The 105,230-nt window shown below is 33.8% G+C and overlaps 9 protein-coding genes and 1 pseudogene across 16 annotated transcripts; 6 read left to right on the forward strand and 4 right to left on the reverse strand.

Annotated features, from left to right (window-relative positions):
• Positions 1-6,708: 6,708 nt before the first annotated feature.
• On the reverse strand, positions 6,709-7,980 carry LOC132602750 (uncharacterized mitochondrial protein AtMg00810-like). Its single transcript, XM_060315528.1, has one exon. It carries the CDS (start codon positions 7,978-7,980, stop codon positions 6,709-6,711), a length of 1,272 nt encoding a protein of 423 aa, XP_060171511.1.
• Positions 7,981-15,719: 7,739 nt separating this feature from the next.
• On the forward strand, positions 15,720-25,931 carry LOC132602751 (SEC12-like protein 2; annotated as a pseudogene).
• A 2,211-nt stretch (positions 25,932-28,142) lies between these two features.
• LOC132602753 (uncharacterized) lies at positions 28,143-28,616 on the forward strand. Its single transcript, XM_060315529.1, has one exon. The coding sequence runs from the start codon at positions 28,143-28,145 to the stop codon at positions 28,614-28,616; it is 474 nt and encodes a 157-aa protein (XP_060171512.1).
• A 1,297-nt stretch (positions 28,617-29,913) lies between these two features.
• On the forward strand, positions 29,914-37,992 carry LOC132602889 (uncharacterized). The gene is made up of 9 exons (XM_060315684.1): positions 29,914-30,175; positions 32,637-32,761; positions 32,890-32,927; positions 34,723-34,833; positions 34,938-35,017; positions 35,557-35,593; positions 36,388-36,429; positions 37,291-37,430; positions 37,804-37,992. The coding sequence occupies exons 1-8, from the start codon at positions 29,975-29,977 to the stop codon at positions 37,359-37,361; spliced, it is 705 nt and encodes a 234-aa protein (XP_060171667.1). The 5' UTR covers positions 29,914-29,974; the 3' UTR covers positions 37,362-37,430; positions 37,804-37,992.
• A 2,021-nt stretch (positions 37,993-40,013) lies between these two features.
• LOC132602890 (uncharacterized) lies at positions 40,014-51,010 on the forward strand. Its single transcript, XM_060315686.1, has 14 exons — positions 40,014-40,530; positions 41,619-41,652; positions 41,748-41,963; positions 42,319-42,455; positions 42,563-42,712; positions 43,119-43,220; positions 44,926-45,090; positions 45,177-45,287; positions 46,380-46,477; positions 46,773-46,896; positions 47,069-47,158; positions 47,978-48,022; positions 49,213-49,533; positions 50,565-51,010. The coding sequence occupies exons 1-14, from the start codon at positions 40,483-40,485 to the stop codon at positions 50,589-50,591; spliced, it is 1,668 nt and encodes a 555-aa protein (XP_060171669.1). The 5' UTR covers positions 40,014-40,482; the 3' UTR covers positions 50,592-51,010.
• A 687-nt stretch (positions 51,011-51,697) lies between these two features.
• Positions 51,698-52,449, reverse strand: LOC132602754 (uncharacterized). Its single transcript, XM_060315530.1, has one exon. The coding sequence runs from the start codon at positions 52,447-52,449 to the stop codon at positions 51,784-51,786; it is 666 nt and encodes a 221-aa protein (XP_060171513.1). The 3' UTR covers positions 51,698-51,783.
• Positions 52,450-56,315: 3,866 nt separating this feature from the next.
• LOC132602891 (uncharacterized) lies at positions 56,316-62,605 on the forward strand. Its single transcript, XM_060315687.1, has 5 exons — positions 56,316-56,634; positions 59,092-59,271; positions 60,405-60,531; positions 60,890-61,003; positions 62,225-62,605. The coding sequence occupies exons 1-5, from the start codon at positions 56,422-56,424 to the stop codon at positions 62,338-62,340; spliced, it is 750 nt and encodes a 249-aa protein (XP_060171670.1). The 5' UTR covers positions 56,316-56,421; the 3' UTR covers positions 62,341-62,605.
• A 476-nt stretch (positions 62,606-63,081) lies between these two features.
• LOC132602892 (probable glycosyltransferase At5g03795) lies at positions 63,082-67,308 on the reverse strand. Its single transcript, XM_060315688.1, has 2 exons — positions 65,787-67,308; positions 63,082-64,031 (listed from the first exon to the last, which is right to left on the reverse strand). The coding sequence occupies exons 1-2, from the start codon at positions 66,707-66,709 to the stop codon at positions 63,545-63,547; spliced, it is 1,410 nt and encodes a 469-aa protein (XP_060171671.1). The 5' UTR covers positions 66,710-67,308; the 3' UTR covers positions 63,082-63,544.
• A 968-nt stretch (positions 67,309-68,276) lies between these two features.
• On the reverse strand, positions 68,277-91,213 carry LOC132602893 (uncharacterized). Of its 8 annotated transcripts, XM_060315691.1 has the most exons (18): positions 81,282-81,498; positions 81,065-81,099; positions 80,873-80,907; positions 80,724-80,758; positions 79,427-79,748; positions 79,224-79,303; positions 78,418-78,518; positions 78,161-78,283; positions 77,963-78,032; positions 77,368-77,454; positions 77,192-77,257; positions 76,611-76,703; positions 75,830-75,886; positions 75,591-75,719; positions 75,398-75,488; positions 74,975-75,063; positions 74,571-74,764; positions 68,277-68,639 (listed from the first exon to the last, which is right to left on the reverse strand). In XM_060315691.1, the coding sequence occupies exons 5-18, from the start codon at positions 79,650-79,652 to the stop codon at positions 68,531-68,533; spliced, it is 1,515 nt and encodes a 504-aa protein (XP_060171674.1). In that variant the 5' UTR covers positions 79,653-79,748; positions 80,724-80,758; positions 80,873-80,907; positions 81,065-81,099; positions 81,282-81,498; the 3' UTR covers positions 68,277-68,530. The 8 variants fall into 8 exon arrangements, with proteins under 8 accessions (XP_060171674.1, XP_060171675.1, XP_060171673.1 ...); XM_060315692.1 differs by lacking the exons at positions 81,065-81,099; positions 81,282-81,498 and adding an exon at positions 90,957-91,213; XM_060315690.1 differs by lacking the exons at positions 81,065-81,099; positions 81,282-81,498 and adding an exon at positions 81,557-81,671.
• A 6,342-nt stretch (positions 91,214-97,555) lies between these two features.
• Positions 97,556-103,649, forward strand: LOC132602895 (uncharacterized). Its single transcript, XM_060315697.1, has 5 exons — positions 97,556-97,781; positions 98,584-98,777; positions 100,293-100,377; positions 103,092-103,157; positions 103,243-103,649. The coding sequence occupies exons 1-5, from the start codon at positions 97,698-97,700 to the stop codon at positions 103,333-103,335; spliced, it is 522 nt and encodes a 173-aa protein (XP_060171680.1). The 5' UTR covers positions 97,556-97,697; the 3' UTR covers positions 103,336-103,649.
• The last annotated feature ends 1,581 nt before the right edge of the window (positions 103,650-105,230 follow it).

Raw genomic sequence — 105,230 nt, forward strand, 5'->3', positions numbered from 1 at the left:
ATTGAATTGTCCTAGCACGCATAAAGTGGTTGAACTGTATACAAGGTAATCCTTTTCGAAAAAAATCTTTTTTCTCGAACATGGTTAATCAAAAATTATTATGTTGCTATTCTTCATCCACCGATGGATAAAATGCTGCTGTTTTCCATTCTCATGTGAGGCTAGAAAGTGGATTGACAAACATATTTAATGATTTTTTACTGAACTGATATCTTAAAAGCTACCTCTGCTTCAGTAAGTATTGTTTTAGTTTTTTTTTTTTTTTTAATAATAATTCCAAAATCCCAAACATAAATCCAAAAATATCTTTTTAAAACTTCACAGCGTTTCAACTATTTGGCCAAATGTTTTAGTTCTTTTTTTTGTTTTTTTTGGCATGTACTTGGAATTTAGATTGGTGCGTTGGATTTTACCATAGATATTAAGGTTTGTATTTTTATTTTAAGGAAATAGAAAATTTGTATAGGCACATGGAGGGATATTTGTTGACAATTAAATGGTTATGATTTAACTTCCGATATGAAAAAATCCTTGGTAGGAAACGCTACCTTTCGAATGGGGTTCTACGCGTCGCGAATCTAAATATAATCGGGCTTCAAAACGGATATCGGATACCGAGTGTTATGATTTAGTGAGAGAGCCAGCTAAGTTTTGAGCCTTAAAAAGTGGAGATGGAAGTTGGAACAGCTAAGCTTGACTGTGAAGTACGGCTGTGATTGTTTTAATTGGGGACCTACAACATGTGAATGATGTAATTGCTCTTAAAAAAATGTCGGCCATTGGATTTGTGTTAAAAAACATGTGGATGCGATCCAACTGTAAAGATCCTAGTGAAAAGTCATTGTATTCCTATTTCTTGGCTTTTTCCTACCGACACTTTGTAGCTTGATTTCTTTGGGCTTTAGAGTTGGGCTTTGTGGCCAGCCTTAGGCACTCTTTGTTGTCCGTGTAAGGCGGAGGGAATGAAGTGCGGAAAGAATATACTATACACTATAGGAGAGTCAAAGAATAGGCCTGTTGGAAGCCGGATAGCAACGGTCTTCTTCTAGCTCCTCGCGGATTCTCTGTATTCTCTTCTGAACAGCGAATTTTCTCTTTCTATTAAGAAATTCTAAAGAAAAAGTCCCTCGGACGAGGAAAGGAGGGGCTTTTGATCGAGATGGGTAGAAGAAGCACTGCTAAAACTGTGGGAATTAGGAAGAAACTTCGTTCTATTGCCCAGTGTCTGAGCTAACATTAAGGAATAGGCGGGATGCTAAAGAAAAAAAAGAAAGAGTGTTTTCAGGGAGGGCCAGTCAAGTAGTTTTCTTCTCCCATATCTGCCAGTCAAGTTGACTCTGCCCCTCTAGTACCGCTTGCTGCCTCAAGAACAAAGAAGGAAAGAGCATTAAAAAAACAAAGAAACAGATAAGGAACTAATTACTATTTAGGTAGGGACCACCTGCGAAATCAAACGAAACAAAAAAGCTATTTTTACGGGGCAGGGGGTGGGGTTAGAAATTGCAAGATGGACTTTAATTTTTGCCATTAGCAAATTGGTAATGGCAATAGAACTTATGAGTAGGGTATAAAATATTTAAAGGCGCGGGATATAACTTGTAAGATATTATAATGCGAAAATATATAAGCTTATGCCCCGCTGGAAAAGTTGTTTGCCTGGAAAAGCTAAAATAAAAAAATCCATCACAAAATAGCGGCATAAGTGCCAATGATACACTTGTGATGTCCTCTTTAATACAACTAATCAATTCCGGTCATTGACTCCATTCGTTTTAATTATACCATGGTGTTTAATAAGATAAAGAATTTAGAAAAGAAAAAATAAATTAACATCATTCATATCGCCGGTCCAGTTCAAATGAAGAAAAAGAGTTATGGTAGGTTGCAGGCAGCGTAAAATTAGATAATTCATGATGAATATTTGAAATACATTATTGTGAGAGCATTTCATTAGTAGTAAAATAAAAATAAAAGTTAAAATATTTAAATTATTTAAAAAAATTAACATGTAGAATTAAAGAGATATACCACCTTTTTTTTTCTTCTTGTTTCCTCCTTTAATATGCTGATATATTCGTTTCTTTTTTCTATCAAAAAGTGACTCAATATGAGCTAGAAAAGGACTAGGCATCCACCGACAGTTCTGTGGACCCAATTTTTTGATATTTTTTGTGAACTTTTAATGTGGACCATAACAGATTGGCTTGTTTTTGGAATTGGTAGTACTCCAACTATGAAGTTTTGAAAAGTTGAACAAATTATTATTTGGAATGTTGCTAGCTAGCTACTGGAAGGTACGTTCTGTACCTTGATCAAAAGAAAATGAGAATATAAGGGTATTTGAATTGACTTTTCAGAAACGGAAAAGGGCCAAATATATTGCTGTACTATTGGAAAATGATCAAATATACCCTTTATTATACTTTGAGTCCAAATATACCTATGTTATTATATTATTAGTTTAAATATACCCTTTCTTCATTAAAGTTGTTCACTTTGGACATCCTACCCTACATGGCAGTGACATTTGAATGAGGTGAATGTCACGTGGCATTGCCACCTCATCACCCCTAACTCATTTTACTCCTCTCCTTTCACCACTAAAATTTTCACTCCTCCACCAAATTGCCACCATTACCTCCATATACTTACAGCTTTAGAAAATGAATTTTATTTTCTAGAGCTGTAAGTATATCATGACTCTATAATTTTACTTCGCATCAGAATAAAAACAGTGGATCCTTCGCTACGAGAACTCGTTGCTTTTAGCTAAAAAGTCTACCCATAGCTTGTTTAATCTACTGGTTAATCTGTTGTTTTGATTCTGAAGAAGATAACGCAAGGATAGTAGATAAAATTCAACAATTAAACCCCTTTACAGAGTGATTTTTTTTTTTTTTTTTGCCTGAAGTTTCTATCAATGTCAGGTTTTTCTTGCTTCTCAAAAAATTAATTGTGATTTTTCAATTTATTTAATCTTTTATTATTAGACTGTGAAAATTTTAATACTTGAATTATATGGACAAAAATACCAATTAGCAATAGAAGAAACCTTGGTGTGAAGTTAAATCTGGTAGAAAGAATAAAATTAGAACGGAGAGGAAGAAGACAAAGTGAAAGAGAATTGGGTAGCAAACAAAATCCTTTTTTGATTTTCTAGAGCTGTAAGTATATGGTGGCAATGGGGGTGAAGGGTTGTAAATTTTAGTAGCGGAAAAGGGAGGAGTAAAATGGGTTAGGGGTGATGAGTTGGTAATGCCACGTGGCATCCACCTCATCAAATGTCACTGTCACGTAGGAGAGGATGTCCAAGGTGGACAACTTTAACGGAGAAAGGGTATGTTTGAGCCAATAGTATAACTGCGGGGGTATATTTGGACACAAAGTATAACGAATAGTATATTTGGCCATTTTTCAATAGTACAGGGGTATATTTGGCCCTTTTCCATTTCAAAAATAGCTTATAAGCTAAAAGCTAAAAGTCGTTGAGAATAACAACTTTTGGCTATTAATTTATTTTTGTATGTTTTTTTAGCCTGAAAGCAAGACTTAAAAACAATTTTTATCTTTTTCAAATACCACAAAAAATAAAAAAGAGCTTAAAAGCCTATAAACACTTAAAATAAGCCAAAGCTAACACCCTCTATATATAGAGTAGCATTATTCTCCTAGTTTCTCATCCTTTGATTTTTGTTACTGTCTATTGTGTCTTGTGCTTCGGTTCTTGCATTATTTTGCTACTGTTTTTTTTTTTTTAGTGAATGCTATGTTATGCTTTCCCTTTATTTGCTATGTCTTGTTTACTTCTGTATTTTATTTCTCAAACTGCTTTGTTATTCGTTACTTGAGCCGAAGCTCTTTTGGAAACAACCGATCTCTACCTCGACGAGGTAGGGATAAAATCTACATACACTCTCCTCTTTAGATCTCACCTATAGAATTTCACTGGTTATATTGTTGTTGAGAATATATGTAAAGTACTAAGGATCTCAAATTAATGTACGTAAGGGGTAAGCAAAGTATTTGATAAATGTACGAATTATAGTTATGTTTTGTTGGGGAAAAAGAATCGAATTAGTTTTGCCTTGGTCAAGGCCGATTATGATATAAAAATTTAACGGATTCAATATTTAAATTTTTATTGCTAACGCTTTTAAAGAGGAATTCAGGATTTTCGAATATTATGAGTTTGCGTTCAGAATTATACCGCAATTTATTTGATTTTACGAAGTTTGAATCCAAAACTAAGTTCGAATAAATGTATACGTCCTTAAGCATTATATTTTTTAAACCATAGGTAAAAAAAGGAGTTGAAGTAAAAATGAAGGGATTTTGATTAATCCATCCAAATCCAAAAGTTAAAAGGAAAGAAGGAAGCATATAAGTAAACTATTTAATGAACAAATCATCTATTTTTCATTTGATTAACTCGGTTATTTTCTGTACTTTATCCTCCTTCCCTTTTTCTAAACGTAGTGCATATTAACTAATGACAATTGTTGATATGGATTAGTTTATCATGTGTATTAATTATGTCTCAAGAAAATAATGTCATGATTTCGGAATAAAACTCTTGGTTTTTTTGGCTTTAACTAATTTCTCATCTTTCTTTAAATGTCTTAAAGTTTATATTGTACGTTAATATATTTCTCTTTCAAGTAAAATGAGATATTTTGAATGAAAAAGGTATTTGAACTAAACATCAAATCGAATTAATTAAGCCATGTTGGGTTTGTTATTCCCTAATGTATATGGCTATAGTATATACGTTCCTCAGTTGGATTTAATCCACTGTTAAGTCAACTTAAGTAAAGAAAGTAAAAAAAAAAATGCTTAAATTAAATCTCAATCATGTATATAGAACCAATATTTAGGAGAAAAACAACTCCACGTGAATAACTTGTAATTCTTGGAAATTAAAAAAAAATAAAAAATCACACATGGTAGAAGCTAATATACACTTGATCAGATAATTGGATACGCAATAACGCATTCCTATTTATGATTTTTGATAACTTTATCTCAACTCTGCCTCTTTCTCCATCTCTAAGAATTGCCAGCTCAGTGCACGAAGCATCTTAGATGTATGCAACATTCAGGAAGGGTCGTTTCCTGAAGGGATATAATGTAGGGAGTTTATTGTGACATAATAATTGATTTAATTGTTCGAACTCGTGACTTATACACACAAAAACAATGAAAAGAGACACCTAATATTTCGTATTTCTAACGAGATTTGAACCCTTATTTTCAAATGACTAGTAACTAATTGAAGGACATTAATAGCAATGATCTAACGAGTAATGGCTTGATTTCGAGGTAGAGCTACACTTATTCAGTAGAGTTAATTAACACTTTTTGCTGATATATTATATTGTGTAGACATGCTAATATTTTTTTTATACATAATATGTTGAATTCTTCTTGACACTGCGTATATATACTTACTTATATTTTGACCATCCTTAGTGAAATCAGGGCTTCCCCACTGCTTGAGGTGTAGTAAATTACTTTCAGTATAATCATTCAGCATCCGAAATTCACTAATTCGAATTCCTGCCGCTTTTGTATAATTATTCAATATGTGAAATCCAATTTCCCAACTAATCCGAATTCACTCATAAGTTTAGTACTTTAGTCATTGTTATTATTGTTTGGACGGGATTCATGTTGCCAATTGGCAACTTAAGATCTAAGTCATGACTCTTGACTATTGATTAGGTAAAAGCCGAATCATATTAATTGTGTTTTCAATTTTTTTTGTAGTTTCTTTACTAATAAATTATGTACGATTTGAAGAGAAGAACATCTTTGGTGAAGGATTAATATACAAATACAAAAGGAGGAGAACAAATATGTGAGCGATTCTAGTTAATGGAAACTAATTCATCATTTTTTCCTTTGATTTCTCACCCGATACATGTTTTGTGACCCAACTAATTTGGATTCACTTTAAAAAGTCACACTTTGAAGGGTAATGCGCTCTCTAATATTTTTTTCTTAGATTTCTCACCCAGTATCAAATGCGTGCTTTAGGGCTCGACAGATTAGGATTCGCGCTGGAAATCCCACCTTAAGATGAAAAGCGTCCCCTATTAAAGTAACTATATTCGAGAGCTCGAACCAAAAGTTTTGATTAAAAATGAAGAGATGCTTGCCGCAACTTTAGGTGGTCCGGTAATTAATTCAGCATTATTCACTAGCTGTAAATTATACCCTGTCAAAGTCAATGATTTTTTTGTTTCTATTTTTTTCGTTAATTCTCCATTTTGAAAGTAACATATGCAACCAAAATATCTAGAAAGGGGACTGGATTTTCTACCCTTTTTAGTAGTTTTCAAATTAGCAAACAATAAATTTGTTACAACAGTTAGATGATAGATGTGGCAATCAATTAGATCAGGTGTTAGTAAGTCAAACTCAGCTTATTTAAGAACAAAGTGATAAGTGATTAACTCTAATTCAGGAATCTCTTTGAATACAAGTTATAATTAGTGTGTCATTTCTTTCTAAAGAAGTTTAGCAAACTTAGGCTTAGAAAGAAGGCTGAATATTGTATTATTGATCTTGCTTATACACGGCTATTATGGCCTCTTTTATAGACAAGAGAGCTCATACAATGCATAGGACTCCTACCATGCATAAGACTCCTATTCCTATTATGGACTCCTATTCATACAGTGACATCCTTAGAGCATAGGACAATTCCTACTCCTTGTGGAACTCACTTTCATTCCCCCTCAAGCTGGACGTTGGTAGGGAGACAACTCCAAGCTTGCTGCGTAAAAACTGAAATTGCTGCTTCGTCAAGGCCTTCGTGAAAATGTTAGCCACTTGAGTTGCAGATGGAACATATTTAGTGATCATCGCACCAACTGTAACTTTTTCCCTTACAAAATGGTAGTCTAGTTCAACATGCTTTGTGCGAGCATGGAGAATAGGATTACTTGTGAGGTGCAAAGCACTGATATTGTCGGAATAAAGGACCGGAGGAGATGCAAGAGATACGCCAAGGTGTTGCAACAAATGAAGGATCCATGTGATTTCCGCTGCAAGTGAAGCTAGGGCGCGATACTCAGCTTCAGCACTGGATTTTGACATAGTATGTTGTTTCTTAGATGACCAGGAGATGCAATTAGTTCCTAAGAACACACAAAGTCCTGTTGTTGATCGACGAGTGATAGCACAACCTTCCCAATCGGCATCTGAGAAGCCAACAACTTGTAAGGAGGATCGCGAAGTGATGCGAAGGCCAAAGTTTATAGTCCCTGTGAGGTACCGAAGAATACGTTTCACTCCTTGCCAGTGTGTAGTTGTAGGAGCTTGCATAAATTGACACACTTGATTGACAGCATGAGTAAGATCAAGGCGTGTCAGTGTAAGATACTGAAGTCCTCCAACTATACTTCGATAATCAAATGCATCAACAGGGGATCCAGTTGCGACATGAAAATCATTTTTCTGCGACAATGGCGTATGGATTGCTCTAGCACAGTGCATCATGGTCCGTTTGAGAATGTCATTTGCATACTTCACTTGACTAAGATAGATTCCATCTGTATATGGGACAACTTCAATGCCCAAGAAAAAGTGGAGACTGCCTATATCTTTTATAGCGAAGTGAGTACGCAACTGGGAAATGAGGGTGTGCAAAAGCATGAGATTGTTCCCAGTTATAACGATATCATCAACATATAGCAGCAAAATCACAATATCACCTTTATGCCGATGAACAAACAAAGATGAATCGGCATGGCTTCCAAGGAATCCTAAGTGAAGAAGAGCTTCACTAAACCTTTGAAACCATGCCTTTGGTGCTTGCTTTAGCCCGTAGATGGCCTTTTGGAGTAGACAAACATGATTTGGTGCATTAGAGTCTTCAAAACCCGGAGGTTGCTGCATATAGACAGTCTCTTTGAGTCGTCCATGAAGGAAGGCATTTTTCACGTCAAGTTGGCGAAAAGGCCATTTTCGTACCATGGCTATAGTTAAAACTATGCAGATTGTTGTAGCCTTCACCACCGGACTAAACGTGTCTTCAAAATCTAGACCTTCAATTTGATTATATCCCTTCGCTACCAAGCGAGCTTTATACCTCTCGAGCGTCCCATCCGCCTTCAGTTTTGTCTTGAACACCCACCTTTATCCAAGTACATTCATTTGAGGTTCCCGTTGTACAAGTCTCCAGGTGTTATTGTGAAGTAGAGCCTGCATTTCTTCTCTCATAGCTTGCAACCAATGAGGTTGAGATAAAGCTTCCTTTAGATTCTTAGGTTCACTGGCAGGAGAAGAATTATTAGTAGCCAAAAGTGCTAGGAAGTTTGATGGCTGTAACATGGCTTTTGATTTTGTCCTTTTCACCATGTGATGAGTGTTATCCGGAGAGGGTGGTGATGTAGTTGGAGGACACTGGTAGCCAGTGAAATCAACACATAAGTTAATACCTTCGGACTCACCAAGAGACAGACCTGCAGATGATGAGATTTCCGGACTGATTTCTGAAATTGCAGGTGAAGAACTGATTGTTGGAGACTGTTGGGTTTCAATATTTGAGCTCGTTGACAGAGACCTCAGCTGGGCAATGTCAGAAGTGGTGGCATCAAGTTCATCAGACGAGAGAAGCTCCATTATGTTGTTAGAATTCTCATCAACAGTAGCTTCTTCAGTAGAAACAACTTGTATTTTATTTCCATCCTCGTCACCTGGAGCATTCTTTGGTTCAATGAAGTCTTTGTAAGTACACAAAGTGTAATATTTGTTGGCAATATCCTGTGTGGAATTACAAGAAAAGGGTAGACATTGTTCATCAAATATTACATGTCTTGATATATAAACTTTTTTCGTTTGCGGATTATAGCATCTAAAGCCCTTCTGTAAAGAACTATATCCAATAAACACACAGGGAAAAGTTTTTGGTTGAAACTTATTATTGTTGTATCCCTTTAGATATGGAAAACACCTACAACCAAAAATTTTCAAACCAGTATAATCTGGTTTCTTTTTGTATAACTTCTGAATAGGAGATTGCATCTTCAAGACCGGCGTGGGGAGTCTATTTATAAGATATACTCCTGTCATAAATGCTTCAACCCATAAGTGCAAAGGGACATTAGCATTGAACAATAGAGTTAAACCCATCTCAACTAAGTGTCTGTGTTTTCTTTCGGCAACTCTATTTTGCTCGGGTGTGTGTGGACATGATACTTGTCTTTGAATTCCACATTGAGTAAGAAGATCAATAAAATTCTGACTACTAAACTCTCCACCACCATCACTTTGAAATTTTTTAATTTTCCTATCAAATTGATTTTCGACCAATCTCTGGAAGTTAACAAAGGTGGCGAAAAAATCAGACTTTCTTTTCAATGGGTAAAACCAGGTGTATTTCGTATGATCATCCACAAAAATAACGTAATATTTGATACCTTGAGGAGAAGTGACAGGTGAAGGACCCCATAAATCACAATGAATTTTGACCAGAGGTTCAACCTCAACTTTATTTGAATGATCAAAAGGTTGCTTACAACTTTTTCCCATTTGGCACGCAGTGCAAAAAGAAAAGTTTTTATTCCAACTACTAATTCTAACTAATCTATTGGAATGTAAAAACTGCATAGTCCTGAAATTTGGGTGTCCCAATCTTTGGTGCCAGACTTCATCGGATGCTTTATTAGAACGTAGAGCAACTAGGGCCTGATGTACTTCTCCATCTGCATCGTCGGGATCCAAAGCATATAGGTCTCCTTTCCTACTCCCCTTTGCCAGTGTGTTCCTTGTTTTCTTGTCCTTAACAACAAACTCAACGTCAGAAAATTGCAAAACGCATTCATTGTCACTTGCAAGCTTACTTACTGACAATAAATTTTTCTTTAATTTAGGTACGACTAGAACATCCTTCAATCGTAAACATGTACCTATATTCTTATTCCCAACATGAGTAATTTTAATTCGTTTTCCATCACTTACCATAACCGAATCTGTGCCTTTGAATAAAGTAGGATTATGTAAAATACCTTTTGTATGTACCATATGGTGAGTTGCTGCAGAATCCATATAGAGATTGTTGTCGGATGGCTCATTGATAGTCAAGGCCGAAAATCCTTGTGGTGTTTCTTGTTGGGATTGGTAAGAGTAGTCCCACCTATAGAAGCAAGTGACGGCGGTGTGATTGTTTCGTCCACAAATTTGGCATGCATTTGTTTGCGGTGGAGCACTCTTCTGATTATTTGCAGTGAAACCAGATTGCCTCCCAGTTGTGTAATTAGTGGACTTAGGTCCGAACTGACCTCTTCCTCGACCTTGTCCGCGTCCTCTGAATGAGTTTCCTCTGCCTCTACCAAAACTTCCTTGAGTTTTCTGGACTTGAAAAGCCATGGCTTGATCAACATTATCATTTTCACTGTCTTCTTCTCTCATATCGAATCCTCTCAATGCATTAACAAACTGAGTAAAAGTTGGGTATGGAGGCTTACCCAACATGACTGTCCTCAAAGTCCTGTATTTATTTCCAAGACCCTTAGCAAAGTTTATAACTTTGCTATCTTCATCTAAGGGTTTGTGTATGGAAGCGAGGCTATCACAAATTCCCTTGAATTCTTTAACATACTCATCCACAGTTTTTGAGCCCATCTTGATACTCTGAATCTGTTGTTTTAGTTGAAACTCTTTGTCTTTGCTAGCTTGTAGGTAATTGTCCTCAAGACTCTGCCATATTTGTTTGGCCGAAGTGCATCCAATGATAAGGAACATTGACTCCTCAGTCATGGTTCCAGTGAGCCAACTTCGAACCAAGACATCCCTTTCTTCCCATTCAAGGAACTTAGGGTTCGGTACCTCTTCGTCTTTTTCGTTTGCTATAACCGAGGATGGTGGATCCTTTACAATAATCTCGCCAACTTTCAAAGTCTGCATCAATTGTGTAATTTGAGTTTTCCAAACTAGGTAGTTCGAGGGTTTTAATTTTATAGGACATATGGCTATGAGTTGATGTAGAGAGGCGGGTGAGAGAGAGAGGCTGGAGGATGATGAACTTGCCATTGTGCGTGATATAGGGTTCAAGATACAGATTAAATGTGGACTAGTGGACTAAAACCAAAGCGCTGATACCATAAAGAAGTTTAGCAAACTTAGGCTTAGAAAGAAGGCTGAATATTGTATTATTGATCTTGCTTATACACGGCTATCATGGCCTCTTTTATAGACAAGAGAGCTCATACAATGCATAGGACTCCTACAATGCATAAGACTCCTATTCCTATTATGGACTCCTATTCATACAGTGACATCCTTAGAGCATAGGACAATTCCTATTCCTTGTGGAACTCACTTTCACTTTCCCTTAGCTTGTTCTATGTAATTTCAAAAGAATATCATTGTAATAATAATAATTGCACAACCTTAATTTCAACCAAGTTGAAATCGACTTTATAAATTCACATTAGCCATTTCAATTTAAGCTTGGCATATATTGCGACGATTCATTAGAACTTAATTAATTAGTTTTACGTTTGCTGTCAAACTATTCCAACTCTTGTGGAATACCATTAGGTATATTGTTGTTGTTGTCGTCAAACTATTCCAACTTATAACCTCTTTTATCCGGTTCTAGAACCGGTAATGGTCAGCTCACACAATACTTGTGGAGTTTGACGGACTATGGTTGTAATTGTACAATTAGTTATATTTTCTCGTCGGGTCTTCACTATTTCTTGTCAAGTTTAATTTAAGAAGCACGTCCGAAGTTTTAGAGGAAATTCATCGAAAATGTTTATGACAAGCTATTTTCTGACTGATTAAATCTCATCTGAATGTCGTTTGGAATCGTTGATTTTTGGCAGATTAATTCTGAAGGAATGTTCATCGGAAAATAATATATTTCTAGTAATGAATTTTGCGTTACTTGTTAATTTACCGCAATTGACATTCTTTTTTCGGGTCTGAGATCGAAAATGTGTGAACAAGTTCATACAAGTAGAGTTTAAGACTATCGTTGTTGTAATTGTACGATTATCTTTCATGTTCAAATGTTGGTCTTGAATAAATTGAATGAAGTTGGTGAAGATGATTCAAATTTTTCACTAACTCTTTGAATTTGCATGCACGTATCAATTCATTCAAGTAGTATAAATTGGTGGAAATTGTTACACTTATATCCTTAGTCAATATTTCCAGTTCATTTTCAATATATAGAAGTAACAATGACCCTTGATTTTAATTTAAATTTGTTTTTGAAACTATTAAAACTAAGATTTCTTAATTATAAATTAATATTTCATCTAGACTTAAAGAATCGCCACTTCTGTTACGTTAAATTTATTAACCATATATAACAGTTTAATTTGGTTACTTTAGAAAGGAAATTAAGTTTTAATTAGAGTCCTTACAATAATCATTTATTTAGATTATTAAAACACTTTATTATTATGCTGACGAGCAATTGATCACATGCAGGGCAAACTCAGACATTATTTCTGCAGGCTGTTTTTTTTTCTTTTTTCTTTTTTGTTTCTTTCGAGAGTTCTGCAGGCTGCAATTTATAAAATTAGTGATTAATTTAGAAGTTACGAAAATCAAGTAACTTCTAGAAAATATTCCAAGTGTAGAATATTCAAGTTTGAGATTTGATCGATCGTATAAACAATTAAAAATCTTCAACTTGCTTTGCTGTGATAGCATTTGGCCCATGTGAGCGTATTGCGTATTTATGGTATATACGCTTTCAGATATAAAAAAGTTTATATTATAGATATATGTTATAGTAGTAACTAGTAAATTACGTATCTTAATTCCTAAGCTACTTAATTTTCCATTATTGTGTCTTTCATACCGTTTCCGAATTTCCTCAAATTTGTTCATATCAACTTTAATTATTTTATCTTTTACATGAAATTGATATTGACATTTTCTATATACAAAAAAACACATAATATAGAGGCCAATTACTCTATATTAATAGAAACATGCCAACCACTTACATTTTGGTACAATTCTACTATATTTGTTACATTTTCTTTGTTGTTCAAACAAACCAAAATCAGCAGAACATTCTTTCCATTCATAAATAATTCTAACACATTTTTATGTCATTCTTAAATGACGAAAAAAAGAGGAAAGTACAAATAAGGCATATTCATCATGAAGAGGCCTAACAAAAATGACATGCCAGCGACTAATTAGGCATTTTGAAATATTTGTTTTTGTCAATAACAAAATAAATCTACAGACCACTCAATTCTCTATAGCGCCGTGCAAGGCACAACATTTGATGTGGTGACAATTACTACAATCCGTTTGGTCATAAATTTTGAAGTTGAAACTTGAATTTGAAAATTTGAGTTTTTGAAGTTGTGCTTTTGAAACTCATAGTTGTGTTTAGATATACATTGTACTTGGAAAACATTTGGAGTTTTGTCAGCAAAAATCCCAAGAACGCTTGGAACTTGAAAATTTTTTGAAGACTGATTTTACAAAATATGTTCCAAAATCTGTGGCCAAATAGATATTAAAGATAATTTTCAAAACCCGAGCTAAAATCTATGGCCAATGCTAGCTAAAAGTTTCTCAAATTTGGAAATTTTTAGGGGAAAAATAAAAACATGTCATTTACTCTCTCCACAATTTAATTGTCGTTTTAGCTAAAAAATAATTACTCCATCAATTTAAAAAATCAAAACTAAAGCTGGCTATTATTTCCAACTATAGCTTAATATTTAATGAAAAATGCACGAGAAAATAATCTATCTACTTTTATTAAATAATGATAACTTAGTAAACTATAACTTATATTTTTTTAAGTGCGTTAAAAGAGCAAAAGCGACCGTTAATAAGACGAGGGGAATAGTTTCTTTTATTTGATGAAAAAATCACTGTTCTATTGTTTTTGCTTCCTTTTGAAGCATAATGCTGCAAATGCAACTTTATGTAGATGTTTAATTTCTATAGACATTGATGGTTAAATGGTTACAAGGTCCCTCTAATACTAATAGGTCCCTTGATAAACAAAATTAGTATTCTCTCAATCACAATTTATGCATACCATTTACGTAGACTTCCAATTCTGCACTTGTCTCATATAAATAATCCATGTCATGGGGGCATACGAGTGAGCAAGCAAGTGAAACATTAAATTAGCAGAACAAACTTTCTTAAAATGATTGACATCATTCTACTAATACTATTTTCTACCATTTTTTAAACTTTGGAAAATTGAAATCATCTGACAAATCAAATGCAATATTTCTCCATTGAAAGTACTCTAAAATAAAATGTAGGATGGATGGAGTGTACATCTGGGCTCACATTAACCTGAAGGATTGAAAATTTGTCCATAATGTTTGTTGGGTCATAATTGGGCCGGCAATTTGCCAATGGATTTATTTGAACAAAAAACTAGGCCCGTTAACTTGGGCAATTTGCACGATTGTCATTATTCGGAGGTGGTCTTTAATTTTTGTCCCTCTCAAATTGATGATCTTTAATTTTTATCCTTCGCCTAATATCTCGAGGTTTTGAGTTCATACCCCGGCTCAGCTAAATAAATAAAAAATTCGCAAGACAGAGTTTCATAGCAAAATTAGGCTTATTTCGGTAAAAGTTAGGCATTAAGGCTGGCCTAACTTTTGCTCGAATAAGCCTAAATTTGGGCAAAAGCTTGCCTTAAGGCCTAACTTTTGCCCGGATAGGCCTAATTTTGAAAAATTGTTAGGCCTCAAGGCAAAGGTATCGCGAAAACATTGCCTTGGGATTTTTTTTTTTTTGATTGAGTGGGGATTCGAATTCACAACCTCAAAATATTTTCGGTCACTTTTTAAGTGAATGACAAAGAATAAAGACCAGTGCCTTTGAAGGCCAATCCACGCAAAAAAAAAAAAAAAAAAAGCATTAACTTTATAAAACCCAATTAACCAGTTTTTTTTTTTTTTAATTACCACTAAATCTTTAGTGGTTTATTTTTTTTATTAAGAAATAAATAAATATCTGTACAAGCAAAAAAGAGAAAGCTAAGTAAAATTAAAAACTAAGACAAAGAGCCTCTTTCTAAAAGCATGGACCGACATAACCCTAAGGGGCCATTTGGTAGGTAAGCAAAATTATCTCGGGATTATAATCTCGGGACTAATTTATTCCATCTCTTGAGATTATTTTATATCATCTTTTAGATGATATAAAATAATCAAAAAATGATATAAAATAATCCAGGATAAGTGGGAGGGATATCCCATCTTTTAAGTTGAGATGCATTTTATACCTTGTTTGGTACAAGGTAATTTATACCTTCTACCAAATATGGTACAAAAAATTAGTGCTGGGATATTCCAGCTTATACCATGCACCAAACGACCCCTAAAAGCCCATTTGGATTGGCTTATAAGTTGGTCAAATCAATTTATAAGTCATTTTTAACTTACTTGAGAATTTGACAAAAATAAAAAATAACTTAGATTAAATTAAAAAGTACTTAAAATAAGTCAAAATAAAAAAGTTGCTCAATCTCAATTTTTTTAATTTAAGAATCATTTTAATTTGACCAACAACTTTACCCTTTTATCTCATATATTTTCTGTTAATTTCACTATTACCCTTATTTCTAAGAATCCTTGAAACACTTTTATTCAAATATATAACTGCTTATTTATAAAATAATTTTCAGCACCTAAAAAATATTTAAGCGCATACGGTTAAAAGCCACTTTTTTTTCAGCTTTCATATGAATACTGAAAATGACTGATTCAAAAAACCTGCCGAGAAGTTATGTTGTCCTTGCTGGAGGTGGTGGTGAAGGGAATAGCGATATTCCTAACGCTCTCATTGTTGCCAAATTCTATTTTGATACTAATGTCCTCAATGATCAACCTGTAAGTTATAAAAATTCTTTCTATTCATTTCATGTTACACTGGTTATGGAGATAGTTTTGTACTCCCTCCGTCTCATAATAAGTAGGCATTTGGACATGCGGTTTGAAATCATGGTTTTATGAAACCAGCGTTTGGACATGCATTTCATCAAATGGTTTCAAACCATGATTTTAAAAATTTTAAATATAAAACTCGACTCATAAGTTTATATTTTATAAAAAAAAGACCCAAAAAGACCGATAAATTGATAAATATTTTTAATAATTAATCCTACCAACCATTTACCAAGCTCATTAATTTTCACCAAGCTTTATTTATGTCTACCATGTGGGAGAATTATATTAAAGAGTAGTTACATTACTATTCATGTTAAATTTTCGTTTTTATTGAACTAAAGTTTGATCAATTGATGTTGTATTTTTTAGAAAGGTCTTCTAGTAACGTATTAATTTTTGTTATGAACTATAACTTGGTCATTTGGTAAGATTATATAAGAATTGGGAATGTTTTCATAATTTTCACAACTTGTGGGGTTTTTATGTCTATAAGAGAAAATACAACTTAAGATATCCAAATTACATGTCCAAACATGGTTTCAAATCATGGTTTGAAACCATATCCAAACGGCTCCTAAGTGTCGCCTTAGCCAAAAAAAATTTGTCCCATATAAGTGTCACCTTAGGAAATTAAGACAAAAATTGGCTAGTTTTTTTTCAATTCTACCCTCAGACAATAAAGTAACATCTAAATAATTATTAGAAAAGCCATATAGTAACTTGGTATTATTGGATTACCAATGTCAAAAAGCTTACTTTTCGTGCATGCTCTAATCAAAAGGTAAAGTACTCCCTCCGTCCCATAATAAGTGTCACTTTAGCCAAAAAAAATTGTCCCATAATAAGTGTCACTTTAGCCAAACAAATTTGTCCCATAATAAGTGTCACCTTAGGATACCAATGCATATATTGATTAATTTTTTCTATCTCTGCCCTTGGACAAAAAATGACAAGTTTTTTTATTCAAGGCTAAAATTTGGATTCACAATGTCAAATTTTGGGTTTCACGTGAAAATGAAAGTTTTGGCCTATGGAAGATAGGATTAGGAAGATGCAAAAGAAGTAGTAGTACTCTAAATGATGATGGTTGGATTTCCAATATCAAAATATGAATTACTTGTGCATGCTCTAATTATCAAGAGGAAAAAATGATTTTTTTTTACATAAGGGTAATTTGGTAAACTTTACACTTCATCATTGGTTTCTTAATATGCGTGTTTTTGGCTAAGGTGACACTTATTATGGGACGGAGGGTGTAACATCTAAACGATGATTGGAAAAACCACATCGTAACTTGGTATTGTTGGATTCCCAATGTCAAAAGGTTTACTTTTCGTGCATGTTCTAATTAAAAGGTAAAAGTAATTAATTTTTATTATATAGGGATAATTTGGTAAACTTCGCATTGCATTATTGGTTTCTTAATATGCGTGTTTTGGACTAAGGTGACACTTATTATGGGACGGAGAGAGTAACATCTAAATAATAATTGGAAAAGCCACATAGTAATTAACTTGGTACTATTGGGTTCCAAATGTCAAAAGGCTTATTATTCGTGCATATTCTAATCAAAAGGTAAAAATAATTTATTTTTATTATAAAGGGATAATTTGGTAAACTTCATATTGCATTATTGATTTCGTAATATGCGTGTTTTTGGCGAAGATGACACTTATTATGGGACGGAGGGAGTATTAATTTTCAAGAGATGATCAACTGATTGAAACTAACTTAGCAAAGTATTAGTTTTTGTTCATTTCTAGGATCCAATGGGGACTGACGTATAGTTATATTATGGAATCAATATTATGTGTAAAAAATTCATTAAAATTGTAGTAATAAATATAGTAGATATGTTCATAACTTCAAAAATTTGAGCAGGAATACACTGTGTAGCGGCTGCAGGTTCCCTTGTCATAAAAACAATTCTAAAGATCTTAATATCGAACCCATAAAATTTAAATTCTCGATCCGCCTATGATTATAGTCAACTAATTTCTTGAACTTTTGAACATGCATCATTGTTTGGTTTAGTGATTTATATGAATATTGTTTCCATTTTGTTGTCAATACTTCTCTTTCTTCGATATTTTCATCATAGATTTTTACATCTATATTTATCCAACCTGTTTTGAAAAATATTCATCTATCGGGAACAACCTCCCTACCGTGCAAAGGTAGAGGTAAGGTCTGCCTATACCCCCACTTGTTGTATCACACCGTGCGTGTTGTCTTGTTTCCATTTTGAAACTTTCAAATATGTTTGACGCTATTCTATTTCAGTCAAGCTTCCACAAGAATCACAACTTTCGAGAAACCGAATCAATTAAATATTTTGAAATTTATACTTTTGATTTGATGAATTCTTGATCAATCTAATCTTTCGATCATTAATTTACATCTCCTTCAACAACCACTAGTATGTTATGTGAGTCAAAATGAAGATCTTAAACTTTGTCCTGAGTCAAGCACTGCCATTATAAATTGAATTGGTGGGGTACATGATAAAATCACTTTTGGGCATCAAAATATACTTTGTCCCGGGAAAATTTTTGGCGAAGCCTAAATTTTGCTTGCTGAAGGATTAGAGGGCTTGACTACTATCTTTTTTATAAGAGCCTTAACTAATTAAGTATGGGAAGCATCAACATATCAGTGACCTTTTATGATTGGTCAATTAACTTTAATTCCATTGACATGTATGCTCTTCACTTCTGTTTTTCTTGAAACATTATAAAAACATGATACAGTTACCTCAATTTTTTTTTATAAAAACATGATACATTACATCTCCTTGCATCAGTTTGCTAAAAATATGTGCTTTGTTGAAGGTGGCTAGGTTACTCACTGGTAGTGATCTGCCTTATAGGATGGCAATACACCAGGTGGAGAAGGTCTTCTATGTTCATTGCCAAAAAGGTGCAGGTAAAGTTTGTGCAATGGGATTTGCTTTCAAGGCTTAGAGTACTGTTCATTTTGAGTATTCTCTTCTTTCTTTTCACTCCTCACTTTGTGACTTGTGAGTGATGGCATGGGCTGAGGGGAGCGTAACATCACAAAAGCATACAGTTACCAATAGAACATTTAGTGGCCCATATAGTTAAGGCTGAAGTGATATCACTTGGCAGTACATCCAGGTCAAACCATCTACAACTTTTTGAAATTGATCATTTCTATGATTATTCAATCCTCTATATGGCTAGTTGCTTTAGCGAACTTAGTCCACAGACCACCTGCGGTGTTTAAGCTTCGAACTTTTGCCTGTACTTTCAGCGAGTAGCTTGGGTAAGCATCTAATCAATATGCTTCCTGTGTAGATAGTTTGACTGGGATTTTCAGAGAGATGAAAATCGTTCATTGGGTCTGATATCATCTGAGAGAGTACTTGAGCCATTGCAAGATGTTGGACAACAATTAGCGCTGACTTTTAACAATGAAGGTTCTTTACTTGCTGTCGGCGGTGAGGTAGATATCTTTCCTTATAAACTATTTCAGGCTGAAATGAAAGTATGGTTGTTGCTTTCTATTGAAGGAAAACTGTTCAACAAGAAGGCACTACTGTTTTGTTCATTGTGTATATAATGTTTTAGAAGGCCAGTTTTATAAGATTCCGTTCTTGTATGTTTTATAAGATTACTAGGAGCCCCGTAAGTTTATCTTTAAAATCTTTTTTCTTTACTGTCTGTTTTTGGAGGTCGCCAACATACTCTTAATGTTGAGGAATACAACAGTACCAGTTTCTTTAAAAAAAAAAAAAAAGATTCGGTTCTCGAATGCTATGAGTTAGATTGTCTGTAAAGGAAAAGGAGGAGATAATCTGAGTATGAATTATAGCACCACTAGTTTACATCACTAATTACAGAAAAGAAACAATGGTGGCACACATGTTCTCCCTGCATTAAACTGTAAAGGTTGCAGAAAGTGACCTGATTGAAAAAGGTTGCTGAAAGCGCTCTTTAAAGCGGGTTTGTTTTCCTCTCTGACCTTGTTCTGCCCCCAAGTTATAATTATCTGTACAAGAGAAGGGACTAAACTCAGGATTATAGCCCAATTCTTTGGCATCAATCTTTAAGGGATCAAGACTTCTTCGGTCTTAGTAACGAGTATCTAGTGGCAATGTTTTGACTCACATTCTGGATCCCACGTTGGTACCTTACCTTTAGAAGCCATTTAATTCTTTGTTATAAGAAAGATGTCAGAACAGCTTTTCTTTCAGAAATGATGAACTACTGAAGGGAATTAGTACTCCCTCTATCCCAGTGATACTTTTCGTTTTTCGAGAGTTAATTTGACTAAACTTTGAAGTTAAATTGGATTAGCTTAATTCAATATTTAATATTAAAATTTATATATTTTGAAACTACATGAAAAGTACTATAAGTTGCAACCTAAGTTGCTCAAACTCGGGTGCGGGTAATAGACACGGATGCGGATCCAAGAGTCAGATTCGGCAAAATCTAAATTTTATAATCCGGGGGTACCGATCTGGGTATGGATACGGGTGCTGGGATTCTGCTAAAAAATTTAAAATTATAAAACTACATCTATACAAATATTCTAAATTTTGAGAAATATTCTGTGGAGAACTTACATGTATGTTGTAGAATTCAATTTCACTCTCCAAGATAGGCGTTAAAAAACGTAAATTAATTTTCAAAAAACAACATGCTAATAATTAATTTAGAAATTATCCCTATTTCTATAAGAAAGAAAACACTTATAAATAGCAAATACTGACCAAGAGGAAAAGCTAAAAAGGATTGAAGATATGCCATTTCCCATGTCTTAAATCTATTTTATCTCAACCCTCCATCAAAGTATCCGATTCGGATTGACCGAATGCCGCATCCGCACTCGTGACCCGACACGGGTGCGGCAGCAAAACTGAAGAGTCCGCGCAACTTAGGTTGCAACTTTTCTCATATCAATTTGGTTAAAAACAGTGTTATCAAAAGCGCAAAAAAGCTCTAATGTCAGCTAGGGCTTTAAGCGCAAAGCGCAAATAAAGCACAGGCTTTAATGAAAAAAGGTGCAATGATGCAAAAATACAAATATATATATATATATATATATGTCAGTCCAAGACTAATGATAATAAGCATCACTAACAAATATATGGAAAAAGAAATTGTAAAACACTAGGATGAAATGAAATATTAATTATCTAGTGTCACTTCTTCAAGAGAGGCTCATTGGCAAGGAAAGTATGTCTTAAAGAGCCTTGATGATGACACTGAAGCGCACATAAAGCGAGGTGAAGCGCTCAACATGTTTTGAGCCTCGCTTTAGGGCTTAAGCGCGCCTTTGACAACACTGGTTAAAAAGTACATCTTAAAATGTTGGTCATAATTTATGCAGTTTGAATCCCGGTAAGCGAAAAGTATCACATAAATTGGGACAGAGGGAGTAGCAAAGTAAAAGAAAAACTTTAAACTAGTCTTTTTCCATTTTAAGAATTTTCTTAGTATCTCTTCATAGTGCACAGTTTAAGGAGAAGGCCTTAGATGCTAATAGATAACTAAAGAATGGAATATATTTTTATCAGGAAATATGAACTTCCATGCTAGTCTTTTCCCACCACTGTCTCATTCTACGTTTGCTGCTTCTTTTTGACTCTTTGGAGTGAAAAAAAAAGGCTTTTGGAATTAACAGAAGTTATCAGCCTTTTTGTGAGTGTGACGAAGTTTATACATCATCCATCCATGACTATCTAACTGCCACTAATGTGTTTGCTAATGTGTGGATGGACATTTAAGATCAGCTTCTATTTGATGAAGCATTTAAGATCAGTTTCTTCTAGCTGTAATATGAGCCTGCAGAACAATGATGACCATAATACTCGGTGGTTTTGAGCTGTCTATGGTGCCGTACATTAACGGGTAAAGAGTAGGCTAACCAGGAAATGAATCATTCAATCAGTCAACTACGCTGTGACATACCAAATAGTTGGGGAGGATAATGAGTGAAAAAATTCAAAAGTATAACTTACAAAGCAAATATAGGATTTGTTCTGTTGCTCTAATAAAGAGAAAAAAAGAAGAAAAACTGTTCTAATCCTCTATGCTGAACTTTAAAAACTTGGCTTTGATGGTGTACTTTTAGGTAAAACCATCATACTGAAAGGCTATCATTCATCCTTCCTTTATGTTTTGCCAAGTTTGATTTGGAGAGTATTTATTACATCTAGTTTTGGATTGAGGCATGATTGATTTGTTAGATCAAGGAGGCAGCTTCTGCTTCTTTCTTGCTGTCCTTGTATTAAAAAAAATAATCAAAAAAAAAAAAAAAGAAAGAGAGAGTTAAAAATGGGATTACATCACCTTGTTTGTGCAGGTAAATTATAATTATCTTGATTATTGAATTTTGGTGCAGTACAGGATGGCAAGTTGAGGGTTTACAAGTGGCCTAACATGGAAAATATTCTTGATCAGGATAATGCTCATGCTTCTGTGAAGGATCTAGACTTCAGGTTCATAGTATTGCTTAATTTCAATTTAAGCACTAAAGGCAATGCGTTTATGGTAGAGGGATTTCGACTCAAATGTTTTCGGTTATATATGCAGCCCAGACGGAAAATTTCTTGCATCTGTTGGAAGTGGCCCTTGCCGAATTTGGGATGTCTCAAAATCAAAATCTGTAGCTTCTTTGATGAAGGAAAATGTAAGAATATCTTTGAATGTCTTTTAAATGCTGGAAGATGCTCAGTGTGTTGTGTTCCACTTTTTCCCTACCAAAAGAACAGACCAAAGTGATGTCAAATTCTGATTTCATTGACACTAGACATCCCAAAAAGCTCAGTAGTTTCATTTTTAAATGTTTTGTTTCTCCTGTCTATTGGATTTGTATAAACTGGTTCTCTTTTATACGTGGATTCTTACTTTTTAATAAGATAAGAGTAGTTACATGTGGATTCTTATGTACTCCCAATCTGAGGAAGTTGTGTGGGCATATACCCCAATCTCTCTCTTTGTTGCTTTAGTAATCTGACCTGAAGCATCTTCTCTACCAGGATGAGATTTTTGGCTCTTGTAGATTATGAGAATCGGGTTCTAATACATCATCACAATGCGCAGTGGATATGCTATACTGGAAATTTATCTGAATTACCTATTTTTAAATAGTGCTTCACTTCACTTGGCATGTATGAAGAGTTAACCCTGTATTTTTACATTTGCAAAGATCAAGGTGGAAGCATTTCGAAGTGGACTACTACTACGTGGAAGAGGATAAAATCAAAGCGTGTTGTTCGTGATCCTAAAAATTTGCCATATAGTGTATTTTATTATATATAGTTTAATTAGGTGAGTTCACGGTTCGGTGAAAAACAAATCAAACTGATTAATTAAAACAATCGACACTTTTTTGATTTAGTTTGGTTTGATTTTAAATTTTAAAAGGTTGGTACATATTAGGATCGATCTTTCTTTTCGTTGTTGAATCTCTCTTTGATTAATCAATATGTGATATTCTGAATCCTCATTGGTAATTTTCGCCATAATAAATCAAATATTGGCTACTTCATTTTGTCTGTTTCTTTTCAAGAAACGTTAATAGTGTTAGATGCTGCATTTATTGTTGTAATATGAAATTAATGAACTTCGTTTGTAAATAAGGTGTTATTTACTTTAGAACAAGATTAATAAGTTGATACTGCGAGCTAAAATTACAATAAAGAATAACATTTTTTGGTAGATAATAGATTTTATTATCAAATGGATTTATGTACAGATCGAAAAAGAACAGTTGAGAGTTGAACAAACCGCCCATTCACTTTTGCCTAAAAATCCAAGTTATCCACTTCTGCCAAAAAAAGAAAATCCATGTTTGTAGTCTTATAAACATTTACCTAAATCTTAGTCTCAGCCTTATTCGCGAGCAAATAAAAAATAATAAAGCGACTCGTCTTTATCAGATTACTCATAGAGTTAAAAAAAAACAATTGATGTTCTTTGGTCTTGTCATCAAAATCAGATTAGAAAAAGTAATCTAGCAAAGTAGACTTCAACACTGCAGTGTGATTGTATCTTTGGAAAGAGAGATTCTTATGTAGAGGTGGGAGTTGGAGATTGACTCAAAATTTGAGCATTTGGAAAAAAACAGAAAACTTGATTCGATTTATTAAAATGTCTTGAGGTGTGTGTAAACCATGCAGTAAAAGATCAAATCACTGAACAAAAGAAACCTGCAGAAGTTAGCTAACAAAGCTAACCAATAGGGTGAAAGAGAGAAATTACATGGCAGTAAGAAACCCAAGATATTACCACGTGTAAAAGCTGACACACAACTTAAACATGTCATAATTTTAGTATCACGTGTCCTACAAGTATTTTATACTGCATAAGGACAAAATAGTAAAATACATGTAGAACGCTATAGAGCGGCTAGAGTAATCAGTGGCGGAGCCAGAATTTTAAATAAGGGGTTTTAAAAGTATAAAGAAGTAGACAAACGAAGAAGTCAAGGGGTTCAACATCTACTATATATATATAAAAAATAATTTTCACCTTATATATAAAGTGTTATTTTTTGCCGAAGGGGGTTCGGATGAACCTCCTTGGCCCTTACTAGATCCGCCACTGAGTAACACATGTCTGGCAACCAGTGAGAACCAAAAGTGCAGACTAATTTAACCAAAAGCCCTCCTAAGTAGGACGAGCCAAAGTTCCTCTCCTTCCGGCTTCTATATTAGTAGTAATAATAATTAGTGTGGGTCCACCTGGTAACCTTGGCTTGCAGGTTTACTGGACCCCACCTGTGCTTGTGGGTCGTAGGAGACTGCCTGGTGGATTAGTCGACGTGTGCACAAACTAGCCTGGACACCAACATCAGTAAAAAAAAAAAAAAAATAAGTGGCTGGTTGAGTTTTGATGGAACGTATTATGAAGAGGCTTGCTCTTGTATGATTAGGTCTGTATCATTGAAGAAAGCTACCAAATTTCAGAGTAAAATGTCAAATTGTTAGCTTGTTTCTTAAGAGACATCATGAAATTGTTCCGCGAGACTATGGAATCGATTTCAGGTTCTCCAGCTGATATGTTTAAGAACAACTTGCATTTAGGTTGTAAAAATTTCAGTGGATTTTCCATGAGTTCATATCATGCATGATGATCCGCATGAAACTACCATCATCCTGTCGACATCTTTTAATACTGAATAGTTGAAGTAATAACAATGTTGCATAGAATATGTTCTTGGTAACTTAAAAGCTGCCTGTTTCACTTTCTTTTGCAGAGGAACAATTGAGGGAGATGTTCTGATAGTGTCTTCCAACAATTTTCAAGTGCAAAGTGTGGTAAAGAAAGCTCATCTTGGTCTTGTAACAACATTGAAGTTCTCAGAAGATTCGAGGTCCTAAACGCTTTTCATGCTCCTGTTAGTAATTGTAAAAGCCTGCAGGCAACATAAACAATTCTAATTTTTTTTTTCAGGGCTTTGCTTTCTGCCTCCATGGATTCAAGAGTGAGAGTGACAATTATAAAGGACGAAGAAAAGAAAAGTGGAGAGTATTTAATTTGCATATCAATATCAGGAACATGATGATAGAGACTAGCTAGTTTATGTGGGGTGGTTGCTAGAGGTAGCCAGCCGAGTCCCAAAAAAGAGCCTAACATTTGTAGTTTGTAAGCTTCTATTTACCGTCATGTAAGAAAAAAGGTTGATATTGCTGATGACATGAACTAGTAGGAAACAACTGCAAATATATATGTGTGTTAGAAATAGTCTTTGTTAGCATTTCAGTTGATTTAAGTTTGGTCAATTCATTTGTATCTGCACTAATCTGGATACATTTTGTCTATATATATAGGGCGTTAGGTCTCTTTCTAGTCTTGCCATCAAGTGTCATGCTTTGCGCATGCATAATCGACCATTGTTAAGGTTATTATGTCATTAAACATATTGTTTACATTTGCAGGTCTGAGCTTGTGGATCGTTATACTCGTGCTTTTGATTGCAATTGCTGTATATTATGCAGCAAGCAACGGGATTCTTCCATTGGAGCTAAACTCTTTATTAAAATGATGAGCTTTACCCAAAGTAATGTTATAGGTGAAACGATGTCAGTGACATTTTTGAAGGCTGTCTCTAGAACAATGGGCTTAAAGTTAATAGATCTCTGGTGTTTTTAGTGTGCTTGAAGTGTTAGATACAACTTATGTATATTTTTTTACACACAATCTAGAAATTGGTCTCTTGCTATTGAATTCGAAAGTAATCAATCTCCTTGAAAATTAATTATCCTCAATTAATTAACTATCTCTAAAACAAAGAATTAAGTTTGAACATAGTTATACTTTAAATAATGTATCTAAAGAATATTTTCTTCACAAAATTTAGAAATTGGTCTCTTGCTACTGAATAAGAAAGTATTTGATATTCTTGACAATTGATCAACCTCAATTAACTATATCAAGTTAAAAAAAAAAAAAAAAGTTTGAACATAGTCGTACTTAAAAATTGCCAAATTGGTGTTGATGGAAAAATAATTCCTAATAGTGAAGGCCTATATCCCTTTCGTCTTTTCCGAAAGTAGTTTTTCATTTTTTTTTAAAAAGGGATAAAACGTATCCTCAAGTTCAATATAAAGTCAATATAAAACCTAAACGAGAATATATATAGATTACTTTTAAGAATTGTCTGATAGAAAAATATCTGAAAATCGAAAAAGATGTATGAGCCTAATAAAACTTGGCTTACGAAAATGAAGGAACAAAGAGACTGAAGTAATTAAAAATCACTTTGCAAAGAAAAGATAGGGGGAGATGCCGCTATGTAGTTGTAACAAACCAGTTTACAAACACTTCTTCTATTACTTCCAGTAACATAAAGGGAATTACAATTCAATTCAATATACGTAAACTACTATCAATACCAAAAATGGAATGAAAAGATTGAACTGAAATATGAGAGATAGAGAAGAAGGGGAGATGAGAAGCTCAGACTAAGAAATGAGATAGAGAGAAATCAAACACTTTACTCAACAATACGCATAACCCCTTCAATAGGCCAGTGCCCTTTTTAACGTGCTAACTTTGCTTAACTTGCATCCCAAAGGAAATACATTCGTTGGGATGTAACTTCACCTCAAGCCCAAGTTCATCATTGGCTCATAACAGGGTTCATAACAGTAGTTGCCGGTTCATCTAAATTTCGACAAATAAAATAAATATATGTGCAAAAAATAATTAAGATTACAGCAAATAATTCTGAAACTATAATTTTTAAAAGATTAAACCTATAAATGTTAAATCTTGAATCCCCCTCGAAAGAAAGTCAACATACACTAGAATCAATAATATAAATAAACAAAAAATGGATCCTCTATAATGGTCATACTAAATATTATGTTCCAAGAGAGGCTTGCAAACATGTATAGCTTAATTACTAAAAAAGTCTTTAAAATATCTATAAAATAAATATACATGTTGGTTTGGTTCAATTTTCTCATTCAATATCAAAGTTGTTTTAAGTCAGTTTGATTGATTTTCTATTAAACCCCTAATCGCCACACCATGTTCTTTGCCCCTTTCAAGACCCTCCACCATGCTCGACATTTACACAAATAGCTGGTCGAATTTACTGTTTACTTTTCCTAGCTATACATAAATTATACACTTATCATACATAGTTATACACATATTATACATGAATGACACATACATTACACATTCACCAGCCAACAACAACATACCTAGTGTAATTCCACAGGTGGATCTGGAGAGGGTAGAGTGTACGCAGACCTTACTTCTACCTTTATGGGGTGGAGAGGCCGTTTCTGATACACATCCACCAACCACAGATTAAATCATCATAAACATTTAAATAAGTATTTTCTATTTGAATATATTTAGCTTCGAAATAGGATAAGTTAGCTTTATCTTGTTAGTTATTCAAGAGTTGTATCGTACCACATTTTCCACACCTACTAGTGGGAAATTAAAATGAACGTCATAAATACTAATTGATAAATGGTAGAACTTTGAACCAATAACATCTAAATGTTAAACTGAAGAAGAAAAAAACCTAACGCTCTATATTCAATATTGTAGCATTAATATTCTTGCCATTTAATTGTAAGTTAAAGTTCATTCATCAATCACCAAAGGTTAGTCAAAGATACATTGTAACAGAAAAATAAATAAATCTCAATTCACTCTTTATAAATATCAACCTTCTAAGGGGAAAAATATAAACCAATATTGAGCATCAAATCAACAACACAACACACAAAACATGGCAAGTCTCAATATCATCTCTTCAATTATAGCAATCTTGCTAATTTCTAGTGCAATCCCTTCCCTTTGCAAATCCCATCATGACGAAAAACACCCCAATCCAACAAGTCCACCTTCACAAAAAGAATTAGATGCACGTGAAAAATACATAAATAGTTTGCCAAAAGATTTGATTAAATTTGTAGAGAATTGTACAGAGTATTTGCCTATTAAATGTGGTGAAAAAGTTATAAATGCCATACTTGACAAGGGAAATAATGTTGACAAGAAATGTTGTCATGATCTTGTTGGAATGGGATATAAGTGTACCAAGTCTATAATAAAGGTTTATATTGGATTACCTGAGGTTAAGGATAAGATTAATCCCAAGGTTATCAAGTCCAATGCAAAGAAAGTTTTCAAGAAGTGTGTTAACAGTGATAAGAAGAACAAGAATGATCACTCTGCCCATCCACCTCCAATACTACCATGAATTCAGAATAATAAATATGATCTATTTATATCTTCTTCTTTTTTGCAATATTATAAGTTGAGCTTGCTGAACTCGTCCCAAATATGTATGCCTCGAACTTTGGAAATAAGTTTTTGTTGTTTAATGTGTAATAATTTCATAACGAGTCAAAAAAACTTGTAGTGATGCCATTTGCATGGTGTTGAATTACTCATATAGGAGATTATCTGAAACTTTGAGCACTTAAAAGAAGATCGAAGAAGTACTTATATATGTTAATCATCCGGAATTTACTTGAATAATATTTTTCATTTACGACTAGTTACCTATCAAGAAAGTTACGTTACTCAAGATTATCTGAAATTTCGAACATGTAAAAGAGGATTGAAGAAGAATTTTTGTTGATTGTATGAATTTACTTGGATAATGTTCTTCATCTACAACGAGTTGCATATCGAGAGAATTACTCAATTAGGATTGACGGACCTTAAAATCTTGCCACAGTTTGGTAACTCAAAATTAACACGAGCCACATGCGGGAAGACCCACACTTACGTTATTTTTTTTTGGGGGGGGGGGGGGGATCCAGTCGAAAAATCAGCCGACGCCCACCCGACTAAAGAGACTGAGAAATTAATTGAGTACAAAACTTATCGTCAAGCTTTACCTTATTAAAGTATCTTGAAAATAATTTGGAATCACCGCCTAATATTAGTCTATGCGTGCTTGCTAGATCACCAATACAGTCAAACCTCTCTATAACAGCAGTGCTGGGTCCGAAATTTTTCAGCTATTATAGAAAATGACTATTATAGACCTATAACAACATTAATATTTAAATAATATTTCGCTATTATAGGCAAAAAAGATGCACAAAAACTAATTTTCATTTTTAATTGCTAAATTCTAAGCTTAATCACACTTTGTATAACGAAGAAAAATCATTTAATGACGAATATATATATATATATATATATATATATATATATATATATATTCATATAATACTTTTTTGGTGGAATAGTATATTAAATGATCAAATATATGGTCAAAATCTCTACACTTATTATTGGTAATCATAGATATTCTATCTTTATAAAGATGGTTAATTATTATATTATTAAAATAAGAAGATAATTGTTATATGGGGTAATTTTGCAAAGAGCGTACTGTTATAAAGTTGGTTGTTGCTGTTATAGGTGAAATGCTGTCATAGAGAAGTAAAATCTATTATTTTTATTCGTTGAAAATAGTTCATATTGCGATAACAAAAAAAAAAATGCGAGGGACAAATATCACTTTGGCTAATTTTTTTTTTTTTTAATAAAACAGAGAAACGAAAAACCGGAACCAAAAAAAAAAACGGAAAAGAGAGGAAAATGAGCAGAGTAGTTTGTAAATCACTAATTCCTTCATTATTAGTTTCTTCTTCTTCTTGTCTTCAATTCAGATTTAAACAATTTCGTACTTCTTCTTCAGCTAGGGTTTCTCGTATGGCTACTGAAGCTTCATCTTCTTCATCTTCATCTCCTTCTCCTTCGTCTGCTATTGATTTTCTAACTCTTTGTCACCGCCTCAAGGTATTGTACTCTCTGCATTACGGATTGTACTATGCGCTATTTGCATTTGATAGCGATTTTTGTATTTGTAATTGCATTATTTCAGTTAGTTTATTAACGTTAGCAGCAGCTTGTACTCTATGCAACGCTTGTTGTACCACATTTCACCGTCTCCTCCTATTGTCCGCTATTGATTTTCTAACTCTTTGTCACCGCCTCAAGGTATTGTACTCTCTGCATCACCGATTGTACTATGCGCTATTTGCATTTGATAGCGATTTTTGTATTTGTAATTGCATTATTTCAGTTAGTTTATTAACGTTAGCAGCAGCTTGTACTCTATGCAACGCTTGTTGTACCACATTTCACCTTCTCCTATTGTCCGCTATTGATTTTCTAACACTTTGTCACCGCCTCAAGGTACGATGCGCTCTGTTGTACTCTGTGCATCACGGATTGTACTATGCGCTATTTTGCAGTTGATAGCGATTTTGTATTTGCAATTGCATTATTTCAGTTAGTTTATTAACGTTAGCAGCAGCTTGTACTCTATGCAACGCTTGTTGTACCACATTTCATCTTCTCCTCCTCCTCCTATTGTCCGCTATTGATTTTCTAACACTTTGTTACCGCCTCAAGGTACGCTGCCCTCCGTTGTACTTTGTGCATTACGGAATGTACCTTGCATTTGATTTGAATTCGCATTTCAGTTAGTTGAAGAAGCGTTGTACACTATGCAGCGCTTGTTGTACCACGCAATACTCGGTAGATTAGGATTTGATATGTATTGAATTTGCGTTTTTTTTTTTTTTTTAATTTGTTGAATGTGATTGGATGATGATGAATGTTTTTATGTATGAATAATTATATTGTGATATATGAGGATCGTAGAGTGTGTAGTTTTGCAGAGAGTTGTACGCTCTGCATCACGTGTTGTACTACGACTCTACTTGCATTTGCACTATTTTAGTTTTGCCTTTTTATGAATGTGATTGGATGATGATGAATGTTTTGTGTATAAATACTGAAAGGCATAATACATAAACTTGGTCTCAGCTGGCACTTATGCCCTCCAACTTTGGGTGTGCACAAGTAGGCACCTCAACTTGTCTAGAGTTGAACATGTGAACACAAATGCTGACGTGACACATAAATTTTGGAGGGCCACATCATTTTCACGTAAGCATTTGTGTTTATTTGTTCAACTTTATACAAGTTGAGGTGCCTACTTGTGTACACTCAAAATTGGAGGGCATACTTGCCAGCTGAGGCCAAGTTTAAGGGTCTGTTTATGTATTATGCCATACTGAAATTGAGATACATGAGGATTGTACTCCGTGCATGATGGATTGTACTAAGCTTTATTTGCATTTGATTGCGATTTTGTATTTTATTTCAGTTAGCTTATTTATTAATGTAGCAGCTTGTACTCTATGCAACGCTTGTCGTACCACATTTTATACTTCCTAGTTTAAGCTTTTTCTTCTTCATGATATGCTTTTGTGTACGAATAATGTAATTGTGATATTTATATGAGGATAGTAGAGTTTGTTGTACTGTGTGAATCATGGATTGTACTATGCTCTATTTGCATTTGATTTGCGATTTTGTAGTTAAAATTGCGCTATTTCAAATTAGCTTAATATATGTAATGCAGCAGTTTGTACTCTATGGAATGCCTGTTGTACGCCGCACTCTGTTTTGTTTTTGTTTTTCTGAATCTGATTGATCAATGTTTTATTGTATGAATATTGAATAATGAAATTATGATAATACGAGGATCGTATTGTGTGTAGCTTGCATAGAGTTGTACGCTGTGCATCACTTGAGCTTGTACGCTATGCAACACTTGTTGTACCACATTTCATACTTCATAGTTTATGTTTTTTTTTTTTTTCCTTCTTCTTCAAATTACATGAATGTTTTGTGTATGAATAATGAAATTGTGTTATATGAGGATCGTAGAGTGTTTAGCTTGCAGAGAGTTGCACTCTGTGGAGCACTTGTTGTACTACACTCTACTTGAATTGTGGTAGTATATGATTTGAACTCGCATTTGCACTATTTCAGTTAGTTTAGTATGTAATGCAGCAGCGTAGTACTCTATGCCGCGCTTTTTGTACCACACTGAATGTAATTCCTGTGTATTAGGATTTGAATACTGAATACCACTAACCGATGCATTTTATGCTGCCTAGTTTATGTTTTGTTCTTTTACCCAAAAAAAAAAATGGTTTATGTGTAAAGTATGCCTTTGCTTATGTTAAGCCTTTAATTATTGTACGTACTGCTTAGTGACTATCTAGGGTAATGTATATGTATGTCTTCAAATTATGACAACGATGTGCTAATTGCTTATAGCTAATTTTATATGGTCACGACTTCACATATCATTCTTCAGACGCTGTTATTCTTGCCTGTGTGATCTTCTTTTCCTCTGTTAACTCACGTGGAAGCTAAATTTTGTGATTGTCGTGATCAGACGACAAAAAGGGCAGGTTGGGTACGTAGAGGGGTTAATGATCCAGAATCTATAGCTGATCACATGTATCGTATGGGAGTGATGGCTCTTATTGGTGCTGACCTTCCTGGGGTTGATCGTGACAAGTAAGTGGTTTTATTAATTGTTTTTTTAGCTTTTATGGTACTTGTATATTCCTGTACTGTGTCTGTTTGCAGTAAACATGTGGATTTTTATAAAAGATAATGTATGCTTTTTCTTTTTCCAAATTTAGGTGTGTAAAGATGGCAATTGTGCATGACATTGCAGAAGGTGAGTCTGTCATTTATGAAGATTCATTTTCTATTTTATTTGCTTTTATGGCTATGACATGAACTAGGCTGATATCATCTAGTAGCATCATCCTATGAGAATTTCTTTTATCTGTTGGGATTCTTCTCTGCATATTTAATTGTTACGATTCTATGTTATTACGAGCTTTACGGAACAAGATTTAATTTAAGAGTAAAAGGTATGGTAGAAGAAATTGTGGATTACAAATAATCACATAAGTTTGTCACCTTTTATAATCTGGAAGAATATTTTAAGGTTGGCCTTTGGTATTACTTCCTTGGATAATGCAGTGTTATCAAAAGCGAAAAGCGAAAAGCGCAAAAAAAGCTCTAAGGTCAGCTGGGGCTTTAAGCGCGAAGCGCATATAAAGCGTGGGCTTTAATGAAAAAAAGCGCAATGGTGCAAAAATACAAATATATATATGTTTAGTCCAAGATTAATAATAATAAGCATGAATAACAAATATATGGACAAAGAAATTGTAAAAATATTAAGATAAAGTGAAATATCAATCATCTAGTTTCACCTCCTCAAGAGTAGGCTCATTGGCAAGGAAAAGTATGTTTTAGAGCCTTGATGACGACACTGAAGCGCACATAAAGCGAGGCGAAGCGCTCAACATGTTTTGAGCCTCGCTTCAGGGCTTAAGAAGCGCGCCTTTGATAACACTGGGATAATGGCATTGACTATTGATCTGCAAACCTTATTTATACCACATTACATCATTTTCTGTACCTGGAAAAGATGAATTAAAACTTACCTGAAATCATTCGTGCCAGACGGTCCAAAGTAAAATTAGTAAACCATGTTATGGGAAATAGATGGATATATAAAAATTACGTTTGCCGAATTGAGATTTCAATCTCGCAAGGGACTTGGGAATTTGTTTTTATGTTTTATTGAGTCAAATGATGCAACTTTCAAGTGCTTTCACAAGAACTCAAATCTTATTTATGAATAGGTGATGTTCAGGGGAAAAAGAAAATAAAACAGAGAAATAAATCAGTTTTCAGTGCTCATTGTTCTTATCTGCGAATGCATAGATGATAGCAGAACATCAACTGGAAATGGAAGTAACCCGTAAATATTTAATGCCCCACCTGACTCGCAGGAGGCTTGTTTACCTGTCAGAAAAAAATATGATGCTTGTTTGTAGTGATTAAATTGCTAAGAATTATGAACCCACAGGTGTATCTAATTTGGTTTAGGTACTTGTATTCCTTTTCTTTAGCTACTTTTAGTCTATTTGAAGAATTTGCACGAATTAGCCCCTACCTAGTTACGAGTTATGACCATCCTAGACAGTTACATCTATGTAAATGAATGATCGTAATATTGCTTTTAGTTAAATAAATGGAGAAGTTAGTTTTAATTGTTTCAAGAGGACTTGTTGAAAGAATTAGTAGAGGCTGTATGACGTGAACTTCAATGGAAAGAACATAAAGCAGCCATTAGAACATGAACTTCAATTGAAAGAACATAAAGCAGCCATTAGAACATGAACTTGAGATATTCTGTCTATTTGAATCATCAATCATTTTCACTTAAAAATACTTTTCTCGCGTAAAGCTTTGAAAATGAGGTTAATCTTTCACAAGATATAGTTCACTTTCATCAAATGATCATCCTTATAACCAGTGTCTTGGTATAGACTCAGTAGCATAATCATATATGTCTTTGGTCTTCTAATCCTGTGGGCTTTTCACTTGAAAAATTTGGAAGCTTCTTATTTAGTTCTCTTTGTCAAATATTTTCTTGTGTTTCTACTGAACAGCAATTGTTGGAGATATCACTCCTGCTGATGGAATTTCAAAGGATGAAAAGAGTAGACGAGAGCGAGCAGCACTAGAAGACATGTGTAAACTTTTAGGTGGAGGATCCCGAGGTATTGCTTCTCTTCACCATTGAGTTCTTGCCAACTAATGTGTATTACGAAAGATTGAGCTTTCTTCTATTCTCGTGTTGATAATTTATTGTTGGGAATTGCAGCCAAGGAGATCAGTGACTTGTGGATGGAATATGAAGAAAATTCTTCTTTAGAAGCCAAAGTTGTAAAGGACTTTGACAAGGTATTGTTTATGTTACCAAAGTTTGAATATGTCCCATCTATATGGTGTTTATGCGGATATGTTTCAATTTATTTTGCGTAGGGATAAACATATAAGTTTACTCATCATTGTATCTTGTCTTCCTTTTTTAACACCATGTCTGTCACTGCATCTTGTTTGCCAATATGTGCATACAAGATATTCAGGACAAACTCAATTAGCATTCATGCATGGTTGTAATAAGAGTTCTTGCCTCATGATAACGGAATTGCTATCCAAGGCTGACTTTTTATTGTTTAAACACCTAGAACTCTTCACATTTTTCCTTTCCTCAAATAGCACGCTTCTGTTCTATTTAAATCGTTATAGTGCCAGATTTTCCTCTATTATTTCAGCCTTTAAGTAGCTTAAAACTAGTTCTGGGATATCCATTCTGTTACCTCATTAAAAAAAAGGATATCCATTCTGTTGCTGTGCTATAATGCTATCTATGGAGAGTTTTCTCTTTTGTCAGCTTAGTCCGCTGCTCTCCTCTGGACTGATATGTTGTTTTCTGTCAGGTGGAGATGATACTTCAGGCATTGGAATATGAAAATGGTATCTTCCTGTTTCTCTCCTTTCCCCCGGATTTTGGATGTACACGGGATGTATAGTTCTCCCTTTGTTCCATTTTATATAACACTCGTTCTTTTTTAGTTTCTTCCAAAAGAGAATGACAAACCTTCTATACTTTGTAAATATTTAACCTTAAAATTTCCATTTACCCTTAATGACATGCTCTTATAGCCATAAGAATATCATGGCATATTTAAGACCTCAAGTTCTAGTGCACTTTTTGTGTTTGATAACCTTCCAGTGCTCTTTTGGAATGTGCCAGAAGTCTTCCTTTCTTACTTAAACTCTGTGGCCAGTCAAACACCACTATATAAAATCCCACCCTCTCCGCCAAGGTCCCATATTAGGTGTCATACAGGATTAGGGGGCAAAATTGACCAATATTGAGTCACATTTCTCCAAAATTCTCCGAGTTCGTGTCTGCATTTTTCATATTTTCTGAACTTAGTTGTCATTCTGCATACTTCAGCATGAGAAATATACACACCATGGTGATGTCTTTGGCATTTAGTGATTATGCTTTTACGTTGTAGGACCTATCTTGAGAATCCTAGCATTCGAATAATGTCAACTTGTTTTTTTAGCTTATACGTACTTGATGCAATTCATTTAGATATACTTTACTAATCTTTCGAATGCTAAAATTACAAGAATCTCACATTGTAATAAATACTGATGTGTCTCTGTGTAATCTATTTGTCTCTTGATATATGGCCTAGTTCCCTCTGCCATAAGAAGTTGCTTTTAAACTAATGCTGCTTTTCTCTATTATGCAGAACAAGGGAAGGATTTGGAGGAATTTTTCCAGTCAACTGCAGGTGCCATGTTTAACATTTTTGTTATTTAATCACAATTCAATTATGAAAATTTTAAATTCAACTCTTTTTTTTTTTTTTTGCTGCCCTGTGGTTAGGTAACAGCCTTCTAGCCCCATCATAACCTGCTATTGCCTTGCCATTCTGACTTAATCACGCATATTGTCCTTGATTGCCAATTTAGTGGTTAACTATTGGGCTTAAAAGTCAAATACCATTCCATTGTCTGAACTCTGGACATTTACATGTGAATTTGTTGAAATGATTAGTGAATAACATAATATTGCCATTTCATTGGAACCATTAAGTTGTTGGAAGTTGGTATTGAAATTTTGTGGATACTTGACCCCTCCCCCTTCTGAACATGAGAAAATCCTGTAACTTGTTTTGAATATTTTTTTTCTTGGAGAATTTAAGTTTGTAGATTTTGCATATACAGTAGATTTGTCTCCACCAGTGATGGAAAGGATTCTCTGATAACCAAAAGATTGAGTTAGACCTATGTAGCAAAGATTTGGAAATTAGATTTCTCAAAAAGGAGAGAACGTGGAAGATATAACCATTATTCTTGTTTCACTTTTTAGTCAGATTGTGTGTATATATGGTGTGTGTGTTTGTGTACACTTGGTCCCCCTGATGAATACATTCACTTGTGCCATGGTAGAGTTAAATAAGGTGACCTTTTGAATGTAACCACATTTAACTCGAGTATTTACAAGAGAAACTTTAATCAAGAAATTCGTAGTCCAAAGTCATTGTAATGATCATGTTACTATTATATTCTTCTTTTGCATGGATCAATTTTGATAATAACCTGTGCCTTTAGCTGATGTGATCTTTGATAACACATAAAATATCTGCCAGGTAAGTTCCAAACAGAGGTGGGTAAAGCTTGGGCTTCAGAGGTAGCATCAAGAAGAAAGAAATCCAACTGAAATGTTGTGGTAGTCAAACTGGATTACAATTTGCACCAGGTGTATGGATGATGACCCAAATTCTAACAGGTTGGTGAAATGATCAGTGGTTAGTTCTTGTCTTTTCATTTAGGAAAGGGAAAAGGTCTAGATTTACCCCATACTATTCAAAATTGTTCAATCTTGTCCTCCGTTAAACTTTTGGGCCATTCTTACCCTCGCTGTTAATAAATTGTCTTGTATTCGCCCTTGCCATTAGCAAAGCTCCTACACAAAATGGGTAAACTCCAAAATTCTTTGAGGAAAAAGATCCAAATTTACCCTTCCAGCTACGGTGGGGTAATATTATACCTAAAGTCTAACGGAGGACAAAGTTGCTCAATTTCGGATAGTACTCGAGCAAATTGAACCCTTTTTCCTTTTAGAAAATTAAAACAAAGTCTAAACTTTTTTCTTTTTCCAGATTACAGGATCACTTGAAACGGACACTAAAATGGCTCTACAATGTGCAGTAGGAATGCTGAGCCCCATGGATTAGCTAACGCTAAAAGAAACGTTTATTTGTTCTGCTTTTTTGCTTAAAAAAGTTTCTGCAACAGAAAAATGCTAAACTTGGTGATATTTGTTCAATTTCATTATCTTGAATTCCTAATTTCTTTTACCTCTAAAGATGCTAGATGATCAAAATTTAGAGATGATCTGATCGTGGGTTGGCAAGACTTTTGAATAATTTACAATGACTTTAATTTTAGAAATAATATCTTTAACAGGTTATGCAATGAAAATATAATAATGCTAGGAAGGTTTCAAAAAATTCGGCTAATTGCGACAAAAAAAGAAGTAGGTATAATAATAGTATATTGTATTCCAAACGGTTGTGGTGTATGTTTAAAACGTGATGCATTGAATTCGAGCCTCGACATTAAAAAGTGAGTCAAATACTATAAGAATCTATGTCCAATGTCTTGTAATTATTTTGAATTTTATTAACTTGTTTCCCAACTATGACTAGTTTCATTTATTCAAAACTTTGGCTGTAATATTAGTATACTGGTAGATTATTCCTATTTAATTAAAGTCAACAAAAGAAGGTCTACCAAGAAAATTTAAGCATAATTATTCCACAATCAGGTGGGTCCCAAGCAATTTGAACCGTGATTGTATGATTAAATAATTGTATCATCGTATTATGGTTGTACAAAAATAAGCTTAATTTAAGCCTTGAGTTTTTTTTTTTTTTTTTCGGGGGGCCTGGAACTTGCTAGGGATAACAACTTGAGTTAGTTATACAGCAGAAAATGACAAAAATAGTTCTTTTATGTTTGAGGATTGGTTTAACATAATTCCTATGTATATCTAAGCAGTTTAATCTTTTATTTATATGGTAACTGATTGAGCAACAGACGACAATAAGTATAATTCATACTAATCACGAGTATCTGCTATCTCCCATTAGCATATCTATCGGATAATTCCGTCTACCCAAATTTGGATGCATGTAAAAGAAGTCATCTCGTAATTTTTTTCTTCTGTTGAAATTTTTGACTTGTAAAAAACACTCATGAGTCATTTAAAGATATTAAAACCATATGTTATACTAATATATGCACAAATTTTTGTGTCAAACAGTTTTATTTTAGTTTCTCTCTCGGTGATTAGAACTTGCTTTGAGGTTCCAACTAAACTTAGAATTATGGCCCATTTGTGAAATAAAAAAGAAAATTCTATTTCCCCCCACTCCATGTATGAATAAAGTGCGAAAGGGGGAGTAGTAATAAGTCATATAGAATCAATGGATTCATGATAAAGTAAAATCCCTCGATGACATATTTTATCACAATTAATATTAAGACTTATTAAAAAAAAGAAATTGACATGAATAACCGTCCTTTATATTAATAGCCGGTACATTAATATTTTCTGTATTAATGTATAATACATATGAAATATACGTTTTGTATATATTAATATATATTTAATTAGCGAATGTAATTATTTTGACCGACCGGTGAAATGTGTAACTTGCGCTTCAAAAAAATCACTTTCTACCACGGCTTTTCTCGAAAAATGGTTCTAAAATTTCCAACTTTTAGAAACTCATGTGCACAAAGGCTGTCAATTGGCACGCGACTTTTCCTCTGCAAATACTACTCTCTCCCCAATTTATGTGATAAGAGTAATTTGTTTTTATTCTATCTAAAAAAAATATATATTTTTATATCTAGAAATAATTAATTTAATTTTTTTTATCTTAATAAAATAATTTATAGTCACACAAATATATAAGACTTATCTTATATCACAAGTTTTTTTTTTTTTTTAAACTTCTTGTCAAGTCAAACTATATCACATAAACTGAAACGAAAATAATAATATTTTCTTAAAAAATATGCAAATGATTATAAGTGAACACCCTTTGAATGATGTAATAGTTTTCAATACTCCCTGCTCGAACCCGAAACTTGAGGAGAGAAGATCAGAGTAGATCTATAACAAAGGAAAAAGACCCTTCATGTCCCCACTTTTTTACAAAAAGGGGAAAAAAAATGTCAAATGATAAAAAGAAATTGTTTTCTGGAGTAAAAGTATATTTCAAGAAATATATGATGTATTTATTGGATTAGTATAAATAGTGTAGGTAATTTTTTATTTTTTGGGGGGGTTGTGGTGGGGGTGGTTTAAAAGACCCTCTCTCTCTACCTTTTACCAAAAAGGGAAATTTATTTTTTCAAATGATAAAATTTTCCAACTTTTATTAGAAAAGCTCATGAACGAAGATCAGAATAGATCTATAACAAAGGAAAAAGACCCTTCACGTCCCCACTTTTCACAAAAAGGGGGGAAAAAAATGTCAAATGATAAAATTTCCAACTTTTAATAGTATAATCTCATGTGCACAAAGGTCACCAGACTTTTCTTCCTCTGCAAATACTTAGGGAAACGTGATTTTGGTTAATACGTCACAACATACCCTCTAGTTGCAATTTGTACAAATACCATGGTCATGGTGGCCTAGTGCCTGCTAATACTATACTTACGAGTAGTATTAAAAAATACCATTAATTTCCATACTTCATTTTCTCTATTATTATTATTATTATTACGAGTAGTATAAGCAAGATTTATCAGGTTTCCATTTGTAATGGCAACCCTTGGAAAGCTCATCATCCCCTTTCGTTCTTGTCTCCTGGTAAGCTTGTGTATTTATATTTTCTTAAATGACCTTCTTTTTATACACTTATAATCTTGTGTAGTATTTATATTTTGTTTGGGGCCCTTCTTTTTAGGTTTAATGATCAGCATTTCAATCATAGATATGAATACCCTTTTGTGATGGGGTGTCACTGATGGTAGATTATTTTATTGGCTTGGTTTTTAGTGTTTAGCAATCATAAATATGAATACCCTTTTGGTGGAAGCAATTTAATTGCCTAAGACGAGTTTTTATACATATCTTGTGGGTTTGTGTACAAATGCATAAAGCATATGCACTTTGGACCCCTATAATCTTTTGTATCTATAGTTTCCTTTTTGGTTTTAGTGTGTGTAACCAGAGGATAAGGATACCCTTTTGTTAGGTGTCAGTGATGGTAGCCAGTGGCGGATTCAGGATTTTTACTCAGGGGTTCGAAAAAACAACAAAAGCTAAATATAAAGTATAATGTTGTTGACGGGAATCGAACCTAGTACGCTAGAGGTAATTTTGAACACCCTGAACCACTTGAGCTAATCTTTTACATTTATTCAGGGTGTTCAAAAGTTAATATATGTACATAAACACAGAAAATCGACCCTATATACACTATAAGTTTTTGCCGAGGGTGTTCTATCATGTAAATCCGCCCCTGATGGTAGCAATCTTTTTTTTTTCTGTTTTCTTGGCTATGCTACGGTAGTAATTTGATTTCACAGCATGAGCTTTTGTACCGTGGTGTATTGTGTCGGGTTATCTGTTGATGCTTCTTGTGTACAAATGTTACCCGTGTACCTGTATAATCATGTCTATGTACAGATGTCTTTGTGATAATTTATGTTTTAATCTGCATTTCAACCACAGGTGTCACTTATGGTTGTAAATTCTATTGCTGAGTACCTGTCTAGCTTATATATTATGTCGATTTTTGCATAGATGACTTTTTACAAACATATGCCACTGATGTACCTATATAAGCTTGTGTATGTATGTACGTCTTTGTAGGTGTTTGTGTATTATCATTTGAATCATAGATATGAATTCCCTTTTGATAGTGTCACTAATAGTAGCAAATTTTGCTGCAGAGGACGAGATTTTCTCATTATGGATGTAAAGAAGGTACTTGTTTTCTCCTTTGTTGAAAGATCTTTTCATGTTGTGTTGGATTTGGAAGTACCGGAAAACCTAACGAGCAGTATTTCTTGGTACTGCAGGGTTTGTAGGAGGCACTTCTTGTCGTTATAGTAATATAGCGTCTTCAGAAGAGAAAGTGGTGAAGTTTGAAGACCAAGAAAAACTGTTAGCAAATGCAAATGATTCACTTTCTGAGGAAGAAATCACGAAAATTAGGGAAGAATACAATGCTGCGAGGGAGAAGTTTCTAAAGATTCCTGATGCGTTGAAACAAATGCCCAAAATGAATCCTAAAGGTACCCACGTTTGCTTCTGTCATTCTGAAGTGCATTTAACCTTCTATGCGAACTTCTACTACTCCCTCCGTTCCAATTTATGTGAAGGCGCTTGACTGGGCACCGAGTTTAAGAATGAATGAAAGACTTTTGAAATTTGTGGTCTAAAATAAGTAATAGATATCTGTGTGGCTAGGAATCATCTCGTTAAGGGCAAAATGGTAATTTTAAAGTTAAATTGTTTCTAATTATAGAAATTTGACAAATTGTTTTTTGGGACAGACTAAAAAGGAAAGTGTACCACATAAATTGGGATGGAGGGAGTACTATTTAAGGACTGGAGTGAATTTAGGTGGCTGATAATGTTTATTATTAGGTGTATACGTTAATAAGAACGTGCGCCTGGACAGCATACAAGTCTATGGATTCGACTATGATTACACGTTGGCGCACTACTCGTCCAATTTACAAAGCTTGATTTACGATCTTGCAAAACAACATCTGGTTAATGAGGTTTGTTTTTGTACTATTTCCTTGTGGTAACTATTCCAAGAATAAACTTAAAGAAAAGAACATGCAGGGTTATGATGGATTGCTCTCTTGTTTTATTTGTGCTTCAGTTCAAATATCCTGATACTTGCTTGGACTTCAAGTATGATAATAGTTTTCCTATCAGAGGGTTATACTATGACAAGTCGAAGGGGTGTCTTATGAAGTTGGACTTTTTTGGGTCAATTGAGCTTGATGGATGCTACTATGGCAGGCGCAAGGTGAAGTTCAGGAAGCTCTCTATTATGTTGTGTTTTTTATTTCTTTCGTTGAAAATATTGGGAATACCTTATTTATCTAGTTATTTATTTCATTAAATGGATAAAAACGCTTGTATTCTTTGGGGATAACTGGTGTTTGGTAGCGAGAGGCTGAAGGGCGTCATATTTTCGGGGATGTAGTAAGTATTCTATTGATGTTGGGCCAAGAAAGATAAGGATTATATCAACCTCCGGGGGAGGGGTGGGGGGTGGGGTGGGGGTGAGTCTTTACCAGATGTGAATGCCTTCTTCAATATTGGGTCTCTCTTCGAAGTTGGATGCCTTGCTAGTTGATTTGTCCTATGTATCAAAAAAAAATTAACACCCAAAAACATCTAATAGTTGATAATATGATGCTCACTTGCAGCTCAGCCGGAAGGAAATAGATGAGATGTATGGTACAAGACATATTGGCCGTGATCAAGCAAGAGAACTAGTTCCTTTGATGGATTTCTTCTGTTTTAGTGAGGTTAGTATATTAATTTATTGATCTCTAATATTTTTTAGCATTTGACAGTTCTCCATTTAACTTTGGCTTTTAGCGCATTGAAGAATTCAATTGACAATAATTAACAAAATTGCAGTCATTAGGCATATATATGTATAATGTTTTACTTGCATGGATCTTCAAATCACGAAAAATATTGGTGACAAATGTTTAATAAACTAAAGAACATCAAGGACTGACATGTTTTAGAAACTAGCTATGCAGTATGGGAATGCGCTATTTGCTGTATGTTGCAGCAGCCATGTCTGAAATTGTCACTTTCCTCTTGAAATAACTGCATCAGGTCATTTTTTGACCTAGTGTTCCCCTCCAATACCGACTTGGTTAGTTTTCAATTGGACAGTTGAAAACCGTTTTAATGCTCATAGTTCAGCTCTTTGATTTGGTTTAGGCCATCTGATGTATGTGTTAGTTGTACGATCAACTGGCTTTTATTAGAAGATGCGTTTTTGTTTTCACATAAAAGCAAAAGCGGGTAATATCGTACTCTATTCATCCCATATCTTTGGTAGCTCATTTTTCTTTATGGATGAATTGGTCACATTTCTAAAGATGGTTACTTTGGTTCCAAGACTAGCCATTTTTAATTATATTATTTACAACACATGGTAGCACTTTGAGGTTAAGGATCAAGTAGGGGAGGGGAATGATGAGGAAAATGAACCTGACAATGCAAATGTCAGAATAGAGAGTGATAATGCAGCTGTCAGGAGGTCCTCAAGGGAAAGCAGGCTACATGTTTGGCCAGAGACTATGTCTTAGAGCCCGTTTGGATTGGCTAATAACTTGCTTATAAGCTGTTTTCAGCTTTTTTGAGTATTTGGCTGGCCAGCTTAAAGTCATTTTGTGCTTAAAATAAGCTCAAAAAAATAATTGGGCCCATTTGACTTAGCTTATCTAAAGCAACTTATAAGCTGAAAACAGCTTATAAGCCAAAAAACATAAGTTAGACTACCCCAACTCATTTTTTTTAGCTTATAAGCATAAGCCCATCCAAACAGGCTCTTAGCCATTATCAATGAGAAGAAAACTTGTACTATGAGAAGATACATGGGATATGAGCACTTTGCACAAGGCTTATGGTGTTGTCTGAAGGCACTTTCAGCAAATGTGGAGGCTTAGACATATGATGAAGTTGTAAAAGATCCCACATGAATAGAAGCTATGAATCAAGTAATGAAGGCACTGCAGGACACTGGGACATGGATGATGGTAGAATTGCCTAAGGATAAGCGAGCAATATGTCTAAGTTTGCTTCCCGTTTTGATTGAAGCAGCTTCTTTTGCTCACCTGTAACCTTGCATCTTCTTGGTGCTTTACTAATGACACTTGATTGCTTTACCCAAAAAAAAAAAAAAAAAGCGAGCAATATGATGCAAATAGGTGTACAAGATCAAATATAAGGTAAATGGTTACCAGATCCAAGACTAGAACCATTTATCTTGGATTCTTGGGTAGTCGTACCTTATGGGTGTGTGGTGTAACAAACAAAACTTTACAGAGCAATAGGATGTTTAATGAATCTCCTCTCTTTGAGAATGTTGTCTTTAAATGAAGTAAAAGAATACAATTAGATACGTAGTTGAAGATTTTTATTGGTGACTTTCTGACCTCTTGGGTTCTCTTTATTATTATTATTATTTTTTTTTTTTTTTTTTTTTTGCAGGCATGCCTTATTGCTGACATTGTGCAACATTTTGTTGATGCTAAATTGGAATTTGATGCTCGTTATGTATATGAAGATGTGAATCGAGCGATACAGTACGTTCATAATAGCGGGTTAGTTCACAGAGGAATTCTTGCTGATCCCCCCAGATACCTTGTAAAGAATGTAAGTATTACCATAGTTGCTCTGTACATTTCGCAACTCTCAGAACTTCCGCCTTCTAGACCTAATTTTCGCACTTATCTCTTCAGGATCAGCTACTACGCTTTCTAAGGATGCTAAAGGATAAGGGAAAGAAACTTTTCTTGTTGACCAACTCTCCCTTTTATTTTGTGGATGGAGGGATGCGCTTTATGTTGCAGGTATTTTCAAGTAAAAGTAAATCATAGTATTTTTTTTTTCTTAATGTGGATCGCTCATTTTCTTTATGTGCAATTGTACCCTTCCTTGGATAATTTTTATGCTCGGCTACACTTTCCTTGGAATTTCATTACCATTGTAGTTTACATGTGACAGCAGCAGATTATGTTCATAAGTTTGTGTTTGTCCGTGGCATGTAAATTGAAAAGATAAGGTCACTCCTTGCACTGAAATATTTTGACCTAAACTAGCTGAAACATTGTTGGTTTTTTGCTGGCGATTTAGTTCTAGTTCCGTAAGTGGACTACGGAGTGCAAAAATTGGTGGTGCAAATTAGTTAGTGTGCTGGTATCCTCATTTTTGTTTTTTTTTTTTGGAATTACTGGACAACTAAAAGATTCATAGCCTAGTGGTCAATGAAGTTGGTTGAAAACCATAAAGTCTCAAAGTTCAATTTCCAGCGAAGGCAAAATCACTATGTTTCTTCCCATCTGTCCAAGCCTTGGTGGATAGAGTTACCTGGTACCTGTGCTGGGGGGAATAGCAGGCACCCGTGAGATTAGCCGAGGTGCGCGCAAAGCAGGCCCGGACACCACGGTCACAAGTTGTAATGACTTACATAGTCTTGGTCAATTCTCACCACTAGCTAGCTTTTGGTGCCGAGTTAGGCCCAAGTTCTATCTTTTAAATGAAGTGCACACTATATGACCACTTCTTGTAGTTTGCAGTTATGGGCATTAATAGTATTAGATTAGTCAAGATTTTGCCTTTTGGGTCGAGCTCGTCGCACGGGGCTTGCCTAGTGCGGGTTACCTCTCCTGTGTGGTTTGCGAGCTATTGCACAGGAGTTGGGGGCGCACCCAAAGGGTAGCGGCTGCGGGTTCCCATTTCATCAACCAAAAAAAAAAAAAAAAATTTTGGTGGTGAGGATGAGCATAACCTCATTTTTCCTCCGGGAATACAGTTTGATACTTGTATCTTTCTTTTCGTGTCTGCTTTGATTGTATTGTGAATTGTTACCTTGTTCTATCAGTCTGGAAGTAAAATGAATTCTCCGAGTTGACACCTTTTCTTTTTGGTATATATTTCATTAGGATTCTTTGGGTCAGCAAGACAACTGGAAGGAACTTTTTGATGTTGTAATTGCTAAAGCAAACAAGCCAGACTTTTACAAATCTGACCATCCATTTCGGTTTGGTTCTCTGCCCATTAAGTTCTCTGTCAAATTTTCCTTAGCATCTAACATTGGCTCCAACTATGCCATCCCTGCCCGCTATCAAAAAGATTCTTAGCTTTTTTCCTTTTTTTTTTTTTTTTTTTTTTTAAATAATAATTTTGATTTGGTTGTTAAGTATGTATCACGTCCTCTTCTAAGTCTAAATTCACTATATAAAACATTTTCCGTTAATATCCTCTTAAGGCTAACTGTCTCATGCTATTATCACATACAATATTGCCCTCATTGTATTTATTGGATGTTTATGCAGCTGTTATGATGGGGAGAAGGACACGTTGGCTTTTACAAAAGTTGATGCTTTCTTGCCCGGTAAAATTTACTACCATGGATGCCTTAAAGCATTCTTGGAGATTACAAAGTGGAAGGGTCCAGAGGTATGCTTAACTAAATACTACAGCTTTTTCATGGCAAGGAAACTTTGCATTCTGTTATATGCGAGTTTGACAAGTCAACTTAGACAGACCTTATCGTTTCTGTGTATATATCCATTTTCATTTTTCTACCTCTTTCATTACATTACTGAGATAAACTCTTATGAAACTTCAGGTGATATATTTTGGGGATCACCTCTTTAGTGATCTCAGAGGACCTTCAAAAGCGGGGTGGCGGACTGCTGCCATCATCCATGAATTGAAGGTATGCTATCTTTTAGTTTTTATTCTGTTTATGGTACGCCAATTTCTGTTTTTGTCGTAGTCTCCATCTATACCATTTTATATCATGTGCTATTACTATTTGCGGATTTGAATAATTTTCTTGTATCATTATTTTCAAACATTTGCTACATAACTTTAATCATTAAAAAGTGTGACTTGTGGTACTTCTTATATAGCTTATAAATATGTGAATTTAATATTAAAAAAACCACCTCTATTTAGCTATAAAGTTAATTGGTTTTCGACCAAGAAGTCCTTGTCTCTGCTCGTTAGTTGCAAAAATTGTTGAAGTGCAAACTCTTGATGTCATATGACACATATTTATATACATTATAAGGTATTATTAGTTTAAACCACTGGTATAATGACTGGAAATCTGGATTGCTTTAACTAAAATGCTTCAGTTATTTATGTTGTCTGAGGCGATGGTGTCTGGGTCAGCTTGCATGCACCTCGACTATGCCACTGGATGCCTACAATTCCCACCACCACATATACCTGTAATCCTGTCCACCATGGCTTAGACATATGAGAAAAAAACCACCTAGTTTTTTTGTCTCTTGAAATTTGAACTCTAGTCTCCAATGTTTGCACCCACTGCATTGACCACTAGAGCACACCCTATGGTGCAATAAAATGCTTCAGTTATTGCAAAATCTATGGCCGGAGGGAGGTTGTGTATGTTCTCTCTCTTTTTTTTTTTTTTTTTTTCATTTTGCTTTGTCAAAATGTCCTATATTATTCCCTCTTTTGTTGATCAAAATTTTAGTTAACTCCTGTTGTCTTTTGTTGTTTCCAGAATGAGATAATGATTCAGAATGATGATACTTACAGATTTGAACAGGTATAACTTGAGTCTTCCATCATTTACTTGAAACTGCATGCTCACTGGGTATGTTGTCATTGTTGTTGTGTTATATGTGACTTGATTATTTAATTCTGTTATTCCTACATTTCCTGTGATATAGGTATTTTACTGTGGCTACATTGAAGTTTAGAAGGTTTTATATGTAATTTGGAATATCTGTACGAAATACCCATACCTTCCTAAACCGTACTATTATTCTTGTGTCTTCCCTAATTTTGCACTTAGTAGGCATGCTCATCATTGTTGTGCTTAGCAATTTAATTTCTCAACATGTAAGTTTCCTTGGGCTATCGTCTCATTAGAGAGATCGCCAGCTATTCCCATTGACTTGTCTTGCACTCTACTGAAATGAACTGCCTACTGTCTAAGCAGATTGTTTAATTAGGACATAAGTTTGCTTCATAAACTGCTTCAAACGAGTTTATCACACAATTTTCTTGATGTATTGGTGACTTGCTTATGTTTGGCCATATGTAGGGGTGGCAAAATTAGCCCATAAAAACATGATTCGCCAACCCACTCGAGCATTGACCCCCACCAATTATCAGCTCAGCCAATTTTAGCCCAACCCATTCAGCCCATCTAAAAATTGGGCTGATATGTTGCCCAAATTGACCCATAAAAACCTTGTCAAGATATTCTCAAAAGTTTTTTTTTTCCGTTTAATATGTTATGTAGAGCTGTAATAACAACAACAATTATAAAAGTTATAAAAGAACAAACAACGAAATAAACTTAGTAACAATTGGGCGGGTTGGGTTGTAACCTGCTTTTTAGCCCATTTAAGCCCAACCCATTTCAGCCCAAGTAGGACCCGCCCATTTATTAACTCAGCGCATTTTACCCCGCCCAAGTTCAGCACAACCCGCCCATTTGACTGCTTCAAACAGTTTAACAAAGCACTTTCTTGATGTATTGATGACTTGCTTTCATTTGGTCACATGTCTCATCAGAAGGTGTTGGCAGTAAATAGGCTCACATTATCTTTTTTTGAAAAAAGGTAACTTGTAAATAGGCTTACATTTTCCACACATTATATAAACCATTTTACTCTTAACGCAGATTGTTTCTTGCCATCAGATATATCCGTTTTGTTACTAACTTCTTTTTGAAACTGCGTTTTGTTACTAACTAGCTTTATTTTCTTTCCTTCTCTCCACATTCAGGCGAAATTTCACATAATACAAGAACTTCTTGGTAGGCTTCATGCGACCGTAACCAGCAGCGTGACAAGTGAAGGATACAAGTCTCTTCTTAGGGAGCTGAATGAAGAGAGACAAAAGACTCGATACAACATGAAGGGAATGTTCAATAAATCGTTCGGAGCCACGTTCCTCACCGACACTGGTCAGGAGTCTGCATTCGCTTACCACATTCATCAATATGCAGATATCTATACTAGTAAGCCCGATAACTTCTTGTACTATCCACCCGAGGCTTGGCTTCATGTGCCGTTCGATATAAAAATCATGCCACACCATCTAAAGGTATTTTTTCCTTTCCTTAAAAAGGTTTAGTCATGTCTTTTATTTTACTCCTTTAGACAACATGTGCAAAAAAGTTCATCTATATCTTTCTTGAAGTATTTATCCATCCATCTCAATCTGTATGACTTAGTTTGATTTGTGTCATTACTAAGATTTTAATGTTTGAATGTAATTATAGAGTTTGGTAGGGAAATGTCTAAAAAGGCGGTTTGAAATGTGAAAAGATGTTGTATACCTTTAACAATAAAAAAAGTGTACAAGTGTTGTAATAAGCTTTGAAATAACAAAAATAGTTTCTACATATTTTCATCTGAATTGGGGGTTAGGGGCTGAGGCGGAGCTAGGATTTTGAGCTTATGGGTTCTGTATTCTAAAAACACAGCTTAATGGGTTCTGGAGAAATTATTTATACGTATTGAATGAATTTTAAAGACAAATACAGAGTCTGGGCCAAAGTTGCTGGCTTCTGCTGAACCCATAGACAAGCTTGTACCTCCGCAGGGGGGTAATTCATTTTTACTTAAGATGTCAGGCTTTTGGGTAGACCAAAAAAGGGAGTAAAAGAAGTACCTGTTTTGGTAGGAGATAGTAGGTATCCAGTAGAATAATCAAGGTAACCGCTAGCTGACCCAAACACCATCATCACATAAAAAGGAAAGGAGAAGTAGGTCAAGTAGTTTGGGATGGAGTACAATAGGCAAATGAGATTAGCGAGATGCCATCTTCATGTTCAAGGTGTAATAAAGCTTATTCATCTTATAGGTTTTTGTTTTATTTTGCCAGTGCTTCATTCTCAGTTATAGTAGTTTTAGTGAAGAATTGGGACTCAAGTTATCCATTTTTTTTAAGAACAATGAATCATGAAACTTGGATGCCAAAAGTTTGGAATTTATGCTGTTCTAGATTATGAATTTTGATCAAAATTTTGCCCCTCGGATCCCTTCCACATGGAATTGATTTCAGTTGTTTTAGTTGTATGATATTTTGTCGATCTCATGGCTGTACACTGATATGAATTTTCCTCTTTACAGGTTTCATCAAATTTATTCAGGACTTGATTACATCTATCATATTGCCAATGCCCAAGAGATCTTAAATCAGTATACTAACTTTCACGGAGACTTCGATATTCTTTGACCATCCATTTTCTGGAAGCAATCGCTGGAAATTTTTGGTAGATTCATTAGTATTCTAGTGTTCTTTTAGATAAAATTGGAACGATACAGAAAAATTAGCGTTCTGGGTGATTGTAGTATATGCCCTTATTCATTGTGGTAGTAGCACAGTTATTGTCTTGGAAAGCAAAGTTTAAAGGGTCAGCAGCATTCTTAGTAGATGATTAATATTCAATTGTCTTGCAAGTGAATAAAATGCAAGAACCAGTATTTAGTCAATCATGTCATACATTTGAAGCTGATGAGAAAAATTTCAGTCAATCTTTCAGAATCCATTTTGGTATCACTTATATTTTCTTCAAGTCTTGTGTCAATGCATGTTTAATGTCTAATAGTGCAAGATTAACCAAGGGGCTGTTTGGTTCACATATAGTTATGCATGGATAGTGCATAGTGAATAATAAAGGGATTGCTATATGGTGATTAATAATCAATGAATAATTATGTGGTGATTAATAGTGAAGGGGGATTACTTTACTTTAAGAGCATATAGATCGTGGTTCCAACAACAATATCAATATGTATGCCTTAGTATCAACTAAGTTAAGATGAGTTGAGATGGATTATGTATGAATTTGTGTTGATTAGTAACTACGCCTTAGTATCAAATAAGTTGAGATTGATCATATATGAATCTTAAAACATTCAAATCAATATGCAAAGACTTCAAATTAGAAAACTGAATAATAATTATACATTTTTTTTTTCTAAAAAAGGAACGGCTAGAATGGACAAACTATTTTCCCAAGTGTATATATGTATACTTCGTCATATGTATATTCCTTTCTTAGCTAAGGTTTGAATTTTCCTTTTTTAAACAGAAAATACGAAGATTTTAAATCTACACATGCACTAATAGAAGTATGGAATAATTAAACACACCATTCTCGTTTCTTATTAACTACTAACATTTAATCATTCATTGCACAAATAAGAGAGGAGGATTGTAATAGATTGACAGATAACATAAAAAGGAATAATAGCATATCAATAATTCAACTCAACATACAAACAAACAAAAAAATGGTCTAAAAGAGAACGTTACAAAACTTAATCTAATCTAATTAAAGTAAGCCTAAGCAAGTAATGCAACTTTGATCTCATCTTCCTCGAGCACAACATATGTATCATCCTCGTTATTATCATCCATATAATCTTCAGCCTGCAAAACACAACAATGCACGATATAACAAAGACCTATAATTAGACATCCCACTTCCAAAATTAGCCAAATTAGTTGAACCATCAATTGAGGATTTTTAATCCAATAATCAACATAATCTCCAAACGTAAAACCATATCTCATCTCTTCAATTTTCTTCTCCATGCCTGAAGAACTATCAACGTCGCGATTATTAGGATAAAATAATATCTCTAATGCTGGATCGAAAAATTCATCAACTCCATGCACAATCACACGTCCATCATTGTATACGTCCCATTCGGCGATATCAACGTTGTTAATAGAAACTATTTCGAAATAAGGCAACGTAGTAGTAATAATATTGTGGTCAGGGAGTAGGGTTTTTAGCTTGGACCTTCTAGGATAATAAGTTTCGAGAATATTTTTATTTAATTTCAAAGGGACAACATGATATTGAATTAATCTATAAGGAGGGTCTTGATATTTTGGAAATATGTTTAGAAAAGCTCTTTCAGTAGGACAAAATATGGTGAAATTTGTGGTGTTTGGTGAAGAAGAAATAAGACGATTTATGGTATTTTCAAGAATAATTGACATTGAAACATAGCCTTTTTTCAATAATGTGTTTGGAAGATTATCTATGGTGTTGATATTAATTGGATTATAAGAAGATGAAGAAATAACTAAGGTTGAAAAGCTAATGAAAAAAATGAACAGTAGACGTAAAAACCTGGTTTTTGCCATGATGGAGAAATTTTAGGGAAGCTTTGTGAGTTAAAATTTCAATGATAGGATTAATGAAGTAATTAACCTATTGTTGTGTATTTATAGATATACTATTTAACATAAACCTTTTAGAAGTGGGATTTTGTTGTTGCCCTATTCCTGCATAAACTCGGATTTGTCGAAAGTTACGTTTGGTACTTACTACTATAATTTTATCCTAGTATAACACATCATAGGAAATATTAGGAAAAGAATAATAAATTGATTAGTTTGTAATATTATTTACTTTTCCCCTCCACTTACGACTACACTACAACAACATACTCAATGTAATCTCACTTACTACTACACTCTTAAGACCGAAAGACCAACAAAAATTATAGTGGAGTGGTAAGTACTTCTTCATCTTTAATCAGCAATCTCGGGTTCAAGCTCTAAATATGAAATCGTCTTCATTAGAGAGCGTTTTTGTCTTCTAAACTAGAACTTCTCAGTGCGAATTCGGATTTAGTCCAGCCCTCCAATGTGTGTACCAAACATCGAATGGAAAATAAAAGTGACGAGTAAGTTTATTTATATTATTTAAGTATGTTTGGACATGAATTTTACTTGTTTGAAGATTTATAAGCGAAAGTTATAACTTCAATTGTAATATTCATTAAAGTGAGTAATACAAAATATTTCATCAATATTTTTAATATTTAATTTAAGTATTCGCAGATACTGATGGCCAAATCAGTATTGTAAAACTAAATCTCATTATTTGCAAATAGTAAAATATTTCACTAATCAAATAAAGTTTCTTTTTTCTTGGAATAATAAAGATTTCTTTTCTCTTTTATAGTAAAAGTAAAAGTAAAAGTCAAGGAGAACACAAAAAGTAAAGGAGAACACAATATAGGAAACGATAAGTTTCTAATAATACAGATCTGAATTTCTATCGGCAGATTAGCTTCCGAGACAAAAGGACCAAAATCATACATTATGTTTTGGTTTGGATCAAAATCATACATATTTTTTCACATGGAGTACTAATAGTACATTATGTTTGCATAAGTGGTGTACTTTTAGTCAAACTCCCAAATATTTTTTTAGAAATTTAACGGAAAAGAACAAAAATGCCCCTAAACTTTTAGAAAAGGTATAAAAATACCCTTTATTCATCTATTTTGCTAAAACTACCCCTCAATTCAACTTTTTGGCTCATTTATTCCCCTTGACTAATGGACAACACTAATTTTTTTTAAAAAAATATTTAAATTGCACATGACATTTTATTACTGAAAAATTGATTTATTTTTTTAAAAAGAAATCTGAAAAATCGTTATTTGTAGAATAAGGAAAAATAATTTTTCAACATCCGTTTCTTTAAAAAACAAATGTAGTAAGCCTTTTATATATATGAAAAAAAAAAAACAGAATTGGATTTTCATTAAAACATGTGGAATTTTTTTAAATTTGGAAAACTTTTTTTAACGAGTAATGACCATAGGCAGATACTTGAACCGTATAAAACGGCGTCGTTGACTTCCTTATTACAACCATATAAAATAGAGCTTTCTCGATTCACTTGAGCAGTTTTGATCCTTTAAATTTGTCAAAAATATGCATTGTTTGTCTTCGCCAAATATTTATCGGACTCTGATTGTTAAATTAAACTGAAACTATGAAAAAAATATTATTTAAAAGCACTAAAAAAATTCTCAAATTCTAGAAATCACAAAGTAAAAACTACGCCAAACACAAAAATATAGACAATAAACAACTGAAATAGCACTTCAAGAAGTTGCACCAAAATCTTAAAAGAGACCAAATGTAACATAAACTGCAGAATTTGTTTCCATTAAATATTTTCTACGGTCACTGTTCCGATTAGATTTAATAATCAGAGTTTGGTAATATAAACGGGGATTAAAGCGGTTCACTTTTGATAAATTTACAGGATTAAAACTACTCAAGTAATATTTAAGGGACTATTTCGAACCCGTTACCGAAGATAGAGGACCACCTCTTGTCTCATATCAGTAACATGCAAACGGCGTCGTGAGATTCCCTTCCTACAAGCCATATAAAATAGCATAGAGATATCTCGATTCACAAGCAAATTTATTTCTCCATCATTCCCCAAGCACCTTCTCTTGAGCCAAGGGTTATCGGAAACAGTCTCCTTAAGGATCTATCGAAAACAATCTCCCTACCTCCCAAGATACGAATAAGGTTTGCGTATATTCTACCCTTTTCAGACCTCACTTGGTAAAATTATATTGTGTATGTTGTTGTTGTTACAGTTCCAATTATCAGTAAAAATTACTCCAAGTAATACTTAAGGGATTATTTTGAACCCGTTACCAAAGATAAAGGACCATTTTTGTCATTTTCTCATATCAGTAACATGCAAACGACGTCGTTAGGTTCCTTGCTTACAGTCATATAAAATAGTATAGAGATTTCTCGATTCACAAGCAAATTAATTCTTTCACAGAGAAGACTTCTAGAAGAAGCGAAGAAACTTTTGGTGTCTCATCTTCGATAATAGTTTTAAAATAGTCCCTTAAGTATTATCTAAGCAGTTTTTATCCTTTAAATTTATCAAAAATGAGAACTTTTGGTCTCGCTTAAATATTTAACAAACTCAGCTGTTAAATTTAATCCGAACTGTGAAAAAATTATATATTAACAAGAAACACTAAAAAAATTCTCAAAGTTCAGAAATTGCACCTAAAAAAGTTACACAAAACTCTTAAAGAGATCAAAAAATAACATAAACGGTAATGCTTCTAAATGTGAGTTCCGTTAAATATTTTCTACTTTCACACTCTATTAAATTTAATTTAATAAAAGGGTTTGATAAATAAATATATATATATATATATATATCAAATACTTAAGGGACTATTTTGAACTTGGTTACCGAAAACAAAGGACAATATTTGTCATTTTTCTCATATCAGTAACATGAAAAACGGTGTCGTTAGATTCCCCGCCTACACGCATATATAGAAGGGAAAAGGGTCAAAAATACCCTTCTATTTTGAAAAAGGAGCTAAAAATATACTCTGAGCTAAATATTTTCTACTTTCACACTCTATTAAATTTAATTTAATAAAAGGGTTTGATAAATAAATAAATATATATATATATATCAAATACTTAAGGGACTATTTTGAACTTGGTTACCGAAAACAAAGGACAATATTTGTCATTTTTCTCATATCAGTAACATGAAAAACGGTGTCGTTAGATTCCCCGCCTACACGCATATATAGAAGGGAAAAGGGTCAAAAATACCCTTCTATTTTGAAAAAGGAGCTAAAAATATACTCTGAACTTATTTTAAGTCAAAAATATCCCTCCCGTCCTTAAAATTTTCAAACATACTCCTATCGTGACGAAAATTATCCCCCAAAATAACCCCAAATCAATTTTTAAACCCGTACTATTATTTAAACCCGATCTAATTAAATAATAACCCATAATATCTCCTTATTCTCCCAATTCTCTCAAACTTCATACCTACATATTGGGGGAGTAAGAAGATCTTATAAGTTATTATTTAATTAAATTAAATTTATATAACGAAACAGGTTTAAAAAATAATTTAAAGTTATTTTAGTGGATAATTTTCGTCAAAGCAGAAGTATATTTGGAGAAGGATATTTTTGATCCAAAATAAATTTAGAAATCATTTTTAAAAGTAAAGGGGGTTATTTTTGACCCTTTTCCCTATACATATAAAAAGTAGCAGAGATTTCTCGATTCTCAAGCAAATTAATAGTTCTCCATCATCATCACCGCATACAATACAAGACTGAAAGACAAAGAAGAAGCTTCTAGAAGAAAGAAATGGTGTTGATAGAACAAGCACCTTCTGAAGAACCAAAACCAAACTCCAAAACGACGACGTTGAAGGATTCGTCTGGTGACGTGTCAGATGGATACGAGACTGCAAGCGATACAGAACTGAACGAAACCGAAAATCGAAGTAATACGATCAATACGGCGTCGTCTTCTTCTAATACGGATTTGAAGGAAGAAAATCAGGAACAATTGAATCAGGTTGATTTTAATTAGCTTTTATATTGTGAATAATGTTTTGTTAATTTATTTTTGTTGCTATTTTTTCGCTGCTGTTAGGTATTGTAAGTGATTTCTATGAATTTAGGTAAGTTTAATCAGCTTTTATATTGTGAATAATGTTTTGTTGATTTATTTGTATTGCTATTTTTAGCTGCTGTTAGGTATTGTAGAGTGATTTCTATGAATTTAGGTAAGTTTAATCAGCTTTTATATTGTGAATAATGTTTTGTTGATTTATTTTTGTTTCTATTTTTTCGCTGCTGTTAGGTATTGTAGAGTGATTTCTATGAATTTAGGTAAGTTTAATCAGCTTTTATATTGTGAATAATGTTTTGTTGATTTATTTGTATTGCTATTTTTAGCTGCTGTTAGGTATTGTAGAGTGATTTCTATGAATTTAGGTAAGTTTAATCAGCTTTTATATTGTGAATAATGTTTTGTTGATTTATTTGTATTGCTATTTTTAGCTGCTGTTAGGTATTGTAGAGTGATTTCTATGAATTTAGGTAAGTTTAATCAGCTTCTATATTGTGAATAATGTTTTGTTGATTTATTTTTATTGCTATTTTTAGCTGCTGTTAGGTATTGTAGAGTGATTTCTATGAATTTAGGTAAGTTTAATCAGCTTTTATATTGTGAATAATGTTTTTTAGTTCCGTATTCATTGTAGAACAACTGAATGGAGTAGGTTTTACTCTTTGACATTGTTATTAATTAATAAAAAAAAAAAATCAGCTTAGTTTAGATAAGTTTAACTTAGTTTAATCGCTTGTATATTTTGTATAATTTTTTTTTGAGTTTCTTATTATTTAGGAACACCTGACTGAGGTAGTTTTTTAAAATTATTTCACGCCTTTTTTTTTTTTTGATTTATTTGTATTGCTATTTTACGCTGCTGTTAGGTATTGCAGAGTGATTGCAATGAATTTAGATAAGTTTAGCTTGGTATATAGTACTTTTCATATAGTTTTTGAATGCAAATTTTAATTTTAAAATGTTGAATTAATCTAATTCTATTTAGCTCCGAAACTTAATCAAATTGATTCTAAAAAAAAATAAAGAAACTTGACAACTATTTTGTGACGAAGGGGAGAGTCCTTTCTCTAATACTATTACTAATATTAATACTTAGTTGAATTCTACCAAAACCTTTAATAATTAGTAGCTTACAACTATACATTTTGTTCTCTCCAGTGTTATCAAAGGCGCGCTTAAGCCCTGAAGCGAGGCTCAAAACATGTTGAGCGCTTCACCTCGCTTTATGTGTGCTTCAGTGTCGTCATCAAGACTCTAAGACATACTTTTCCTTGCCAATGAGCCTCGCTTGAGGAGGTGACACTAGATGATTGATATTTCACTTTATCGTAATATTTTTACAATTTCTTTGTCCATATATTTGTTATTCATGCTTATTATAATTAATCTTGGATTAAACATATATATATATATATATATATATATATATATATATTTGTACCATTGCCCTTTTTTTCATTAAAGCCCATGCTTTATTTGCGCTTTGCGCTTAAAGCCCCAGCTGACCTTAGAGCTTTTTTGCGCTTTTCGCTTTTGATAACACTGGTTCTCTCACACTGCTTTTGTTGATTTATTTGTGTTGCCATTTTTGCTGCTCTTCGGTATTGTAGATTGATTGCAATGAGTTAAGTTTAGATTAGTTTATTCAGCTTGTATGTTGTGGATAAGGATTTTGAGTTCGGTAGTTTTTTTATTGTTTTTCGATTAAAGGTTGTAGTTTGAGGTTCTGATTGTGGTTCTTTGAAATGGTGCATTGGAGAAAAATGCGGTGATTAGAATTTAAAGCGTGCGAATTCTTGATTCATATTTTTGTTTCTTGAGACAGTCTCTCGGACGAACTGAGTAGGATAAGGGAATTGATTTCTCGGTTTGTTGAAATTCTCACTAGTGATTCTGTTCTTTTGATGAGTCAAGTTTCATTTTATTGATGTTACACCAAGGTGGTTTAAGAAATGTTTACATGAGAACTGAGTGGCTCAGCCACAACGGCAAACTATCAAGTAGCCCGGATTATCTCTGCATAATAGCATCTTCTCCTTACACCACAAAGCTGTATGAAACTCCAAGAGTCTTTTGATATATCCAGTATCTTTTTGCAGCTTGGAATGTCTTGCGATTCTGTAATATGTTAACTATTGTATACTTGACACCTTCTTGGTTTTTCCCATTCGACATCTAGTAATTTCATGATAAATGTATTTGCGTGAATGCAATCTGCCTTGCCCTCTTGCTCTTGTTAATATGTCTTAAGGTTTTGTCCATTGCCATTTCAACTATCACTACTGTCCTTTTTCTATTTTTTGTATTTTTTTTAAATGCTTTTCCCCTTCTTAGTTGGTGAACTTACTAGATAATCACCCTCAACAATTACTGATATGATTCTTTCATTTTGAGAACCAGAAAGCCTTGGCTCAAGCAAATGATGCAAAAGTTGATGGCAATACATTGTTTAAGGATGGGCTTTATGAAGAGGCATTGTCAAAATACGAGCTAGCTTTACAAGTTGCAGCAGATATTCCTTCAAGTACTGAAATTCGTTCAATATGCCATGCTAATCGTGCAGCTTGTTTCTCCAAACTGGTAAGCTCTGCGTGTGCATTTTGTACACTATGTGTCAGATTTTATGATGTCAAAATTCTGCTATGCATTGGGAGTGCAGATAGATTAGGCTTTTCTACAGAGTGGTTCTCCAAATCTGTGAGAAGCTTTTACATTTAGCACCTGTTTGTTCATGATTGTATAGCTCTTCATTGATTTGCATTGTCCCACTCAGATTCTTAACGCTTTTAGGATAGCAATTTAGTAGGTAACTAGTAAATACTTAAAATCAACTTTGCAGCTTTTTCTGATCACTTGAACTTGTGGATTTGAACATTCAAAAGACACCTGTCACCCTAGTATATATTGGATTTGGAAATTCTGACTGGCTAGTAGAAGCCATGTTTGATTTCTTGAGCTCTTTACACAGCCAGTAAAGAACTATTCTATATATGCTCCCCCAACATACTCTTGTTGCTGGATACCAATGGAATTACCTTTACCTGATCAAAAAGAAATACTGGCCAGCTACAAAGAAACTAAGATTAGTCATGTCTTCTAAATCCCTTTAACCCTGCTTTAATTGGGCCTGATAATTAAGTTCAAATATATATTTATAATGTTGGTCCAACTTGATGAATTATTGACTTCAAACCTGATTGAATTTCTTGCTTAAGATTTCTTGCTTTTCTAATGTGGAAGTACAATGCGTGATCACTCATGCCATCCCACCCACCCTACCCAAAAGAATAACTGTAAAGGCAGAGGGTGGCAAGATGTGTAGCTTAGAGAACGAGAGTGGTACCCATCCTTCTGTATTGCTCACCAGTGAGCGGCATACAAAAAAAAATTGTTGTCTCATCATTTTCCTTCAATTTCAGAAATAAGAATTTGAAAGTTTACTTTGCACAGTTCTCCAAAAAAAAAAAAAAATCCTTTGCACGGTGATATTACACTGCCTTCCCTTTATATTAGAAACAAAAAAAAAAATCCTTTGCACAGTGATATTACACTGCCTTCCCTTTATATTAGAAACAATCTCCACGATGCTTCATCTGCTCTTCCCTAATCTTTATTTTATACTTTTCTCAGTGTAGTTAGTAGGATATGAATGTGTTTATCTGTGAGTTTTGTTGCATTTACTAATGACACCTATTGTACTTTTCCACTTACAGGGAAAACATGACGAGACTATCAAGGAATGCACAAAAGCATTAGAACTAAATCCTACATATATAAAGGCTCTGGTTAGAAGAGCAGAGGCACATGAAAAGCTTGAACACTATGATGAGGCTATTACTGGTAAACATTGAGTTCTGAAATTGTATTATGATTGTTCAGTACAATGTCATTGTAATTGGCATTTCTTAGCTGCATCACCATAGAACTAGTATCCATACTCGCATCACTTAGCTACTTGGTGGAGATCTTGTTTTTTTTCGGTCAGGTTCTCCTATGTCTTCTCCTTATTCCCTCTTTCCCACTCTCTGAGTTGGAAAAAGAATAAACAAAAAGAGTCCCTGTATGTTACTCATGTGCCTCTGGTAATAATTGCACACCACTCAAATGGTTTATGTTATAGGTGAATATTAAAAAATTGGAGTTCTATTTTGGCTCTTTTTTTCTGCTCTTATTCCCGTTGTTTTTTAAAATCTTGCAGACATGACAAAGATCTTGGAATTGGAACCCTCACATGACCAAGCTAGGAGAACTGTGATCCGTTTAAAGCCATTAGCTGATGAGAAGCGAGAAAAGATGAAAGAAGAGATGATTGGTAAGCTTAACAACCTCCTATCTTGACATGGACAAGTCCTCTATTTTCTTTTCTTATCTAACTTTATAAAATCAGAAAAAAGTTAGATAAGAAAAGAAAATAGCAAAGCTTCTTTCCTATGGAATTGTTAATGGTTTGATACTTCTTCCCACTTATTTATGTTAGTGAGTGGGAAGGATATCTATTCCGTGTCTAACTAACTTCTGGCTAATTATGGAAATAAACAGCAAAAAGCTACATATAGAAGTGGTTCTTCATCAAAAAAGAAAAAGCTACATAGAGAAGTGTGTCATTCACATTGTTATGGACTACTATGTTTTTGCGCTTAGAGATCCCCTGTAGTTTCTCAGGCTAGTTGTTTGGTGAAGATTGAACGTGACTTGCATGCTTTAGCAATCAGTCTCCTAAATTTTTGTATCATTCATTTGTCTGCATTTTGAAAATAGGTAGTAATGGACTAATGGCGTCTGTTTTGTCTGCCAGCTACATGGTACTCCTTTATTTGGAGATATTCTCATTCATTTTCTATGGTGGAATCGATACTTGACTCATCTTCCGGCAGTTGAAGAAATTGCCTTTTTTGTGGTTTATAACTATCTGCCAGAATAGTTCATCCTATGTACCTTCTATCCATTCTTGGAAGTAGCCAAGTGGATATGTAGAAATGTATATACAAAGATTGCTACTGTTCTTTGCCTGGTTTTCCAGTCTTCTTATTGAGGCCTCATTAACATTCTTGAATCAATAAGGGGGGACAAAGTTAGATCAGATGTTGTATGCTTTACTGCTCTAATCATGTGCTGCTGCTGAATGTACTTCCGTACTAAATGTACTATAGCGACTGTTCTGGACTCTCTGAGATTGCCTTTTAGCTTTGAGGTCCAGACTATTTGATCTCTTTTCTACTGAATCATTGTATCATCTCAAGTTTCCCTAAAGGGAGTTTGTTTTGTGGTTTAACACCTTGAATACTGTTTGATCTGAGACAGTGTATGGTATTCTGTTTATCACGATTCTCCGTTTTACTTTCAAGGAGTATAGGCACTCGTCAATCATGCACATTGCACACTTCTTTTTTTGTGGTTCATTAATGATTTGTATTTGTTTCAGAATTTTGTGTTTAGTTTCGTCCCAAATTCATATTTTGAGTACATTGAAGACTGTTTGTATCTTTGATTAACATACCCTGAAGAAGCTAAAACATCTTTTTTTATGTTGCAGGCAAGCTCAAAGAAATGGGAAATTCCATTTTGGGCCGATTTGGTATGAGCGTTGACAACTTCAAAACAGTTAAAGATCCAAACACTGGCTCCTACTCAGTTCAATTTCAGAAGTAATGAGGGGGTTTCTCATGTTGGCAAAATTTGCATTTCTTCAATGAAAGATTTAGGCATGCTGTTTTTGCACAATGTTGAAAGATTTAGGCATGCTGTTTTTGCACAATGTATCAGTCTTGCTTTCAAGTATGTAAGTTTTGGCCATAAATTTGAAAGTTGATGTCTCTAAATGCTAAAGCAGATGGCTCGTAGCCTTGGAGTTTCTATTATTGCATGACCAGTGGAATGTACAGACCATCTTATATTTGATGAACTTCATTTATCATTTCAGTGCTTATTTATGGAGGCTTTATTTTGTTATTGTGGGATAATAGTGTTTCCTCGTGTTTTAAACTTCGTCCTAAAAGAACTTTGGACCCAAAGCATCTTATGGTCCTGGAGATTTGGGCAATAAAAATATAAAACCATGTGTGTGCCCCCCTTCCAGATCATAGAAAGAACGATGGTATACATTTCAGCAGAGACAAAATGATCTCTTCCTGTATTTGGGCTGTGGTAATAAGATGGTATACATTTCAGCAGAGACAAAATGACCTCTTCCTGTATTTGGGCTGTGGTAATAAGGTAGCACTGAAGAATTAGTCGAGGTGTGTACAAGTAACTTTGGTGAAAGGTATGAAGTGCATCGCGAAAAGAAAATTGAATGATGGTGCTAGTAGATTGCAAAACAAGCTTTTTTATCTTGGGAGTTCATGCTTGCTCTCTTAAAATGGAATAACTGACCTATAAAAGAACAAAAGATTTAAACAAAACTCGACTGCAATTCAAATAATAAAAGAAATAGTAGATTGCATGATGCAATCATGTTACATGTACATTCTAATAAATTTGAAAAATTACACACTATTGCGATGAGAATCCCCCCACCGCACTACTATGTCAGATTGTTCTAATACGATAAATATTCAAAATATAACATACCCAGTGAAAACTCATAATGTGGGTGGTAAACTGTACGCAGACCATACCCCTACCTTGAAAGGTAAGGAGGCTGTTTCAATAACAATAACTATAACTCAATCCCTAACAAGTTGAGATCGGTCATACGAATCTTCACTTGACCATGTCGCTTCATTTCAGCTCACCTTAGATGACATCTAGCAAAATCACTTAGTTTAATCTTAATATGATAAAACACCTCGTTGAGCTCATTGGCTAGATGTCATCTAAGCTGAAGTCAGATACCGGCTACACATAGTAGATATCACCAAGTGACTCGATGTAGTCCCCTTCTGAGCCAAAGTTGGTAAACTGTCATATGGAAGGAATCATATTCTTTTGGGCTACTATACCAAGCGAAGTGCCTTCTCACGATGCCTAAGTTCTTATACATGTTGAGGTAAGTTCGTTTAGGCACCGAGAGCAATATCTTCTTTAGGTGTGGAATATCTCTTTCATTAACAATAATTGAGAACTTGCTCCAATCTAATATGTTTGCTAATGGAAGATCATAGTAGTTCGAAATTAGTACAGGAACGCAGCCATGCTGAATAGCATCGCTGACTCTAGCTGTATTCACCTCGTAACCTTTGACGTGGAGACAGTATTTACTTCTCCGAAATCCTTCCTTGTAAGGGAAAGATGAACTCCCGGAGAATATATCGAAGGAGCTATCATTCTTCCATAGATCCAATAAATTTTGTCTTACAAGAGAGTTTTGGACACGACCAGCAAAGAAAGCAAGCTTGTATCTGTAAAAATAAAAAAAGCAAGTCATAAGCACAAAAGGTACCTGACACAAGCTTAAAAGAAAAACGTTGTTCACATCATTAACAACAACAACCCAGTGAAATCCCACAACGTGGGGTCTGGGGAGGGTAGAGTGTACGCAGACCTTACTCCTACCAAGGTAGGATGGCTGTTTCCGAGGTTGTTCACATCATTAAAGCAATAAATTCATAACTCCAAGATACGCACCCTAGCTTTGATCTTTATGTTGAACAGATATACAGTTGGACTCTAAGAGTGGAATAATTATAAGAAACAACATACAACTTGGCCAATTTAGTATGGGATAACTCAACTAGAGAGATCTCTCTGAGTAGTGGCGTACGCAGAATTTTCCGTAAGCGGTATCAATATTTGAAGTGAACAAATGAATACATCACTATAATGACAAGCGGTGTCATTTTTTTCATATTTATATCTAGTATTTTCATTTTGCTTATTTATCTATATATACATATCTAGTGAAAAAAATCGAGGCATATCCATTGTTTTGGACAAATGAGTGGAGCGTGTCTTCGGCTGAATGTTGAAAGCAGGCTGGTGACATGGTAAATAAGAGAGTAGGTGAAGCTTAATGATCAAGGTAGCTGCAAATTTTATTGTTGGGAAAGAAAGTGCAAGTACTAGAGTTGCAGAAGAAGAAATAACGAAATCACTTTTCAATTTTGAAAAATCTTCGTCGGCCACCTAGCTGCATAAATGCATTACATAGATATCTCTCCACTATGCATTTGTCTACTCATGATCATATACTTTGTACCTATGACCTTCTTCTATGTTCATTAGCAACACCGACAATTCTAAATCCATAAAGCAGCTTACATTTGTTCCTAAATCCTAAAAGCATGTCTTTCTTTACAGAATCCAAAATGCATCTATGAGTACAAAGGGTCCAAAACAATCTCTAACGAAGCATGAATATGTTTGTCTGGTTTTAATTACTTAATAAAAAAGATGACAAATCATCGCTTCCGAACTAAGTGGATTGTCAATAAAACCACCACTACTCCAACAAGTGAAGCTCAACTTGCATATAGGTCAAGCTTGTCCTGATTGTGTGCATCTCCAGTTTACTCCTAAGACTAATAGTTGATATCAGCAAGAATTAGCAAAGTTTCTGCATTTGTCTGCCAACAGCTATAGCGGAAACAGTTGGATAAGCCAGAGGAGAAGTTTCTAATGCTGAAGTTATGTTACTCGTTTGCAATGGCACCTATTCAACTAAACAAAATAGATTACCCTATTTCCAGAGGAAACCAGATGACACGACTCAACATCCCACTAACCATAGAGCTTCAGCATCGCTTTCACAAACGATCATCCATACTTCTCAAGCAAGAGTTAGAAAAAGTAAACAACACCCCCTCCCCCCCCCCCCCCCCCTCTCCCACAACACACACAAAACCAACAAGACCTGAACAATAGGAATTTTAAAGTTACGTTGTTTCTAATTATAAAAAGGTGACATTTTTTAGTGTCCTAAAAAGGCAAGTGTGCCACATAAATTGGTACAGAGAGAGTTCAGGAGGAAAATAATTTCACTAGGCACACAAAATGAAGCACAACATGAAGTAGTGAATGATAAAATGTCCAACACCTACCTTGTAAAGTAAGAAAATGCACCAATATATGAAAGAGCTCCCCCCCCCCCCCCCCCCCCTTCAACCCTCCTCTTATCAACAGAAATTGAAACATTATGCGGTTAAATGACAGCATACCTCGCATCCGGAGGGTTCAACGCTTCCTCGTGTTGGCGAGGCCAAACTTGGGGCAACCCAATATCTTTGTGAGCAATGTATAGCCTCTGAAAATAGTTAGACGAGCACGTAACCTGAATCGCATTATGATGCAATTCTTGCTGCTTAGAGGCAGCATCTCGACCGATAGAATGACAGTACACATAAAAATGATCAGCACCACCAGATGCATTCCAAAACTTAAACTCTGACCTAACTCTATCAGTATATCCAGCAACAAAATCTTTGATCGCGGAAGCAGAATGCACATTAGGGTGATTTCGCATAACGTTGATCGAAAAGGGCATATAGTAAAAATAAGCCTCTTTTGGATTCTTTGTAACAAAGGAACTACCCAAAAGAGCAATCTTGAACATATGCTCACTAAAGTAATTTCCTAATTTTGGATTAAAGGGGTTTGTTTGGGGAAGAAAAATACTAGAAAAAGGTGAAGACTTGTTATTCATAAAAGCATCAGGATACACAAATATCTTAAGGGTTTTCATCATTTCTTCATAATCAGTAGCAAATAACTCCCAATTATGATATGGAATATTACTAAGTGACAAAATTTCACCTTTATTAGACCTATTTTGCAGCTTAATTGGCTCAAGATTCTTAACTCCCACTTTAATTTGTTCATCAAACTGAACAGAAATTTTATCAATTTCACCTTTATTAGACCTATTTTGCAGCTTCATTTGTTCAAGATTCTTCACTCCCACTTTCTCTTGTTCATCAAACTGAACAAAGACTCCATTTTTATGTATGAAATCTTTCATTTTTGTTTGTATCATTAGTAATACTCCCACCATTACAACTACAATCAACATTACAGAAAAGGGTCTGAGATAACCCCACAATTTAAAAAGTTTAAAACTTTTTCTAAAAGCACAAAACCCCATATTTATCCACAGAGAAATCAAAAGGGTCTAAGAAAAAACACACAATTTAAAAAGTTTAAAACTTTTTCTAAAATCACCAAAGGCCATATTTATCAACAGACAAATCAAGAAACTAATCTTGGTCAGTTTAAAAATCCTATTTTTTCAACCCCATGAAAAAGAAAATTCAAAAACTTTTTCTAAAAGCACAAAGAACCATATTTATCCATAGAAAAATCAAGAAACTTAGCTGTGTCAGCTTAAAAATCCTCTTTTTTCAACCCCATGAAAAAGAAAAATTCAAAACAATTCTCTAAAAGCACAACCAACCATATTTATCAACAGTAAAATCAAGAAACTTATCTTGGTCAGCTAAAAAATCCTCTTTTTCAGCTACAAATGATGAATTTTTGCAAGAATATTCAAATTTGTTGAATGTTTATTGAAGTTGGTTTTCAAGAAACATATTGCATGTGTTTTACTTTTTGTTTAGTGAGTATAATTATCGTGTTCGAAAGAGAATTACACGAAATGTTCATTTGACATTAACAAATTTTTAATGGAAATATAGGACTATTGGTTTGGTTAAGCAGGCGGCAAAATATTTTTTTATGTTTAAAAAGAATGCCAACGTACAACATAGTATGTTTAATAATAATCTTGAAAACAACGTAGTACCTGCAAAAGAATGTTTAGAATCTTCTATGAAACGGCATTTTGGTACAATATAATAATCCCTCCGGATTAAAAAAATAAAAATCTACTTAGCCATTTATACACCTCTTAAAAAAATACTAACTCCTAGATAAAATTAGATAATTTGACTAAACTACCCCTAATTAAATAGACATTGAAATTTGATCATATAACACTTAATAGGGACAAATCTGAAAAAACAAATTTAATTCTTTCTTGATTTGATAAGTGAACACTTTTTTTAACACAAGAAAAAAAAAGCTAAGTAGACATCTTTTTTTTATCCGGAGGGAGTAGTAGAAACTTAAAAAATGACCTTTGCTTAACAAAATTTTCGTTGCCAATTCCAATAAGTTGTGTTGTATAAACTAGTTTTGTATATGAGAGGAATTCGAGAAATTTAATAAGTCAGAGACAGTGACCAATCAAGAGAGGGAGTGATGTTGCATATAGCTAAAAGTTGCATATATTGTTCAATTTTTCACAAGTTATGACAAATGTATCAGTCTTGGTAATATTCAATTGTTCACACTGCAACTTGGTGCCCCGATTCAACCTGGCCGGTCAAGAAGAGATTCACATAGACATTACTGCTATTCGGGAATCTCTTTCTATGTTAGCTAGCCTCCATTATGTTGTCGCTAGCAAATACAACTATTTTTTGTTTTGAATCTTCCAAATCATTCCCGCAGGAGATCCGGATCCTATTTTCCTGATTTTCAAGGAACCAAACATGGGAAATGTCGTCTCCGTGCCAATCACAACCCTAAGTATCTGATGTAAAAATTGAAAGCTCGTATAGATGCAACTCTTGCTTGTCACCTAATGCAATCCCTTTTGGTTATAACATAAAAATACCAACTCAAAGGGACATTTTTCAAGTACACCAGTATTTTCAACAACAAAAATGTTCATAAAAGATGCCATTCTTATTCATTTTGGCATAATCAGCTAAGTAATTACAAATAATCACATTATTTCTCTATCCCAATTCCCAACTAAACAATGACTACCATATATCACACTTATGCATCTCATTTCCAGCCAAAACTTTAATCAACCTCACCTTTTTTGGTGATTCTATTGCACAATTTTACAGACAGGAATTGGATCCCTAAGGAAAAATGTATGGATTCCTTCTATCAATTATGCCTCTATTGCATTCTCGGCGCGATTTTCCTGCAAAAGCTGCTGCTTCTTGGCCAACATTTCAGCATGTTGCTCTAAGTACTCTCTGCTGTTCATCTCTGTCAACCTGCATTACATGGAAAAATTTACATTGTTTCAGATTATTGACTAATGCGAAGAAAGGAAGACGGTTTTGTGAATGAAATAAAAAGATGAAATAATGGTGGCTACAGTAATTCAGCAACAGCAGCTTGTATAAATATACAAGTCTTTTTTAGACCAAACAGAATACCAGGGATCTTTTATATTTCTTACTCTCATCAAAAGTCATTGCTTCATGCTTAGAGCAATAAAATGATGGGAAGCGAATGTTTTCAAGTGTGCGCTTCAAACAATGATATGCAAAGTCATCCAAAGTAAAAGTGGCAGTTCTTTGAATCTCGACTTTGAGGAGTTGGAATAGTTTTTTTTTCTCTCTTGTTTAGGATCAAGATATTCATCTAGGGTCAACCATTTGGACCAACCGTAACCTTTGAAACTTGGTGATAATGGCCCCGCATTCTCCACTTAAATAACAGGCTTAATTTGCATGGCACAGGGCTCGAACCTGTGACTTAAGTTACAAGTCCCCAAACCTTTGCCACTTGAACCAAGTCCCAGAGGCGTGACGAGTTGGATTAGAATTAGCATTATTGTATATTGAATATGTTAGGTGTGGAATTGGCCAAACAAGTCAATTCTTTTGTTCACATAGTCGTGATGTAAGCGCTTACCTCATAATAGTCGTGATGTAAGCGCTTACCTCATCATAGGAAATTCATTCCTATAAATAGGTAGCTTATGGTTCATTTGTAAGATATCATTAAGATCATTTGCTATACACATCCCAAGAGAGAAAAAATCTAAGAGAAATACTCTTAGTGAAAGGCCTAAGTAAGAGAAGGTCTTTGAGAGAATTTTTGTGGTAAAATTCTTGAGTGTAATTGGGATTGGGGTTGTGAGGTTGAGTGTTGTAAACACTTGTAATATTTCTTCTTTAATAAGATCTGCAGCAGCAACGTGGACGTAGCTCTCACATTGAGGGTGAACCACTATAAATCTGTGTGTGTGCTATTTATTCTTCGCTTACATCACGGAGTAAGTAGGTTCTGTCTAAGGAGGTTGGTATTTAAGTGGTCCAACTGTGACCCTCCAATCTTTCCTGGGAACCTGCTTACAAAGGTCGGATTTGGGATTTAAATCCTAACAACTGGTATCAGAGCAACAGGTTGTGTTGTGATTTAGAAACGATGGGAGGCGAAGATGGTACGACGCACGGCATCGGTAAATTCGATGGTACAGACTTTGCGTTCTGGAGAATGCAAATTGAAGATTATTTATATGGCAGAAAGCTTCATGAACCTCTGAGTCCGAAACCAGAGGAGATGAAGCAAGCAAATTGGAATCTCCTCGACAGACAAGTTCTGGGAGTCATTCGGCTGACGCTGTCAAAGAACGTTGCTCACAATGTGGCAAAGGAGAAGACCACTGCAGATATGATGAAGGTATTGTCTGACATGTATGAGAAACCTTCGGCAAATAATAAGGTATTTCTCATGAAGAAACTATTTCATCTAAAGATGATGGAAAATGCTCATGTTGCTGCACACGTAAATGAATTCAATACCATTGTAAATCAATTGTCATTGGTAAAAATTGACTTCGATGATGAAGTGCAAGCTCTAATTTTGTTGGCATCCCTACCAAATAGCTGGGAGCCAATGAGAGCAGCGGTTAGTAATTCTATCGGCAGTGACAAACTAAAGTTCAACGATGTTAGGGATCGTATCCTTGCTGAGGAAGTGCGCAGGACAGATTCTGGAGAGGCATCGACGAGTTCTGCTTTTAATGTTGAAAACAGAAGCAGAAATTATGACAGAAACTACAACCGAAATAGGGGCAGATCGAAGACAAGGAATGGCAGGGGTCAATCCAGACCAGGACGAACATTTGAGTGTTGGAACTGTGGAAAACCAGGTCACTTCAAGAAGAACTGCAGGGCGCCAAAGAAGGAGGACAACAAGGGGGCTGGAATCAACGCTGCTACGGAAGACATTGGCGATGCGTTGTTGCTATCGGTTGACAGCCCGATAGACTCTTGGGTGCTTGACTCAGGAGCGTCCTTTCATACCACCCCACATCATGATATAATGACAAACTACGTGGCTGGGAATCTCGGCAAAGTTTATTTAGCCGATGGAGAGCCGCTAGACGTTGTTGGCACGGGAGACATTAATTTGAAGATGTCAAATGGATCCTCGTGGAAGATTACAAAAGTTAGACATGTTCCAAAGCTGATGCGAAACCTGATTTCAGTAGGTCAGCTTGATGATGAGGGATATGATCTCAACTTTGGTAATGGGTCTTGGAAGGTGGCGAAAGGTGCTATGGTAGTTGGCCGAGGAAAGAAGATTGGCACTCTCTACATGACGGATAGCTGTCGTGATATTGTTGTTGTGGTTGACAACACAAAGAAGACAGATTTGTGGCATTGTCGGCTTGGGCATATCAGCCAGAAGGGGATGAAGCTGTTGGTGACAAATGGCTTAATTCCGGAGCTGAAGACGGTGGACCTTCATACGTGTGAGAGCTGCATTCTCGGAAAACAAAAGCGAGTAAGCTTCTCAAGTGCAGGCAGAGAGTTGAAGGTCGAAAAGCTGGAATTGGTGCACACAGACGTGTGGGGACCTACCACTGTACCCTCCCTTGGAGGATCACACTACTACGTGACCTTCATTGATGATTCAACCAGGAAGGTATGGGTTTATTTTATGAAAAATAAATCTGATGTGTTTAGTGTATTCAAAAGATGGAAAGCCATGGTCGAGAATGAAACAAACCTCAAGTTGAACTGTTTGAGGTCCGACAACGGCGGAGAATACACTGATGGTGATTTCAAACGGTACTGTGCCGATAATGGGATCAAGATGATGAAGACTATTCCTGGAACGCCGCAACAGAATGGAGTAGCCGAAAGAATGAACCGAACGTTGAACGAGCGTGCTCGGAGTATGAGAATACACTCTGGACTGCCCAAGACATTCTGGGCAGATGCAGTCAATACCGCGGCCTTCTTAATTAACCGAGGACCGTCAGTTCCCTTGGATTTCAGAATTCCAGAAGAAGTCTGGAGTGGCAAGAAGGTAAATCTTTCATTTCTGAAAGTGTTCGGTTGCTTATCATATGTTCATAATGATGATACGGCTAGAAGCAAGCTTGATCCAAAATCAAAGAAGTGTTACTTTATTGGCTATGGTGACACCGAGCTTGGGTACCGATTTTGGGATGAACAAAATCGGAAGATCATCCAAAGCAGGAATGTTGTCTTCAACGAAGAGGTACTGTACAAAGACAAGCTGCAAAAGAATTCAGAATGTCAGAACAAGGAATCAGAAATAGTCGATTTGAGGGACTTTCCGACACCTGAGCCGCAGCCAGGTACAACCGAGGCAGAGGAACAAACAATCCGAGAAGGTGCTGATGAAAGTGTTGATTCTGAAACAAATGAACAGATGCCAATCACAGAACTGCGTAGATCATCTAGGATCAGGAAGCCGCTTCACAGGTACTCTCCATCCCTCAACTACATTCTACTCACTGATAGAGGGGAGCCGGAATGTTATGAAGAAGCAATGCAAGTCGATGAATCGACTAAGTGGGAGCTGGCAATGAAGGATGAGATAGATTCATTATCGGCAAATCATACATGGGAATTATCCGAGTTGCCAAAGGATAAGAAGGCATTGCAAAACAAATGGGTTTATCGGATAAAGGAAGAACCCAATGGAAGCAAGCGTTATAAAGCAAGGCTGGTTGCAAAGGGATTTCAACAGAAAGAAGGCATCGACTATACAGAGATCTTCTCTCCCGTAGTCAAGATGGTGACTATCAGAACTGTTCTTGGACTGGTAGCAAAGGAAAATCTACATCTGCAACAGATGGACGTGAAAACTGCATTTCTTCACGGTGATCTAGACGAGGAAATCTACATACGACAGCCGGAGGGATTCAAAATCAAAGGAAAGAAGAATCTGGTGTGCAAACTTCAAAAGAGTCTGTACGGACTAAAACAGGCTCCAAGACAGTGGTATTTAAAGTTTGACAGCTTTATTAAGAAAGCTGATTTTTCAAGGTGCGAGGCAGATCACTGCTGTTACTTCAAAAAATTTGAAGACTCGTACATGATACTGCTACTCTATGTCGACGACATGCTAATCGTAGGAGCAAACCTACAGGAGATTGATCGGTTGAAAAAAGGGTTATCGGAAGAGTTTGCAATGAAGGATTTGGGAGCTGCAAAGCAAATCCTTGGGATGAGAATCGACCGAAGCAAGGAGGGCATCAAACTCTCACAAGAAGAATATGTGAGGAAAGTTATCAAAAGGTTTAACATGCATGATGCCAAGCCAGTCAGCACTCCCTTGGCTGGACACTTTCGGTTGTCAAAGGATCAGTCGCCGACAACCGAGGATGAGAAGAAGCAGATGGACAAGATACCTTATGCATCTGCAATCGGTAGTCTTATGTATGCAATGATATGTACAAGGCCAGACATTGCACATGCAGTGGGAGTTGTCAGCCGATTTATGAGCAATCCGGGAAAGCAACACTGGGAGGCTGTGAAGTGGATATTCAGATATCTGAAAGGCAGCTCGAGTTCAGCTCTGTATTTCCGAAAATCAAAAACAGGATTGCAAGGGTATGTTGATGCTGACAACGGTGGTGATATTGATAGCAGAAAGAGCACATCCGGGTATGTTTACACCTTCGGAGGTACTGCAATCTCTTGGGTTTTCAAGTTGCAAAAGATAGTAGCTCTCTCTAGTTGTGAGGCTGAGTACGTTGCTGTGACGGAGGCCACAAAGGAAATGATATGGCTACAATCTTTTCTGCGGGAATTGGATCAGGACCACGAGGGAAGTGTGCTATATTGTGATAGCCAAAGCGCCATTCATTTGGCAAAGAACCCGGTTTACCATGCTCGAACGAAGCACATACAACTCCGGTACCATTTCATTAGATCAGCTTTGGAAGATGGAGCGCTGGTGCTTGAGAAGATCGCAGGGAGTCAGAATCCAGCAGACATGCTGACAAAGGCAGTGACGATAGACAAACTGAAGCTATGCTCAACTTCAGTTGGCCTGCACGAAGTATGAAAGTAGGAAAGAGCTGCTGCATCGATCAAAGTGTGAAGACAAATTAAAATTAGTCTTCAAGTGGGAGATTTGTTAGGTGTGGAATTGGCCAAACAAGTCAATTCTTTTGTTCACATAGTCGTGATGTAAGCGCTTACCTCATAATAGTCGTGATGTAAGCGCTTACCTCATCATAGGAAATTCATTCCTATAAATAGGTAGCTTATGGTTCATTTGTAAGATATCATTAAGATCATTTGCTATACACATCCCAAGAGAGAAAAAATCTAAGAGAAATACTCTTAGTGAAAGGCCTAAGTAAGAGAAGGTCTTTGAGAGAATTTTTGTGGTAAAATTCTTGAGTGTAATTGGGATTGGGGTTGTGAGGTTGAGTGTTGTAAACACTTGTAATATTTTTTCTTTAATAAGATCTGCAGCAGCAACGTGGACGTAGCTCTCACATTGAGAGTGAACCACTATAAATCTGTGTGTGTGCTATTTATTCTTCGCTTACATCACGGAGTAAGTAGGTTCTGTCTAAGGAGGTTGGTATTTAAGTGGTCCAACTGTGACCCTCCAATCTTTCCTGGGAACCTGCTTACAAAGGTCGGATTTGGGATTTAAATCCTAACAGAATATTGAAATTAAGTTATTTTAATTGCAAATTGATTGCTATAGTACTAAATTCACTTATGCTTGACATTTTTAAAATTAGTTACTATTATGCTTCACTTCTCACTTTTTCCTTCAAAGTTTCGTGAATTTTTCTTTCTATTTTTGTCGCTTTATGATTTTAAAAGCACTGATTTTTTCCCTCATGAGAGAAGCGCACTTTGACTTTCAAAATCATTTATAAAGCGAAAAATTAAGATGAAGCAACTTACCGACTAATGGTACGATCTTTTGCAAAACCCAACTCGTTGTCCACGCAAAGGTCAAAATCATCGTTCTTCCTTGACCTTGAAGATGTTCTAGGTGCCATTTGTTGGGCGTCAGATATTGTCACGATCCTCTCGAAAAGTTCAAGTGGAGTCCCCTCAGCTGTGCATAAAAGTCTTGCTCTATTTTCATATATTACCTGATAATAAAATCAAAAGAGGAAAATCAGTTTACTTCTTGACATGGAAGTTGAACCTTTTTCAGAACAAATGTGAGAGTTTGCAAAATCGATATCAAATAAAAAGAAACTGATAGTTGCACATTAACTAATTTATCCAGAAACACTACATGTTCTTCAACTATACAAATAAAATAGGTGATCAAACTAATCAAGAAGAAGAGAACTAACATCAACCAACGTCACAAAACGGTATGCTGCAGTTTTATTATGAAGCCCAAAAATCGGTACGCCATCCAGAGCCACCGTATGAAATTTTTCTGGTTAACAGAAACAAAAGATCAGTCCAAAACCTCACGAAATAAATATTGCGTTCAACTGAAGCGCTCTACGACAAAACTGCAAAATCATGTTAGTAACCATACATAGAAAGAGCAACTAAATGTAAACAAAATAAAGAAAGGCTCGGTGAAGAATTGAAGACAGAAAAATAGCTAGACTATGCTTGTTTGTCCGTTCAAAGCTTTTTCTTTCAAAAAAAAAAAAAGTAACTTATTGGCCCTACTATGTAAAAGGCTAATCCGATCATGGACGTTACAACCAAAAAAAAAAAAAAAAAACTCAAGACCAAAAAAGAAGCTACACATTTCTTACTAAATAGTCCAAAATAGTCTGCTGCACCAAGAGGCCTGTCGCAGAGTTCCTCAAATGAAAATAATGCACATCCGTTAGCACCCAGTGGAACCTAATATTAGTCATTAGAGAAAAGACACAATTTTAAGTCTAGTTAGCCGTAAGACGTTTACATCGTCAAATCAAATGCATAGCTAAGTTTAGGTCAACAAACCTGTAATTTCCTTCCCATGACAACTTCGACCTCTTGTGGTACCGGTTGAGCATCCCCGACTAGCATTTGGAAATGCTTTTTAATGACGCTCGACAGATCTTTTCCGATAAAGTAAAAGCCTGTTTCGGCCTACAATTCAAGTAAATAGGAAATAGTATAATTAAAACATGATCATAGATTAACAAGAACAGCAGAAAAAATAACTTCCAAATGAACTTGAACAAAGCCGAACTTTATACCGAAGTCAACTTCCTGTAGTCCACCGCAGAACCAATTTCACGTACTACACATCTTTCCTGCATCAAGATACTTTCCCAAGTCATTAAGCCAATCAACATGAGTTGGAGACAGTTTCCATTTCAAATATACTCGCAGAAACAGGTTCTTCAAGAAATTTTCCTCCTGAAATTTCCTAGGTAAGCTCTTTAAGAAGATAGCAGAGACAAACAAACAGAAGATATTAGACAAGTACAGCTAGGGGTGGCAAAATTAGCCCATGAAAGCATGACTGACCCAACCCACTCAAGTTTGGGCTAGTCATTGACCCTTTTATAAGCTCAGCCCATCAAAAAATTTGGGCTGATATGTAGCACAATTAACCCATGAGAAATCTTGTCACAATATTTTCAAAAAGGCATTTTTTATTTGATATGTTATATATAGCCATAATAAAGAAAAAAGGAGTTTTATTAGGTACTAAAAAATTATAAAAGAATAAACAAATGAAATTAAAACTTAGTAAGAATTGGGCGAGTCGGGTTATAATCCGCTTTTTAGCCCATTTCAGAGGTGACTTTTGGACGAGTCAATAACCTCTCCATTTATTAACTCAGCCCATTTTGACCTGCCCAAATTCAGCTCAACTCGCCTATTGGACACACATAAGTAGAACCACAAACATAGAAATCATGAATAAAGTGCTAAGGACATGAAAGCATTGGGACAAACACCTATTTATTCTACCTGCCACTCTAATAGAAATGCTGCAATTTTCATATTAAGGTTGTCATGTTGAAGTACCTTTAAAGTAGCTATAAAGGGAAGGAAAAGATCCCTCTGCAGTCCACGTTCATAAAGGTTATCGGGAGCACGGTTTGAAGTAGCAACAAGAATCTGCATTTGTATCCATGAAGGATCAATAATAAAGATGGCCTTTTTTTTTTTTTGGATCAGGAAAGATATTTAAAGAGATAACCTTTGTTAACCTTATGCTTGTAGGGGTTACATCAACAGGAGTCATAGGACTTAATGGTCTGTTTGGCCAAGCTTTCAAAATCTGCTCATTTTAAAAAGTGTTTTTCGTCCGAAGTCCTTTTCGAAAAAGTACTTTTGAGAGTAGTAGTTCACTAGTTTGTGTTTGGCTAATCAATTTGAATAACACTTTTGCCAATATTAAAGCAGTACTTTGTGCTTGGCCAATGTTCCAAAAGTGTTTCTTGTGCTACTGCTCAAAAGCACTTATTTTTCACTTAAAAGCTTGGCCGAACACCTAAACTTTCTAAAAAATAAACACTTTTGGAAGAAAATAAGCAATTTTGGCTTCCTAGAAGCTTGGCCAAATAGCTCATTAAGGACGGTGTATGGAACGATAAATTACTCACAGCACCATTGCTAAATAATTGTCTGAATAAGCGGTTCAGTATCAGTGCATCGGCCACATCAGTTACCTATATTAACATGAGAAAACTTTCATGGAACCGAAATCTTCTCAAAGAAGCTTAAAAACACAGTGAAAAGAAAAAAGAAACGTTCCGAGTTCAATACTATATTGACATACCATGAATTCATCAAGACACAACAAAATCGACTCATCAGATATCTCTCCTGCCACAACTTCTAGAGGATCTGCCAAACCCTTGTGCTTCTGCAATTAAACAGATGGCACCCATAACCATTTAAAAGCTTTAAGAAATGACCAGATTTTAAATGAAACGCTAAAAAGTCAAAATGAATGAAGATAGAGAGTATATTAAAATTACTCCCTCTGTCCCAAATTTATGTGAAGGTGTTTGACTGGGCACAAAATTTAAGAGAAAAAGGAAGACTTTTGAAATTTGTGGTCTAAAATAAGCTATAAATCATTTCATTAAGGGTAAAACAAGAAGTTTAAAGTTAAATTATTACTACTAATATATAGAAAGATGCCATTCTTTTTGGGACGAACTAAAAAGGAAAGAGTGTCACATAAATTGGACAGAGGAAGTAGTTCTTATGCAATTCTCTTAACCTCTTTGACAGCAGAATGATTTGATAGATCTAAAACACTTGCTAAATTAGCAATAATCTCAGTGAAATATTCCAATAAGCAACGCTGCAGTAAAAAAAAGTAATAAACACATTGAAATTAAACAAAGTAAAGATTAGGTTCAAACCTGTAATCGGCTGTGAACATTCAGCATGAAGTCGTGGAAATGGATTCTCTTTTTCCTCCAACTGGCAGGTCTGAAAATGTTCACAGATTGAGATAAAAAAAATTGTCTTTTTGGTTCTCATATAAATGCACATACAAACATCTGATTTGTGGAAAGATGAATCATTTTGTCTAACAATAAGATGAGGTTGGCACTTACAACTGGTCGAAGAACAGGTCCATTAACATAGTTTTGCCTGTCCCTACTCCGCCATAAAGATATAATCCTTTGACAGGGGCAAATGACGACTGTGGTAGGAGACGAGACCATAACCATCGACTCCTGCAAATTTACCAGAGTGATGTGATGCATCAATAAAACCATTTTTTTTTTCGCGCTCCTAGTCAAATGTACATGTTTCCAATTTTAAGATACAGATACACAGTTGAAATGGTGGCAACTCAGTTGGTGTGTACCTTCCAGCCTTATCAGAAGAGGCATATTTGTCTAACCGACACTCTTCAGCTTTTTCGATGAGCTGATCATAAAGTCTTTGGAGCTCTTGCAATGTGCCTACCTACAAAATCATCGTCTGAATCTATTCTCAACAAGCAATAAAGAGAGAAAAATCCACTGATCATCATCATATCAACTTCATTCCGATGTAACTGAAACTGAGTTTTGCAAAGTTTCAAGCCCCATCAATTGTCAGATTTCCAAGTATAGAGAATTCTTTAAAATTTACCACATTTTATGACTTCAATACCTCCAATGGGCTTCGTGATCACTAGACAGAATGCATTAATACAGAGTTGAAGGAATTAAAAATTTCATAAGTGCACAGAAGGCACAAACAGAACATGCTCATTTTTTTCTGAATCTATTTAACGTAACTAATAGCCTATTTGGTCAAGCTTCTGGGAATCCAAAAGTGCTCATTTTATTCCGAGTGCTTATTTTAGAAAGTTGAGGTGTTAGGCCAAGCTTTTTGGGAAATAATAATTCGCTTTTGAGTAGTAGGAGAAGCTAAAAAAAGCAACTCATCCCTAGAAGCACTTTTAGAACATTTTCCAAGAACAACATACTGCTCTAATATTGGCAAAAGTAATTTTCAAATTGATTAGCCAAACACAAACTACTACTCGAAGCACTTTTTTGAAAAGAACCTCCGACAAAAAGCAATATTCAAAATAAGCAGATTTTGGAAGCTTGGCCAAACAAGCTATAAGCATATAAAAATGCCTATCCAAAGCTGATTAACACAGGACTAGTTGTCGCTTACCTGGCAAGCATCTCCATCCAAGAGCTCACCCTCAGCAATTCTTCGTTCATATTCCACTAGAGGCCCACCTCTGGTCTCCTCTATAATCAAATCAATCAGAACAGAAACCAAAATTGTAAGAACTTATGATCGAAATATACACACAGAAAGTACTTATAAAAATAAAAAATAAAGAGAAACTCATCATAAGACCACATATGTACCTCCATTATTAACCGTAGCTACATCGGCAAACTTGGCTCTGGACGACATATAATACCGTTGAGTGTATCTGCTAATACCACCATTGTAGGACACTTTGCATAAACAGCCACGACTTAAATCAGTCGAAAAAAATTGTCTTCTTACAAGACTATTAAGCACATTATTTTCCTTTCTATATCGCATAGCGGATTTAATTTGCCTCACAGATTGCAGAACTTTCCTCATGTTGATTCGAAACGCGCAGGAAAAGACTGCCAGTTTTATTCCTCCCTAATTTCTGTAAGAGTAGCCTCAACAAGTTCCTTGAATAAACACCAGTTTCTGAAACAAACAAGTAGCCATAAATAAATAACTAGTGGAATATATACCAACTTCCACAGTACAAGACAAACAATTCTCCTAGCATAAAAGTTTGAACCACTAATAAAAAATCAATCTTTGCATCTGTTACTTTCAAGTTGGAGATTATTTATTAGATGCTTTTTGAAAATTAAACAGTATTAACAATTGACAACTTTAATCTTGAATTCCTAAAGTGACAATTTTTTTGAGCTAAAATGACAGTTAAAATGGGACAGAGAGAGTAATTTTTTCTACCCTTAATGTAAACCTAAAACATAGTTGGAAAAATAAATGAACCAACCAATAATAGCTATCTTAGCTACACAAAGTACAGTAATTAATCAACTTTAACTTTATTCCAAGAATTCACTAAACTCCAACTATTAACACCTCAATTGTCTTAAATTCCAGAGAAGTATTAGTTGACCAAAACATCTACAAAAATGCCAAAAGAATCAATAAAGATCTAGCTAAGACAAACACCTATAACTTTGCATGAACAAATTAAATTCAAGAAAAGATTCAATAATCACATTATAAGCTAATTGAGCTAAAACCAGAACTTCCAAAGAGCTGATTTTCAAGAAAATTGAGATAAAAATCTGTTCTTGAAACAACTAACAGCAACAAAAATCACAACACCCTATAAGGCTAATTGAGCCAAAACCAAGAATTTCCAAACAGCTGATTTTCAAGAATTAATGAAATATAAAAATCTAATCTTGAAACAACTAAAGGCAAAAAAAAAAAAAAAAAAATCATAACACCTTATAAGGCTAATTGAGCCAATACCCAGAATTGCCAAAGAGCTGAATTTTCAAGAGAAGTGAATAAAAATCTGTTCTTGAAACAACTAACAGCAACAGAAACCACAACACCTTATAGGCTAATTGACACAAAAATGAAATAAAAATCTGTTCTTGAAACAACTAATAGCATCAAAAATCACAATACCTTATATTGAGCCAAAATCCAGAATTGCCAAAGAGCTGAATTTTCAAAACAAACAAACAAACAAAAACAACACTTTATAGGCTAAGTGACCCAAAAATGAAATAAAAATCTGTTCTTGAAACAACTAATAGCAACAAAAATCACAATACCTTATATTGAGCCAAAATCCAGAATTGCCAAAGAACTGAATATTCAAGAAAAAATGAAATAAAAATTCAATCTTGAAACAACTAACAGCAAAAAAAAAAAAAAATCACAACACCTTATAGGCTAATTGACCAAAAAATGAAATAAAAATCTGTTCTTGAAACAACTACTAATAGCAACAAAAATCAAAATACCTTATATTGAGCCCAAAACCAGAATTGCCAAAAAGCTGAATTTTCAAGAAAAATGAAATAAAAATACAATCTTGAAACAAAAAAAAAATCACAACACCTTATAAGGCTAATTGGGCAAAATCCAAGAATTGCCAAAGAGCTGATTTTCAAGAAAATTGAAATAAAAATCCAATCTTGAAACAAAGCAAAAAACAAAAACAAAAAAAAATCACAACACCTTATAAGGCTAATTCAGCCAATACCCAGAATTGCCAAACAGCTGATCTTCAAGAAAAGTGAACAAAATTCTGTTCTTTAAACAACTAAACAGCAACAAAAAATCACACACAAAATGTATGCTGATTACTGAAGCTTATATATGTGTATGAATTTTAACAGATAAAATGGGATAAAGAAGAAAAAAAGATCTTATTTTTCTATATAGGTGTCTAAGTTTTTTTTTTTTTTTTTTTACATATATATAAAATGGGATAAAGAATAAAAAGAACTTACTTTTCCTATTTGGGTGTCTTAAGTTTTTTTGGGGTATAAAAATTACAAACACCAAAAAAACAGAGAGTTTTTCAAGACCCTATTTTTCTGGACATTGGGAAACACAACAACAAAAAATAAAAATAAACAAGAAGAGTAAAGAATATGAAGAACCTTAAAAAAGGTGGCAGGGTATGGGCCTTTTTTACAGCATATGGGCGTAGGTGGCATGGGGGTGGGGGGTTTGGGTATGTGGGGTTCACAAGAAGGGGTATGGGGTAAGGATCAAAAGTTTCTCCAATATTTTATGAGATTTTCTTGGTTTTCTAATCTTTACAGCTTTTGGATTTATTGATGGATAATAAGAGCTCATTTAGTCTTTTTATATTAGTTCGAAATAAATGTTCGCTTACATGATTTAGAAAAAATTATATATTTTTTTTTAAATTTAACGTTATTTAGATAAGTTGGTATACTGTATATGTATCACAAGGCTCTATTAATTAGAAAATATTTAACTCAGAATGCAACAACAACAACATATCACAGAAGATAGAATGCACGTAGACCTTAACATAACTTGAGAAGGTAGTGAGGTTGTTTCCGATAGACCCTCGACTTAAAAGAAGTTGCCAAGACAATAATAATAACAGGAAGCAATAACAACATATAGTAAGATAAATGAAGAGAGAGAAACAGTCACGAGGGATTATTTAATTCAAAATAGTTTATTTAAAATACCTATTTTTTTAAGGAGTGGGGTAGTTTGGAAGCTGGTTAGAGTTTATGCAGGTATTAGCAATACATGGATTAGTTATGAGGAATCTTATGTTATGCAGGTATTAGTTATGTAGTGTTTAGTTATTCGTGTATTAATTATTTCACTATTTGCTCTGCATAAATGATACATAAATTTCCTCATAACTTATACATATATTAATTATGCAGGTTTCTAAATTGCAAACCAAAACGTCGTACTAATTTTAAACATGAATAACTCACATCATAACTAATATCAAATACAACATTACTTATACAAAATTTTAATACATGAATAACTTACTTCTAATCAGCTACGAAACGACCAGTGTATATATAGGGTAATTTTTTTGTGTTTATGTGCATATATTAACTTTTAAATACTTTTGATAAAAAATTACGGTGTATATTTAACTTTTTCTTTTTTCGAATGCCCTGAATGAAAATTTTGAATCCGCTACTGAAAATATTCGTTAGGACAAGAAGGGGAAGAATATGAAGAAACCTTCAAAAGGATAGTAGGGTATGGGCTTTTTACAGAATGTGGGGTAGGTGGCGTGGGGGTATGGGGTAAGTGGGGTTAGGATCAAAAGTTTCTCCAATATTTTATTAGCTTTCTTCGTTTTCTAATCTTTACAGCTTTTGGATTTTTTATTAATGGTCGCTGGGGTCATGATAACTAATTGGAGTTGTTCAAATGACAAAATTGTCCTTGGTTGACTAGGAAAATGGATTGGAGGAGGTGTAATATTGGTATTAATTGGGGGTGATTTTGGTATTAAGGAATACTTTACTGACACGTATTTGAGCACGGTGCATTATAGAAGCTGAGTCACTTAAACGTCACTGTATAGGTCTTTATTTTTATATTTAATAAGCTACGCTTTTAATATTTTACATGACAAATTTAAGAATATAAAATTTTAAAAATTACACACATCTTTAATTTAAAATCATAAAACTCAAGTATTCGATCAAACTATGATATTTAAATTGGGATGAAGGAAGTATTACTACTCGTCCCATTTTTATGTGTTGATATTTGACTAAGCATATAATTACTTGATACGGGACATTTTATTTATTTGGAAATTTTTTATATTTATAATTTTTAGGATATAAAAGCCGGCGATCATGTGTACGAAGAAAAAGATTATTAACTTATTAGACTAATCTATTTATTGATGATAGATCACTTTTTACCTGACCACCTTTCCACTAAAAAGCTAACTCAAATAAAATTTATTTTTTCTAAACTGGACCTTCGAGATTTTCTTACGGTCATACAAGGTGATTGCTTTACCTTGTCTATCTTTCTGCCCCATTTTTTATGGTCTTTCACAATCGATCCCAAATTCATCCATTTGAGGGCGGTCGAATTTGACGCTTTTCTAATTATTTAGAAGCGTTCAATAACCCATGTCTCATCAAAACCCTATTCTATGTGTTATATTCGGGGACGTGACTATCAAATAATTGTCTACGAATCCCATCAAGTATATTGTATGTATATTAAAACAAGCTTTTTCTTTACATTCATATTTAGTGTTTGATATCTATTTTAGAATCTCTCTTTATTAAAACTTATTCATTCTCAAAGTTCGAACCTGAAACTTCTAATTAAGTATTAGTTCGAAATAAGTGTTCACTTACATAATTCAGAAGAAATTATGTATTTTTTTCAAATTTAATGTTATTTAGATAAGTGGGTATACTGTATATGTAATCAAAAGGCTATATTAATTAGATAATATTTAATTCAGAATGTTGCAACAACAACAACATATCCCGTATATTCCCACCAGGTGGATCTAAGGAGGGTAGAATGCACGTAGACCTTAACATAACTTGAGAAGGTAGTGAGGTTGTTTCCGATAGACCCTCGACTTAAAAGAAGTTGCCAAGACAATAATAATAACAGGCAGCAATAACAACATATAGTAAGATAAATGAAGAGAGAGAGAAACAATCACGAGGGATTATTTAATTCAAAATAGTTTATTTAAAATACCTATTTTTTTAAGGAGTGGGGTCGTTTGGAAGCTGGTTAGAGTTATGCAGGTATTAGCAATACATTGATTAGTTACGAGGAATCTTATGTTATGTAGGTATTAGTTATGTAGTGTTTAGTTATTCGTGTATTAATTATTCATGTATTGGTTATTCCACTATTTGTTCTGCATAAATAATACATAAATTTTCTCATAACTTATACATATATTAATTATGCAGGTTTCTAAATTGCAAACCAAAACGTCGTACTAATTTTAAACATAAATAACTCACATCATAACTAATATCAAATACAACATTACTTATACAAAATTTTAATACATGAATAACTTACTTCTAATCAGCTACGAAACGACCAGGGGCGGATCTACGTGTTGTCGAGTGTGTTCACCCAAACACCTTTGATAAAAAGTTACAGTGTATATATAGGATAATTTTTATGTGTTTATGTGCATATATTAACTTTTAAATACTCTCAGCAAAAAATTACAGTGTATATTTAGCTTCTTCTTTTTTTCGAACGCTCTGAATGAAAATTCTGAATCCGCTACTGAAAATAAACGTTAAGACAAGAAGGGGAAGAATATGAAGAAACCTTCAAAAGGGTAGTAGGGTATGGGCTTTTTACAGAATGTGGGGTAGGTGGTGTGGGGGTATGGGGTAAGTGGGGTTAGGATCAAAAGCTTCTCCAATATTTTATTAGCTTTCTTCGTTTTCTAATCTTTACAGCTTTTGGATTTTTTATTAATGGTCGCTGGGGTCATGATAACTAATTGGAGTTGTTCAAATGACAAAATTGTCCTTGGTTGACTAGGAAAATGGATTGGAGGAGGTGTAATATTGGTATTAATTGGGGGTGATTTTGGTATTAAGGAATACTTTACTGACACGTATTTGAGCACGGTGCATTATAGAAGTTGAGTCACTTAAACGTCACTGTATAGGTCTTCATCTTATGTTTATTTTTATATTTAATAAGTTACACTTCTAATATTTTACATGACAAATTTAAGAACATAAAATTTAAAAAATTACACATATTTTTAATTTAAAATCATAAAACTCAAATGTCCGATCAAATTATGATATTTAAATTGGGATGAAGGAGTATTGCTAATCGCCCCGCTTTTATGTGTTGATGTTTGATTGAGCATATAATTACTTGATACGAGACGTTTTATTTATTTGGAAATTTTTTATATTTATAATTTTTAGGATATAAAAGCGGATGATCATGTGTATGAAGAAAAAGATTATTAACTTAGACTAATCTATTTATTGATGATAGATCATTTTTTCCCTGACCGCCATTCCAACTAAAAAGCTAACTCAAATAAAATTTATTTTTTCTTAACTGGACCTTCGAGTTTTTCTTAGGGTCATACAAGCGATTATTTTACCTAGTCTATCTTTCTCCCCTGTTTTTTATGCTCGATTTCACAGTCGATCCCAAATTCATCTATTCGAGGGCGGTCGAATTTGACGCTTTTCTAATTATTTAGAAGCGTTCAATAACCCATTCCTCATCGAAGCCACTTGACTATCAAATAATTGTCTACGAAACCATCAAGTATATGGTATGTAAATTAAAAAAAGCTTTTTCTTTACTTTCATATTTAGTGTTGGATATCTATTTTAGAATCTCTCTTTATTAAAACTTAATTCATTCTCATTAAGTATTTAGTACAAATTTAGCATCTTTAAGTGGCATGCAATCAACTGATAATTTCTTTAGGTAGTCAAATGGCATCTTCTTAGAAGTTTGATACCGACCCGGAGGCCCATTGCCACAAAGAACTCAATCTTTTAGGTCCACTAAACAAAACGAATAATTTAATTATGTTGTGAACTGGAAGTTCCCACATCGCTCGCACACGGGATTGTGTGCGTGCTTATAAGCAGGGCCTGAAGCCTTTACTTGTAGACGTGCATAAAACCGTGAGGGGCCTGAAGTTCCCAAAGCGGACAGTTTATACAAGTGAGCTAATGGTGCCTAGTGGCCCTTCTCCTTCGTATACGCGTTTTAAAGCCGTGAGGTGCGCCAAAGCGGACAATATGTACAAGCAGTTTATAACACGTTATCAGCACGATGCTCGCGATGGGAGGGTGTGTTGTGAACTGGAAGTTCCCACATCGCTCGCACACGGGATTGTGTGCGTGCTTATAAGCAGGGCCTGAAGCCTTTACTTGTAGACGCGCATAAAACCGTGAGGGAGCCTGAAGTCTCCCAAAGCAGACAGTCTCTACGAGCTAATGGTGCCTGGTGGCCCTCAAGATCCCACATCGCTCGCACACGAGATTGTGTGCGTGCTTATAAGCAGGGCCTGAAGCCTTTACTTGTAAACGCGTTTTAAAGCCGTGAGGTGCGCCAAAAGCGGACAATATCTACAAGCTGTTTATAACAAATTAAAAATTATACTATTTCCTTTGTCAAAACAAGCATTATGTTCTAGATCCTCTAATTCACGTGCATATTCCTTTTCTAGAATTGGGATCTAAAATTCACTATTCTCCATGTCCAACAGTTTGTTTTCTTTTTACGTGTCCCTACATTGTACGAACTTAATTAATTATTAAAAAAAGAGTACTATATATGTGTATATAAAATGTGTGTGTGAGACGTATCAAACTCATTTTTCTAATAAACCAGACGGCCTATCTCCGTGCTGCGCACGGGCCCAACACTTTAGATTATAGAGTATATATTATGTTCAAAATATGATTAATATAATATTATAGTTTGTGCTCCGTATCTAAAATTTTGTTATATTAATGTTTGCTACGAATACAAAATTGGCAAATTTATTAATACTTTTTAAAAGAGAAGACTTGTTTAAAAGGAAACTATTTTTTTCTCTTTGAGATAAAACAATAGCAATATTTAAGCATCAGTTGATACTTTCAATTTTAATTCGATTAATTTAAAGGTGTAAAATACTTATTATTTTTTTATCAAATTTTGATTTGGAAAATTCTAATTCAAATTATTAAATTAATTTTACATGTTTAAAACGAAACAAAGTAGAAATTGATTTTCTATTTAAACGAAGAAATACTATTTTTTAATTTTTGGTAAATATTCTCGGTTTAGCTCATTTTACTTGTCATGTTGTCTTTTGCATGTTTTTTTAAGAAAAAGTCGATTAGAATTATAATTTGACTAATTTACCTTATTCATTATTTGATCTCCATTTGATATTTTTTTTTACGACATTAATCTCTTTTCACATTTATTAGAGTAAGAATAAAAATAAAAAAGTAATTAAATTCTATCTTATTTTAAAATATAAATATTTTAAGTATATTTATTTTAGTGAACATAACAAATAAATGACATGGCGGAATAGCAAATACAACAGTTTAATAGCTAGATTAGATCTCAGGCTAATATAAAAAAAAAAAACAAAAAAAAAAACTGTATGGTTTAACTACTTAACTTTTTGAAGAAAAGCAATTTCATTTGCTCCCACTAATGGATTGATACGCACGTGGCAATGAATCCATCATTATTGACTTGATGAGATACTTTGGAAATTACATGAATATTGTTTGATTTTTTAATATGGAGAGCACTTTTTTTTTGACATTATTAATTTGCCCTATTTTTATGCAAATATATATATATATATATACTATGTTCAAAACACGATTAATATAACATTGTAGTTTGTACTCCGTATCTAAAACTTTAGTATATTAGTGTTTGCTACGAATATAAAGTTTGCACTTTTTTTTTACATTTTTTTTTTAATATGGGGTTCACTTTTTTTTTATATTGCTTGATTTTGTTAATATGGGATCCACTTTTTTTTCACAATGAGTTTGGAGATGGTGGGTTGCACTTTTTTTTTTATATATTGCTTGATGTTGTTTAGTATGAGGTCCACCCTTTATGGGGTGTACTTTTTTTTTTGATATTATTAGTTTGTACTATTTTTATGCATATAATATATACATATACTATGTTCAAAACACGATTAATATAACATTGTAGTTTGTGCTCCGTATCTAAAACTTTATTATATTAGTGTTTGCTACGAATACAAAGCCAGCACTTTTTTTTTTTTAATATGGGGTTCACTTTTTTTTTTTTATATATATTGTTTGATTTTGTCAATATGGGATACTATGTTCAAAACACGATTAATATAATATTGTAGTTTGTGCTCCGTATTTAAAACTTCATTATATATATATATATATATATATATATATATATATATATATATATATTAGAATTATGGGGCCCACAATTTTCTTTTGCACTTTTTTTTTGACATTGTTTGTTTTTTTAATATGGGATTCACTTTTTTTTTTTTTATATCGCTTGATTTTGTCAATATGGAATACTATGTTCAAAACATGATTAATATAACATTGTAGTTTGTGCTCCGTATTTAAAACTTTATTATATTAGTGTTTGCTACGAATACGCACGTGACAATGAATCCATCATTATTGACTTAATGAGATACTTTAGAAATTACATGAATATTGTTTGATTTTTTAATATGGGGTGCACTTTTTTTTTTACATTATTAATTTGCACTATTTTTTTAATATTAGTTGTTGTTTAATATATATGGGCCCATAATTTTTTTTATTAAATTGAAACGGATATATATATATATATATATTAGAATTATGAGGCCCATAATTCTTTTTTGTATATTAGTTGTTGTTTTTAATATATATGGGTGGGGCATATAATTCTTTTTATTATTAAATTGGAAACGGACGTCGAGAAAGTGAGCCCAACTGGCTCTTCTTAATAGTAGAAAAAAAACATCTTTTACTTTACTTTCTAGCTTTACAGAACTTATAACGAAATGGATTTATTATGGTAGATATTATAGTGGCTAAAAACAGCACGTTTCGTTCTGGAATTGGATGTATGAAATAGTCGATTACGATCTTTCTTTTTTCGAGGCTTAAATGTTTCGTATCTAAATATTTAGATGACAGTTACACGATCAAACGTTTATCTCCAAATTATTTAGAGTGTCACGTTTGTGAATAAGAATACAAATGTCCTTGAGTCAAGGCAAACGAGATACTTAATATTGAAAGTTTCTCACAATATCATATTTTATGTTTTTAAAGAATTACTGTATGGTCTTCTATTCAAACATGTACTAGTTCATTAAATATAATCTCTTTTTTACTTTTGTCTATTTCACACTTTTCCAATCAATTGCATTTGTTAACTTTATAAGTCGCAGTGCCCTTACCCTGTTCGATCAGAGGATATTATCCTCTACCTATAACACCATGAATAAATAACTTATACTATATATTAAATTATATTATTAACTATTGATATTTTGCCTCTACTAATTTAAAATGTTAATTTATGATTCCACATGCATGCTGAACGAAGTATTGAATAACTTGCATTTCCAAAAATGATGACGATGTAACGTTCAAGGTTAACTTGTTCTTTTTCTTTTTCCAACTAGTAGTATAATTTATAAATTCATTGTGAAAATTGGATCACAGTAGCAAAATACCAAAACTAGGAGAGGCTAGTCAAATACTCCCTCCTTCTCAAATTAATAGTTATTTTATCTGGAAAAAATATGTTCCATGATAATTATTACTTTAGAAATTCAAGATTAAAATTGACAATTATTTTCAACTATATCCTTAATATTAAAAAATTATACATAGTATTTAAGAGGAAAAAATCTGTCTACCTTTATTAAATAGGAATAACTTAGGAAACTAAGTCTTTTTTTTTTAGTGATTGTGAAAATAATTAAAACAACAGTTAAAATGGAACTGAAAGAGCTAATAGTCCCACATATTTATCGGCTAACTGAATATGTTTGAAATCATTTGATATCTTTTTTGGTATGTGAACTCATTTGATTGGGCACAGAATTTAAGAAAGAAGATGAGACTTTTAAATTTGTGGTGTAAATGAGTAACATATATTTTGTGTGAATATAAATAATTGCATAAGGTAAATTATTTTTAAATATAGAAAGAGATCATTCTTTTTGACACAGACTAATATAAATTGAAATGGAGGGAGTAATTTGTTTTTCCAAATTCGCCTTATAGTTTCAACAAGTAGTATTGATTAAATGACATTAAGAGAAAGATAAAAGGAAAAATTAGATAAATACTCTTAATAGTTAAATAAATGTAAGAAAAACCCTTGAAACACTGGTGATATTGACCGAAGTATCTACCATAATCCTCCAAAAAAAAAAAAACTTTAAACATTCTACTGAGATGGACATGATTTCTTCATTCTCAATCAGAGTTACGGATTCGAGCCTCAAAAATAAGTGTAAATTTTGGTGGGAAACGCTTTCCTTACGCGACACAAATTCGGATTAGTGGGCTTAGCAGAGGCAAAGCTAGAATTCAAATTTTATGGTTCTAAATCTAGAACAAGGACATTAGGTGTTAATAATTGAATTCATAGTTCAATTATTATACATATCTAGTGAATTTTTTTTACACAAATTTGAAGTTTGAATTAAAACTCTTGAGTTTGGTCGAATCGTTACCAGCTTCTAGCTTCACCCTTGACCTCAAGCAGTACTGAATACCGAATAGAAATTATGAGAACCACATGAAACAACCTAACATGCAAAGAACAATTTAAGTTCAAGAAAAGATGAAATAATGAAATTACCTTATAGGCAAATTGAGCCAAAACCAAGAATTGTCAAATGCCAATATTGAGCTGATCTTCAACAAAAAGTGAAATAAAAATCTGTTCTTGCCAAATGCACACACAAATGGATGGTGAAGCTAATATTTCTGTCTATCTCACGTGTGTGTAGAAGAGAATCTCTAAAATAGAAAGTATTGCCAATAAAGAAGAAAATGAGGTTAATTAAACATTGATACAAAAACCAAGAAAGAGATGAGTTTCAAGACCAATCTCCTAGGGAAAAGAACAATAAAGAAGGAATAATTGGGAAAGAATAGGAACAAAACCTTCTAAAGGGTTTAGGTAAGGGTGAAAAAAAATACTTACTCGCTTTTGATATTTATAAAGAAATCCTTTGATAGTAACAATTTATCATAACTAAGCAATAAAATAATTATATAATAAAATTTATATAGAAAGCACTAGTTGTGTATTTACTAATTTGATTTAAACATGGTAGGAAATAATCGTTTGGCAGGAAAGATTAAAAAATGGTTCTGGCGTAAAATCCTGTAGATGATATTATATTTGGTTAGATGAAATAAAAAAATTACGCTGCGTTTGATTGACCGTATAAGAAAAATAATTCATGTGTGCAATGCTTGATTGATGATAATTAATTAATCTTATTACGTTATGTGGAATTCATGTATTAGTTTATGTACGATATAATGTGAAATAAGAACATGTTATAATAATATCAGAATTAAAATATTTAATAATAAGAATATTCTTAAAAAAATGTAATTTTTGCAAAATAATACTTTAACCAATTCAACTGCATAACCATCCTCATATTTATAATAATTTATTTTCTATTATTTATAAAATAATTTTTTTCTGCATTATAATTGTTATATAACTAGGATGTGAACCACACGACTTCTTAACACGAAGTAAAAAGAAATTAGGAAGAGTGGGGTTGGATTTTGATGGGATCAAAGATTCTCCATTATTTCATGAGCTTTATTTTTTTTCTTAATCTTCATAGGTTTTGGATTTATTAATGATATCTGAATCACAACAGCATTCAGTTTGTTAAATGACAAAGGTCTCCTTAGTTGACTTAGGAAAAATTATTGGAGAAGTTGTAATATATGCATTTTTTGGGGGTAATATTGGCATTTGGGATAGTGTTATTGACATGTATTTTAGGTTCGGTGCATTATGGAAGATGAGTCACCTAAAAACGTCGCTAGCTTTTCTGGAAATCTTTATTACTTCTTTTAAGTTATAAATTAAGTAGGTTAACTAATTTATTAATTTCTTTTGGCTTTTGGCTTTTATCTTTAATTAATTAAGTATATTTTTTTTGTGTGGTCCTACGGTATTTTTGGGTCCACCATTAAATAAAATATCAAAAAGCAGTAAACTTATTTGATTCCTCTTGTGTCATGTGTATATTCTTTTTCTAATTAAGGATCTAATTCACAGTATCTTAAAAGGCGGGGCGTTTTACGTATACTTTAGCGAGACATAAGCCTCATGGGTATTTAATTTTTAGTATTTCATAAAATAATATAATTACAATAAATACTCTTAAATAGGTAAAATTACATAAAATAAAATAAAAGAAAACTATAAATAAATGAATATATATATATATATATATATATATATATATATATATATATATATATATATATATAATCAAAGCAATCCATTATACGCCACTTACAACTTGTAATTATATATAACATAATTTTACAAGTATAAACAATACAACGAAATAAAAGCTATTATGAAATGCAAATCAACTATAACATCTTAACTTTCAAACAATGAAAAAATCACAATTATTGCTATCATACTGTTCATTTTATCTCAATGTTATAATTAAAACGTAACTCCTTCGTGAATAAAAATAAATTTACTTTCAAATAGCGAAATAATAAAATATGACAATTTTGATACATAGGACAAAAGACCAATGACAAGTAAAAATGTACAATTCGATTATGAATTTTTAAAAGAAATATAAAGTGATATTCACCCTCGCGATGTCTCAAATGTATGCAATACTACGTCTTGTTATTTGAGTTACATCTAATGTTTTTATTTCTATAGATGAAAAACTATTAAGTATCATTCATTTGTTAAAGAATTATAAGGGTCAACGATTCTAATTAAGGAATTTAACATATAATTTGTATAAGAACGGTTAGGTGAGCCCCGAGCGTTGGGCGTGTTTAGGGCGTACAGGCGGGCGCTTGAGGCGTAAGCCTCACAGGAACTAAGCCCCGCACGTGAGCCCCAAGGCGTTTTGCCAGTGCCCCGAGCCCTGAGGCGAGTTCTGAAATTGCCTTTTAAAACACTGTTCACAATCCATATACGAAAGATCAAAAAGCACTATACTTATTTGATTCCTCGTGTCATGTGTATATTCTTTTTCTAATTAAGGATCTAATTCAGAATCAGTATACGAAAGATTAATTTATATAGATGTCTGAAGTGATATGAATTCTAGAACTAATGCTTTCTGCAATCTGTTACTTATCTAATTGACACTAGATGACCTATGCCCGTGCTGCGCACGGGCCCAACACTTCGGATCATAGTGTATCTATGTGTATGTAGTTATCTTTGAATAGTGATTATATATATATATATATATATTATGTTCAAAACACGATTAATATAACATTATAGTTTGTGTTTTGTATCTAAAATTTTATTATATTAATGTTTGCTACGAATATAAAATCCGCAAATTTATTAATATTTCTTAAAAGAAAAGAGTTGTTTAAAAGAAAACCATTTTCCTCTTTTTGAAATAAAATAATAGCAATATTTAAGTATCAGTTGATACTTTCAATTTTAATTTGATTAATTTAAAAGTGTAAAATACTTATTATTTTTTATCAAATTTGGATTTGGATAATTCTAATTCAAATTATTAAATTACCTTTACATGTTTAAAACGAAACAAAGTAGAAATTGATTTTCTATTTAAAAGAATGTAAATATTCTCGCTTTAGCTCATTTGACTTAATGAGATACTTTGGAAATTACATGAATATTGTTTGATTTTTTAATATGGAGTGCATCTTTTTTTGGACATTATTAATTTGCACTATTATTTTGCACATATATATATATATACACACACTATGTTCAAAACAGGATTAATATAACATTGTAGTTTGTACTCCGTATCTAAAATTTTATTATATTAGTGTTTACTACGAATACAAAGTCAGCACTTTTTTTTTTGACATTATTTATTTTTTTAATATGAGGTTCATTTTTTTTTTAATATTGCTTGATTTTATTAATATGGGTTTACTTTTTTTTTTTTATATTGCTTGATGTCGTTTAATATGGGGTCCACCCTTTAAGGGGTGCACTTTTTTTTTAACATTATTAGTTTGTATTATTTTTATGCATATAATATATATACATATACTATGTTCAAAACACAATTAATATAATATTGTAGTTTGTGCTCCGTATCTAAAATTTTATTATATTAGTGTTTGCTCCGAATACAAAGCCTGCACTTTTTTTTTAACATTATATTTTTTTTAATAAGGGGTTCACTTTTTTTTATATTGCTTGATTTTGTTAATATGGAGTCCACCTTTTTTTTCCCCGTGAGTTTGGAGATGGTGAGTTCCACTTAATTTACTTCGTTTTTTTTTTTTTTTAATATTGGTTGGCGTTTTTTTTATTTTATTTTTTAATATTGGTTGGTCTTTAATATGGGGATCACACTTTTTTTTAATGCTTAATTGGTTGGTATTTTTTTATTTTTTTAATATTGGTTGGTGTTTAATATGGGGACCACACATTTTTTTTAAATGCTTAACGGACGACGAAGCATGGGACCATTTTACTTGTCACGTTATTTTTTACACAATTTTTTAAGGAAACGTCAATTAGAATTAGAATTTCACTAATTTACCTTATTAATTATTTGATCTCCATTTAATATTATTTTTCCTTTTATGACATTAATCTCTTTTCACATTTATTAGAGTAAGGAAAAAAATGAAAAAGTAATTAAATTTTATCTTATTTTAATATATAAGTATTTTAAGTATGTTGTTATACAATAATTTCATTTGCTCTCACTAATGGGTTGATACGCATGTGGCAATAAATCCATCATTATTGATTTAATTGTTTGATTTTCTAAGCACTTTTATATTTTAAGTATGTTGTTGTACAATAATTTCATTTGCTCCCTCTAATGGGTTGATACGCATGTGGTAATGAATCCATCATTATGGATTTAATTTTTTGATTTTCTAAGCACTTTTTTTTTAACATTATTTGTTTTTTTAATATGGAATTCACTTTTTTTTTAATATTGCTTGATTTTGTTAATGTGGGATCCACTTTGTTTACCCCCATGAGTTTGAATGTGGTGGGTTCTACTTTTTTTCCCATGAGTTTGCATGTGCCGGGTTCTACTTTTTTTTTTTTTAATATGAGTTTTTTTTTTGTATGTTGTTGTACAATAATTTCATTTACTCGCGCTAATACGTTGATACGCATATGGCAATAAATTCATCATTATTGATTTAATTGTTTGATTTTCTAAGCACTTTTTTTTAACATTGTTTGTTTTTTTAATATGGAATTCACTTTTTTTTTTTAATATTGCTTGATTTTGTTAATATGAGATCCACTTTTTTTTCCCTCATGAGTTTGAATGTGGTGGGTTCTCCTTAATGGTTGGTGTTTAATATGCGGCCCATAATTTTTTTTTTAATATGAGTTATTGATTATTGATTTAATTGTTTATTTTTCTAAGCACTTTTTTTTTTTAACATTGTTTGTTTTTTTAATATGGGATTCACTTTTTTTTTAATATTGTTTGATTTTGTTAATATGAGGTCCACTTTTTTTTCCCCATGAGTTTGAATGTGGTGGGTTCTACTTTTTTTTTTTTTTTTTTTTATTACTGGTTGGTGTTTGATATGGGGTCCACAATTTTTTTTTAATATGAGTTATTGTTTAATATATATGGCCACAATTTTTTTTTTAATATGAGTTGTATTTTTTTTTAATAATAAATAATATATGGGCCCATCATTTATTTAATATATATGAGTCCGGTTGGGCCCACAAACGGACTACGAAAGGGGAGCCCAACCGGCTCTTCTATATAGTGTAAATAAATATCAAAGAACAAAATTTCAAATTGTACTTTGTATAGACATGAATTATTCAATGTATCTAGTATCTTTTTCTATCTACATTGTTGTTATTCTTGAAAATGCAATTATCAAAAAGCACTATGCTTGTTTGATTTGTTTTCTGTCAGTGTGTATATTCCTTTTCTAATCAAGGATCTAATTCATCATTCTCACTTCTCAGTGTACCAAAAGATTAAAAATTTATATGTTGTCATAAAAGTTACGTACTTAATTTTAAATAATATATGTGTGGTGTCATTTTTCCTTTCCAATTTGATTTACTAAAAATTTACAAAACTTAGTGTATGCCCCACGTTCGACCACATTCATTAACAAAGTCTAGGACATTTCAAGAGTTTCAACCTGTCCAATTTTTTTTCAATTGAAAAGAGATGCATGAGTGGAATAATTCTTCTCATATTGTTTCCAGTATATATTTCATTCAAGAAATTTATCTTAAAATTGTATATTTTATTAATAATTCACTCATGGTATACATCTTAAAACTTCACCACTATTTATTTCAAACTCTATGAAAAATCTGTAAAGTTTGAGCTACATGAATCCTTTCTAGAGTTTCAACTCTAGAAACTTTTGCAACTCAAGCACAAAATTATTTGTCAAATTTTCAAACTCCAGCATACGGTGCTGGAGTTGCTCTGTGTTTTAGGTAGGAGTATTTTTATCTAGATGTTATATTCCACCTGATTTTTGTTATTGAATGTAAATACCATAAATGTGAGGTATATAATAATAGACCGAGAAATCAGAGCAACCATTTTCATTGGAAAACTCAACTGGCTGCATCCGAACTTGTTGGACACTTGTATAAAGTTTAAATTGTGTAACTTATTTTATCTGTATGGAAGAACTGTTGCGCAGCAAGAATTTTTTCTCTGTATAAGTTTTCAGACAAGGTTTTTGAGCAAAACTTCGATAGGCTAGAGGTGCAAGCTAGCTCTCTGAGGTGTGAAGTGATCTCTCGTGCCATATTATTAAACTATAGCTCCCCTTTACGCGATGAACTCATTAGAGAATAGGGAAGGAGCACATATTTGTTTTATATTATAATAAAAAAAAAAATTGTCGCTTAATGTGTCCAATAACTTATAATTTTTTTGACAATGGTCTAACATTTTCTCATAAAATTATCAATTTACTCAAAAGAAATTTTTAGACCGCAATCTCCATAAATTGCAAGAGAATAAAAGAACGATCATCTCTGTTCAGAGTTTGTCTCGGTAGGGGATTGCGCTATTGTATTGAATCAATAATAAAAAAAAAAGTCAGTGTTTTACTAAAAATTGTCCCAAAAATAGAAAATCCCCAAAAAAAATTGTGGACATTATAGTGGACCTCCAATTAGGACTTGTTTGGGCTTGGGCTCTATGAACTGGGCTTAAATTCATCATCCAAACAGTCCTTAATTAAAAATTAAAACCACGTCACCTTTCTTCCTTCTTCTTCTTCATCATCTCTTAATTCCCAAATTTCATAAAATTCAATCTTTCAAAATTAGGGTTTTAATTTCACTCATTTAGATCATAATACGACACCGTTTTAAGAGAAATCAGAAATGGCAAATCAAGGAGCAAAAAAGCGTAAAGAAGAAAACATTCGTCATATGAAGAAACTATTCCACGTCATCATTGCCTGCAATGTAAATTTCTCCAATTAAAATTAATTTTTTAAATGATTTTTTTTTAATTATTAATTTTATTTGTTGATTCTGTTGAAGAATAATTCGAAGTTGTAGGAAAACAAATTTATTTAGGATTTAGTATTTGATATTTGTTTAATTCATGTCTAAATAGAATTTATAGTCAGAATTATATAGGAATATGTTTTTCAATTTTATTTGCTTATAGTAAAATAAATTTGTTTAGGATTTAGCATTTTATATTTATTCAATTCCGTTGACTTTTACTTGTTACGTTTCGGTTCGCGAGACTCAATTTGACTAATCTTCGAAGCTAAATTGAACTAGATTAATTCAAAATCTTATAATTAAAATTTAGATGTTCGAATCTGTCCCAAATTAAGTTTCTTAGTTTGATTAGACACGAAATTTAAGGAATAAAAAGAGACTTTTGAATTTTGTGGTCCTAAATTGCCATGTAGGATGTTTGAATTGTCAACTTACTAAATATAGAAAGAGGCATTGTTTTTGGGACTGACCAAAAAGGAAAGTAAGAAACTTAAATTGGAACGGAGGGAGTATAAGTTGCAATCCATGTAGTTTGGCTCTCGAGAAACGAAACGTGACAAGTGAATAGAGGGAGTATATAAGAATACGTTTTTCAGTTTCTAGTCAAACTAGGTTTCGTAGTATTATTAATAGGGAAGCTACTAGCTATTTTCTGGTTTCGAGAATTGTAGTCAACATTCAAAAAATTATTGAGTTTATGAAAAAATATTCTTACTTCATATTCATTTTTTTTTGTTTGTTGTTGTGTGTATAGGTAATTTATTTACTGGTGAGAGCTGGGATTTTCTATTCAAGTTTCACATGGAAGCATATCGTAGGATTATTGTTGACTTCTTTGGCTTATGCTTTACCGTACAAACAATTAGATTCAATGGCAAAGCCAAGTTATGGCAATGATGGGGAGATGTTTGATGGTGGATTTGATATGAGTACTGGTGGTATTTGTGGGTATGTGTAGTTTCACTTCCAATTCATTTTCGTCAGTTTTTATTTTGTGTTCTGAATTATATATTTTTTGAGCTGTTTTGGCTTTTGTTTGATATATTACTGGCCTGGGTTTTTGTAGAACATGTGGATTATGTTACATGGACCAGGTATGAGATGAGTACTGACTTGGGTATGATCAATTTTTAGTTGGTTAAAGTGGGTGCATGCAATTTTTTTATTTTGATAACTGTGGTGTCCAGGTCAGCTTGCAGGCATCTTGACTAATTTCACGGGGTAACTATTGCCTCCCACCAACACAGATATTTGGTAACTCTGTCCAACAAGGCTTGGACAGATAGGAAGAAATCACCTAGTGTTTTTTGCCTCCTCGGGATTCGAACCTGAAACCTTGCGGTTCTCACCCCACTTTATTTACAACTAGGTCACACCCTTGGGTGCAGGTGCATTCAATTTGTAGTAGGTTTTGAGTGTACTTGGAAGGATCTCCCCCATATCACCCATATTTGAACCGATGATGAAATGGAAAGACAAACATAAATGATGAGTAGATGAATGAAGAGTGTTCTGTTTTTTTTTGGTAACCATTGTGTCCGGGCTAACTTGCACTCACCTTTGACTAATTCCTCGGGGTACCTGCTACTTGACTATGCTAGAAATATATTACTCGTAGTTATGTTGAAATGCTGTCCTATCTTTAAGCTTTTCCCCTTATTTTGGGTAATCATCTGTTGTTATCCATTTGTGTGTTGAAGTTGTGGTTCAACTAGTGATGGAGTTGAACATTTGGACTCCTTAGATGGATGATATTTAGAGGTTTATTCATCAGGAAGAAAAGCTATCATAATTGCATTTTCTTTCCTGTCTTGTCTTATTATCCAGCGTTGTGGGTGGCCATTTGGAAAATAAAACGCGAAGGTGAAGGCATCTTGTTATCACATTGGGAAAATAAGAGGCGAAGGCGTTTGTCCAATTTTAAAAATGAAATGTCTTTGCTCTGACAAGTATCATTTGTCCTCTTTGTTTCAAAATGAGCGAGGGAAAAGCATCTCATTTGATTTCATGCCTTCTCTCTGACTAACAAGTATGTGATTTGCATTGGTTGGGTAAGATTTAGGACGGGTGCTGGCTGATGTATTAGCTCTGCTAAAGGAGGCATGTCAAACTACTAAGTGTTTCTTTTTCTACACCGAGGCCCACTACATATCAATTTCCTTGTATAAAAAGTTCTATATATTAATTATATTCTTTGGGTTTGTGGGGGAGGGGAAGATTGGGGGATAAGTAAATGCCAACTACTAGTATGCAATGGTCGCTTTTTAATGTGTATATAGGGAGACTGCTTGTTGAATTCTAAAATTTGAACTTGACTTCAAGCTGTAATTTTGCGTGTGAATATGCTCAGTCTTATTGATCTTGTGTTCCTACCAAAAGTACTAGCTTTGTGGTAACTTCATAATCTCCTGCTCCATTTTGTTTGGAAATATAATCCTACCTTGCTATGAATCTTGCTTGCAGATATTTACATGATATAATCTACATTACATGTTTCGTGCAATTGGCTTCTATCATCTCCGACAAGTTCTGGTACACATATCTAGTGGTAAGTTTATTCTTCTACCTCTATCGATGCTTTACTTACATTTCATAGTCATCGTTTTGCTTTTTGAGAATGGATCAGAGCATATAATTAGTAGGAAATATCCATATTTACTGCAGCCAAAATTTTATAAACATAAAGCATTGGCAATGTGGTATTTCTGTTGTCTCTCTTCTTGGTATGATCTATAATTTGTCTAGCCATCACCACAATGTCTTATTGATGACGTTGGAGAAACAGTCCTTTTTGATCTTTCATCAACATGCAATGATTTTTGGACAACTTTGGTTGATTTCTGAGTGAAAAGGTGCACCTTAAGAAAGAAGAAAATAAGTTGACTTCCCCATCATTCTTCCATGTATCTGGTTGGGAGTAGTATAGATTTCAGATACTTTAAGAGTAATTTTTGTTTTGTTCCCGACACGAGGAGCTTTGCATGAGGTTGAAACGTTATTTGAGGAATTATTTTCTACAGTTGAGCCCTCCTCCCAATTCTATGTCTTGTGAAGGTGCTTGACAAAGCAATGCCTGTCATAATATCAATTAGAGCCTTATTTATCAACCAGATACACACCCCCCCCCCCCCCCCCCCCCCCACGCACACACACACACACACATATATCTATAGATAGTTGTTTGCTTGAGGAGAGATGGAAAGCAGAAGGAGAAATGAGATACCAAGTTTTCCAAAATGAAAACCTCTTGACGTCCAAAGGGATTTGTTTCCTTCACAATTTGGTAAAGTAGATGGCTTCATTGCATTATTAAAACGGGCGCTTTTGCTAGAGTAGAGTGAAGGGATTGTTACTCATGTCCTGGTCCATGCCAAAATCTACTAGGGAGCTACTGCAATGTTGGAACAAAGAAGGGATGTGCAAGAAATCGCAAAAGACTTGGAATACCATCCCTCAAGCCATTTGGTGGACTGTTTGGCTTGAAAGAAATGACAGAATTTTTTATGGCCGTAGGAGAAATTTACATAGTCTTAAACAAAGATGTCTTATTTTGCTAGCTTTTTGGTGCAACCTGGTTATTGTACAGGATGTTAATGTAATTTTAGATACAATTCGGGATCTGCACGATCTGTAGTTATGTTTTATCGCACTGTCTTAGCGCAAGCATTTATAAAATCTTTGATTACTTATCCCCCCCCCCAAAAAAAAAATCTTCTGATTATTTTGCAAAAGATTTCCCTTTAAGGCGAAACCAAGACAATTGTCTTTTAGGGTGTTTTTGTTTCAAGGAAATTAGTAACTCAATTTGGCAAATTCTCAGGAATGAAGGGCACTAGTCGAGATAATTTATCAATTCCGTTCTTATATTAGAGAAGGAAATGTTTTTAACTTGCTTTAATCGTACTTTTGGAGATCTTAGAAGGTGCACATTTTTCATTTAAGTCTAGCCGCCCCGATCTCACCAGCTGCTTGTGGGCTACAGCAGGCTCCCAATAGATGTTTGGATTAGTCAAGGTGCAGGGGAGCTGGCCTGAATGCTAGTGTGTCATCCAAAAGGGAAAAAGTTAAGGAGTTCCTCAGAATCTAGCTTTATGGAAGTGGTCTAGCGAAATTGCACCACTCCTTTTGTCAACCTTTTTAACGATCATTTTTCTCCTTATTGTCTTTTTTTGAGGGGTCGACACTGGAACCTCTCATTTCTGTAATGCTTGACTCATGTCTGGGAATGGTGATAGGCGCAGATACCTTGTGATCGCATCAGCAGTAGTAGTTGATAAGCATGATTGATAGGAAATACATGGGGTGTCAAATGGGCCGGTTGGGTTGGATTTGGGCGGGTTAGAATGGGCTGAGTTAATAAATATGCGGGTCAACGCTCATTGACCCGCCCAAAAGTTACTTGGGCTGAAAAGGTTGGGCTTAAATAAGCTAACAGGTGGGTCATAACCCAACCCGACCAATTCTTACTATATTTTAATTTCTTTGTTTTTTTTTTTTTTTTTTTTTTATAATTGAAGTACCTAATAAATTTTTTTCTTCTTTATTATGGTTGTATATAACATATCAAATAAAAAAGTCTTTTCGAAAATGTTTTGACAAGGTTTCTATTGATCAATTTGGGCTAATATCAGCTCAATTTTTAGATTGGGCTGAAATGGGTTGGACTAAAATGGGCTGAGCTAAGAAACGGGCGGGTTAAACTTGAGCGGGTTGGGCGAGTTATATTTTCACGGGCTAATTTGCCACCCCTAGAAATATAGAATACAAGGGAGAATTTTTTAGTTTAGTTCGGGAAATGAAGAAAGATTTTCTTTAACATAAAAATAAGTAAATAAATTAATACAAAGCTCTTTCCTGCTATGATTCTGAATTAGTAGCATAGAAAAATAGCAAAGTTCTTCTTTCAGTACCCGGATGTGCTGGTTTAGTAATATGTCTAATATCCATGCATAATTGAGTTTGACGGTAAAAAAGTCTGAAGACTTGTAAATAAGGAAAGTGCAGTCATGAAGAGAGCAAGCAAACAAAAGAATGTGCTGCAAGGAAAGCGAGTTCATGTTGTGTTTTTCTTTCTCTTCATGAAAAAAAAAAGTTTGTGTTTTCCGGAAACAGCAATTGTGAAGAGCTCCTTTCTGCAAAGTCTCTTTCTGTGTGCACACAGCCGAGTATTGAGTAGCTCTTACACTTGTGTTAGTTAAATAACTAATGAAACGTTTAGGTTATTTGATTGACCTATACTAAAATTATTGTTTCCCTTTTCAGATACCTGCATTTGCAGCGTACAAGCTCTCGGGATTTATCAAAGGATTTTTACCTCAAGGTTCAGAGGTTCGTGTTAATAATGGTGAATCAAATCTTCATAGATCAAACAATGTCTTAAGTGAATACCCTAATGTTTTTCATGATTATCCAGGATGCTGAAGAGGACGAGAAGACCAGAAAGAAGAGAGAAAAACTGGAGAAGAAAGCTTCAAGAACCAAATTCATCAAAACAAGAGCCCGTTAATTCAGCATTCTACTGTAATGATGTAGGTGTCTCTGAGACCTATGCATTGGGTGATGACTAACGGTTGCCCTCGATGTCAGAAAAATGTGGTTAGCACACGAGTTATCTCGAGACTGGAGATCGATGTACTATGATGTTGTTGGAAATTATTGCGTTGGGTACACTTTGTAGGATTGCCAGATACACAAATGCATTTTTGTCTGTTTAATATATCTGTGTATGTCTTTGGTCAGCTGACTAAATCTCCAGATTCCCTTTTTCAAGAACCTGTACCATTGGACATAATCTAAGTGATATGCAGTTATAATGTGCCATCCATTGAGCTATTATGCTTTGCTATTTATCATGACAATTGAAGATTCGGAAAAGGGCCAAAAATACCCCTAACGTTTGATTTGTTTATTTGTGTAACCTATCAGTTTATAGAAGCTCCCAACGCTATTTTCAGTTTCAAATATATATTTGGACAAGAAAAAGGTCCAAATATGTCATCGCACCATCGGTGGAACCATGGTGAGGTACATACTAATCTTTTTAGTTGTTTAGGGTATATGTACATTTTCAATTGCTCAGGAGTATGTTTCAAATTATGCAAGGGGTATATTTTTACTTTTTCAATTACTCATCAGTCATCAGTGCATTTGCTATTGAAAGAGTGGGAGTTGCTATGAGCCTGTTTGGATGGGCTTATGCCTATAAGCTGTTTTTATAGCTTATAAGCTAAAAAAAATAAGTGGGGGTAGTCTAACTTATTTTTTTGGGCTTATAAGCTGTTTTCAGCTTATAAGCTGCTTTAGATAAGCTAAGTCAAATGAATCCAATTATTTTTTTGAGCTTATTTTAAGCACAAAATGACTTTAAGCTTGCTAGTCAAACACTCAAAAAAGCTAAAAACAGCTTATAAGCAACTTATAAGCCAATCCAAACGAGCTCTATATGTTTTCTTGAATTTGAATTTTTCCTCATGTGCATACCCATTTTAGCTTTTCTTTTAACATTGCTATGTCATTGAAATGATTATATATATTTTTTAACTTTTTAATTGTACTCCTATTTCATTGTTTTCGATATAGACCATGCTACCCGACTTAAGATCAAACACATGTTTTAGATTAAATAAATGCTACACATCTAGCTTTTACTACGAAGAACTAAACATAAATATAAATTTCGTTGATTATTATTAATAATTAATAATCGTTATATAATGCGTTTGCAAAAATGCTAAATAAATAAATGTGATAAACAACCCGTTCCTTTTATGCTAAGGAAGTAAATGTTAAGCCAAAGCTTGTAACCCGTTCCTTTTATGCTAAGGAAGTTAATGTTAGGCAAAGCTTGTGGTAGGATGAATGTGTTCTTTATTCTTAATTAAAGGTCTTGAATTCGAGTTTTGGGTACAGAAAAAATTCCTCGTAGGGAGCGTTTTCTTCTTTAATGAATTTTATGTGCACATAAATCTGAATTAGTCGAACTCAATGCAGGTACTGGACATCCGATGGGAAAAAAAGAAAGTAAACGTTAAGTAATTCACTTTAAGTGATCGACAAACCTTGTTACAAATGTCCGGTGGAATCATAGGTTTAGTTATTGCGTTTTCGTCATGCATGATGTCTTCTTGTTTGGTACAATTTTTTAATTTAATTGTAAGGAAAAATGGTACTTCTAAGTAATTTACAATGACAACACATCCAGATAACTTTTTCTCTTTCTACTTACGGTCATATTTTTGTTCGGATTAAGAAAAAAAAAAGTTAAGACTTTGACTTCTTGTGAGACTAAAGATTTGAATTTCCTTAAGATGCTAACTTAACAACTAAGATTGATCGATGCGTTTTAGGTGGCATTTGGTTAAATTTTTTTAGAAAATAGTATCATTTGTACAAAAAAAAAAA

Source organism: Lycium barbarum, chromosome 7, assembly GCF_019175385.1.
Source record: "Lycium barbarum isolate Lr01 chromosome 7, ASM1917538v2, whole genome shotgun sequence".
Classification (NCBI taxonomy): Eukaryota; Viridiplantae; Streptophyta; class Magnoliopsida; order Solanales; family Solanaceae; genus Lycium; species Lycium barbarum.

Coding starts and splice junctions, on each gene's coding strand:
- LOC132602890 (XM_060315686.1), top strand. CDS start 40,483: ATGGCAACCCTTGGAAAGCTCATCATCCCCTTTCGTTCTTGTCTCCTG. Junction 45,091..45,176: donor CCAGATACCTTGTAAAGAAT/GTAAGTATTACC, acceptor TTATCTCTTCAG/GATCAGCTACTACGCTTTCT. Junction 47,159..47,977: donor CCATCATCCATGAATTGAAG/GTATGCTATCTT, acceptor TGTTGTTTCCAG/AATGAGATAATGATTCAGAA.
- LOC132602753 (XM_060315529.1), top strand. CDS start 28,143: ATGGCAAGTCTCAATATCATCTCTTCAATTATAGCAATCTTGCTAATT.
- LOC132602895 (XM_060315697.1), top strand. CDS start 97,698: ATGGCAAATCAAGGAGCAAAAAAGCGTAAAGAAGAAAACATTCGTCAT. Junction 97,782..98,583: donor ACGTCATCATTGCCTGCAAT/GTAAATTTCTCC, acceptor TTGTGTGTATAG/GTAATTTATTTACTGGTGAG. Junction 98,778..100,292: donor AGTACTGGTGGTATTTGTGG/GTATGTGTAGTT, acceptor TCTTGCTTGCAG/ATATTTACATGATATAATCT.
- LOC132602754 (XM_060315530.1), bottom strand. CDS start 52,449: ATGTCAATTATTCTTGAAAATACCATAAATCGTCTTATTTCTTCTTCA.
- LOC132602893 (XM_060315695.1), bottom strand. CDS start 79,652: ATGAGGAAAGTTCTGCAATCTGTGAGGCAAATTAAATCCGCTATGCGA. Junction 79,304..79,426: donor AGCTACGGTTAATAATGGAG/GTACATATGTGG, acceptor ATTTGATTATAG/AGGAGACCAGAGGTGGGCCT. Junction 75,720..75,829: donor ACTACAGGAAGTTGACTTCG/GTATAAAGTTCG, acceptor CTTGAATTGTAG/GCCGAAACAGGCTTTTACTT.
- LOC132602889 (XM_060315684.1), top strand. CDS start 29,975: ATGAGCAGAGTAGTTTGTAAATCACTAATTCCTTCATTATTAGTTTCT. Junction 32,762..32,889: donor CCTGGGGTTGATCGTGACAA/GTAAGTGGTTTT, acceptor TTCCAAATTTAG/GTGTGTAAAGATGGCAATTG. Junction 36,430..37,290: donor ATTTTTCCAGTCAACTGCAG/GTGCCATGTTTA, acceptor AATATCTGCCAG/GTAAGTTCCAAACAGAGGTG.
- LOC132602892 (XM_060315688.1), bottom strand. CDS start 66,709: ATGGGGTTTTGTGCTTTTAGAAAAAGTTTTAAACTTTTTAAATTGTGG. Junction 64,032..65,786: donor TTGAACCCTCCGGATGCGAG/GTATGCTGTCAT, acceptor TTATTTTTACAG/ATACAAGCTTGCTTTCTTTG.
- LOC132602750 (XM_060315528.1), bottom strand. CDS start 7,980: ATGGTACGAAAATGGCCTTTTCGCCAACTTGACGTGAAAAATGCCTTC.
- LOC132602891 (XM_060315687.1), top strand. CDS start 56,422: ATGGTGTTGATAGAACAAGCACCTTCTGAAGAACCAAAACCAAACTCC. Junction 56,635..59,091: donor ATCAGGAACAATTGAATCAG/GTTGATTTTAAT, acceptor TTTGAGAACCAG/AAAGCCTTGGCTCAAGCAAA. Junction 61,004..62,224: donor GATGAAAGAAGAGATGATTG/GTAAGCTTAACA, acceptor TTTATGTTGCAG/GCAAGCTCAAAGAAATGGGA.